The 144179-nt window shown below is 48.3% G+C and overlaps 3 protein-coding genes across 3 annotated transcripts; 2 read left to right on the forward strand and 1 right to left on the reverse strand.

Moving 5' to 3' along the window:
- Positions 1-3012: 3012 nt before the first annotated feature.
- On the reverse strand, positions 3013-68108 carry LOC144150163 (superkiller complex protein 2-like). The gene is made up of 24 exons (XM_077682004.1): positions 67878-68108; positions 63917-64008; positions 60720-60849; positions 53405-53459; positions 51270-51415; positions 49435-49500; positions 47991-48113; positions 44653-44798; positions 42174-42320; positions 37827-37911; positions 36239-36345; positions 34850-34975; positions 34702-34759; positions 32730-33056; positions 28123-28259; positions 26997-27216; positions 23640-23975; positions 21182-21250; positions 18686-18837; positions 15828-16029; positions 10333-10665; positions 5818-5958; positions 4860-5073; positions 3013-3654 (listed from the first exon to the last, which is right to left on the reverse strand). The coding sequence occupies exons 1-23, from the start codon at positions 67968-67970 to the stop codon at positions 4864-4866; spliced, it is 3501 nt and encodes a 1166-aa protein (XP_077538130.1). The 5' UTR covers positions 67971-68108; the 3' UTR covers positions 3013-3654; positions 4860-4863.
- A 24534-nt stretch (positions 68109-92642) lies between these two features.
- LOC144148857 (uncharacterized) lies at positions 92643-101544 on the forward strand. Its single transcript, XM_077680376.1, has 2 exons — positions 92643-92942; positions 100025-101544. The coding sequence occupies exons 1-2, from the start codon at positions 92835-92837 to the stop codon at positions 101513-101515; spliced, it is 1599 nt and encodes a 532-aa protein (XP_077536502.1). The 5' UTR covers positions 92643-92834; the 3' UTR covers positions 101516-101544.
- Positions 101545-119536: 17992 nt separating this feature from the next.
- LOC144149348 (uncharacterized) lies at positions 119537-132252 on the forward strand. Its single transcript, XM_077680907.1, has 5 exons — positions 119537-119745; positions 122696-122800; positions 126395-126478; positions 127652-127780; positions 131417-132252. Exons 1-5 carry the CDS (start codon positions 119599-119601, stop codon positions 132047-132049), a joined length of 1098 nt encoding a protein of 365 aa, XP_077537033.1. The 5' UTR covers positions 119537-119598; the 3' UTR covers positions 132050-132252.
- The last annotated feature ends 11927 nt before the right edge of the window (positions 132253-144179 follow it).

Below are 144179 nucleotides of genomic sequence, written 5' to 3' on the forward strand. Positions count from 1 at the left end.
GCAGAAAGTTAGATGGGCAGATGAGATAAAGAAGTTTGCGGGGATAAATTGGTCACAGTTGGCACAGGACCGAGGCAATTGGAGAATAATGGGAGAGGCCTTTGCCCTGCAGTGGGCGTAGATAGGCTGGTGATGATGATGATGATTATTTCTATAAGGCCAACAGCGCTTTAACAAGGTCTGCAACCACATTATCAAATCGTGATGTTGGCTTGAAAATGTTGCAGGTAAAGCTGCCCTATAGACCACATTTTGAAACCATGCATCGTTGCATCTGCGAGCAGCAAGAGGTGCATATGAAGCTGCAAGCACACCTGACAGCACAGGTACAGTGCAGAGAAGCCTGGTGCTAAATCAACGGTTGTGTGGGCGAGATTCTGGTACATTCGATTTCTAGTTCATTGCAAAGTTTTTGTAGTGGCCAAAATTTGAGAAGAGCATTTATTGTAGGAATATATACAGTAAAACCCCAAGTTTTTGTTTTTCACCAGTTTGCGGGGGGAAAAACGTAGTGGTTGGGAAACGTATAACATGCCATTAAGCATGGCAAAAGCATGCTCTTCAACCTTATGAAGAAAACATAAGTTACGGTTCTACACAAAATACATTTACTTAATTGGCACTTTCAATGTTTAAAACCATCCCTGATACAAGGTTTCCACTCCTTCCGGGTCTGTGGAACATTGTTACCCTTCCGCGCAATGTTTAAAACCATCCCTGATACAAGGTTTCCACTCCTTCCGGGTCTGTGGAACATTGTTACCCTTCCGCAATTGCCAGATCGCCTTGTGGCCATCCACATCGCCGAAGTGGCTTACGTATCTTCGTACAACGTCCAGTTTTATTGGATTCTACAATTCAGTTCAAAGTTGACAGTGGCAGTCAAAACTCTTTATTGAAATTTTTTTCGCAGGTCGGTTCATTGTTGATTAGCTGAAGAAAGTCAAGTTTGTCTTTAAGTGAGAGGACGTTCTGTTTTCTTGACAGCGGCCACCAATGGCTGTGGCAAAGGCAAACAAAGTCTGAAAAATAGTAAACTCTCTAGCAGAAAACACGTGCAACAACATGCACGGGCACGGTCGCGAGTTCCCGTTCCTGTGCAAATAGGGTAGCGACAACTATGACGGTGACAATGATGATGATGCCTACAGGTGCTGTACTGTGCCCTCTTATTTCTGGGATTGCTGTGGTGCGCCAACACGGGTTGCTGGGGGCTACACAGTTCTGTGTTTTCCGGGCACTTTTATCACTTTAGCTACATTTTTAATATATCTCCCCGGTAGTTGCAACCTATAAAAAAGGAATGTTGTCGTATTACGACGGATTATGTGGGTTTGTAAATTTTGTAATGCAGTAAATCCTGGATATATTGAACACGGATATACCGAATTAGTATTGCATATATTGAACAGCCTTAAAAATACCCTCGAAGATCCCATACAAAAGTAAAGCACTTTTTATATGCGTTTATCGAACTCTTGTCCTTTGTCCCATTCGATATATTGAACGCCACGCCGCAAGTGTACCTGCAAGTGCACTTCTCCTGATGGAGTTCTGGATAATGGTAATGACTTCTCGTGCACCGCATTGCTTCGGTAGCCTTTAGTTGTTACTAAGAAACTCTATGCTCAACACCTGCCACGCCCAACTTGCTTGATGCGCTAGCATGGGGATAGCCTCATAAAAAGGAGAACGCAGGGTGTGATTGGACGCGAAAGGGGATTGAAAAGGGGAAACAGGTAGGAGACTTTGTGACCCAGCGGCAGGTGTGTGCGGTGTGGTGCGTTTGTTTTGCTCGTGGCGACCTGTCTTCAGAGCCGTGGTCGTGAAAAGGACAGAAGAATTTGGATTTACCGACAAAGGCAAACATCATGAAACGGGTGGAGGCCAGTGAAAAGTAGTCATCGAAGTTTATCACAGCTTGTTTGAGCATGACACTGCACAGTAAGCCGACTTAAAAGGCGAAGGCAATGCGGCCCGGCCATTATGGAGCATGTCGTGTGCGTGGTCCTGCAGTTGGTTCAGCAAAGCAGCTTCGTAGCACCTCCAGGCGAGAGGCATTCGGACAGAGAGCACAACGGCGTTGAGTGCCTTGAGAGTGAAACAGAGAGGCGTCCCCACTCCTATGCGAAATTCCAGATGTCGCAACAGCACACAAGTTCGCAAGTGCTCAGGACAATGTGCTGGCTATGGTGGATTGCAACGATGTGGTGATCGGCGTTACCGAAGAAGGGAACCTTGTTAGCGACCATAATGACATTCCCAACCGCCTACAGCAGCTGAGCTTGTGTCAGCATCGAGCATAATGCGCGGCTGTGGCGGCGTTGTGGACTGCGCTGGGCTTTCTTGTTTCAACGGAATGAGTAAGCTTGAAGACAGTTTGGTGAACTTCATGACGCAGACAATAAAGCAAGCAAAGCTTACGGGCTTTTTTCGTGTGGTGGTCATTGGGCCATGTTTTTTAACCTCCATTCTTTGATTCACAAATCGAAAAGCTACCATTAGTCGCGATATAGGAAAGCTCTCAGTGATGTGCGGAGTTTTCAGATAAGCTTCAGAAGGGTATATTTTATATTTTGAATTATTGATATATCAAACTACTTCGCAATCCTCTTGGAGTTCGATATATCCGGGATCAACTGTACATAGATGTGCATGAATATTTCAGTGGGACTACGTTACCCCCATGTAATAGCGAGAAAACGTAATACTAGTGAGGAACGTATAAGTAGGGTTCTGCTTTACGACATAATCTCTGGTACCTGAATTTTCTGAAACATTTCCGACTATGAGTAGGGTACTGAATCTCAGAAATACTTCAGTAATGTAGCGCTTTTAATTATTAGTATTCAATTTCCATGACAATCCAATGTCATAATACATTTGTTTCGTTATTAGTATTAACTTGTGAATGTCTGCCCATTCCTTAGGAATGCTACAAGCTTTCCTATCAGCTAGCACAGCATAGAAGCAAGTGTGGTTTCAGGAATGGAGACTACGCAAGAATATGCAGCTGGCAGTTTTTATTGGCAGGAGTGTAAAAGAAATAAATAGAAAGAAACAAATTCCTTGTGCAAGACACACGTCACGCAATCGACACAAATGCGAGCATCAGCAAACACATAAGTGAACGTAAGCACACACTGCTCCCTCTCAGTGACAAGTACCACACGTAACATGGAAGTATCACAGCAAACGAAAAGAAAAAGAAAACACCCTTTTTGAATCCAGACGTTACTCAGCCGTAAAACAACAAGATGGAGAAAAAAAAACGCAGAAGTGCCCAGAAAGTTCACCCCAGTGACACGTGAATAGAGAGCAGAATTCCAGCAACAAACCGGGAAATCTGTGCACCAATTATGGGGCAGAAAAGTGCAAAGAGTAGAGGTGTGCTTAGCAGAGACCTCACTTGCAAGGCTGGAAGACTGCTGTACTTTGCAGCTAAATGTAACCCCCTCACTTGTAGCCCACCTTTTTGACATATCTAGCACCTCGAGAAGTGCCAGGCAGCTACTTTATTCGCATAACAAACGCACGCAACATGGAGCTACAAAGAAGGCATCTGGTGACTTCATCAAGGGTCCATAGAGGTCAGTGCACCGGCAGAATCACAGTCCACGCCTGGGCAACCAAAGCCAGGCAGGTTGTTTCCAGCTGCGAGAAAAAATGTCCCATCTGAACAGTTGTGACGGGCAACTACGACAGGTGATGGGAGCATTTGTAGACGAGCGAACACCGATCCATCCTGCATGCTACTGCTGGATATGTCGCACTTATGGCCGTATTCCGAGTCTGTCCTTCACTCGATGCGTTCCTTCCCTCGACTCGGCTAAGTCGAAGATAAAGCAATGTTTTTACATTCGAAAATTGCGCTCTGTGATCTCCTCCACTACAGGCTCAAGTGGAGGAGGGATTAAGAATACGGAGGTTAGCACTTTCAGTCCTGGTGTCGTCATTTGACGACACCATAGAAAATACACTCTAGAACCTCAAGAACAAAACAAAAACTGCTAGTTTTCTGGGCAAGAGTTCTTCAAGGATGCCTCTTGCGATAGACATCACCACTTCTGCGCTTTCACAAGAATAGACGTTATGAAAAAGAAGCTCCAGTGGACACAGGATGTGATGACAGGGCGGGTAAGGAAACTGAAATCCAGGAATGTGGAAATGTTCATAAATCTGTAAATTTTGGCCCTACCACCTTTGTTTTTTTTCACCCAGGAGCTGAGAATGTCACAGTTTTTAGGAAAACAAGAAAAATACTTTTTCTACTCGAAAGAAAATTTTTATTGCCTTATGACCTAATTGACAGTCATGCATGTAAATTATAAATACTTGCCTATCAGCTCAATGTTTTGTTTCTATGCTTCCGAGGTCCAAAACTCTACGAAAACACGCAGAATTTTTGCTTTAAAAAATATAAATTCCTGGGCTGAAAAGGTTGAATCGCAACTTCGCTCCTCAAAAGGGCTGCAAAAAAAAAAAAGTTACCCAAGAAAATGATTTATTTAAAATTGAAATTTGCTGTAAAATTAATTGCACGCAGTGCACCAAAAAAAAAGAAGTTCTCTCATCAAATTCGCCGTTGCTGATAGTACTGGAAAATGTAAAGATTACCGTTTTACAGCAAACACTTTTTTTCCTATTGTTCCTCCAAAAATGACTAATCATCTCTCATTATCTTGGTAACTAATTGACTGACTCAAAAAATAACGCCATATTTAAGATCAGTGTAAAAAAAGCAGCAGAACTGACAAGTTTCACAGAGTTTACTTAACAATTCAAGGAGGCTGTTTTAAGAGCAGTCCCTCCTCCGCCACTAGGACAAGGGGAGAGGGGGGATACGGCATGCAGTATACCTGGTCAGTTGAGGTAGAGGCTCCCCGGGTAGACGATGTCTCGCTGCAGCAGCCGCAGGGTCTCCTTCATCTTGTCGCAGATCTCATCGTTGCCCACCAGCTTGGCGGCGGCCGCAGCGTCCTTGAGCAGGTCGTACAGCCGCTGCACGCACCGCACGATGGTGCCCTCCTGGACCTCCTGCTTGCTGGCCACCCTCATGATCTCCACAAAGCTCTGCGTCGTTTGTTATTTTCGTGTTAATTATTTATCCTCACGTGAAAACCAAATTTAGTCAAAGTAGGAGCATCGATATTGTTTGCATAGAATTTATTTGGGTTTAAGTGTATCGATTCAATTAATCATGAGGTTTAATGCGCCGATGCTACACAGCTGAAGAGGTGCACCGTAGTGAAATGCTCCGGATTAATTTCCACTACCTTGAGATCTCGAACACACCGCCGTATTTGCTTTCTGCCTCCATCAGAAAAGCGGCCACCGTGGCTGGGAAACCGTTTAAGGATATCGTTTACACTGTTTGAGTTACAAGACTAGTCACCTTCACAAATCATCCCTGGGTTAATTTAATTAATTAATTAGGTAAGAACTCTGCGATTCTGACGTCACCGGGAACTTGAGATGCTACTATGTGCAAGGAAGCTGTTGGAATATTTTCTTTTTCACTGCGCATCGAAACGGATTAAGCGAAGCTTTTTTGACACGAAAGCTATTCTTGAGAGTTTTGTTGTGCCCGCGGCAAGGAAAGTGTGGAGAGCTGAAACCCCGATGAAGCAAGCGAGTGAGCAAGAGAGAGAGTGAGAGAGAGAGAGAAATGAAGAGAAAAAGATAAAGAGAGAGAGAGAGGGAGATAGAGGGAAAAGAGATAGAGAAAAAGAGAAAGAGAAAGAGGAGAGAAAAAGAGGGGGAGAGAGAGCAAGATAAAGAGAGAAAGAGAGATGGGGGGCGATCTTTTCCTCGTACCGTCTTCTTGGCCCACTCGTACACGGCCTCGCAGAGACTGAAGCTGAACTGCTCCACGTAGTCCCCAGGAGGGCTCTTGAACTCGCACTCGTGCTCCACATCCCCGATGTGTCGCGCCATCAGCCGGAACTTCTCCACGGCCTGCAGCAGAAACGGGGAAGCCCACGAGCAGTTTCCCGTCAATCCTACGGTGGCATGGGCACAGAATCAAGAGTCAGTATTACTTCCAGTAGGGTACTAGTTATAACCAGCCACTATACTCAGGTGAAAGTTGAGAATGGCAACGGTTCGTATAGGGCGTCACTCCATCAAAGTGACAGAGAGACCCAGATGTAAACGCGTTTTGAAAAAAGATTGTGCTTGAGGGGGCATGCTGGTCTTAAACCAAAAATGTTTATTTTTACAGTTACGGTAATAAAAATTGGAGGACTAATGTAGCTTTACATTCTGGTTGTAGATATGAAATTTGTTTTTGTGTGAAACGACTACATTCAAATTTTTTTGGAATTTTATATTTGCTCTTTTGACAGCCTTTATAAAAAAAACTGCTGGAGGGATGCACCTGAACAAGGTACTAGTGAACTGTGCACAAATCAAGGCGCGCAAGAAGACTAACAGTATCGTTCTATCTGGTCTGTAGCACAAGTTACAACCGTTTGAAGTTTGGGCTTGAAAGATTGTTTGTCGTTGCTGCAGTAATTTATAAGTAGTTATGTCTAAAAATCGTAGGAATGACTCGACTCGTGTAGAAAGTGCTCACAGTAATGCACTTTTTGCACGGGCAACTTCTGCTGTTGCTCTTCAGTTGTAACTGGGTTATACCATGCGCAGCCTCTTTTCAGCGACTGGAGGGATCAGTAAAATATACACTCTCTTCTATGGATGGCATGTTGAGCAACCTATATTTCGTTATAAAAACATACGCCAAGTTGTTTTTGCTCTGCTTAGTCATCTGAGCTTAATCCTTCGTTTTTAGCTTTTTGCACAATGTTTTCACCCAGCACTACCACATGAACACACAGATGTGTGAAGTCGTGACTGCCTGAGTTATCTTTTCACTTTTGGTAGCTACGTTTCACACGTCCTGTACACAGTATCCGTATCTGAAGATATTAGATTCAATTCTCACTCATTATTAACTATTGGCATTTGAAAATATTCGATTCGCAGTTGGTTTTTACTATCCACATTTGATTCACAGTCACAAATTTGCAATTTGAACATGTCTAGAACAAAAATCATTTTGTTCTGGAAAAAATGCACATGCGTACTTTGGCATCACATGAACTTTGCAGAATTCACTCTCACCCACACCCTTTAGCCTCTCAAAAATCACCCCCACGCTACTGCAACTAATCCTTCAACTGCATAGTTTTGTTTCTCGTGCTAAATGAACGTATTCCCCTTCCCAATTTTTCCCTTGCTATCCATGTGTGCTCTTACCACATGTTTGATCACATGCCAAGTCACACTTGCTTCACGATGCCAAAGAGCAAGCGTCCCTTTTTTTTTTTTTCAGCACAAATGAAAAAGCGTGCAGCGTAGCCAACTCTGCTTCCAGTCTTCCTGTGTGGCACTGCCTTTGCTTGTGGGTGATTTCTACTGTGAATGCGTGTTGGCGGACCCTACGAAAGCTTTCCCGGGTATCACTCACGTTCTAGCGAGTGAGTGAAGAGTCCTCGGACATCTCTGCAGACTATCTGCAATGAATCTGCGACTACATCGAAGAGCCCCGATCTTTTACAATAACATTGTCTTTTTTTCAGCGGCAGGCAACTTCAAAAATTGTTGGCAAACTATGCCGAGAATGAGTGGGACGTTAACCTGCCCGGTATGTACAGTCCTTGTCAAAATTTTCTAGGCCAAGACGGAAACGCACAGGCCTAAAACAATTCAATGAACAAGCTTACGTACCGAGTGAGGCTGAAACTTCTTATGCAGGAAAGCTCGAGAAAACACCTTTCTATCCTACTGTCATTATATATTTTTGTCACATAGTTAAAGCTGGTTCTTTGAATTCTTCGCGGTCGAGAAGGCTTAGTATATTGGCCCACAAAATTTTGACAAAGGGGTGTACATGACTGCCCACTCACTGAAGTGTAGCTTGCCAATACACTAGCACCAGATTTCCCTCCGGCATATATTAGTACTAGGAGTGCGCGAATACCGAATCGAATACCGAATCGAATACCGAAGCTTTCGGATCGAATATCGAATATCAAAAATCCTTTACAGGACGCGATTTTCAACAAGTTTCTGTGCAAAAAAAGCAGCTACTTTGCGTGTTCGGTTGTCATGGCATTCTCTTTACAATCCAAAGGACACACTTTTCACCTCTCATTTACAGCAGTCCAGCCGGCAAACCATTACGAGGCGGTACTTCAGGAACCCGGAGCAGGCACAATACACATCAAAGAACAACTTGTTCTAGGGTAGCTGTACTGCTACCACAGGGAATGAATAGTCAGCGCTTTGCAACTCCGAAGCGGGCACCTTCCAAGTCATAAACAATGACCCCGATAATGCACTTCGTCAAAAGTCAGAAGCATGAATGATATGTTGCGGCAGAGTCACCGTGCACAAGCCTGCACTATGCCGTGCAAGGGCAGCTTGCTATGGTACCACGATAAGCAACACAATTTTTGCCATGGAAGCCCGTGGCGAACATCAAGGATATGTGACACAGAGGTGGCTGGCACTAACCGATGAGCCCTGACCGCTCATCGGTTCAATAAAAAGGCAGCGAAACCACCAATCTGTCCCCTGTAGCTGTGCCTGTGGTCTAGAACGTAAACAAAAAAATGCAACGAGCATACACAAACTGCATGCAAAAACGCCACAACCTCTTTTGTTTTTAAACTAATGGAGGCACTGCCAAAGGCAGAAGAAAAGTGGCGGTGATTGCTTTACCGGAAGCTGCCCTAACATGTAAACATCTGGTCGCAGGATTCAAAATGTCAACCAGAGCCGGCGGCAGGTCTCATCGACGTACCGTATTTTCTCGCATATAACCCGCACCAAAAATTTAAAAAATTCGTTCGAAAAGTGGGGGTGCGGGTTATCTGCGAATATTCTGGAAGCAGAGGTCGGCTTCACGGCAATGCACGGCCTGCCATGCAATCGGCATCCCCATCGTCATCGTCTCGTGCGAAGCCAATAAGAAGCCAACACAGGCCATAGACAGATCCCCTCCATAGCGTGTTTATTCGGACTTTTCGCTTGCTTTTTTTGGTTCTGTTGCTGTGATTTGCGTGCGCTTTGTTGAGAAGTTGTTGGGCCCCCAAGTCAGGTGTGGCCAGTTTGGACCGTTGGTAAGCCTTGTCTGGTGAGACACCGTGAGTGGGTCTCGGCGGCAATCTTTCACCGCGAAAGAGAAACTGGAGATCATCGCTGCTGTGGAGGAAATCGGCAACAGAGCTGCTGCGAGAAAGCACGATGTCGACGAGCCCTGCACTAGCGACTGGCGGAAAAAAAGGCCTCTCTCAAAAGTGCACACAAGGAGAAGCGGGGACCTTGCCCGGCGGCCTTTACGCCCTCACACCGATGGGACGCGTGCGGAGGCCAGACATTGCGCTGCTGTGCCAGTGGATCGTGGATGCATGGGGGGCGATTCCGGCCGACATGGTGCGCAAGGGCTTTAAGTGCGCCATCAGCAATTGCTTAGATGGCACCGAAGACGATTGCGTCTTTGAGAGCGACGACGAAGCCTCGGATGGCAGCAGCGACAGTGGCGAGTCTGGCAATGGCTGACTGAACCAGTGGGCCTCCTCGATTATCAGTCCCGGATCGTCCGCGGACTGCCCGAGACGCGATCCGGCACTCGATTTTTCCATGTATTCCTATGGGACTTCGGGTCCGAACGCAGTCCTCGGACTGCCCGCGCGCGGACCGTCCAGGACTGGTAAATCGAGGATGCCCAGTATCGGCGCTGACAACGTTGCGGCGATCGTTTCGAAATAAAGTTCTCCCGTAAACGAGATTGTGCCTGTGCAATTGTGACTTCCTAAACCAGTTTTTTTTCAGGTAAGCATGCGGGTTATACGCGAGGATTTTTTTTCTTTTTTCGGGGAGTTCAAAGTTAGGGGTGCGGGTTATATGCGAGGGCGGGTTATATGCGAGAAAATACGGTAATTGCAAACTGCACGATAAAATTTACAGCCTCCAAGGTGCGCTCGTCAAAAGCGCAGCTTGGATAAGGCTTGCTGAGTACACTGAAAATGAGCAGATGGTGTAGCATCAGTGTGTTAGTGTGCACCGACATCTCTCTGTTTTGCAGAGCAGGCTCTATTCAGAAAATCTACGCGACTATTTGGAAAATCGAATAGTAGATACTACTTGATTCAATCGAATTATCAGTAAAGGTGCTATTCGATTTGTATTCAAATATTCACACACCCCTCATTAGTACAATGCTTTACGGAGCATCTGACGGCCTGTGCTCCCAGTTTCCATCTTGCAGTTCTGTACACGACAGTAAGGACGATGCACTCAGGTGGGAGTGGGCTCCCATCTCACCTCCTTGAGGGGCTTGGGGATGACGGGCGCGTACTTGCGCGAGCGCTGCTCGCACACGAAGCTGGACAGCAGCCCGGCCAGCTCGGCGTGGCCCAGGGCCATGAGGGAGTCCTCGAGCAGCACCTCGGTGAGCATGACCTCGTGGGTGTGCAGGGTGCGTGCCAGGCGGCCCTTGATGGTCAGCGCCTGGTCCCCGTCCATGAAGCCCAGCCGCTGCAGGGCCCGCACGTGCCGCCGGTACTCCGCCATCGACACCAGGCTCTCCTCCGACAGAAGGCTCTGCGCCTGCTCCAGCTCCGCCGCCAGCCGGCCCCTCCGGCACTCCTGCACAAACTGCACGCACCCAAGGGGGCTGGAATTCAAATGCACATTTTGGGGCTACGCTCCTGCTCTTTGCTCCTGGCACTGCTCTTAAAACAACTCCCTTTAATTGTCAAGCAAACTTTGAGAAATTTGTCAGACTTGCCACTTTTTTCCCGCTGATTTCAAATATGCCATTATTCTTTTAGTTTGTCGATTAGCTACCAAGGTAATTAGAGATAATCAGCCATTTTAGGAGGAACAATAGACAAAACAGCACTGGTAATAAAACTGTAATCTTTATATCTTCCGGTGCTATGAACTCTGGTAAGTGCAATAAGAGAATGGGTGGTTTCTGACGCGCGGATTGGAACTAATTTTACATCTTATTAAACTTTGCTGTTTGAAATGAGCATTCAAAATTGTTCCTTGCCACTGGCACCACCAAAGTTTATCGAGCTCTAAAATTGGTTTCAAGCGGTGCACCAAAAAAACCGCTTCTCTCGCATCGAAAAACCAATTCTCCTCCCTCCACCGCGCGCGGCGTGAGTTGCTTTCTGGCCAAGGCAGAAGCCACCACTCGCGCGCGCAATCGCAGAAACGGGCGTGAAAAATACGCGTGTGCAAGGCTCATAAAGACCCACAAATGCTTTGCCGCACACTTGCCGGAACTATGAAACCCACATGGGTTCCACAAGGGGTTCTCATGCACCACGCAACGTGTTGAATTTTACCATGATCTGGCATCTGACATTAATTCAGGGGGACAAACTGACTGTATTTTCTTAGACTTTCGTAAAGCATTCGATACAGTAACACATTCGTTTCTTTGTAACAAACTTAAATTACTAAACATAGATCCCGTTGTGCTTAAGTGGACAGAAAATTATTTGTGTCAACGTCGACAATGTGCCATTTTAAACGGCAAAAGCTCTGAGTACGATGATGTGACGTCGGGAATCCCGCAGAGCTCTGTATTGGGGCCACTTTTGTTTTTAGTTTATATTAACGATATTTCAGTAGGTATTCATTCAAGTGTCAGACTGTTTGAAGACGACTGCGTCGTGTACGATCGAATCAGAAGTGAGAGTGACTTTACCCTACTGCAAATTGACTTGGAACGTGTCCAGGATTGGTGCTCTACGTGGAAAATGAATTTAAATAATAGAAAGTGTGTTCATGTTTCTTTTACAAGGAAACGGAAGCCAATTAAGACTGGGTACCTTTTTACAATGAGCCTGTAAATAAAGCTGCTACTTATAAATATCTAGGTGTAGTGTTTTCTTCTGATTGCTCATGGAATGCACATGTAAGCGACGTAGTGGGGAAAGCTGGAAGGGTGCTGAATTTAATGCAACGCAACTTAAAAACTTCAAAGCAAAACCTAAAGAAGATGGCTTAGTTTACATGTGTAAGACCTATACTAGATTATGCCTGTGCCGCATGGGATCCCTCCCAAGTCACACTGTCAGATGGACTAGAGAAAATTCAAAACCGAGCAGCTAGGTTTGTCTTGGGACGGTACAAGAGGGGAGATCGTTGCACTCAGATGAAAAACGAACTTGGGTGGGAGCTGTTTTCCTCGCGACGACGAAAATTTCAGGTAAAGTTCTTTTTCCAGACATTTCACAATAAAACAGGAATTAACAAAGAAAAATACTTCAAAGAACCTCATTACTGTTTACATAGAACTGACCATGTCTTCAAAATAAGGAAATGGCATACCAGGACGGACCTACTCACTAAGTCATTTCTTGTAAGAACCATTAAAGAGTGGAACAGGTTGTCTGAAGTGCAAGTGTGCTGTAAAAATGAAGATTTGTTAATGTCCATGCTGTAACCCCCCTGCTGTAGCGCCTTCGGGCAATGCGGGGTAATCTCTGAATAAAGAATAAAGAAAGAACAAGCCTGAGCAAACTCGAACAAAGGGCAAAGCAGTGGCGTGCAGCGGCGGCAGCGCCATATGCAGTTTGTAGGCAAGGAGCTTGTAGGCAACGAGCTCGTTCACGGACTCAATGGCATGCTGCACCTGTGGCATTGGGCAGCCAGTGTCGCCATTCGTGTTTTATTGAGACCGGTTTTGGTGCTTGCGTCTCCCAAAATCTACTTCTACAACCAAAAGTTCCTGCCTAGTTGTCCATAACACTTCTTTACGTTGAAATTTCGTCAAATGGGACTCACAGGGTTAAAATACATGGTGTGCATACGCTTGAAGTTAAAAAATTCTGTGGTTTGTTACATCGGGGGTTTCATTACACTGAAGTTCGTTACTTCAAGGCTTCACTTTATGAGAACGTTTCATTACAACACAAGTCGGTATATTGCCCGGGTCATATTTATGAGAACTTCTGATAATTCAGACTTCTAATAATTCAACCAAAATTCTGGGGTCCCTTTGAGTTCGAATTATCGTGAGTCTACTGAACTATACTAAAATACGACTGAAAAATGACAACAGGAGTTGCTCCTCCACTTCATCACGGTAGCCGGATGTTTCTTTGCCTGGCGCAGAGTGCATTTTTACTGCACGTATTTTGAATGCGACACGGGTCGTTTTTGTGATTTTTTGGACTTCATCTGCTTATAAATCACTGCAGCGACGATAAACAAACTAGGTGAGAAAAAGCAGACGGTGGTCACACATTCGACGCAATCTTCTTTCAAAACGTAAGCGCACATTGACAACCGGATCCGTCCCTTCGGCGGAGTGATACGATACACAAGCTACTGCCACTCTCAACTTGTACCCGAGTAAAGTTTTATTCATAAGGCAGCGTTATGGCACTCTCCCCACCACAGCCGTCATGTTGAAGCCACACATGTTAACTCTTCATCCATCGGACTCATGCAAGACGACTCAGCTCTAGTAATCAAACCTGCCTCAGTTATCCCCTAACGTTTAGCTCTCAATGTCTAGTTCACACAGTAACTGAACCAAACAATGCCATACAGCCACAGTTGTGGCATTGATCAGACAAATGACTGTAGTTGCTATCACTTGATGATTTGCCACATCTCAACCAATCGTTCAGACTTCAGCCAGTTCGACCTATGTATTGCTTCCTGCACGACAGAGAGAACCTTCCCAGGGATGTTTCCACAAAAGAGTAAACTGACATCGATCCAGCCGAAAGCAGACGTACACACCAGTGATGGAGAGGACAGGTTGTACTTGGCTGGTTGATCCACTCTTACACTACAAGCACCCAGCCCCCCCAGTAGCTCAGTTGGTAGACCGCCCTAGACGACCTCGGTCCCTGCACCAAACAAATCCTAGACCAGGACAACTTCTGCACTCACTCAAAAGTCCCACAAAAACGGCCAATTTCCCTCTCTAGCTGTAAAGCTCGAGGCTTTGCTCATGTTTGTTTGCTCAGAACATTCTCTGCACACAGTTTCGTGTGACAAGGGCCACGCAAAAGGGGCAGAGGAACAAGCAAGCAACCCTCCGTCTACCGACGGCGATGGTTGAACACGAAGCTTTCGTGTGAGGGATTCCTCTGTTGATGCGGAAACCTAAAGCAGGCTTCACCTAAAAGGAGTACATTTGAGGAAGAGCATGCTTTATAGGTGGAAGTTGGCTTTCCTGCAGTGGGTTTTGAGGTGGACTACAGACGCAACCAGCGAGACATCGAAAGCCTCGCTTTAAAAGCACCGGCGGAACTTGAACACCTCGAAGTGGTGCAAACTCGGCACGGGCACATGAAGAGGCAAGTAGACAGACGACTTCCTTCTTGATGTGCCTGTGTCGAGGCGTTGAGAAACCACTACCGAACAGCCCTTCAACAGCGCCCTCATTATCCTTTTATGACACGCATTAGGATGTAGCCATCAGAAAAATCTGGAACTGCCTGTGCATGTTTTTGACAACCAAAATTTCACTTAAAAAACAAAAAAAACTCGATCTCATAAGTAGTTACCGTATTTACTCGCATAATCCTCACACTTTTTTTTCGGAAAAGTCCATGTGAAGTTAGGGGTGCGAGAATTATGCGGGGGGAAAAAAAATCCGGTGCACAGTGTTGCCAATTTGCCTTCTGCCAATCCCGCTAAATGTAGCGGTCGTTTTTTGTATATGTAGCTCAGTGTTGCCAACAGCAGCTATTTCTTTTTATCTTATCGTAAACAGTCTCCCGTTGATCAGCGATCATGAAATTGCCGCCAGGCACGCCGAAGTGCCTGCCTGCGGCGCGGTTGCCGTGTTCGATCGCGTACTCTATCGCTTTCAATTTGAAAGCGGCAGTGTAGCTGGCGTTCTTCCCCATGGCGAAACGGCACCAAGCACAAAACAAACAGATCGGCACCAAGCATAAAACAAAGCGATCAAAAAGTTCTCATAATGGCAGCGAGCTATCCACCACTGACGCGAGTGACTCACTGACTGCTGCTGCTCAACGACGGGACCACGATGGCGACACGACGACATGACAGCGGGCTGCGCGAACGCAGTCTAGTTGCGTGCACGCGAAACCGGCTCAAGGACAGTGTGAGTAGCGTGTTAGGGCGCCCGTTAGGGAGTAGCCATTGCAGGTTGTTAGGGCGCCTGGATGGCCTTGAATACACAGCGCTCTCCGCCGAACGGAGTGGCGGCGGTGGAGGGCGCGTGTTGGAGAGCGCGTGCACCATGCGGGTTTCGCGAGCAGGCAACTTTCGCCGCTGCAAAGTTGGGGGTGCGAGGATTATGCGAGGAACCAAAAAATCCAAGTTTTGCTGGCTCACATTAGGGGTGCGAGGATTACGCGAGTGCGAGGATTACACGAGTAAATACGGTAATAAATTTGGTCGCATCGTAATCGTAAACACGCCATCGTAAACGTGACCACTGTTTCTTAGCCACTGGTACAACAGAAAACGCATACACATTATTGTGATTTGTAGCCCTCATAAATTAAGGTAACATCTTCAATTTTGCATTAACAAACGTTTCAACTAGATAGAAAACAGAAAACCAAGAACACCCACTTGATGCACCGAGTGTTTGGCGTGTAAAGTAGGTGTTCTCCAACCGCTCAGTAGGCGTTCTTCAACCCCACTTGAACCACTTAGCCCGCATTCCCGTTTCCCGCCGGAGAGTGGGAAATGCGAATGCTGGCTGAGCGGTTCAAGTGGGGATGACGACAACTGTAACTCACAAAGAAGCTCTGAAAAGCCGCGTGTACAATTGTACACGCCGTGTCGCAAAGGGCTACACTCACGTGGCTGGCAAAGAGCGGGCACTTGAGGCAGGGGCTGGCCAGCAGCTTGGTCTCGAGCAGCTGTGCCTGCTTGACCGCATCCACCAGGTCGAAGTGGGAGAGGCGCAGGTCCTTGACCACGTTGATGCTGGGCAGGCCGGCCGGGTGCCGCTCCACCAGGTCAAGCAGCTGCTGCGCCAGCACCTTCTGTTGGTGGGCGCTCCTGTGTTGACAGGGGATGCGAGGAAAGAGAGGAACGTCACCTCATCGTCCCTCCCTTCTTCCAGCGGGGCTCTCAAAGGAAGGGGACACGAAGACACAATGCGAGTTTGCTCAACCTGGAAAAAATTAAAGCCGTTCCACTCAATCGATGTGAAATCTGTCGGAAGTGCAGAGCAGTGATTTGCCATAATGGGCTGCGGCGCCGTTATCCACTCACTGCTACCACCCAGTGCAATTCAGATTTCCCGCCTTCGCAGTGCTCGCGCGCCCCCTGCCTGAAACTGTGCCAGCGGGAGTTTTGTTCTTTTTGTGCTAGCTTTTCCTCCCACACGTGCCGGCGTTGCACTGCCACTTTTTTATCGCTTACTACGGTAAAGACCAACCCAACGAGCGTTCCTAACTAGATGAACGCGGCCGCTGCCGGTTAATTACGTATATTTTGCCTCAAATGCACCTACAGTTTTCTTTCCGCTAAATAACGGGGAGATGTATGACAAGCGCCAGCGGTTCCTAAGTTTCGAACGCTTATGACTACACAAACTGCTTCAAAGCCTCTGGATTACGCCGCGACGACCGAACGCCATGGGGCTTTACTTGGGTGCACCAAGCGAGCTACAACGACAAGGCGCGGCCCTAAAGCGGTCTGCACTTAATATGGTCATTAAAGGTACAAACAGGTTTGTTTCCTTTTACATGGTTGCAGCATGCAGTAAAAGTGTTTTTATGGTCCTTAGACAAGCCTTTTTTATTTTTATTTGATTTTCGATTGCAAGTTGAAGTCTGCGAAAAAAGTTGAAATTTCAGTTTTTGTACTGGCGACACCAACACTACCCACTTGAATTTCAGAAAAACATTCATTCGAAATCGTATTCCACTTCCTATTCACCCAGAAGCAAATATCACTAAACTATTGGTTTTTCTTCCCCCTTCCATACTAGCTGACATCCCACTCAAAAGTCACTCCTGTCACCAATACGGTTCCTTCAAAACTATGGTACCTCTATAACAGGATAGAATAAAAATGACCTCATTAAATTTCCTGCAGACTGTTCACAAGTTTGAGACTGAAGAAAGTCGGATAGCCTTCCCTGTAAAAAAGAACAAAAAAAAGATCCCCTGTGGTCCCCACATAGCAGAAAACGCTTATTGGCGCAGCTCAGTGTTCATGTTGCATACAAAAACTGAACCTTTGTCTTTGCTCCCAAAAGATGGCACTGGAGAGAGAGAGAGAACATCTGAATAGCCACGCCTGCCGACGAAGGTCTGAGAAAACATTTCCTCCTCCTAAGCTCACACACTTGGAAATATAGGGCGGCATTCTCGTGTTTTGTCTCTTTTGTGTCCGTTTTGAGCGAGTCCTGATTGGTTGAAAGCGAACAACCGGATGTGACGTAACGCGAGCGCGGCAGAGCTAGTTTGCGGCTTCTCGGAGCACACGATTTGAATTTGAAAAAGACGAAGGTCAATCATGAATTTTCCGGTTTTCACCTTTGTTGTTGGCTCGCCGGGCAAACAGGCGGTGGAGAAGTAATGTAGATACATTCAAAATGCCTACAAAAGCATTTCCACCTCTCAAAGAGGACTGTGCGGTGTCTTTGTTTCGAGCTCTGGGACAAACTTTGTCAGCTGCAGCGCAGGCTCAGTGTTGAGGAACACGTGATATGCGCCCTTTCTTTCTTTGCTACCGGTGGCTTTCATTCAGCGGTCGCTAGTGAAGAGACGATATCGCTGTCGCAGCTCCTTCCTTGAGCCGGTGTATCCACGCTGTCGCAACCACGCACGATCATACGCACGCACGAAATACACGATCGTCTGCGAGCTCGATAGCTGTCGAGCAGACGACCACAATTACACAAGCCCTCGGCATGAAATTTATCACTGCTTATAGGTACTTGACTATTACACATACCAGCTTAACGTTAGTAGGCTTCACGCGAAACAGGTACGTCGGGAAGAAACGAAAATCTGCCGCACTTACACATTTTTTCACTTGTAGAGCACAACGAAAATGTCAAGGGTGTAACACACCATTCGAGGTACTTGGAAAAGCTCGCGTCAGCATGCTGAAAGTGCGTCGTAGCCGAAATACGTCACGAGAGGGTTACCTAGATGCACGGTAATTGTCATCGACATCAAAATGGGCAGCAAGCACCAAAAAAATAAAAAGAAAAGATAACTGAGTAGCCGCAGCATTTACACTTCACTATCACAGGGAACAGCTGGCTTACTCTGCCATTGTTGGACGTTCGTCCCCTTGCGGATAAAGCTTTCAATGTCGTCACAAGAAAATCTTATCGCAATTAGATTTCAGAACACATTCAAATAAACACACAAAAGATAGTTTTACATGGTTTCAGCTCGTTAAAATGTGTTTGCAAAAACAGTTACAGTATTATTGAAGGCCCTCTGCTTAACCAGAAGCTCATCACGATGAAAGGGACGGAAAACAGACATTCTCAAAACGGAGGATTATGAGAATATATAGTCCCTGAGCATTGTGGAGGAGTAACTCTTCTTTCAAACAAATCCACCAATGTCTTTTTCGAAAAACTAAATTTCCCACACAGTCTGCAAGGCCATCACTTCATATGTAAATGGCAACAGCTACCTTCAAAACAAGTGACCTCACCAATGCCCCCGACCCACCAGCCACTCACATGGTCTGCTTGCCATCGACCTGCACGGTCTTGGAGTAGACGCAGAGGACGTCGGAGAAGGAGACGGTGAGGCGCTTGATGCTCACGGCCCCCTGGGGGAGCGAGATCTTCTTGGACAGGGGCCAGGGGAGCGGCGGGGGGGCACCACTGGCCTGCACAGCGCAGCAGTTGCAAGAGGTTACGAGGGATCCTAAGCACTCACCGCGATGCAGTGGGTTTGAAAGCATTAGTGTCCAATGGCCAAACGTGTACTCCGCTCAGTATCACCATCTTTTTCTTAAAGGGGCCGTGCACCCAAAACACAAGTTTAGTTCATTCGAAACATTGCCTCGTTACAATCATACTGACACTGACACCACTTTTAATGCACACTTCGCTCAGATAAGCTAGATAATTACAAAAAAGGGAATGGCCATGCGACCCACTAGCTCATTTCGCACGACAGAACCTATGAAAAGCAAACACAAATTGTGAGGCAGGGCTTATAAGCTTGCTGAAGGAGCTGTTTGCGCTTAAATGTAATGCGTATTCATTTCATAGCAGTAAGAATGATAGGGCTAACAGTTAAAGTTACGAAAACACCCGTTAACATTGAGGTGCCGATGCACACTGCTGTTGCTACTGGGCGCACTATGTTTGTTTTGGTGGCAAAGCATTCCGCTGCTTTGGAGTTGTCTTATGTGACCCTGCTTGTTGAGCATACCTTATGTTTTGCGAAACGGTTACTACCTACAGTAACAAAAACAAGCCAGGTGCAAATACGGTCAGAAACAAAGCAAAGACGGACAGCTGTGTGGAGCAGTATGGTGGCGCCATCAAGAAGGAATGACGACAAAAAAGGCTCTGCAGTCCGCTGCGGACCGAATAACGCAGTTGAATTTCGCTTGAAGACCCTTCCTCGTGACTTCATGGAAGACGTCACGAAAGCACACGATTTGGCTGGAGAGTGAAAATTTTAACCTAAAGTGATAAATTCCTCAGTGATTATGGCATCGTTTGCTGCCGGGCAAGTGCTGGGGGCACTATAAAACTTGCTTGCTTCTCAAATGAGGGAACATTAGACTGGGTAATGCTCACTTAGGTTTCCATGGTTCTTTTCTTTTACGACTCACAGCAGCAGCCACATGCACTCGAGTATGTACTACATCAACCTTTACCGAGAGATGGCAGTCTAGCCAACTTGCCCCTTGTTTGTCCCCGTTCCCCCCCCCCCCCCCCCTCGCAGGGTGCCCAACCGTGCACCAGCTTTTGGTACATGGGGCACAGAGGAGTTTCACAATTGGTGGTGTGCATTGAGCAACTCTGGACTTGGCACACACCCACATTTGCATCACCCAGCCAAGAGGACTTGGCAGGACATTGCTGCTTCCTCAGTCGTTACTTCGACAATTACCAAGCTGGAATTGCTCACGCAGAAGTCCAAGGCCACAGTGGGTCCACATTTAGTCACCTAGGGCCATTGAGCTGTGGGGGTGTTGAGGGTGCGTGCTCACCTCAAATTCTGGAAGCCTCTGTTTTGAATCCCACCCATACCCAAACACGCCCAACTTTCTTTTCAACTCAATCAATGTTTGCAGGAGGTTCCCTGAGAAACACGGCGTCACTCCAAACATTCTTCAAACTGTTGTTTGTTTCTTGGGCCGTCAACTGCTTTGTGCACCGCCTGTGAGTTCCAGGGATGCAGGATTTTCCCCCTGCCGCCCAGTTAAGGGGGGACACTGCTCTCAAAAAAACTTCTTTAATTTTCAAGTAAACTCTCGGAAACTTGCTATCATTGCTGCTTTCCCCCCACTGATTTCAAATATGGCAGTCTTCTTCTAGTCGGTCTATTAGTTCCCAAGATAATTAGAGACGATTAGCCATTATTGGAGGAACAATGGACAAAACAGTGCTAGTCACTGAACCGTAATCCTTACACTTTCCAACACTATGAACCCTGCTGAGTGCAATAAGAGAATCGGTTTTTTGATGCCCCGCTGGGAACTAACTGTACAGCTCATTAACCTTTGGTTTTTGAAATGGGCATTCAAAGTGGTTCCTCGCCAGTGGTGCCACCAAGGTTCAATTAGCTGTAAAATTAGTTCCAAGCCGTGCATCAAAACTCATGAGGGTTCATAGCACTGGAAAATGTAAGGATTACAGTTCTGCGACTAGCACTGTTTCGTCCATTGTTCCTCCAATAATGGCTAATCACCTCTAATTATCTTGGGAACTAATTGGCCGACTATAAAAAGACCCGACATATTTGAAATCTGGGGGGAAAGCAGCAATACTGGCAAGTTTCACAGAGTTTACTTGAAAATTAAAAGGAGCTGTTTTAAGAGCCATGGCCCCCTTAATGCGTCCACACTACAAATTATCCCACCGTACACTCACGGATTGAAGTGTGTGCGTTTGAAGCACAAAACCGCAGGCATGCAGCTTCACGGCACAGAAGACCATGGGATTCGAGTCGTTCAAATAAACTCTCTCCCCCTCGAAGATTCAAATGCACACCTGAGGTTGAGCAGCTGAGACTTCTGAGGGTCTTCCTGTTCCATCCTCGCCTCCGCCTGCTCTCGGTGCCTGCACAAACGGAGTGAGAACCCATCGTCAGCGTACAGCTGGACGCAGACCAAAAAGTCCACACCTGTTCTACAAATGGTACGCATGAGGGCAATCGGTGGTCCAGAAACCCGGAATCAATACAGGGTTTAACTGAACCTACATCGTCCTGGGCTGACCATGAAAAGGCGAACCTTGAATGTGTGCCTCAACTCACATTAAATTCAGAACACCAGGAGAAATAGAAATTGTATGAAGACGCACAACACTAGGATGTCTTCTCTGTCTTTACTCATGTCTTCATACTCCTTAGGCCCTTCTTTCTTTCACAGGGCCATACCAACTTGCGACCACTGCCACACTGGCACAAAAATGTAAAATTACTCATTCATTGTGATCTTCTTGGTCCATACCCTGATGCTCGTTTCCTAAAAGGAGAAAAGAATTGTAGAAAGATGGCAACAACATGCTCAGCACAGACTGCACTCGAGTGCTTTCCTCAGCATGTGAAAGTGCAACTGGCGCTAGTTTAACCACCACCCCTATCACTGGATAGCCACCATATAGCCCAAAGACCTTCCCCACATAACAATCCCCATGCGTGGAATTCGTAGCTTTAAAGATAAGCTAAATTACCTAATCCCGATATGCGATTTGAAGCTGAATCGAATACTGCGCTACTCGCTTCCGCATATGAAAGTTTCAAATATTCGCACAACCATAATATGGAGTGCTTTGTGTCACAGAACGGAAACACTGACAGGTTTCTGAAGAAAGTCAACCAGAAAATAAGAACAACAGCTAACATACATTACATAAGTACCTTACAAAAAAATCTCGCCCACCAGCGAACAGTTGACAAGAAAAGCTAATTTGTCAGGACTGCAACACAACCCAAAAAATCACGCCATATCCACGGAATGAATGATGATAAGTGGGGCGAAGCTCGAGAGGGGGAGATCATCGGTAACCGTAACTCTCCCGTGAAAGTTTGCCCATTACATCATTAAGAAAGACATAAGACTGTGTGTGTACATTGTACAAATCAACTTTTATTTTCGGAGTCAATGCTCCCAGGCCCAGACCTGGTGAAAGACCCCGCGCCATCGAGGACTACCCCGCACCTTTTATTTAGGGCGAACTTGTGCCCGAACAAGACGAGAGGAAACGAGCAAAGGTCCTTGCGTCTCGTTCGATCTCCGAGAACGACTGCCTGCGTTCGTGGCGTGATCTCTTGCGTGATCTCCCCCTCGCAGTGCACGTGCGCTCGCGCCTCCGTTGGCGAACACAGACAAGCTCGCGCTCCCGGTGCCGAGTTTGCGCTGCCGGTTGCAGCCGGTTCTTGCGCGTGCAACGCGGCCCACTTTGCGACATCTCCGAAAGCATGCGGCGGTCACGTACCACGAGACACAAGGGATGGACAGACCCATGGCTTTAGGAGCTTCGCCCCTAATACAGTAACTCTGTACCACCGATCCACCTGGCAGGTGTCATTCAGCACAAGGCGAAAAATTTTGTTTTTGCAAATTTTGGGGGATTATTCCACCTAAGGTACACCTGAGTTACAAGGGACGCTGTAGTGGAGTGTTCACGATTAATAATGGCCACCCGGGGATCTTGAATGTGGGCTAAAATCTTGAAACGTGCCCTTTTCGCCTCCATGTCAGAAGTGGCTGCTAAGTAAAATGCTCTGTTGGGCAAGTCGGTTTATGGCTTCAAAAAATAAAAATGGGCAAAGAAACACAATAAGATTGGAGGAGCACTCAAAATGGCTGGATCACTTATGTGTGAAGGAATGGAGATATTAGGGCCCAGTGTAGAAGAAGATAACCTAATAAAATGCCTGGTTGGCCGATTTGATTGACGATTTCAAAAAATAAAAAACAGTGCAAAGAACGTGAACAAAGAAACACAATTAGACAGGACGAGCATTTGTCCAGTTTAATTATGTTTCTTTGTCCATGTCCTTTGAGGTCTTTTTGGTTTATGTGATTGATTGTGGGGTTTAACGCATTGACGTTACCCAGGTGATGAGGCCTGCCGTAGTGGAGGGCTTTGGATTAATTTAGACCACCTGGAGATCTTTAATGCATGCCGAAATTTTGAACACATGGATGTTTTTGCTGCGGCCGCAGCGGCCGGGAGTCGAACCCGCGTCCTTGGGTTCAGCAGCACACTGCCATAGCCACAGAGCCACCGCGGCACTGAGCTACCGCGGTATGTGTTTGAGCTGGTAGCTAAGTTTGGGAATAAAACCCATATCCTTCAGCTGCAAGACTGAAGGAGTGAACTTGTGTTGAATGCACATGTCAATAGATGGCCTGATGGTCTAACATTCTGTATCTTTGACCAAATGAGAGGATGCAGAAGAGAGAGAAGTTGCACGGGCAGCGGAGTTAGTGGTACGTGCCTGCTGCTGTGCGTCGGTCAGTGCCCAGAGGGAGAGCTTCTGCTCTCGCACCAGCAGAGAGTCGAGGACGCCCAGCAGGGGTGGCCCTCCCCCTCCCTCCTTGCCTTCCTCCGGCCCCGGCGGATGGTCGGCCAGCAGCAGGCGGCCGGGGGAGAAGAGCCGGTGGCCGTGGGCCTTGGCCAGCACCCCCTGCCAGGCGAGGCGCCGCTTGGCGGCCGCCTCCTCCAGCAGGGACAGCGGCACGTTGCCCTCGCACGAGGTGCAGCCCAGGGGCCCCAGACGGGAGAGCTCCGTCTCCAGCCGCTGGCACTGCTCGATGCGCTGCTTGGTCTCGCTCTGTGCACAGCCCAGGCAGGAGGAACGTGTTAAAACTTGCTTAAAACAGCTCCTTTTAATGTTTAAGCGAACTCTGTGAAACTTGCCAGTCTCGCTGTCAGAGATCAGCTTCCAAGAACACCGCAAAAGAATAAACATGTGACAATGAGAAAGTCTACTCTAAGGAACTTGTTTCATCAGGCTGTTGAGCCTAAACAAAACACCTGGAATGGAGTTTTTTTCTTTGTAGAGTAATTGACCCCCCCCCCCTTCCCCTTCTCCCCACCCCCTCACTGCAAATATGCCACTATTTTTTGAATCAGTGAAATAGTTCCCGAGATAATTAAAGATAATTACCCATTTCAGGAGGAACAATAGGCAAAACAGTGTTAGTCATAAAACTGTAGTCTTTGTATTTTCCAATATTATGAACCCTGATGAGTGCAATAAGAGAATTGGGTTTTTTTGATGCACCACTTGGAATTAATTGTACAGCTCATTAAACTTTGGTGGCACCAGTGGCAAAGGAATCATTTTGAACGCCCATTTCAAACACCAAAGTTTAAAACAAACATTATTTGACAGTGATGGCGGTAACAATTAGCAAGCTCACAAAATCGCAAAATTACAGTTTCCCGAGATGTGCATCTGAAAGGTTGTCACATAAATTCTTTTTTTAAACGAAATCATTGTTTTAGGTGACATAAGTAGACATCCCAAGCCGAGACAGGTCCGCAGGAAATCCGTATCAGGGTAGCAGTGAAAATGGCGGAGCTTCACTTGGTCCTGTTTGTCTTTATTTGAAAAGCAATATGAAGGGGAAAATACGAGTTTACTGAAAGTTTTCAGAAACAGTATTCCTTGGTTTATTACCAAATTTTTTTGTCTAGTGACGCGCTCCTGCTGTCGACGCGACAAAAAAGTCCCCCCTCCCATTGTCTCGTAGTTCTATTTTTTTCTACCTGGATGCAGGTTTTTATTACCACAGCGACACTTGACCTTGGGTGATGGCAACGCTCTGTACTCGGCACAACAAAGGGTCAATTACTCTACACAGAAAGAAACTCCATTCCAGGTGTTTTATATAAACTCAAACAGCCTTAAACTCAAACTCAAACGAAACAAGTTCCTTATAGAAGTAGACTTTCTCATTGTCACATGTTTATTCTTTTGCGGTGTTCTTGGAAGCTGATCTCCGATAGCAGAAATAGCCTCGCTTCATTTAGCCCCCAAAATAATGGCGCAAACACAGATGGCAGGTGTAAAAACAGGGTTAATTGCAAAGAAAGTTTATCTGAGCGCGTTTATCTGAGCAGACTTATACTTGAAGAAAAAACTGACAAAATAGCAGGCGGCGAAGAAGCAGTCAGACAGGTTGACTGGATGGTCCCCAGTCTTTGAATAAAGCCTCACAGGACTTGCTTGACCAGGCCTGTTTTAAACACAAAAGTGATGCCTTCCAGAAATGCCACAAGTTGTTGGTTATGGGTAGGGATAATGCAGAGTCACAAGTGACGCCAAGAAACCTGTATGCGGGCTTTAAAAATTAATGACGGCACTTGGCAAGTCGCTCACCCAAAACAACATGTACACATACTTTTGTGGAACAATGCACATTACTACATCTACATGTAAACACCTACACTGCTGCAAAGTGCAGTAGTGCCTTGGGCAGCTACGTTGTCACCCACACTTGGACAGTGATCGTGAATTCACTCATGGAAGTGAAAAAAAGTGGCTTTCTTGGCCTTAACAATTTAAATTCGGTGCTCATGCAACTTCAGTACGCACAACTTTTGGCCCCTCTCAGGAGGTTCCTTTGTACACAGCTCAGTTTTCCTCCTACCCCACTGAAAGAAAACCAAAAAGCCTCAGAAGTGCATTTTACACAAACTTTCTCAGCACGTTTCCACGAAAATGTACCGTATTTGCGTGATTCTAATGCACCCCCGATTGTAATGTGCAGGACAGTCTACTTATGAAAATTAAAAAAAAAAAAAAAGTTGATGCCAATTCTTTTGCGCCGTTGTTAAAGACGTGACACCACATACGTGGCAGAAGACATTTCATTTGACGAATGCAACTGTGGCATTAAAAATCCCTCGCGCTTCATAAAGTTGGTTAGTATCCTACTCCAGCGAGCATTAAAACTACAGCAGGTAACATTGAAAGCTGATTTCTGTTTTGAGCCCGATCGTAATGCGCGCACAAATTTTAAATCTTTCAGCCCTAAATTTTTTCTTTCTGTTGAACAGGCTCTTCCTGTGTTTTTTTTAATATTTGGACCCTAAAAGGTTCCAAATGTAAAATTTGCTCTTGTGACGCAGGTACTAATTAGCAATTAGGTCATCAGGCAATTAAAATTTGAAATTACAGCAGAAACAACGTTTTTGGTTGTTTTCCTAGTTTTTGGAGGCACACAGACCACATACAAAAACCAAGCTGGTAGTGAAAGTACTTTTAGATTTACAGCCACGTGATCAAACTAGGAGTTCGGTCAATTTGGTCATCACTGCAATGCCTTCCTTCCTCTTTCCATCTTTCAGCTTTAGCAAAAACAAACAATGGTTATTTCAATCGAAAGAGGCATACTTGAAGAACTGTTTCCTAGAAAATTTGCTGTTTTGGTTTTGTTCTCGAGTGGCTAGAACGCTTTTGGTTAACGACCTAGTAAATATAGGACACCAGGGCTGAAAATGTTCAGCCTATATTTAGCAAAAAAAATGTGTGCGTTAGAATCATGAAAATACAGTAATCTGTGCTGCAATTACAACACATTTGTAAGAGAGGAAAAATGTATTTACAATATATTACAGGCAAGACATGACCCCTGACGGCCACAGCTCTTCATCGTTCTCTTCCACCCTCATCTGCATTTGCTTCTTTGTCATCGGGGAAAAAAAGGCTTAACAATCCTGATGGCAAGTCTGCCCTACGTCTTTTCACTTTTTTCACAAGGTCCAAGGGCACTGGAGTTTTACCGTGCCCCCAATTGAAACTTGGGGGCGAGGAAAAGAGGCACGAGAGGACAGCGGCCCTTGCCTGTCGGAAGTTTTCGAGGAAGGAGTCGCGCATGATGTCCTCGACGCGTCGCTCGGCGCTGTCCTTGAGGTTCAGGATCATGGAGTAGGTGACCCGGAAGCGCGACTCGAGCTCAGCAGCCCTTCCCAATAGCATGCTGTGCAGCAGGGGCAGAGGGGGCACCTCCCGCTTGCACATCATGATCACCAGGCCGTCTGGGTCCTTGCCTCGACGGCCCGCCCTGCATACACCACCGCGACAGCGGGTCGGTCAGTCAAGCGCGTCCATCATGGAAACGTCATCGACCGATGCAAGCGACTCCACCACGCAAGTGTGCGCAGCCCAGGGGCTACTCCGAATGAAAAAATGGCCGCGTATCTGCTCCTTTCATTGCAAATGCTGATGAAAGACAATAGTCGTCTGCCACCCCCCCCGAAGTAAATGCCTCCCTTCTCTTTCCCGCTCATCTATCATGCTGTTCCTCTCCCGTCTCGTCCCTCCCAAGATAACACACTGGAGGTTTGCTCAAGTCCATTAAATGTACCGCATTCCACTGCTCCAATTGTAGTGGTGGCAGCATGATCCTACAGACGTCAAAGATAAAAGATTGCCGTGTAGATGAACAGCATAGCATAGTCCTCCTCGTGTAACTACTCTTGCGTATGAGCAGCGTTTTGTGATTTTAGGCACACCTCTTTAAAGAAACCACAAACCAATGTATGCTATGCATGCTGAACACTTGGGTTGAGTCTCAGCGCTCCTACACTTTTATGCGTTATTCAGTGCAGCAATGCTGCAAGTTTATGACACGTGTCTAGCACACAAAGTGAAAAGAGATATGGCTGCCAGCAGCAGTTTGTAACCTGTCCATGTAATTAAGCCCTTTTGTCCTCATGGAAAAAGCATGGAGCAAGATGTTCGCATGTGCCCAAGTGCAACCCACAGAGGAGCAGCAGACCCTAGCAATTGACACAGTTCCTTCCCAGAAGGCACTTATGGGTACTGCGACAAGGTGTATGATACGATGTCTCAAAACAAGGATAAGTGTCTGTGAAACAGGACAAAAAGGGCAGTCCATACAGACTCCTTTAGGAGGCCTTTTTATGAACTGAGGGTGCACAAACTCCGGGTCCACCGTCACACCCACCTGCCGGCCATCTGGATGTATTCGGACGGCTTCAGGGGTCGCCTCCCACCGCCATCGTGCTTCAGGTGGTCATCAAAGACCACCGTCCGGGCAGGCATGTTGACGCCCATGGAAAACGTCTCCGTGGCAAACAGCACCTGGGGAGAGATGAGAACAGCGGCCCATCTCGTGTCGTTTCACTGCGAGACTGCTCGACAGCCACTCAAGCAAACTTGGAAGGGCAGTTGAGGGAGAACCTCAGGCTGCAACGCACCACACACTCTATTCACAAGTGGCATGAGAGGGAGAGAGATGGGGGGAGAGGGGAGAAGGAAGCGAGACTGAGGGAGAGAGACAGAGGGAGAAGAGACTGAGACAGATAACGAGCGAGACAGAGGCATAGTGAAGATACACAGCAAAGAGAGATAAGAACAGAAATAAGGACAATTAAAGCGTATAGTTGGGCGAGTTGGTTGCTGCTGACTAATGAACTCATACTTCTAGCGAACTATAGCACAGGACGAAGAAAGAAAAGACGAAACACACGCTAGGCTTCAACTTGGTTTATGCAAAAGGAACAGGAAAACACGCATATACAGTCGAACACGGATATATCGAACTCCAAGGGGATGGCAAAATAGTTCGATATATGAAAAATTCGATATAAAAAATATGGGCTCTGAGACATTACCTATGGTGGACAATCACTTACCGATTCAAAAATGACAACTAATTCCGCACTCACGACGAAAGAGCAGGCTTTATTAGCGTGAAAAAAATTACTGATCTTGCCCTGCTTCTTCGTCCTGGAAATGAAATTGAAGACGATGGTCTTAATGTTCTCGACGCTGTCCAGGTACGACAGCCCAGTTCCTTCCATGTCGGCGCAACAACGGTGACTCAAGCTGAACGCAGCCGCCACTTCACCGGCGGAGTACGATCGTGTAGCCATATCCTAGTCAGGACGATCTCCGCCACTCGAGATTGTCCTGAGTACCTGGGTTCCTGCGACCGCAGCTATGATACCCTCGTCACCGAGGCTCGCAACAGCCTGAACATTGTTGTCAGCGTTCACAAAGTCATCGGCAGACACTCCGGCTGGAACAGCAGCCGGGAAAAGTGGCGGCAACTCGCGAAACATCTCGATCATGCACTCGTAGTCCTCATTGCCGTCTTCGCAAGCTTCGGAAAGTTCGGCCGTCACGAAGCCTGCCTTCCGGAAGCAGTTTTCCAAAAACAACGCACCTCTGAGAGAAACAGCGGTCTACGAAAGGTGCGGGACAACTCGCAAAGCAACAACAGCAGCAAAATGCAAAAGGAGGAGGAGGCCGGCAGCGCTTCCGTTCCTGCTCTTCCCTTTCCCGGAGTGATGTCGGTGGAAGACAGACCCAGAAAGAGAGTAACAAAAATCTTTCTGGCAAACCGGGAACATATGCAGCCGAAAAATAAAGAGCTGTTCCTCAATTCAGAGAACGTGGGCAGTTGGAGCACAGTCAGGGCATTTCTACCTCGCACTGTCACATTTTCCAAGCGTTTCGCGCTTCTGTCGCTGTCGCGTTTTGGCGAAGGCGCGATGGCGCCCGCTAAGCAACTGCGGACATTGGGTGGGCTGCGACCGCTGAAGAGCACCTTCCAGCTCGCGCGGCATTCGATATACCAAATGTCGGGAAAAATACCGTTCGATATAAACGTACGAATTCCTATACTTTTACACAGAAGTTTCAAGGGGATAATTTTTAAGTTCGATATAGATGATAATTCGATATACCCGTGTTCGATATATCCGTGTTCGACTGTATGTGCATGATTCGAAAAAACAAAAACAAACAAGCACATGATTCCGCAGAAATAAAACGGCGCAATGTTTTCCCTCGCTCTTACCACTTTTCCATTGATGCACAAACAACGCCTGGTCACATTACAGGACATGATCTTCACCGACACGTGTGCACACCAGTCACCGATTGCGCATGATCATGGGACACCCCCTCTCTTACCAAAAAGTGGATTTCACTTGTTGAAAGTGCCAAAGATGGGGCACTGACGCAGTTCTCGCCCTCCCTGTTCATCAAAAAAGCCTCGAAAACTTCTCTATCGAGAACTTTTCTATCAGTGCACGCCCAAATTCATGCAGACGAGCGTCTTGTTTAGAAGTCGTTCTCAAACTGATAGAGAAGTTTTCGAGGCTTTTGTGATTAACAGGGAGGGGGAGAACTGCGTCAGTGCCCCATCTTTGGCACTTTCAACAAGTGAAATCCACTTTTTGGTAAGAGAGGGGGTAAAGATGGTTGTGGTTCGTTTCCCCAAAGTCCGGTGTCAATCGGGAACCCAATCGCCCGGGCTCCGGTTGATTTGGCAGGAGGCTGGCAGGGCGATGGTGTTGAAGTTCTTGGAGATGGCGGTCGAATTGACGAACTCGAGGCGTTGAGGTTGATTAAAAGAAACGAAGAGTTTATATACGGCTATTTACAGCAGGAAAACTGGGTACATGAGTAGAAAAAGGAAAAACTTCCAACATCAGCTAGACGCTAGCTCCGAGTGCGCACAAATTACTCGAGCCCCTCAACTTGGTCCAACTCTCCTATTCTCAGAGCATACACAAACCGCTCGAGAAACGACGGCCGAGACTCTGTCTCGCCGCAAGATCCGTCTAGTTGCCTGGTACGGCGCTGTACCCTAAACTTCCGACGCGATCTTAACCTCTAGCCTAGGGGGCTCCCAAATCAAAACCTAGCTTTAACGGTCGAGACTCCTTGTCTCGCCGGAAACTGCCCAGCTCGGCGCTCAGACGAGAACGACTTCTAACGGCCAAGTTCGGCCTTATAACACCTCGAGATCACACTCTCTCGGAAACGCCCCTGTAGCGTTCGTACACGCGTAAGGGAGTGCCCAAATTCACGTAGACAGCTGTCACTCAGCGCGCTATGGAATATTCAATGAGGCGCCGCCATCTTTGGGTCAACGGCACGCCCGCGGACAAGCAAGTGCGCGCGACCCCGCGGAGTGAGAGCGAAAGGCGGCGACAGTGCACCGTGCCGATCGGGGTGCGTTAACAATGGTGTCTCGCGCGGCACGCGCTTCGACGCCGGTAATTCCACCTCCTCCGCTCGTCACGTCGACAGTTCCCAGAACCTGGCGGCGCCGTCTGCGTTTTCAATGGGGGATTATCCTCGTGGTATTCGGTGGGCCAGGCAATCCGTCTCCCGTGCGCGCCGTGACGAATTGGCGACGGCTGCAGCGTAGAGTCCACAGTGCTGAGCCCCCAGACAGAGTGGCAGGTTCTCACGCGCAGCCCGGGCGCCTGGCCACTGATCTCATAAGTAGACCTTACAGAGGGGGTGTCCCATGATCATGCGCAATCGGTGACTGGTGTGCACACGTGTCGGTGAAGATCATGTCCTGTAATGTGATGTTTGTGCATCTATGGAAAAGTGATAAGAGCGAGTGAAAACATTGCGCCGTTTCATTTCTGCAGAATCATGTGCTTGTTTGTTTTTGTTTTTTCGCATCATGTACATATATGCGTGTTTTCCTGTTCCTTTTGCATAAACCAAATTGAAGACTAGCATGTGTTTCGCCTTTTCTTTCTTCGTCCTGTGCTATAGTTCGCTAGAATTATGAGTTCATTAGTCAAGAACAGAAAGAGGGGAAAGAGAGAGGAGAAACACAAACAGAGAAAGACGGCGAGAGAGAAATAGAGGAGGATGAGAGCGAAAAGAGAGGGGAGAAAGGGGGAGAGGGAAGCAAGACTGAGGGAGAGAGAGTAAGGGTGAAGAAAGAGACAGTGGGAGAAGAGAGTGAGAGTAGGACTGAGAAAGAGCAAGACAGAGGAACAGAGATGATACACAGGGAAGACGGATAAGAACAGAAAGAGGGGACAGAGAGAGGAGAAACACAAACTGAGAAAGAGGGAGAGAAAAGAAAGAGAAAGAGAGGAGGATGAGAGTGACAAGAAAGAGGGGAGAGAAAGGAGGAGAACGAAGTGAAACAGAGAGAGAGAGAGAGAGAGAGAGAGAGAGAGAGAGGAAAGAGAGAGAGAGAGAGAGAGAGAGAGAGAGAGAGAGAGAGAGAGAGAGAGAGAGAGAGAGAGAGAGAGAGAGAGAGAGAGAGAGGAAAGAGAGGGATGAGTGACAAAGGAAGAGGGAAGAGAAGGGGAGGAGAAGGAAGCAAGACAGAACGAGAGAGAGAATGGGTGAGAGAAAGAGACAGTGGGAGAGACTGAGAAAGAAGAGAGTGAGAGTAATTGATTGATTGATTGTGGGGGTTTAACGCGCCGACGCAACGAAAGCGATGAGGCACGCCGTAGTGGAGGGCTCCGGATTAATTTTGACCACCTGGGGATCTTTAACGTGCGCCGAAATCTCGTACACATGGGCGTTTTTGCTTTTCGCCTCCATCAGAAAAGTGGCCGCCGCGGCCGGGAATCGAACCCGCGACCTCGTGCTCAGCAGCACAACGCCTTAGCCACTGAGCCACCGCGGCAAGTAAGAGAGTGAGAGTAGGACCGAGAAAGAGCAAGACAGAGGGACAGAGAGGATACACAGGGAAGACGGATAAGAACAGAAAGAGGGGACCCAGAGAGGAGAAACACAGACAAACAGAGAGGGAGAGCGAGAGTTCCTCCTTGCCTTGATGAGCCCCTGCTGGAACAGCATCTCAACGGCCTCCTTGAGGATGGGTAGCACGCCCGAATGGTGCACGCCCACGCCGGTCTGGAGGAGACGCGGCAGGGCTAGCACCTGGGGCAGCTGCCGGTCTAACTCGCTCAGCTGCGACAGCACCCGCTGCCGCACAAAGGCCATCACCGCCTTCTCCTCCTTGGCCGAGTTCAGCTGCAGCCGGCCCATATGCGCCGCCTGCTTGTCGCACCGGAAGCGCGAGAACACGAAGCAGATCACCGGCAGCTGGCCCTTCTGCCGCAGGTGCCCGATCAGCTTCTCGTACAGGGCGCTGTCCTGTACCAAGGGCAAAGGGGAGAGGGCAAATCATCACCCTCTGACATCCACACCTGCTGGCACCGGCCAAGAGTACTTGTGGCAATTTACAGAACAGTAAAGCCCATTCTATGTGTTTTTACCTTTAGAGATGGTTTCCAGGTTTTATTTCATGTAATCAAGAGAATGTCCCCTTTAGTGGCATCAAAACCTCTGAAAACATGTAGCAGGCATAGTGACCACCGCTTGTAACGCCACAGCATGGCGCAGTGCAGTACAGGGAGCCTCAGGCATAAAGCCTCAGGCATGCACATTCATCATACACCGAGCAAATTTTAACTTTGAGCACAGCCTTCCAGAATGGATAGGTAGGTTTTTTAAAAAACCAAATGCAGTCCATCACTGCTGATGACTGCAATTCACTTACATGCGATGTAACATCTGGGGTTCCCCAAGATTCTGTCTTGGGACCTTTGCTTTTCTTATTTATGTGACTGACCCTGCTGACCACGGTGCATCGTCAATTCAGCTTTTTGTACATGGCTCTGTTATCTATCATAAAATAATTAACCCTGATGACACCTCTTTACTACAGTGTGACCTCAATAACGTGTCATCCCGGTGTGACAACTGGCTTATGACCCTTAGCCAAATAATGGCAAATATATGAGCGTTCTGAACATTTCTAATGAGCATAACCTGCATCAATACTTTGGAATCAATACAATAAGAGAAACTGAAGTCAAAATACTAGTTGCTGTACGTCAATAGATTAGCTCAGCAAGAACACGAATATGCCACTTTTACACTTAGCTTTTTTTAAAATAAGGTAGAACATAGAAGAAACATAAAGACAGGTGCCGCCGCCACTGGCTATACCAAGCAACTTGCACTGCAAGTGGTTAAAACATCTGGCATGCGCAACGTCTTTCGTGGCCGCCGCTGGATGGCGCCAATCAGCCATTCTTGGGGTAGCAGTATTGCTTTTCAAGAAAACATGCAAGCTACGCATGAGTGGTTGGTTCGACGCCAAAAAGGACCCATTGTTTTTCTTTAAAAAAGTGTCAATACTGATCACGGGTTCTATGAAGGAACATTTTGCTTAGTGATCTAGAGCTGCAAAGGACATGGGAGTTCAGGAAAGCACGACTGATTTAACCGAAACTGACGAGACCACTCGGTACATGGCAGCGCTGTATTTGGCTGCTTCTATGCCACTATAAATCACCACTGCCTCGCTTACTTCCGGATTATCATGACACAAACAGCGGCTGCAGTCGCTGCTTGCATCACGTTTTATCAACATTTGATTATTGATTTCTCAGCAATTAAAAGGCATCTTTCTGCACCGAGTTGACGCTAAAATGGCTATGGGAAGGTCAGACTTTCATTGGAAACTAACTTGCTGGTTGCCTTCAGTGTCCCTTTAATTAAACTGCGTTACACCACCCGCAACTGCATTCCTAAGGTAGCCAAAGTGATTCATGGTCGTGCTGCAGACCGGCTTTTTATTTCACCCTGCCGAAAAAACTACTTCCCGTACCTTGGTTTTACGCATTACAATAAAAGGTTCAATTGTTTTTCGTTCCTTATTTCTGATACTAACTCCAGTGAAAAACAAAATAACAGTAGAAGAGCCAACAAGACCAGGCCCACCACAACTCACCTCGGTGTTCTTCCACTCAGCGGCTGCTTTCTTCATTTGCAGACAAGCGTCGGTGTAGCTGCAATTACAGAAGCACCGCAACGCCGCATGTACAACAGAAGCCGAGAAAGAGCGATACCGGCCAAAACAAAAAGTGTAGAATGACTACCTCTCGGTGCTGATGATCTCCCTGTTCATCAAGCGGTACAGGTGACCGTGCACGTACAGCTCATGAACGAGTGGAACAGGCCGTTTTGACGTGGTGAAGACGTACAGCTTCCTCTGCTTGATGCGCCTGGGCCAGAGGGAAAAGTCCCATAACTACCTCCAAGAGGGAAGGTGGTGCACTAATTATCATCATCATCATTGTCGTCGACCCGTTTATGTTGACGATGATGATGACTCTTCATCATCGTCGAAGACTTATTGGAGAGTCCACAACTCTATATCCAATAAAGAGAGTGTGAAGTTGGGTTGTTGGTGATGCATTCTTGTAGACCAAGCGGAAGAGTAGACGCATCATCCACAAGAATTGTCAAAGGCCTTTGAAACGCGTTCACACTCTCAGCCACAATATCTCCATGCTGTGCTTACAAAATGAATTAGTTACGAGAAGAACTTGCCTTTTAAAGAGCATGATCTTAATAATCTTTCACTTTTTTTTTCTATTGCTCAATCTACAATGACAAGGTAACTTTGTTGTGCTTTTTACACTGGCTGTGCTAAAAAAAAAGCCTACGGAAGCCATACTGCCCGTTCTATTTTAAGTGTGTTTTGCCTGTTTTTGTAGGTTACACTCAATCTTATAACTCACAATGGTGTTTTTTGGGCCAGTTTAACTTTAAAATTAAATTTCGTGTCAAGTTACGAGAATGAACCTGGGCTGGAGTGGCGACACAAAAACGAGGCAACTGAACGCGGAATCTTTCAACTACCTCGGAGAACTGTTTGGCAGATCAGTGGAACTCCTTCGCGATCAAATAACATTTGCAATGTCAAAGGCCATTTGACCCGAGTGTCCTTTCAAACTCCCGTGTAGCAGGGGTATTACAGCTGCTCCCATAGTGCAATGTCCGAATCCCTCTGTTCGCCCCCCAAATTTTTTATTTCATCTTTCCATCGGGTGATCTGTCTTTCCCTACTCCTAGTCCCATCTCTTAGCGACCCAGTTACCAGAATGGTTCAGCATTTCTCAGCTCTCCGCAAAACTGCATTGTAAGCTGTCAAATCTCAAGTCAGCACAAGAAGAAAAAAATGCTCCACGAACTGTCCCTGATTCTAGCTGGCCCAAAACTGTGAGTAAACAACAGCTAGAAAGAATGCCAGAACACCTTCCTACTGATCAAGTGGTGCATAAACCTGAACCTGTTTCAGAGTTTCATTTTCGGCTTCAGGACTTGCGCACTAGCAAACGGTGACAACAAACAACAGCAAGGTACGAAAAACCTGAGTCCTGGTCCTCAGTATCTTGTTCTTCCTTTGTTCAGTACCTTGTGCTCTTCAGGCATTAAAAGCAATAATGTACCGGTCGTAGAGATGGAACACCACCAGTACGCACCCTATCCAGTCCGCCAGGCGCAGTGCATGTGGGACCGTAGCGCTGAGCAGGACAAATCCAACGTGGCGTGGGAGCATGATCAACACTTCCTCCCACACGACTCCTCGCTGTGGAAGAAGAAACGTGCCATTGTTCAGTTCGAAGCCACGCATGCCTCGATAACATCAGCTGACGAAGCACTAACTTGTAAATGTGAGGTTAATTAACTAAAGCCACTCAGTGGGCAGAGAAAACAAAACAGAAAAGATGCTGTTTTCCAGCAATAAAAAACAAACAAACCAGAGACTGCACGCAAATGCCAAGCAGCATGATAGGCTACATAGATAAGCAACAACGGCATTCCGATTACAACAGATTAATTTTGTTGGTTTGTTTGGTCCCCATGTGTTTTAGGTGGAATCCACTCCGCTCATAACGGACCCTGCTATAGCAGACTATCGGCTACAAACGACTAAATTTCAGGCAAAAATTGTTTCAGCTGAATGTTTATAGCGGACTTTCACGGGGCCGGCACTCGATATGCTTTTTCTTTGCTTATTTTGCTGAGGAAACTACTATAGCTGTAGTAATGTTGGCATAGAGCCAGTGGCCATTCTCTCTTTCTTCCTTTCTTCTTTTTTTTTTTTTTTTTTTTTTTTGTGCGACCAGCAGCTGGGTAGCCAATTTCACTGTCTTATATGCTAAGCATTATCAACGCTGTCAAACATGGCAAAAAACAGGCCGGCATCACCAGAAGTATGCGCTTGTCTAAGCAGACGGTCCGCTCGACCGTCAAGAACAAGGGCGCTGCCGAAAAATGCGCCTCCAGTGAGATTAAACGCCAAGTGGCACACCCGGAGGTCGAGTCTGCCCTCGTCACAGTTTTTTACGTAATGAACAACTCAGGTTTAGTGAAGTTCAGCATGTATTATTCCCACGCATGCATCGTTCCTGTTACGTTTGATGAAATGAAAAAGGTCAGAAATGCGTCTAGCCGGGGGTGGTTCCCATCCAATCTGTGCAATCTGTCGCTGGCCGTGCGGAGCTCAACTGGTCAAACTTTAGATTTCACAGCTCTTCTTCATCAGATTATTTCTAATCAGCTGTTTTATTGACCAGACTAAGATCATTAAAAATACGGAAGGTGCCTCGGGGAAACATCAGGCAGCAATACGAATTGTTTCACGAACGGTTGGGGGTAAACCTGCCTCGCTACAAAGGGTTTCAAAAGAGCCTGCTAAATTGTCCCGGGAATGACTGATATTCGTAATTGCTCCTGGTTAGTGTTGCTTTATTTGTTTAGCTTAGCGTGCATACCTCCGCGCACGACCGCATGTGCTAGGCTTTTCTAAGTGCCGGTGCTAAGCTTCGAGCACAGCGTTAGGCGATTCTTTTCCCCTATGCGAATGCTGTGCAGAGATGCTGCAGGCGTGTAGAAAGAACAAATTCTCTGTAGCATGTATACGCAATACTGGTCAATACCAACCCTGTTTAGATACTGCATACTTCAGATACAGCGGACGTTTTTTTCCGGATTAAGAGAGTACGATGTAACAGGCATAGCATAGATGTAGCAACTCTGGAAGAAGTAAGACACACAGAAACTCACTTCGGGGTCATTGATGTAGTGGCATTCATCAAATATGACCCATCTGAGATTCTCCAGAACATCCGACTGGCCATACAGCATATTTCTGCAAAAAGGCACCGAAATGAACAAAGGTCAGGGTGGCGAAAGGGGGTGACAGGTTCAACAGATTTTAATTGTTAGCCAAGAGAATGGGCTAGCGTGTCATTCGGGTCACTTCATTCACATCTTTCTAGTATAAGGGGGCACATGGGTCTTTGAAGAAAAACTTTATTTTTGCAGTTATGATGACAAAAATTGGGGGAAATATGTAGTTTTTCATTCTGACTGTAGATGTATAATTTGTTTTTTTGTGTAAAGCAACTATACTCAAATTTGTTCAAATTTTTATATTTGATTTGTATGACAGCTTTTTTGAAAAGGCTGCTGGAGGGGTGCAGCTGAACAAGGTACCAGTGAACTGCACAAATCAACTGCTTTGTTACCACGCCTGTTCAAATCGATCACCGTTGATCGATACATCATATTGCCGATTTCGACACGTTTTTGTAGTTTCTCGTACACCTAATATGTACCCCAGTGGTTAGTCTAGGCACTGCACTTTTAGAATCAGTTTAAATTTTCCCACTCCGGCGACATTGAGATTTTTGGTGACGTTTTTTGTCAGCTTAGGTGCATGTGTTTTCGTGAAAGGGGGCGTGGCTGCTGCACTTGAGGAAAAAGCATGCCACTCGTGGTTATGCTGCGTTAGTGTCAATTTTGTTTTATCAAGAGGCTCCTATCAAGTCAAATACCAAAATTATGTTGTCAGCATTGTGATCTGACAGCATTGAGAGGTGATGATTACCAGAAAATGACACTAGCTATTAGTAGCTAGTGATCTTTGGTTCGGAGAAGGGGTAGCTTTATTCTGCCGAAGCTTAATTCTGAAGGTCCCTCGCATGTCTAACAAGTGGACCTGGCACTTTCAGTCAGTTTCCAGCTGTTTCAGTATCGTCCTTGTGTTGCAAAATTCCTATTTGGCACTACTACGCAGTTACCCAACTCAAGCCGATTTCCCAAGGCGCCTCCCGTCGCCCGCTACTATTCCCTGAAAAATGCACACCGCCCATAATTCCACTTCACTCACGCCTTACTCCTCGGATAACAGCTTCAGCTTCAGCTTAAACACAACAACCAGTAGCCAGATATCAGTTCAGACGAGGAGAGCAGTTCAGACAAGGAGGGCGCTCCCAAGCGGCCTTGAACACCGCCAGCTGTACACCGGCCAGTTTAGTTTCCGTACGAGGGAATTTCCGGAGGTCTAGTGTCGCTTCTTAGTAGAACTGTCTATTCTGACAAAGTCTCCAAGAGGCTTGATATTATTTCTTTTCGAATATGTTAGGTGGCACTGCAATGTAGTAGGCTCATAGTGCTGAACTCTCTTCATAACATGACAGCTGCTCAGTGAAAGTTTGCTGGGCACAATTCTAGTGCAGTGCACCTTATTCCCGCAAGCAGGGCTACCATAGTGAGTCAGAAGATGATCATAAACTGCAAATGAAAGTTCTGAGAGATAAGTGACGATCAGAACGTCAACAAGCATCCACCACCGAGTTTGGTTTTCAACTCCAAGTGGATTTCTTCCCATTGTTTGCTTGCCTTGAATCTTGTGCTGGCCGTAACTGTTGACAAAGGGTTATTGTATCCTGTGGGGACTAATTGGTGTCTTTAATAATGTGAAACCCCAAGATTTCTTCAAGAGAACCACCCCAAATTGCGAAATTTTAAATTGAGGTTGGGCTTCACCACAAGGCACGGGCACCACGCGGGGTAGCATTTTCTTTGATAACTAACAAATTGTTCCGAGCAATTCAATTTTAATCCAGGATGGGTTTCCGAAATGTTTAACTGCTAAATGCATATCCTAAACTTTTTCTACTACTGGGGGTTTGTTATACACAACTTCCTTTCCTTTATTTTCTTCGATGCCTGGATAAAAATTTTGAATTTGATATTTTTTTGCAATCATTATTTATGAAAAAATTATTAAAACTGGTGTCATTGGAAAGGACGTTGAATCATCTCCAATATGTGCCTCACCTACAAATGTCCAGCACAGAAAAAATGTTTTATTAGACCCCTAAAAATCGGTCATTTTCCCACGGTAACGAAAGAGTTAAAGGTGTTGTGCCACCAAATTTTAACTATGTAAAAAGCCTGCTGTAAGCTTCCTCTGCATGCAATGACCCTCAACACGAAGTGCTGGGTACAGCAAGCGCTTAATATATATTTGAATTCGCTTCTAAAAATTACCTAAATGCTCTTCTCGAAATCGGGACCCATCGCTAGCGCCACTAACCATGACGTCAGTGAATTGCCAGCATAACGAAGTTTGTGACGTCATACATTGTTAGCGACCCGAGTGACGTTAACGTGAACTCCAGTTACCACAGTTTGTTTGGTCGCTTGGTCGTATCAGACACACTATGCCAAGTATGCCGACACGACGGCGACGCCGACGCGACGCCGACGAGTCGAACTATCGGCCAACTGCCGAATTGCCAGACCGCGTTGTCACACTACGCCGACGGCGACACAAACACGTCGGCCGATGGAAAGCCGCCGTAGTGTGACTGACTCGCCGACCGAAGACGCCAACGAAACCGGTCGCCTGACTGGTCACCCGACGCGTCGTCGGGAATCAACCGAGAAGCGAAAACTGCGCCCCGACAACATTCGTGCCGCAATGAACGCGGCTCTATTTTGTTAGTTTCTGGAGTGTAATAAACTCAGTAAGTTCCATGAAGCCCATACAACTCAACACTAGTGCTAATGCGATCCGTATTTTGGCGTTCGACGCTTCGGCCGTGCTCTTCGGCGACGCTGCTACCCCGGAATGCGTGTGCGATCGGCTCGTCTGTAGAAAATATAAAGTCAGTTTCGTGCAGAAGAAGAGTTACGTAGGGTAATTTGGGTAATAAGAGATCAGTATCGGCAAAGGTTTTTGACGTAAAACGTAAAACCAAAGTACGGCAAGCACTATCCCTTCAGTGCAAAATCGCAGTCCCAGCCGGGCACACTTATTTTTGCGAGCGCTTTCGCAAAAGAGCAGAGTTGATGGCGATAAGCTGTTGCGGGGGCTTCGCGGAACCTTGCTGCGCAAGCGCAATTTAAGAAATTTGAGTTTACAAGTCAGGAATTCTGTAGACTAGCTAGTAAACACCGACGTACGGCTCCAAGGATGGGTCTCCACCTAGTACACCGGCTATATCGCAGTGCGAAACGGTTCGTTCGGTGGCTCAGTGGGCTCGCGCGTTGCGCCTGCCCAGTCAACGTTGCTGGTTCGATTCGCGGCGGGGGCAACTTTTTTTTTTTTTTTTTTTTTTTTTGAGCGGTCTTTTTTAGCATTTTTATTGTTTGCATATCCATGGTTTTCATTTGTCTGCATCCGAGGATGCAGACAAAGAATCTGTGTCGGAGCTGTCGCGGCTTGACGTGACGAGTCGGCGTGTTTACTTATGTACACTTATGTCTGCTCCCCCACATACGTGAAGCACGTATGTGGGGGAGCAGACGCCGCAGTAAAGTCGCAACGTACCGCAGCGCCGCATGGTAGACACACGTGGCAGAGCGCCCTCGCAACACTGTGACGTCACAGCTTGAATCGGCGCCCAGAAACCGAAACCGAATCCTGTTCACATGAATCGTGCGATAATAATTTTTTTACTCAGAATATGTGCATGTGAGAGCATGTATCATGCTTTCTAACGAAATATAAAACGTTTGCAACAAAGAATGCACAAGCAACAAATTTGGTGGCACAACACCTTTAAGGAGAGCAGCAAGACTAATGTTACCATTCTATCTGGTCTGTAGCAAAATTTACGACCATTTAGAATTTAGGCTTGAAAGGTGGGAACCAAAAAAATTGGTATTGCCTTCCAGGCCCAAACTTCAAACGGTCGTAAATTTTGCTACAGAGCAGATAGAATGATAACATTAGTCTCATTGCCTTCCTTGATCTGTGCACAGTTCACTGGAACCTTGCTCAGCTGCATCACTCTAGCAGTTTTTTTAAAAAAGCTGACAGAAAATCAAATATAAAAATCTGAATAAACCTGAATATAGTCGCTTCATACACAAACAAATTGCATATCTACAATCAGGATGAGAAACTACATATGAGCCCCCTTTTAATCGTCATAACCATAAGAATAAAGTTTTTTAGTTTCGGACCCGTGTGCCCTGAAAAATCATGCACGCAGCACTTCTAGTAAAACTTACTCCTAAAAAAAAAAAAGAAGAAGAAGAAGAAGAAGAAGAAGAAGAAGAAAACCAGTACTGTCACGTAGAATGATGGATGCATGGGAGAGGGTGGGTAAATACCTGAGGATCTCGGTGGTCATGATGACGCATTGTGCCTTCTGGTTGATCTGGACGTCACCAGTAACGATGCCCACATCTCCAAAGATCTCCTTGAAGTCGCGGTACTTCTCGTTGGACAGCGCTTTCACGGGAGACGTGTAGATGGCCCTGGGCACAATTAAGGAACACTCGGCATGAGGCATGGCAGAAACGAGAGAGAGGGGGAGAGAGAGAGAGAGGGAGACGCAACACAGCGCTCGTGTGCATCTATATCTCTTCCTTTCTGTCCATGTTCCAGCTGTGCTGTCGTCCGCTAATTATGTTCAACCAACAAGCCGAAATAGCCATGGAAGGAAGGGCTTTCTTGTGCAAAAATTTGGCGAAGCATACAATCCACTCAATACTATGTGTACCACTTATAACAGTACATCAAAGGCACCAATGTTTGCTTGCACAAATGCTCAGAAATATTCATTTTTCCCTCAAAGAGAATTTGACAGAAGGACGAGTCTACCGGTCGCTACATTTACTTCTGATAATTTGCATGCGTAAATTGATCAGTTTTTTTTTATGCAGTACTTTCCCCTTTCTTGCATTTTATGCTTCAGGGACTTAATTACTCTAGAATTGCACTTCGCCGATATAAAGCGTAGTTATTTCTACCACTCTTGCTTGGGCTGTTTCTGGACTGTAGGATTGCATAAACAAGAAATAATGAACACAAAAAATACATTAAACACAACCAAAATAATTGTGTAAACGAAAAATAATGAATGAAATAATTGTACAATAAGAAAACCAATTTATTATCAACCTATGTGTTAGTACTGTAGAAGAATGAAGAATGAACTGTGTGTCCCGATCTTCCTGTGACCAAAAGAACTAGCCGATACAATTTAAGACCTCTGTGTGTCTACCAATAACATTCCTTCTCTCAGGTTTAGTCCCCGAAGTCCGCAACTTCTTTTTCAAACCTCCATTCAGAGCATGACCTCACATATGCAATCTGCTGGGTTGTCACAGTTTTTGGTGTCGGCAAGTGCCCAGGCACTCTTGCTACGCAAACCTGCGAGTTGACCACTGCTGGCAGGAAGACCGCGAGTGCGGGAAAGTAATAAAAGACGGCTAAAGCACGCCAGATAGGAAAGATTGAAGCAAGGGATGAAAAAGGGCAACTAGGGAACACATTGGGCCATCTAGGGGCACGTTTGAACATACATCCACGTGCGTTGACGCTCGGTCTAAGCCATGGAGGAACGAAAAGCTCAGGAGACGCCCTGACATCACCTCTGCTGAAGCAGCAAACACCATTTTAGGTGGCCTCTGTTTTTTTTTTGCCCATACTTTGCATGCGCTTGCCACCTCCTCTGCTTTTCACCCGCTCCACTGCCTGCACCTGTCGACCCCTGGATATCGGCTGGGCTGTGCCATGAGGCCCCGGTGGGCCAGCCTTTTGCTGCCATTAATACAATGCTTTTGCCAGTGACCTCTTTGGAGCATAAAAAAGCAGCATGACTTCTCCTCCACACTTCTTGAAATGCACCAATGGAAGGCAAGGCCTAATTTTTTTTCCTCCTTTGTCCAAGCAAACTGAGCCAGTGGGTCTTGTGGTGTGCGAGTCTACTTCTGGCATCTGTTTTTTTTTTTTTTTTTCCAATTGTTTGTTTCACTTGAAACTCGTTTCTTTTTATCCCGTGCAAAATATTTTTCTGACACTGCACATTGTGCACAAAATTATGGGCGACTTTGTTCCCTTCAGGTCTGTTTTAGCTTGTTTTTTTTTTTACCTTTATACATTAGCGCGGTTTTATTCATTCTGAGTTGGCTTTGGTTAAACCATTTTTCGTAGGTTGTATGGTTTTTGTCTTCTTTCGGTCAGTTTCAATACCTAGTGGCGCAGGCTGAGGCATGTTATTTTTATTTCTTTTTCACTTCGCCTCAAAATATCCTTGTCTCTTCGCTAGCTACAAAAAGTGTTCCTTCATCTTTTTCGCAATCAGGGTTGTTTTGCCCATTGTGGGTTGGTTTTGCACATCATATATATCACTTAGGATGCTTTTCATCTGCTTAAGGTGGGTATCTGCTGTCAAATGTGCCCCTAGACTGCTCTACATCCCAGGAGGGATAAGATGAAGAGGTACAGTGGTGTGAAAGCTACGGAACAGGCCACAGTGTGGCAACTTCAAGACTACAACTGCCACAAAAGTTTCAGCGAAGGTCTCAGAATGCCGCCTAACATGCTGCTTGATTCATCCTTTGTTGGAAGTAAAGGAACACTTTCAGCTCCAAATTTAACAGACTACCTTTCACATCTCTTGTACAGCACTTGCGTAGCAAATGAAAGTCTCAAATGACTAGGGTATTTTCAGAAAGCTCCTTTGCTACGCCAGTGCAGATAAGACAACAATCAGTTACAATTACTGAACTTTTCGGCTTCTTATATACCACAAGGAGTGGACTGCACTGCTGTTATGACCACTCTGACACCAGCGATACCAACCTTCCCATCTGCTGTCGGGCGTGGGCGATAGCGTATTCGGCGACCACCGTCTTGCCTGCCGAGGTGTGTGCGGACACAAACACCGAGTCCCCGGCTTCGATGTGGATGATGGCCTTCTTCTGGAAGGTGTCCAGCTCAAAGGGCCACTGGAACATGCAAGGAGGGACAGAGCGCAGTCTAGTTAATCGTCCTGCTTAAGCACAATGAATCTCCCATCCCGATCTCTCACTAGCAACAGGGATCCCGCAAAACAGGCATATTCGAGTGGCACAGTCGGGATTTAGACAGTCTGTCCTACTGCCCCCCTCCCCTTCCCCCCTTCCTCTCTCCCATTCATTTTCGTGCGACCACATATAACACAATATCATGTTCATTTGGCAAAACTGGTGAACAATATACTTGGGTACAACTTGAGAATGGCAACAGCTCAAGTGGTGTATCGCTCCACCAAAGCGACGTTCCCGAGTGTCATCAGGAGTGCGCGTTTTGTTTGTTGTCGCTGCATTAGTTTCGAAGCAAATTAAGCCCTAAAAATCATGAAAACAACACGTTTCCCATCCTTGTAACGTGGTGTCCACTCAGGCAATCGCAGTCAACACTCTCTAGATAAGAAAGCCAGCGTTGTACTGGCACAGTCCCCGGTTTTCAAATCTAGTGACGCCCACGGGGAATATCTCATTTTTTCTTTACCCATAATGTTCCTCTATCTTCCCACATCTGGAAAGCCGGCAATCTTGCCTCTCTTCACACTCCCGTGGCCGAATTCTACAGAACAACAGCTGTCACTTAAAAATGACGCGGCATTGGCACATAAACGCACGTATTCCTCAGTTTTGGAGACCAGTGGAGCAGCAGGAGGCTCTACGAGCCCCAAAACACGTCCCCCCAATTTGCGCGTGGAACCAAAAAGAAGATGCGCGAAATTACAGTCCACTTTTGACACTGGCAAGACAATACATGCTATTCTCTCGCCTTTATTACTGACACGAAATGCCCTTTGCAGAAACCCAACACTTGACATTCCTGCGAACGCGGGGGGAATCTGCGGGGCCAGTCTCTCTTCTCCTTATTGAAAATGAAGTTTATGGGCAGGGCAGGGCACAGACGTGATGCCACGGAACGCAGGATCATGTCGCAGCACAGAGACGCTATATTTAACAGTGTTTATACATTGCTTCACGACTATGCGGTGTGTCCAATACCCCTGCTACACGGGCACTTTCAATCCGGATTGCAGTGAAGCGCGACTGACTTTCCGAGCGAGGTCGATGCATCGCCGCTGCTAACTGCTTGTTTCAATCCCGATTGAGAAGTTGCACCCGTTGCATTCACGTACACGAGATGGCGCCAAAAATATATTTTGCGGTTGGCGCCTGGTAACTTTGTGTGGTCACAGGTATTTGCAACCATATAAATGCTGTTCCACGCTTATTTGAGACAAGTATTTGGTGCAATTGGTGGCGTTAGTTGAAGTTGTCGCCTTCTGTGCCACTACTCAGCGGGAACGAGAGAACCACTGCTTTCGTCCGACTGCACTTGGAAACCTCAATCGCGTGCTTGGAGAACCAGGATTGAGTTTGAGTAAGATCAGGCTCTATCGCAATTGAAGCTGGCCGTGTAGCAGTGCTCAATCTCAATTGAGTTCGATATGTATCGACTCAATTGCAATTGAAAGTGCCTGCGTGAGACGGGAAAAAAGCTGTCAGAAGAGCAGAGCAGTGATTCTCCATAATGGGCTGTGGCACCGTTACCCACTCACTCTTGCCACCCATCACGTTCTTCGCCGTCCTGTCTCATTCCTCTCTTGATGAATTCAACGGAGACTTGTCCAACACATTTAAAATTTCCCGCCTTCGCAGCGCTCGCGCGCCCCCTGCCTGAAACTGCACCAGCGGGAGTTCTGTACTTTTTGTGCTTGCTTTTCCTCCCACACATGCCGGCGTTGCACTGCCACTTTTTTTTTGCTTACTACGGTAAAGACCAACCCAACGAGCGTTCCTAACTAAATGAACACGGGCGCTGCCGGTTAATTACGTATACTTTGTTTCAAATGTACCTGCAGTTTTGTTTGCGCTAAACAACGGGCACATGTATGACACGCGCAAGCGGTTCACGAGTTTTGAATGCTTATGACTATATAAACAACTTGGCTTTTGAACCCTCTGAGGGACGCCGCTACGACGGGATGCCGCTACGACGGTACGCCGTGGAGCACTACTTTGGTCCAGCAAGCGAGCTACAACGACAAAACGAGCGCCTAAAGTGCTCTGCACTTAAAACCCTTTGAGGGTCATGGCCGTACATGTACGGCATTGCTTGTATCTTTAAAAAGCGCGCCTTTTTTGCCAACTTCTCTTGCTTGGCACATGCTGCCACACTTCGAAAATGCGTCAAATTTTTTTGTTGCGCTGAAAGCTCTTCTTATTTTTTTATGATTTACTTCAGCAGCGCGCCGGTTATCATTTGCGCATCCGCTAACGAGGGACCACGCTGGGTATCGCCCACCTGGCTCCCGGGTGCCTCTCGCTTCATACGCCTACCACAGACCAAGGTCGCCTGCGAAACTGATGAGGCTCTTTTCTCCCTTTTAGATGCGACGCTCAGAACATCTCTTGTTGGCGGTCCTATCCTTCCTGCGTGCGTCCGTTGCTGTTGTCTGCAGCCACTCTCCCCCTCTCCTCTCCGATAGCGAACACTCTCTCGCGAGGGGCATTGGATTGGATTCGATTGGATTGGCTTGGCTTGGCTTGGATTTGGATTTGATTAAAGTTGATTGTGTTGCATCATAGCCACAGCACTCTCTCTGTCCGCGGTCTGCTCTCCTTCGGGCGCGCTGCGCATATAACCGGTGTGCCGCTCTCCGGCGGCCTTTCGGTCGACGGTTGAGGGTTCCCGCGAGAGGAGGTGGGCGTAATTTTTTTTTTGTATTTCATGAGCAATGCGCCGTCTATCGCTCCTGCATTGGGCCGCATGTGCCTGCGCGCACACAGCAGCTGGTTTCGGTATCATCCTCCGGGCGCTTCCTGCTTTTTGCGCCCGCGAAACTCATGTCTATCTGATTTTGATTCCCTCAAAAGGTGCCGGCTTGTTACTCTCTCGTTTTTATTTAGAATTTTTCTTCGGTTACTCATGAATAAACCGCATATATGTAACAACATAAACGATTTTTTTGTCACCTTATGGTCACCCTAAAAAAATTACTATAATTTTTTCTCGAAATACATTCATCCGAAAAATTTAAATCAGCAATAACAAAAATCGACCCTGGGGGGTCGCACTTGGCGAAAAAATTCGACCCTCAAAGGATTAATAAGACCGCAATAATGGATGCGACGTACGGTGAGCGCGGGACAGGGCACCCGGTCCTCAAAGTCGGGCATGGGCTTGGTCACGTCCTCCTGTTCAGCCCATTCCAGCCGCTCGATGCAACCGTCCTCTACTTCGCTGATGTGCAGCACATCCTGTATATACGACGGGAATGGTACGGCACACACGAAGAGGGGACATATTGGAGACCACTGAATGAGCACACTTGACACCATGCGAAGTGGCTGGGGCATTGTAGGACAGCTTCGCAAAACACCACCTTCACTGCTTGCATGCACCTCTCCTGCAAGGCCTACGATTGGTGATACGGCAAAACCTTGCTACAAGAGACATTCACTTGCAAGAGACAGGTGGAAACAGCTTGGCTGGTTTAAGGGGAGAGGTGGGGATCGGTGCAAACTTTTTGTCTTTTGGCGTAGAGTAATTTGAAATTTGGTAGGCACATTGAAAAACACTCCAAATGGTGAAATTTAAACTTTCATTATGATACCTTAGGTAGTTTTTCCGTTACAGCGGTTCACATGTTGCCCGATTGTGGAAAGCCTAGCAAGGTATTGACAGATCGTAGGAAGTCCTGAACACTTTTCAATTGGAGCCAAAAGAACACTACAGGGTATGACATTCCTAGAATTTTTTTTACCCCCTTGATTTTTTTTTTTTTTTTTTACAGAGAACATTATTTTCACCCATATCCAGCAGTATACAACTGACTCGGCCGTAAATATCACAAAAATATAACTAGGCCCTAAAATGAAAATCCGAGAATGTCATACCCTGCATAACTCTTCAAGGATTGAAATAAAATAGACAGGGTCAAAATCCGCCCAGTGGTTGCCATGCTATCCTTTCCATGAGCAATAAAGAACTCGTAAAATGCACTTCCGAAAAAACTACTATGAATGACTTCCTTGAGCCACCCTGAGCAATGCTCTGCCGATGCAATGAAGCTCACTTTGAACCTGCATATAATACTGTTATCTACTCTGACTCCTCATTGTTTTTAGAACTTTCAGATTCTGACTCCTCATTGTTTTTAGAACTTTCAGATACAAGAGACCTCTGCTACAAGAGACATGTTTTCCAGGTCCCTTGAGCGTCTCTTGTGACGAGGATTTACTGTGCCAGGTTTTTTGGCCTTGCCCCCTTCTTATAGGTGATAACGTTATCGCAGAAAATACGAATATCTGCCGCCAGTGTTCTCTTATGGGGACCACCAATGAGAACAGTATACAACCTGCATGAAAGGGTAGTCCTCAAGCCTGAACAACGCTTGCAGCAGCATAAAAACACCTGAATTAAACGAGTTTTTGCATATAAAAATGGTCTGAGCCCACACAAAGGAGGACTTTAACGAGCCTCCAAGGAGATGCTCGTGCAAAAGGTAGAATCGCTGCCCAGCGTCAAAGCAAGAGCCGGTAGCCCAATGTTTTCCCGCAAAGTGTCAAACTAACGCACCGAGAAGCGTTGCCCCGCAAGCTTGGCGACGTCCGTGGTGGTGGCCAGGTCCTCCTCATTTTCCGGCTGTGTACATTGAGAGCAACAGAAAGCCAGGCATCAGGGGCACAGAAAATGCCACAATAGCAATCCATAGACAGGTTGAAGCGGGTACATGAATCTTAAAAAGATTTTTTTAAATTTGTTAGCAAACTTTGTGAAAATTGGCAGTCTTGCTGCTTTTTTTCACACTGGTTTCAAATACGCCAATATTTTTGGGGTCGGTCAATTAGTTCTCAAGATAATGAGAGATAATTGCGCCCTACGGTGCTGTTTTCCCAGACTAAATCCCATGCATGCACTGGACTGGTGAAAGTTCTTTGTGACGATAGCTTAGCCTACAGGGCAAGAACTTTTCGGTAGAAAAATATGCCATCCGCATGTCTGTGAGCAGGCAATTGGACCCCGTCGCACAAGAATAGCATGCTCCACTACACCCCTACAAAGGAGGACAAAATGGCACCTCATGCAGTCTACGCTACCGACTTCACCGTGAACCCTTCTCCCAAGAAGAAAGAGACCGTGTACCAGGCACTAGTTTCTTCACGCTTTAATTCAGCATGCAAAAAGAAAAAGGCCTGCCTTATTGTTCATCAGTACTTTTAATCCAGTGACAGTGTGCCATGCTTGTGAAGCGAGAACGTCGTTTGGCTACACCTCAAAAATTCGAATTTTGTAGGTTTAACGTGCCGAAGCTGCACTTGAGCTACGAGGGGCGTCGTAGCGGAGGGCTCCGGATTAATTCTGACCACCTGTGGGCCTTTTAACACACACCGAAACCTTGACACATGGGTGCTGTTGCTTTTCACCGCCTTCTAAAAAGTGGCCACCGCAGGACCAAACCCGCCTCCTTGGGCTAAGCAGAGTAGCAACAACTGGTAGCTACCATCTCCATCTACTTTTCACCTGTGCCTATAGGACTCTGAGCGACCAGGCCTAAACAGTACATGTGACTGCAGCTGAACTCGTCAAGTGCACACAGCAGCAACAAAGGGGAGAGAGATACTGCAAACTGAAACGACGACGGTCTTTGCTCTACCTGCCAGGCAACACGAAAACCTCAAGGCTACAGCATGACGTTATCTACCTGACAGAAGATGATTGATTGGTTGTGGGGTTTAACGCGCCGACGCAATGCAGGCGATGAGGCACGCCGTAGTGGAGGGCTCCAGACCAATTTTGACCACCTGGGGATCTTTAACGTGCGCCGAAATCTCATACACATGGGCGTTTTCGCTTTTCGCCTCCATCAGAAAAGCGACTGCCGCGGCCGGGAATCGAACCCGCGTCCTTGAGCTCAGCAGCACAACGCCTTAGCCATTGAGCCACTGCAGCGGGTGAGGTTTGATTTGTACGTCTCACAGCCCAATGCAACCTGACTGCTATCCTCCATGGTGGAGTGGTTTGGGTGAGTGTCACACAGGCAGTAAGATGAAAATGACAGAACAGGGCAATGGACAGCCCCATGTTTGTCTGCTAGAATACAACTCTAGCCTTTCTCTTTCCTAGTCAATTAGCTAGTAATTATGCTTAATTGCAAATCACAAACAAGCGTGTTTTGTTTCGTGCACTTCATAGACTGTGCCCAGCTTCGCTGGCCATCCCTCTTCACAGAGTGGACGGGCAGTGTACATTTGGTACGTTAACAATCCCTAATTGCTCCCACCTTGGTCAACACTAGACACGATACGATGAATACGTTAAACATGAATACGATATGAAATACGATACAACATCATACGATACAAATACGATACGATAACACTGCACCCCGCGAGACAAGAGGATGCGCAGACCTTGCTCTCCGGCGTGGTTTCCAGGAGGAATGGGTCTCCAGACAGCAAGTCGGCAAAGTTCAGCACGTGCCGTGCAGGAGTGTCATCCGCAGGGGGCTTGCCGAAATCGGCACCTTCCTCGAACCCAGGAGGCACCGTGAGTAGGTCTGCACAGAAAAAGAACAGTGCGTGCGGGTAGAGTTACTGGGGCTAAAGGAAGCGATATTTTACCCCACACGTATAAAGATAATGTGTGCGCGTGTGTGAAAGCTTCATCTTAACTCTTTCGCTACCGCGCCTATCAAAATCGATCAATTTGATCGATACTTTTGGGAGCGCCTTTTCATAGCGTTCCAGGCGTTTCTCGAACAAGTAAAGCTGTTCGGAGTTAGATCAGAAAATGGCCTTTCAAAATCAGTTTTGTTTTCATTTTCACAACGGAAACGTGATTTTTGACACGCTTTTGAATCACCTGGGTGTGGAAAAGGGGCGTGGTCATCGCGCGTCACGGCTACCAACGAAGAATGCGTGCAACTCGTAATTACTCTGCACCAGCACTTGTTTTTTGCTATCAGGGCGTGAATGGGGAACTAGCAAACGATTTTCAATCGTCAGGTTCGCGCTCTGACAGTAATAATCCCAGAAATCGGCTGAAAATGTCAAGCAGTGCCTGGTTGCAAAGCTACTTTATGATTTTAGGCAGTTTTATTGCCTTTGCGCAAGTTGTTCTAAGTACTGTGGTAGTTCTACTTACCCCAGGACCATTCGCAAACAGTTTACAACAGTTTCGGTTTCGTTTCTGCATCGCGAAATTCATATTTAGCGCTACTACACAGTTACCCAACTTCAAGGCTACCTGCCATGGCGCCTGAAGCGTCCGCGACTGATCCTCGAACAAAGCACGGCGCTCCTGATTTCCCCCCACCCTAACCCGATTTCTGCGATAAGAACTTCAGATGAAAGTCAAAAGGTCACACCCAGTCGCCAGATATCTGTTCCGCCGAGGACAGCGCTTCAAACCGGCCTTACACTGCCAGCTGTTCGCCTTCCAGTTTCGTTTCCATGCGAGGGTATATCCGGGTGTCTAATGTTGCTGCTTAGTTGAACTGTCTATTTGGACGGAGTCTCTGATAAGTTTTTGTACTGTTTCATTTGAAAAATGTTAGGTGGCGCTGCAATAGAGGAGGCTCGTTGTGCTGATCTTTATCAGCGCGCAACTGCTACTCGGCCAAAGATCGCAGGGCACGATTCTAGCTCATCGTACCTCATTTTTGCGAGCAAGGCTACAATTGCGAGTAAGAAGATGATAATAAAGCTCAGCTTTATGTTTTGAGAGATAACTGACCGTGAACGACAACAAGCATTAGCCGCGGCGTTCCGTTTTCAACTTCATGCATGTTTTTTTCCGCATCATGTGCGTGTCCCAAATATTGTGCTCGCTGTAAATGCAAAGTCAGCCATTGACAAGATGTTTTTACGTTATGTGGGGGCAAATTGGTGCCTCTGATAACGTCAAACCGCCAGATTTATTCCAGGGAACCACCCGAAATTGCACATTTTGAATTGTAGGTTGGGCTTCACCGCATGACACGAGCACCGTGCGTGCTAACATTTTTTTTTATATCTGAAAAACTGTTCCGCGCAAGTCGACATTTTTTTTAGGGTGTGTTTTTGAAATGTTTCCCTACAAAATGTATATTCTATTTTTTTTCTACTACCGGTGGTTTGATATACACAACTCCTTTTTTATCATTTTTTTCGACAACTTGACAAAAAGTTTGATTTTGATCTTTTTTTTCACAACTATGATATATGAAAACCTTTAAAAAACTGATGTTATTGGAAAGGCCGTTAAATAATCTGCATTTTGTGCTCCTTCAATTAGTGCCTAACCAATTTTTTAGCAGGAAAAAAAATGTTTTCTTGGACCCCTAAAAATTGGTCAATTTTCTGCGGTAGCGACAGAGTTAAGTGTTACAGCCGCTATCAGCACACAGGGGCACGTCTTGAGTTGGGAATTTCAAAGGTTGAACAAAAGAATGTGCGCTCGGTGAAGCAAGAATAACACCAGAAGGAGAAGCGAGGCAAGGATGATGTTAACGTTGCAAACAGAAATTAGAGGATAAAAGAGGCAAGGAAAAAAAATGCAAACTCACCTTTGAAGAGGTCTTCCCCAGACACGTCTTCTGGTGCCTCTTTCTCCAAGAAAATCTGGTGGGACGGGAAGGAGGAAAATGTGAAACAGGTTTGAAGTGAGGCAACTAACAGCCATTTTGGAAACAACGCTGGTCCTTCAAACATGGCAAACGTTATCCAATTTGAGTACAAGTAAACAGTGACTACATCCAACTCAAATGCTGAAGCAAGCAGAAAAGTGGCAGAACCTGCTGTGCAAGAAATTTACAAATTTTCCTACATGAATATTTACGAGGAAAAAAAACTCTTTTGTGCTCGCGCCCCAGTAAACTTGAAAAAAGAAAATGAGTAATGAAGATTTATGATAAGAAGCTTACAAAATCATTACCCTCATCCCTGTCAACTTTGTCAACCTACTGATGCCCCTCCGGGCTCTCTGGCCTCTCTCAAATGATTCCCAGTTGTTCCTACTCTACTCCGTGTAAGTGCATCCTTAAACTATGGTACCAGTTTAAAGGGGCCTTGCAGACAAAACACAAGTTTGGTTGATTCAAAAGATTGCCTTGTTAGAATCATAGTGACACCACTATAACCACACACTTAGCTCAAACAAGCTATATAATTAGGAAAAAAAAAGGAATGGCCATGCAACGCACTAGCTCATTTCTTGCAACAGGACCTATGACATCATATGCGCCAGCTGTGCGATTGGCTGAGGCCGGCAAAAGGAAACGCAAGTTACGCAGGGCTTATAAGCTTGCTGAACGAGCTATTTGCGCTTAAATGTAATTCACATCCATTTTACAGCAGTAAGAATGGTGGGGTAAATATTTAAAGTTACGAAAATGCACGTAAACATTGAAGTTCCGATTCGCACCGCTGTTGGTACCGGGCGCAGTATGCTTGTTTTATCTGCACAGCAGTCTGCCGCTCTGGAGTTATCTTATACAACACTGGCAGATTGGCGTAGGCGACGTTGTCTTACGTGACCCTGTTTGCCGATCACACCCCATGTTTCACCAAATGATTACTTTCTACCGTAACAAAAACAAGCCAGGTGCAAATACAGCCAAAGACAAAGCAACGGTGGGCAACAGTCCACGGGTGAGTACGGCAGCGCCATCTGGGAGGACTGACGGCAAGCAAGACTGCACAGCCCAATGACGCACTTGAATTTTGCTTGAAGACCCTTCCTTGTGACTTCATGGCAGACGTCTCAAAAACACATGATTTGGCAGGAGAATCAAAATTTTAACCTAAATTGGTTAATTTCTCAGTGAATATGGCATCGTTTGCTGCCGGACAAGCGCTGGAGGCACTATAAAACGAGGAATCTTTCGAATAAAACAAACTTTTATTCTGTCTGCATGGCCCCTTTAAGGGTATGGGATTCATCCCAAGAGCCACAGAACAGGGACTGACAGAGCGCACGGCTGTGGGGGCACTGTTTCGCATCGTTGCCAATGTTGCTAGGATGATTAAGATGCCGCTCACCACCTGCCTGTGCCGATTCACCCGTCCCACGTACTCTCAATAGGTCCTAAGACTCCTGAGGCCAATACGTTGTAGAATTGAGTGATTGCAGCCAGTGTAAAGCGGCAAGACAGGAAGGAATCAGAATGATGCCGATGAAATGCAAATGTCAGTGGACAACAGAAGGAACTACAGGCAGCCATGCCATTGCTGCTGCCAAAGCAAGCAAATGTGACCACTGAGACGGTTAGAGCGCTGTGTATGAGTAAGGTTGTTCGTTTTCAGGTAAAAGCCGATTTTACCCGATTTCTACACCTCAACACATTTCAGGAGAATAGGGTGAAACCCAATTTATTTCTCCCCGAATGGACATCTTCAAAGTAGCGATCTGCACAACCATGCACAGACAGTCCACCATTCTCAACCAGCACTTGCTGGGAGCAAGCCCTAGAGACACAGCTTTTGAACAGTGTGAGCATAGGCGTAACTCTGCCGCTCGCTACCCCAGGCTGGCAAATGCTACACTAGAGCTACCGGAAGTTGCAATGTTGAGAGAACTTTCTCCGAGCTGAGATACGTTCAACGATCAATCAGGTACCGAATGGATTGATTGATTGATTGTAGGGTTTAACGCACTGACGCAATGCAGGTGATGAGACGCGCCATAGTAGAGGGCTCCGGATTAATTTTGACCACCTGGGGATCTTTGACATCCACCGAATATCTCGGAACACACGAGCGGTTTTGCTTTTCGCCTCCATCAGAAAATCAGCTGCCACGGTCGGGAATCTAACCCACGACCTTGTGCTCACCAGCGCAACGCCTTAGCCACTGGGCCACTGCGGCGGGTAGGTATAGAATGGAGGCCAACATGTTGCGCAGGCAGGTGATAATGTATGTAAACAAGTGTGTGTAAAAAAATAAATGACCAGCTTTTTCTGAATCAAATGCTTCATTTCTTAGAAGTTGTCAATGCTTTTTACAGCCATCATTACTGAGTCATTTCGAAGCAAACACCAAATTTAGGAGTGTTTGCTAGAAAACCCTGATGTCCCCCTGATTACCAGCTTGAAACAAACACCAATTTTAACGCGTTAGAGTTAAGAAGCTCCTCATACCTTCTGATAAAAGAATATGAGTATTTATTTAGCGCATCTGTAGATATAACCCAGAAAAACTTGAATTTTGGAATGGTTTTACAAAAAAACCCAATTCCACCATTCTCAATTCGAAAAATAGCACCCGATTTTTGCGCCCAATTTTAAAAATATATAAAACTCAGAAATGAACAACCCGATGATGAGGGGTGTGCAAGAGGCGCCGTGTCATAGACTTCTAAGCAAAGCGTGCCCATCGGATGAGCTTCAAGTTTTCAAGAGACAGACAAAACACAAGTTTGGCTAGAAACTGGTCTTAGAAACATTTTTTTTATTTGCTTTCCAACCAATTTTGACGAAACTTCATGGACTTGTTCAGTTTTTTTAGCTGATTTCAAATATCTAATTAGTTTTGCTGTGAGGTAACTAGTTTCCGAGGAGGAGGAGGAAAAAACTTTATTTGTCTCATCCGTTGAGTGCAGTCACTCCGGAGCAGTGAGGGGTGTCCTCAGTCCAGGACTCCCTGGCTGTAGCCGGCCTTCCGGGCCCTATTCACCAGCCGAAGCTGGGAGCAGGGGTCGGAGCTGGTCAGCACCGCCGCCCACTGTGAAGGGGTAGGGTTGGGATTGGGAGGGAGGTCTGGGATGTTCGGGCATTCCCACACTATGTGGTATAGTGTTCCTGATGTGGGGCAGAAGATGCACTGAGGGGAGAATTGGGTGGGGAATATTTTGTGCCAGAGCGTGTTGTGGGGAAAGGTGTTAGTTTGAAGCTGACGAAGTATAACTCCTTCCTCTTTGGTCATTTGCTTATGTGGGGGAGGAAACTGTTGGCGGGATAGTCGGTAGTGAGAGAGGATGTCGTTGTATGTTAGCAGGGGTTGGGGCGTATAGTTAGGGGGGGTGGTTGGCATAGGGTTGTGGCTGTCCGCAATGGCCCGGTGTACTGCTTCTCGAGCCGCGGTATGTGCCGCTTCATTGCCGACTACGCCTGAATGACTTGGTACCCAGATAATGCAGAGGTCAGGGAGGTGAGTTTTGGTTTTGAGAATACTGAGGGTTGCTGGGGAGAGAGTGCCTCGCAGAAAGTTGCGGCAAGCCTCTTGAGAATCGGTCAGTATCGTAACGTAGTCGCTCTGTGTTGTGGTGGCTGCCACGGCTATTGCTGCTTCCTCTGCAATGGCGGTGTCCGTGGTGAGGACAGTGGCTGTGGCTACGGTCTGAAGTGTATTATTTACAACTGAAATCGCATAGGCGTTTTTGGTGATGTAGGGAGAGGCATCTGTGTACAGCACCTCCTTTTGATTTTGAAATTGTGCCTGAAGATAGTTGGCGCGGGCCCTTCGTCTTCCAATGTGATAAGTAGGATGCATATTTCTAGGAATTGGGGTAACGCGGATGTGCTTCCGTATAGACAGTGGAACACGTACTCTGCATCTGGAGACCGGAGGCGGTGGAGGTAGTTATAATTTTCCTTGATTGTTCTTGACAACAATAGGAAAAACACTATTCAACAAAAGATTACCACCAAGGAATAAATAGATGCCAAACGTTGTGGAGCATGAAATGTGGAAAGCAGTTTTTTTGTTTTGCAATCACATACAAGTTTACAACCATTCTAACTTCCAGGTTTGAAGTACTCTGCCTAACCAATTAAAAGTAATGCTAATTAAACAACTACTGAAACACAAAATGCAAAATCTGCTTCCCATGTTCCATGGTTTGAACATACAGCTTTGCGCTGCCTTTCTAGCTGCTCTACATGCTGGGATGTACCTCTCAAGAATTCGTACCACCACCATACCAATCGCGAAGAACGCGAACATCATCCTAATCCATAAGAAAGGTGACATGAAGGACTTGAGAAATTATAGGCCGATCAGCTTACTGTCAGTCGTCTACAAGGTATTTACCAAGGTAATCGCTAACCGAATCTCTGCAACCTTAGATTTCAGTCAACCTAAAGAACAAGCAGGGTTCCGTAAAGGTTATTCACCAATGGACCATATTCACACGATCAATCAGGTGATAGAAAAGTGCGCTGAGTATACTGAACCCCTATATACTATAGCCTTCATAGATTATGAGAAAGCATTTGACTCGGTCGAAACCCTAGCAGTCATTCAGGCATTACGGAACCAGGGGGTAGATGAGCATTATGTAAGAATACTAGAGGATATCTACAATGGGTCTACAGCTACCATCATCCTCCATAGGGAGAGCAGTAAAATACCTATACGGAAGGGTGTCAGACAAGGAGACACAATCTCTCCAATGTTATTCACAGCATGCTTACAAGAAGTATTCAGAACGTTGGATTGGGAACAGGTGGGAGTAAAGGTCAATGGAGAATACCTCAATAACCTCAGATTTGCTGATGACGTTGCCTTGCTAAGTAACTCGGGGAACGAATTGCAAAGCATGCTTTCTGCACTGGGCGAACAGAGTAGAACCGTGGGCCTGAAAATTAATATGCAGAAAACTAAAGTAATGATCAATAACCTCGGGACAGCACAGCAGTTTGAGATAGGTGGCGAGGCAGTGGAAGTGGTAAGCGAATATATCTACTTAGGCCAAGTTGTGACCCCAGATCCCAACCATGAGGCAGAGATAATTAGAAGAATCAGAATGGGGTGGGGTGCATATGGCAAACATTCTCAGATAATGAATAGCAGCCTACCATTGTCGCTGAAGAAGAAAGTGTATGACAGCTGCATCTTACCGGTACTCACCTACGGGGCAGAAACTTGGAGGCTCACTAAGAGGGTTCAACTTAAATTGAGAACGACTCAGCGGGCAATGGAGCGGAAAATGATAGGTGTAACATTAAGGGACAAGAAGAGAGCGGAGTGGATCAGGAAGCAAGCTGGTGTTAAAGACATATTAGTAGAAATTAAGAAGAAGAAATGGACGTGGGCAGGGCATGTAATGCGAAGGCAAGATAACCGCTGGTCATTAAGGGTAACAGAGTGGATCCCTAGAGAAGGCAAGCATTGCAGGGGGTGGCAGAAAGTTAGATGGGCAGATGAGATCAAGAAGTTTGTGGGGATAAATTGGTCACAGTTGGCACAGGACCGAGATAATTGGAGAATAATGGGAGAGGCCTTTGCCCTGCAGTGGGCGTAGATAGGCTGGTGATGATGATGATGATGCCATACCAATCGTGGCGAAAAATTGGGAAATTATGGAAAAATTGTTATTTCTTTGTTCAAATCGGGTTTCTATGGCTTATATAAGTACCTGATACTGTTCCACGTATGGAATTTTCAGAGGAAAAACTGCAAATCAAGAGAAAAGTGATACCTAAAAAAATGCTTTTTTTGGGCAATTTTTCTGTCCCAAACGCCCATGTGCCCCCTTAAAAAAGCAAATAAGACTGCTTTGTCCAAATAGCAATGATACCAATTTTATAGCAAACTTCCACCAGGTTCGCCAGCCACTTTCTGGCAACGTTTCTCGATATCACAGAATATTGTTTGCGCGATTAATGGCCGCCAAACAAAGCCACCACCAAGAAACATGACTCGGTGATTGTACTGGGGCTTCTAGTTCCATTTTATCGTATGACTTTAGTCCTAAAGTGCAGTCAAAGCACTGATAACTATACTTTCAGTGCTGCCCCATTATACATCACTCCTGCCTATAACAAGTCACCGTAGCGCAAAATTTAAGTTTTTCAATATTTCTTTCAATATTTTCACCATGGGAGGATAAAAATGTCTGCCGGTCTAATCCTACCACCCGAAAGCTTACCAAAGCATCCCACGCTTTCCAATGATCCACTCGTGCTACCCACGCCGATGCCAATCCTGGAACCACTTTCACTGATGCTTCCTGGGATTCAACCACCCACCGCGCAGGCGCTGCTTTTCACCACTTCCTAACCTGGCGTGCGCCATGGCCTGGTGCTCCAGTACGATGATCAGGAGTGCCCTACGTCTTGTGAGCAGGAGTTGCACACTATTCATATGGCCCTGGACTATTTATCGCAGCAAGTGTCTCAAGGTGCCTTTCCACCTGGGGAGCGCCTCACCATTTACACAGATTCCCTTCAGGCCCTCAGAAAATTACAGCAGATTCCACGGTACGGCTGCCTAGCTCATAAGATCATTTGCCACGCACTTCGCGTACAACAAACTGGACGCACGTGTGACCTGGGTTCCATGTGTCTCAAGATTTCTTGTATTTTTTGAGTGAAAAAAAAAAAAAGTATTACATGGCTAGAATTGAGCTGAGTGAGTTACCAAAGGTTACTTTGGCAGTTGATTGATTGATTGTAGGGTTTAACGCGCCGACGCAACGCAGGCAATGAGGCGCGCCGTAGTGGAGGTCTCCGGATTAATTTTGACCACCTGGGGATCTTTAACGTTTGGCAGTAAAACCAAGGTTGTATTTTGTCTTCTTCATGGCCCCTTTCTGAGATTCACCACAGGTCTTCAATTTTATTCTTCCTTTTTGTCGTGCTTTCTGTCAAGCTTGCAGACCGCAAGCTTACAGGAACCATTTAATGGAGTGCTACATCTTGCAAAAGCCAAAAACCTATCCAGGAAAATGGAGACAGCTGTCAGAGGGGTAACACCATGAAACAAGTGAGATTTTTTTCAGAGCACAGGTCCTGCCGAATCTGGCAAACAAAGCAAAAACAAAATTGCGGTAGTTTGTTACCTATGGGGTTAATATTTACTAAAGACACAACAGCATCAGAAAAGATCAGTACTGTGGAAGTTGAAAAAGAACAAAGAAAGAAAAAAAGCATGGGTAATTACCTCTCGGATTCCTTTACTGTTGGGCACTTTGGACGTTTGTGAAAAAGAAGGCATCTCCAGCACGGCAAAGTCCTCCTCCGTAACATCGATGGAAAACAAGCGGATCGGATCCAGGGGAGCCGAAAAGCACCTGAAGAAGAGAGATGCAATTAAAACTCGATGCTATTCAATAACAAGAGGCACTTGTTTTGTTTTGCATTAAGTGAACAGCACACAGGTTGTATACACTGAGTGCGGAACCACCGAATCAGAAAAGAAATGCACACAGCATAGCATTCAGCCGCGAGAATCATGCCGTACTTTCGCATGGGCAAAGTGGAGAAACCAGGTTTTCAAATAGTCTCTCGAGAATTAACGGTTTGCCTTCATCAACGAAGGCATAATTGAGCAGCACTACTATCTCTGACAGTTAAAAAAATTTGGCACAGACTAAGAAAGAAAGAATAGGCTGTTTAATTTGCACAACCTCTGCACACGTGTTGAAGAAGTCGTCACATCATTGCCATGCTATTACAAAGAGACACTACAATTTCTATGCAAAAACCATGGCGCATTTCCTCACACACTAAAACGAAGGCAGTACGTGTCACAGGTCTAAAGTTAATGCTATGGCAAAAATGCCTTAAAGGAGCCATGAAGAGAAAATACAACTTCTTTTAATTTGAAAGAACTAGGATTTGGTATCTCACTACGCTCCATTACAGCCACAAAAGATGTTTTTTTAACGGAAAAAAAGCAAGGATTATTAAAAAACTTTCAAATTTTGCGCCACAGTGACGTGTTATGAGCAAGAATGACGTCATACGGGCCAACAATAAAACATAATTTTCAGTGCGTTAACTGCACGTTAGCATTCAAGTGATGCGGTCAAATGGAACTAGAGGCCCCATTACAGACGTCCAATCATGTGTCGTCGCGACAGGTCTCTTAGGCGGCCGCCAATCGCACAAACAAGGTTCCGTGACGTCATAGAAAAGTTGCGGGAAATGGGCTAGGGGGCCGCGACTGCTTCACACGTTTTCTTTAATATTGTCACGAGACAGGACAATACCTGCGCCGGCATGGCCCACCACTAATGGCGACAAGAAAGAAGATGGGTGCAGGGCGCAGTGAGCCCTGGCTCGGAATGGCTGCCTGTAAATAGTCGTGTAAATACATTGCTTCATCGCCTCATGGTTCGTGTCATCTGCCGCTACGTTACAATATCTCCGTTATTTGTTCGCAGATTGCGATGGTATTAGTATCATTGTTATCGGGACTAAGCAGTCTTTCTAAAAAACACAACTTGTATTTTGTCTTCATGGCTCCTTTAAGGGGCCATGCAGACAATATACATGTTTGGTTTATTCAAAAGATTCCGTGTTTTGTAGTGCCCCTAGCGCTTGTCCGGCAGCAAACGATGCCATATTTCAGTGAGAAATTAGTAAATTTGGGTTAAAATTTTCATTCTCCCGCCAAATTGTGTGTTGTCGTGATGCTTGCCATGAAGTCATGAGGGCGGGTATTCAAACGAGCTCCCAGTGGATCATTAGGCTCTTCAGCCTTGATTACCGTCAGTCTTCCCAGATGGCGCTACCAAAGTCACCCGTAGACCGTTGTCTACCGTTGCTTTGTTTTTGACCATATTTATACCTGGCTTGTTTTTGTTACGGCAGAAAGTAATCGCTTTGTTTAACATGGGTATGCTTGACAAACAGGGTCACGTAAGGCAACGTCGCTTACTCCAATCGGCCAGCGATGTATAAGACAACTCCAAAGCGTTGGACTGCTGTGCAGCTAAAACAAGCATAGGGCGCCCGGTACCAACAGCAGTGTGCATCGGCACTTCTATTTTTACGTGTATTTTCGTAACTTTCATTGTTTACCCCACCATTCTTACTGCTGTAAAATGAATACGCATTACATTTAAGCGCAAACAGCTCATTCAGCAAGCTTATAAGCCCTGCCCAATTTACATTTGCTTTTGCCGGCCTCAGCCAATCGCACAGATAGCCATATGATATCATAGATTCTGTTGCAGGAAGTGAGCTACTGGGTTGCATGCCAATCCCTTTTTTCATAATTATATAGCTCATTTGAGCAGAGTTTGCGTTAAAAGTGGTGTCAGTATGATTCTAACGAGGCAATTTATCGAATTAACCAAACTTGTGTTTTGTCTGCAAGGCCCCTTTAAGCCCGCACACATAACAGGCTTCGGAGAAAAGTTCTCGCTCGTCGTCTGCCTAGACGATCAGAGTTTGTTGACACATTTTGGAAACAGAGAGCACACGACATCAGTGAAAGCCTTCCCAGCATGCCACTCAGACCAGTTACAACCAAGTTCCGCTCAGCAGAGGCAAGTGCTGCTAGGCAAAACAGTGGTCGCATCTTCTAAGTATGCACACCCAAACGAAATCACTGTGGCAAAGACAAGGTGCACTGACTGAAAGCCACTGACTCAGAGCATCACCGATCCCAGCACATGAGCAGACACTCAAAGAGAACTTCATATGCGTTTAATGGCTCAAATCTCACTAACTCAAATATTACTACGTTTGCCTCTAATCATAATTTGCCACTACCAAACTAACACTCAAATTATGAAAAACAAACTGCCCACGTTGCCACTCTTGCTTACTGGAATTCTGTGCTGAATAACGTTAACACACTCTTCATCGTTATACGCATTTAAAAAAGTCTTGCATTTCTTGTACAGTCATAACCACATATGCCCGAGTTATTGTTAATATACGTAACAGCCTTTCCGTCGCTACCCACGACTATGTGCTTCATTTTGTTGCTTTTTTGCCCATGTTATGCCAATACTTCGAGTAAGATTGTGTATGTCATTCCTTACGGGCCTGGCTTTGGGACCTCCTCCTGTATTGCCATTTGTGTACATTTTATCAATGAATGAAACGATGCTCGTGTCATTCAAGGCGCACACTACATAAGGTAGGTGAAGGAGTCGTGGAACGAGTTCACATCAAGCACCTCCGTTGGCTGAACACGGCACAAGTCGATGAAAGCTTTATAAACTGAGAAGTTAGTCCAGGGTTTGACGGAATACCATCTGGTCAGGTAAAAGCATGGTTGTGACGATGAAACGTAGGTCACTGACCAAGTCAAACCGCTTCTTTGACTTGTTTAGTGACCTACGTTTCATCGTCACAACCAAACTGAGAAGTTGTGCTATACCTTAACCAAAGACACTTTACCTTTTAGAAGGATGGACATCCAGAGTCTCCAGCCAAATTTCGTCGAGTATTTCATTCGGCGTCTTATGCAACGGCGGCACTCCGAACGGAAACTGCATTAAGGAAGGGACGATGCTATGTGTACTACGTAGTGAAGTCTCACCGGAAATTGCTATACGCACTACCGATATAGCGCCATCTATGGACGCTGTCAGAAGCACTTTTTTTTTGTTTTTACTGTTTTTGCGCGGTCTCAAGCGTTCGGCCGGTCGACATGGCTGCTTTTCGTCGCTTTTGACCGATCCATGGATGGATCGACCCCGCCACCAAGCTGGCGTGGCAACTTCCTGATCGCGCCGTCAACACGCCGCAGTGGTTCGAAGACGGCTTGCCCAGTCTGAAGGTAGGTATTTCTGGCCTCGTTGGTTCGTCCCGTAACGCTTGCTTTACTGATGTTGAAGTTGGAGACCCGCGTCGACCGCCGAGCTTATATTTCCGTCACCAGCCTTTACACCCGATGCGCGAGCATGCATGCATGTCGCGTGGTTCCTTCAGCCGGCCCGAGCAACTGAACGGTGCGAACGCGTATTGGATACCTTCAGCGCGTTTCCCTCATGCATTGTTACAAGTGCGATAACGCATAAAGACAAGCACTTTTTTAATCAACAAGTGTGAAGCTAATGATAGGAGATGGGGGGAGTCAGTGATGATGCTTGTATCCGCTTTCTAGTGCCGTATAATTAGTGTACTGAATCTTTCTCAGGGCCAAAACATCGTTCGAGGTTGTAGTGAAAGTTGTGGAACAGACCAGGAAGGCACCAATGCCTTGTTTCTCTTTGAAGCAGCCTTGTATTTATGCATTGAGAACCAATTCGACCAGCTGCACACTTTACTGGTTCCGTATGTTTTAGCATGGGCGTCTGCAGAATTTTATCTTGAGGGGGCAAATCCATTGTTTCGGGCAAGAATAGGGAGAGGGCATGGGGGAGGGTGCAAGTGCTGGGGTAGCGTGGGGGGGGGGGGGGGGGGGGGGGCAACATGTATATGTTCCCATTGTGTAGTATGATTCTAATCTTGTGCATTGCTCTTTTGACTCAGAAGTACTGGTTTTATTTGGGTGGCAGTTCCTTTTTCCTAAAAAAATGTAGTTCTTACTGGAAACTGGACCAAACAGCAAAAAAAGATCAGTTCTAAGTGAGGAGAAAAAAGGTTCACGTCAATTTATAACAAAAACTACGACAGCTTCTGCATGCGGTGTGGTTCCTGTCGGGCTAACAGATTTGCAAAAAAATTGCACAACACTTCACACGGTGTGGTCGCATGCAGCCCTGCACCAACGGCATCTGCTCCCATTTTCTGTGACTGGCCATAAAAACTGGCTGCTTCAAAATAATAAATTTCTTAGCCGCATTTACATTCAGGCAAAAAGTATTGTGCAGCCATTTAATGTAGTAATGGTTGTTATGGAAAATCGTGCTCAATAGGTTTTTCACTAAAGTTGGTTTCAAGAATTCAAATTGTGCCAGTAAGACAAAAATAGCACAAAATGAAAAAAACATAACAAAGGTCCTGGGTTTTGCCATGTTTATTTTTGTGCTTTTTTATATAGTATACAAGCAACATAGCCGTATTGCTAATTGTATTTCACCTTTGGCTTTACAGGTCACCCAGAAAGGACAACTTCAATTGAAGATGAGGATGTGGTGTAATAAAAATTTACTTCATATTGTAAAACAATAGCAGTGTTGATGTCTTCTTGAAAGTGTAAGAAACAACAGCTTTTCTTGGACCTTTTGCATGCAGACTTATTTTTGGATAACTTGAAAACGATGTAAAATATTTAACCCGTTTCTTCTTGCCTTCTTTTTCTTTTAGGGTAGGTGGTGCTTCTTTTCTTTCAGGTTGTTTTGAGTTGACTGTTTTTCATAATTGATTCAGTTATTTGGGCATTCTGGAGTAGACATACTCTCAGTACAACTGAGCTGACGTCACCTGAAGTTTATCATGCTAAGCGTCACACGTGCACCATATGCTCACCATGGGCACGGACGAGTTGCAGGGTGAATGAAGGTAGCACAGAATTCTTTTATCAGCATGTAACCACCTAAGAATCCACATACTTGAGCAAAATCATGGGCATCTTATATGGCATAGAAATAATAGCAGTTGCCCTGCCAGTTGGAAAACATACAATTCAACAATGCAGACGCTAATCAATATATATTTCCTTCTGCTTAGAAATGGCCTTTCTGTATTTTTCTACTTTATAAATAACATAATGCTTGGCTGCAGCAGCTCTGATAAACTAGAAAATGTCAATAATGAAGAAATGGGCATTGCTTCCACATAGTTTACAGATTTTTTTTTTTTTTTGCCATTGGTGATGTGAAATTGCCTAGGCGAGTCTTTAGAGCTTGGTAAGAAACTGCTTCAATGCACAACGTAAACCGTGTTGGACAAACGGCACTGCTAGCATGTGACATGCACGTGAAAGAATGCAGGGTAAAAGTTCTATACATCTTCCGGTTTCCTTTTCCTGTGTCTGCATGTTGAAAGCGCCTTTATTTGCCAAAATAAAGCTGAGTGGGATGAGGGATGTGAAACGTTTAAAGGTCACACTGCAAAAGAATGTGTCTTAAGATTTTCGCAAACACTATGGATTAGCTGCTTTACATCAGAAGCGTTTCTTACCATCACGTTTAGCCCCGGTGATTTTCTTGCACAGCTTAACAGCCATGCGGAAAAGCCAACTTTAACAGCTCGAGGCAAGGTGTACGAACACATACGAGTTGAAAGCACAGGTGCGCGTTCCCCCATTTGTACTCAAGAGTTCCTGTAGAACATGCTTTAGTTAACTGCTGCGTAGTCAATTAAAATTGGTGTTTTGTGCGCCGCCGAAACCACATCGCGCTAAGAGGCACTCATCTCAGAATCTTATTAAGGCGAATAAAGCCGCCGTGGGATATTATTTAGAGAGTTGGCGATACCCAGGAATAGACAGCTTGAGGCTACTATAGATACATACTTGATTACACAAAACTCAAAAGTAAAATAAAAAAATGACGCGGGCGGCCCGACACAACATACGATATGTTGATCAACACCGTATGTTATGCACCGACTGCCCGCGTAATTTCTGTTCCTGCCTCGATTAAATGCTCAAATGTGTCGTAAACGGCCCTGTGGGCAGCCATAATCTATTTCACGCACATGACTACAGCGCAAACTTTGCTGTGGCCGAAGCCAGGTACGCAGGTACTTTTCCGTTCGTACGAAGGTCGCGTCAGCCCGCCACCAAGCGCTCGGGAGTGTTTCTGACAAAGCCTCATAGATGGCGCTATACGGGTAGTGCGTATAGCAATTTCCGGTGGGGCTCCACTACGTAGTACATATAGCATCGTCCTTAAGGAAGAGAAAGTTCACACTTTGACAAAGTAGGCGAAGTGTTTGCTTGACGAGGCAATGCAGCAATAAGGGCCATACAAATGCGAATGCACGAGCCAAAACGTGCAGTGCCTCTTTATTCCACAGCAGCTCTGTATTGTATGTGCCCATAAAATTTCTGTCACGAAAACAGATTATGGCTGCCCGTGAACTGCTCTGGACAGAAAGGAAAATAGAAGTGACCAAATGTTACAGAAATCGCACATGGGTAACCGACGCCGATCAGTTCCTTGAAGAAACAAGGTCCCTTTTGGAGTAACATCACACTGCAAAAGTGCACAAGGAATCGCGCTATGGACGGCCGAAACGAATGTTTTGTTGACGCCTGCAAGATCGATACTACGTTTTACTTTTATCGCGAAGTTTTCAAGGGGAGAAAAAGTAGTAGGTGGTTGCCCCAAACTCGCGGTAAAGTTGTGGCAATGTCGATCGGCATCATTTTGACGATTCGGGCTGATTTTTGTATCGAAGAGGCGTGGTTTCGTTCGAACTTGCCACCGCAGAGCATTCCTTAGCGCGTCTAGATGGTCCCACTTACCGGCGTGTCAAAGATATCAAACGGTTGCCCACATTCGACCTCAACGTCATCTTTTGAAACTTTGAAAGACAAATTCTTGAAAAACTCGTCCATGATGCTGCGTGCGTCGGTTAGACGCTGCAATCACTGCAACGTCCACACGAATTTCTCTGATGCACGCTGGATCACACGGAACGGGAGAAACACGGGAACCAGACTGCTGCAGATGCAGACAACTCCAAAGTACGAAAGCTTTTAAGACAAAGGTTCTCTCATCTTCTGTAACATTAATTAAAAAAAATCTTTATATTTAAAGTATTGTACAAAGATGTACACTATTGTTTGTATGATTACAATTTTACATAAGTTGCAAACGTAATTTTATAAACATAGACGGCGCCGCGGACGGCAACGATTGAGTGGTGTAGGCATGTGTAGGCAAAAACCCACAGCCCGACGCGGGAAACAGATTGGGGCAAAAGCTGTTGACGCTGAGACTCGGTTGCTTTAAAAATTCCGGGTTAAGTATTCCCGCGGCTGTTGTACGCGAACAAATTAACAGCTCCTTCATCAGCTGCATAGGGACTTCAGACAACTTTTTCCCTGCGCTGTAAGCAGTGGCGGGTCCAGAGGAGGGGGCACAAAGGTGATGGGGTGCCTTTAAAGGACGGTGAAATGAACTTTTATTCTTTTGCGAACGAAGGAAATTTCAGGGAACTTTTACGTTTCCGGATTGAAAGCGGAGACAAGGAGCTCGCTAAAAACCTTACTCGTTCGTCACGCCGGGGTGAGTGAGTGAGTGAACAACTTTAACGGAGCTTCAAATAAAGAATGGTGCACGCAGGCACCAGATGGGGTGGTTCCCTATTCGCGGGACCCATATGTGTCCAGTAATTCTTCTCCTCGAGCCACCAGCTGTTGCTGAATGGTGAGGTCAGAGCTGGACAGTAAGGTCTCCCATCGCTCGAGCGGGTTGGAATTGGGGGAGGGAGGAAACGTCACGCCGGGAAACGTTTCAGAACGAACTATATCATCGCAGCTAACACTACCAACTCTATCAACTCTTACCTAACACTGCGGTTTACACAGTACCATATGTTTGATGAGACACCGTATATCGCCCACGAATCGCAACTAGTGCTGGTGTTGAGCTACGAGCGCAATGGCGTACTCCGCGAGGGCTTCCTTGAATTTATATCTTTGAAATAGCTATCTGCCGAGCACTCTGAGACAATGAACAAAAGTGTCCACGAGCCAATCATTCCAGGTAAAGATATGTTGCGCACTGTTCTCGCCATCCTACTGAGGCATAGACTGAATTTAAATAACTGTGTCGGAGTTGGAGAGAGGTGGTAGCACTATCTATGGTGCCTGACATGAAGGGGGTGGTACCACAGATTCAAGGAAGGGGGCCGCATGCTCTGAGAGGCTCATGCTACAATCACGTGCTTAATTTATCAATTTCGAGTTCAATCAAATGCACGATATCCGGAACGCTTAGGCCAAGTAGTGACCCCGTATCCCAACCATGAGACAGAGATAATTAGAGGGATAAAAATGGGGTGGAGTGCATTCGGCAGGCATTCTCAGATAATGAATGGCAGCCCACCATTGTCCTTGAAGAAGAAAGTGTATGACAGCTGCATCTTACCGGTACTCACCTACGGGGCAGAAACTTGGAGGCTCAACATAAATTGGGTTCAACTTCAATTGAGGACGACTCAGCGAGCAATGGAACGGAAGATGATAAGAGAGCGGAGCGGGTAAGGGAACAAACGCGTTTTAAGGACATAATAGCAGAAATTAAGGAGAAGAAATGAGTGTGGGCAGGACATGTAATGCGAAGGCAACCGTTGGTCATTAAGAGTAACAGGGTGGATCCCTAGAGAAGGCAAGCGTGGGGGAGGGGGGGGGGAGGGGGGGGGCAGAAAGTTAGATAGGCAGATGAGATCAAGAAGTTTGGACGCTGTTAGCAGAGGACCGGTATAAATGGAGATCCTTGGGAGAGGCCTTTGCCTTGCAGTGATTATGATGATGGTGATGACGACGACGATGATGATCCGGAGCGCTGTCGGTGTGATAAAGGCAGTAACTACATTCCTCACAGCTTCGTCTAAGAGGAATGAAGTGTTAAAACAGATGTTTGGAGGGCAACTCGCAGGATTTTGACAAACCCGATGGGTCGACCGCCATAAAAGTGTTCAGCAGTGCCGCAGCCCTCTCCCGTATATTGCTGGAACGTTAGATAACATTGCCCATTGGAGGCGATATATACTTCTCGCTGCGATATCTGATGGCCACTTTGTTATTGCTTTGGTTGTCCTAAATTATTTCTCGGCACACACGCATCCGTTCACCGAGGTGTTTCAAAAGCCATCGATAGACGTCAAAGCGCGTACGGCTCAAGACGCTGTACAGGAGGCGTCACAGTACTGCGGGGAAAGCGAATTTTGAGCAAAATTGGGTTTTCTAACATTTTTAACGAGGCCACTGCACTTGCTAAGGTCTGGACAGATCTTCGCCTGAAGCACGCACGAAAGAAAACAGGCTTGCTCCCAAAGTATGTCCACGAGTGGCGTTGCCACTTACTTCAGACAAACTGTCTACATGCCTCTGTTGGAGAACATGATCATGGACATCATCCTAAACTTTCCATCTGAGACGCTGGATATATTCCAGCTCTTCTCTTTGTAGCCTTATAATTTAGAACATACCTGATGCACTTTCGGAGCTATCCTGATTTGCAGTAGCCTTGCAATGAAGTACGGCTCAATTACTCGCATACCACCGACTCATCCTGTTGCGGAGTTCCACGTTGAGTACGACTTGTGGTTTGTGGAGTGGCGCCGAGAAAAGGAATGTGGTGCGTGCATTCCATCGACAGCCATTGAGGCCTTCGGCGCTTGCGACAGGGACATTTTTCTGACCGTTCAAACACTCCTACAGGTCCTGGTGACGCTGCCGATCAGCGTAGGGACACCAGCAAAGTGCTTTTCAAGTCTTCGCAGACTGAAGACGTGGATTCGGTCCACCATGTGCGAAGATAGATTGCTAGGACTTGCTTTAGTATCTACGCATCGGGACATTTTCGACGGCATAAATAGTGTAGTTGAGCGATTTGCTCATGGTGGGAACAGCTGATAGCTGCTATCTCTGTCATCCGTCTAGAATTGGAAATCGAATGGCTGTATATTGACTGCTTTTATCTTTGCAATCCGTCCATAAGAGAAAAACGTATGCCTATATATTGACTTTCTTCTGTTGGGTGCGTAAGTTTATGCGTCTTTTCGTATCATTGACATCAATCATTTGTGTGTTTAGAAGCTTAGAAATTTATTTAAAATGTTTATTTATGCACAGTATACACCTTCATTCTATGCTGCCTGGTGTTGAGCGATTCCATGTCTGGCTGAAAGTATGCCATATACCTGACTAGAATTTTGTTTGCGCTTTTTTGGCGTTGTGGTTCAATTGCCGACGCTCCTTTTGCATTGAATAAATTATCAAAACAATGCATACGTTACTTTTTTTCCGCATGACATTTGCTTCCGGTACATAGGGTATATACAGTCAATCCTTCCTTCTTCAATGTGTGCGGGAAGATTGAAAGTGCTTCCGGTACATAGCATATATAGTGTCAATCCTTCCTTACCTGGACCAGAGTCCTTCAAAAGGGACTCTGCCTGGACTTAGCAAGCGCGAGGAAGCCATTCTGCATAGTCTGCGCTTGAATGTGGCCTACGCGGGACATTACCTGTGCGAAATCCAGCAGGAATCTTCACCTCTTTGTTCCATATGTGACTCACGAGAATACCTTTATCATGTTATATGCGTGTGTCCAAAGTAAACCGTGCAAAGACAGAAACTCATATTATCTTTGTACAGGCAGCTTGGTGCGGGACTTGAGCTGAGGGCTGTTTTGGGTCCTTGGTCGGGTCCCAGTCAGGCTTTACGGGCAATCAAAGCTCTCTTGGAGTTTCTTCGGAGCACAGAACTGGACAGAGTTTTGTGATTGAAAATTTTAGGCGCATCAAATGACATCTTTTCGTTTTCACATTTTTTTCTCTTTCTTTTTCTTTTTGTTTTTCTTCTCTGATCTAGCGTAGCAAGCCAGCCCGACGGCTCGGCTAACATCGCTGGTCTTCATTAAAGTTATTCTCTCTCTCTCTCTGCACTGCAATGTACCACGCGCACTGCACTGGCACATACTGAGTTGCGGGCGTAGTTCTTGATTGCCGAGCGGGAGTCGCTCAGTATCGTAGAGCACCGACGGTCCGTGAGGGCAAGCGCAATGGCCACTTCCTCTGCTTGGCATGCCGACGGTGCCCGGATGCTGCAGGCACTGTACACTTCACCGGTCGTGGCTTTGACCACCACTGCCACGTAAGTGTCTTTTCTGTCTGCGTACTTGGCCGCGTCCACGAAGAGGGCGCCGGTGTCGTTCGCGTACGTGTCTGTAAGGGCCTTGGCTCTTGCGGCACGTCTCCCCGGGTTGTTGTCGGGATTGACATTCCGTGGGAGCGGTGTTATCTTGAGCCTTTGTAGGGTTTCCGCCGGTAAGACTCCGGCTTCTTGCTGCTGGGGTGGTGTTGTTGCCCCTGCGAAGCCCAGCCGGGCGAGGATGCTCCTGCCCGTTCTGGTCGTCGAGAGGCGTTCTAGTTGCGCGGTTCGTTGAGCTTCTGCAATCTCTTTGAGGGTGTTGTTGACCCCCAGCTCGAGAAGCCTGGCCGTGCTGGTGCAGTTCAGAAGCCCCAGTGCGGCCTTGTGGGTTTTGCGAATTGCTGCGTTGATTTTGTCTCGTTCTTGCACTTTCCAGTAGTGGAACGCACCGATGTACGCCACGTGACTGGTGGCGAAGGACTGGACCAGTCGGAGGAGGCTTGCTTCCTTCATTCCGTGGTGTCTCGTGGCTACCCTCTTTATGAGACGGGTGGCCGTCCTGAGTTTGGTGATGAGTCGGTCTACTGTGGTGCCGTTGCTTCTGTTGGCCTCCAGGAACATGCCGAGGACCCGGAGCGTCTTGACTTTGGGGATGACGGTGCCGTCTTCCGTGTGAAGAGTGATCTTCGCGGAGTCTTCCGTTGCCTGTTTGCGGTACCTTCTCGATGGAGGGATGATCAGCAGTTCGGATTTTTGCGGCGAACACTTGAGGCCCGTACCATCCAGGTGGTCTTCGATGGCGTTCACTGCTGACTGCAGCGTCTCCTCGATGTGGCCGTCACTGCCCCCGGGGACCCACAACGTGATGTCGTCCGCGTAGATGGTATAGCGGACTTGTGAGACCTCCGAGAGCAGTCGGTTGGCCACGCCGATCATGACGAGGTTGAAAAGGAGTGGTGATATGACGGAGCCCTGGGGTGTACCGACGCTCCCCAGTGCCCTTTCTGACAGTTGTAAATTTCCCGCTTGGATCTTCACGGTTCGTTCAGACAGGAAGTCCCGGATGTAGTTGTACGAACGTCGTCCCATGCCCAGCCTGGAGACCTGCGCCAAGATGGCCGAGTGGCGCACCTTGTCGAAGGCACTCTGGAGGTCGAGGCCCAGCACCGCCCTGTTGTCGCGGGTGGGGACGGACGAGTCGAGGATCTCGTGTTGCAGCAACAGCATTGCATCTTGGGTGCTGAGCTTCTCCCTGAACCCTATACATGGTGTCAGGGTAGAGGCCTTCGGTTTCTAGGTAGCGTTGCCATCTGTTCCTGAGAACGTGCTCAAGGACCTTTCCCACGCACGATGTAAGAGAGATCGGGCGCAGGTTCTCAATGCTGGGTGGTTTGCCGGGCTTGGGTATCAGGACCGTCCGGGCCGTCTTCCATTGTGGGGGTAGTTTTCCCGCTTGCCAGCATCGGTTGAAGTACTTTGTGAGGGCGGTGACCGCCCCGTCGTTGAGGTTTCGCAGGGCCTTGTTGGGGACCTGGTCCGGGCCGGCAGCAGATTTGCAGTTGAGTTCCTGCAGCACTGCGCGTACCTCCCATTCTTCGATGTCTTGATCGAGGGTCGGGTTGGCCGCGCCTTGGTATTCTTCGTGTTGTTCGACTGCTGTGCTGGGCAGGTACTTAGCGTTTATCCGCTTGCCCGTTTCTTCCTCTCCCAGCTCTCTGACTGCAGTGAGCATGGTCTGGGACAGTCTGTGCTGTTGGTATCCACGGGTCGACGTGTCGTCCAGGAGATGTCGAAGGAGTTTCCAGGTTTGACCCTTGTGGAGTTGGCCGTCTGCAGCACTACATGCCGCGTACCACCTCTGGGTACACAGGTCTTGACTGTACTTCTGGATGGCTCTTCCAAGCTCCACCACCCGTTTTCGGAGCTTGCGGTTGTGCCGTTGGCGCTTCCACCGACGCTGCATCGACTGTCGCGCTTCTATCATGTGGGCCAGCTTGCTGTCCACTTGCTGTATGTCATCATCAGTGTCCAGCTCTGTGGTTGCTTCGGACGCCACCTGTTTGATGGCTGAGGTCCATTTGTCGATGTCTGCGATGTCCTGTTGCGTGCCTTCCATGACCGAGCGGAAACGGGCCCAGTCCGTGAGCCTGTGCTTGCGCCTTTGTTCTGTTGTGTGGGGCCTGGCGGTCGGTAGCACCAACTCGAGAATATAGTGGTCGCTGCCCAGGTTATGTCCTGTATTGCTCCACCTGACATCACCCTTGGTCCTGCCTGACACTCGGACGAAGGATAGGTCCGGGTTGGTATCCCTCGTGGTGGATGTGCCGATTCGGGTAGGAGTTGCCGGGTTCGTGTAGAGGATGAAGCCGGCGTTCGTGGCTTCGTCGAGCAGGTCCCGCCCTTTGACTGTTGTGCGACTGTATTCCAGCCTTTGTGGGGGGCGTTGAAGTCTCCGCATATAGCAATTGTTTCGCTCGGAGCCGTCCGTGTCGCTTTGTGCAGGAGAGCCTTGAACTTCTGTTGTCTGTGCGTGGGGTTGCTGTAGACTTTCACGAGCAGGAAGGATTCCTGCCGCTTCTTGCCGATTACCACCTCGGTCGCGCAGTGTTCTATGGTGCTACGGCCGAGGAAGTTCTCGTGTTTGATGAAGGTGAGTCCCTTTCTCACGAAAGTGCACACGCCCTGCGCCGCTCCCTTACCGCAATCTCGAACGCTTGTGGGGCTGGCGTGTGCGCGGTAGCCGGGCAAGGACGGTGCATTTTCTGTGTGGGTTTCTTGAATCATGATGATGTCCGGTGGTTGTTCGATGCTTAGCAGGTGTTGTTGCAGGACCGCCTTCCGGCACCGGAACCCGTTGGCGTTCCAGTGCCAGATCTTCAGGCCTGGGCTTGTTGGTGTGCTGGCCATGTTGGTGGACGCGGTTGGGCGGTGGGGTTGCAGGTGTTTGCCACGTCATCGTCGCGGCCAAGCTTGCGGTAGAGAAATTCTTGGAGTGCGTCGAGACGGCGCTCGACGGCGGTGAAGCGGGCGTTTACACGGTGCTCGAAGGCGTCCATCCGTTTCTCGAGTCTGTCGATTCGTTCAGTACAGCGGCGGAGACGCACAGCGAAGCTGATTCCGTTCTTTGCTCGTGGTTCCTGCTCTTCGTTGGGCGATTGTGGGGGTTCGTCTTCCTGCTCATCCATGTCGATTTCGGGGGAGGGTGATCGTGGAGTCTTCGCCTCGGGTTTCGGGGCTTTCATGCTGGGTTGTGGAGCTTGTGAATTCGACGGTTGGCTTACCGGTTGCTTCGCTGCCTGTTGTGGTTGTTGCTGATGCCGTGTGTCAGCGACTGGGGGCGGGGAACTCGGCCCTGTTCCCACGTAGGCTGGGTTGATGCTGGTGGCGTCGGACGTTCGCGTTGCTGTTGCGGGTTACTCAGGTGTCTCAGCGCCTCTTCAAGGCGCGGCCACCCATCTGAGGTGGTTCCCGGCGCATACAATAACTACAGGCAGCGGCCCCCGCCCCACCCGGGACTGACACGCGAACAGGCGGTGTTATACAGACAACTTCAAACTAGATCCGTGCTCACACCGGCGCTTGCGCGTTACGTGTGCCCGGAGGAGTTCGAAAGTGAAGTGTGCAGTGTGTGCAAAAGGGCTAAAGCAACTTTGACCCACATCCTCTGGGACTGTGACCTACATCCGGAAGAAGCGGTCGCCTCTCCCGGGCGACTGCCGGAAGACATAGCTCGTGCAGTGTTATCGCAGGACTTGACAGAACAAGTGCAGGCCGTCCAGCGGCTCGAGGTGGCTCTTGCCCGACAAACGCGTGGGGCTGAGCCGGCCGGAGACCGGGGGTATAAACCCCACAGGTCGACAGCGGGCCGGCCTAGCGGGAGTCGGGGAGGCAACACCCCGAAGACGCCTTAACTACGTCTGGTGGCGGGCGACCCTGCGTGGTCCTCCCCGCTACCTCCGCCGGACATTCTCAATAAAGTTTACTTCTCTCTCTCTCTCTCTCTCTCTCTCTCTCTCTCTCTCTCTCTCTCTCTCTCCCCTCTCAATCCTTCCTTTTTCAATGTGTGTCGGAAGATTGTACTTTCACCACTGACTAGAAGAACTTAACGCCAGAAACCACGACGGACGTGCTGGGACTTGTCTTGCAAACATACAGGCCACTGCCCTAGGTCGGCTCAGTAGAGTAGCCTTATTACGTACGCGGCTATCACCGCGCACTACCGCCTCCTCCGCCAGAAATACCCCCCAGCCCACTCCTCACTTTCTACAAAGGAAGGACGCTTGTGGCGGCTCCTTCAAACTAGTAATACCCTTCCGTGCCGCGCCAGCCTTTATCGCATATACCCCGATCAGTACCCATCACCCCTATGCCTCCACTGCAGAGATGTCGACGCCATCTGGCACGCTATGTAGACGTGCCCTCGAAACCCCTTACCCCTAATCCCCTCTGTTGATCAATGGGAGGCGGCGTTGGGCGGCTGTGACCCCGGTGTCCAGAAAGACTTGGTGGAACCTGCTGCCGAAGTCACCGCTGGACTGCGCCCAGTGGTCACCACCCGCCCCTAAATTGCACACAGCAATAAAGTTTATTCCTCCTCCTCCTCCACCGCAAATCAGGAATGCGCCGAGAGACTCTGTTGCACTTGCACAAGGCTTATGTTTGCCCCGTCCTGGAGTTTCCGTCTGCACTGTTCTCAAGCACCGTCGCTTAGAAACTGCGGCTCAAAAAGCGTGCTCTTTGTACTCTTTGTGCTCAGAAAGCGTGCTCTTCGATTACTCCTTGAGTTACCAAAGTTTGTTGCTGACATGGTACTCTACCTCGAGGCACAAATTCCACCACTAGCGACAGTGTTTCAGCAGCTGACGGCGCCAACGTTGGTTGTTGCAGGTTATATTATTACAACGACCCCTCAGGTTGGGAAAGCGCAGGTTATATTCTTACGACGACCTCTCGTGCTCATGACGCCTCTTTAGCCTCGGTTCTACCGTCCTCAGTTTTGTTGGACGAACTCGATCTTTTCCCGAATTGGCGTTGACTTTTTCTTTATAGAACCATTACAATCAGGGCGTCACTAAATGTTGGCCCAGGTGCCATATTTCTGGAGAATGCCAAGCTTCTCTCTGGACGCATGTTACAGAGTATATTAGATGAACATCTTGCACAGTTTCTTGGTAATGTTATTGCCACTGATGGTTCGAAAAGCGAACCTAAGGCTGCTGGAGAATGTGCTTAGGGACCTGGATTGGACCTCCTACTTTAGATTATACCAACACACCAGTCCTCGAAGCAGTACCTCTGGTCATTTCTCTCGTTACGAAAATAATTCCTAGTTCCGTCTCAAATGTGATTTTTAGAACAGGCTACCTGTGTATGTGTACTTTCTGTGATGAACCCGAGAAATATATTCATATAAAAGCTTTTCGGCATTTTTTCCAAATCACAATCTCTTTGCACATTTGTGGGACCCTAGACATGGGGATTTTGTACTGTATGAGACTGCCGGCTCTTTAGCTGGTTTCGCTTTACGCGACCCAGCATTTCATGTCTGCTAAAATCGGACATACGTTACTTCGACCCGCTTACGACACTGTTGTTAGTGGGCAATCCGACTTTTCGCCTTTCCCGCTATTGTGAAGTGTCTTTGACAGCCCAGCGATGCCGCCTTCCTAAATTAAACTTGTATTTAAGCAGGCTTGAATCACCATCAGCAGACGCTTGCATGACTCGAAACCAACTATAGTCCCTAGCGCACTACGTCTTTTGAATTTCGCCGTTTCCTCGACCAGAGAAAAATTGATCTTACTTTACAATAAAACTCCTTGTCTCGATCTGGAGGGATGAAGGGATCCTTAAAACTTTCTTATAATCGAGAGGTAAATGCCTGGTTAGACCTCCTGTTAATCGTTTGTCGATCTTCTGTATAGAACTTTCTGTTGCACTTTGCGGCCGCGCTTGTCATTAGTTGACCATCCCGGGTCTAAACAGCACTCTCCGAAGCTTGTTCCGCTAGCTCGTCATCACCAGGAGCCACCCGTTGACCCGCTGTTGAACTTTCCGTTGAACTTGGCGGACGCGCGCGTCACCACCTGACCAGTCTTCTAGACAACGCCCTCCGACAAAGAACGAGGGAGAACCCCTTTATACATGACGCGGTCAGGGGAAGAAGTTGGCGGGAACCCAAATGGCCGAAGCTCGTTCCGGTCGCTAGCCATCGATATTTCCTGGTGCGCGCTGCGTCACCCTCCCTCAGAGCCCTCCTCCGACACTCCTCCCGAACTGCTGTTTCCCTTTTCCGATTTTCGATACCAGACGCGACATACCATTTCGTCTGCCGTATAGAAGCGGCCCTTCCTGCACGGCGCAAAGCAACAAGGTGACAGGTTGCCCACTTCCTCACGCAATCTTACTGCCTTACTTAGCCTATCATACTCCCCGGACCTTTCGGGGTGGCTTGGAGCGCAGCGTGCGTCTTGGGACCTGGAGCCGGACTGCTGGGGCAGTGATCATTATCCCATCCGCATCGGCTCGGCTTCCGTTGTAAAAGTCCGCACCGACGCCGGTGGTGTGTTGCAGACTGGGACTTGTTTCGAGGTCTGAACACCTCAGTTCATGCTCCCTTGTATGTGCTACGTGCCGCCCTTCGGGATGCCACGCGTACGTGGGTAGAAGAAAACAAACCAACAACACACCTACATCTCATATTAAATTTCCCGGCCACGGCGGCCACTTTTTTGATGGAGGCGAAAAGCGAAAACTCCCGTGTGTACGACATTTCGGCGCACGTTAAAGATCCCTGCGGTGGTCAAAATTAATCCGGAACCCTCCACTACGGCGCGCCTCATCGCCTGCGTTGCGTCGGCGCGTTAAACCCTACAATCAATCATATTAAATTTGTGGGTAGCTTGTCGCCGAGCAGAACTGGCGGCCAATGGAGATCCATCAAATCCGGAATTACGCAGCTCGTTGCAGCGTCTTACGGCTGCACTTCGCCGTCATGAGAAAGAAGTCTCTATCCCGGCAACGGTGACTGGATTAATGTGCCTCACTAAGGCCATCCTCTACCACCGCACCTATCTGGCGCACTTTTCGTCGTATGGAGCTCGGTGGACGCCCACATGAACCGGCGGCTACTTCGTGCCTTGCGTCTTGATGTACCCCGTGCCAGTTCGCTCCAAAAGTGGCTAAGGAGTTCTTTTCTAACTATGACCAAGCTTCACTACCATTTGCCTGCTCACGTACACTCTACCACCACAGGCTGGTTCGCCTCCCAGTCAGGAAGAGGTGTACGGGATTCTGGCACCATTTACATGGCTGAGTTCCTGGCGGTGATTGACAAGGCGAAATTACGCACAGCACCAGGCCCGAACGGTGTGACTTACGATGTGTTCATAAACATCGATGGTCCCAGTTTACAGCTGCTATTCGGCTGGCTGAACGCTATCTGGACCTTTGGTAACGTTCCGGCGACATTGAAGCAGAAGTTGCGCCTACCCCAAAACCTGGGCAGCCTCCTGATCGCCTGAGCAATCTTCACCCGGTCGCACTAACATTGACCCTCTGTAAGCTACTATAACGGATGTTAGCCATGCGCCTTACATCGTGGCTGGGACGTTACTGATGACACCACCCGGCTTAGACTGGGCTTCGTGCGCATCTGCAGGGGTACAGAAGATGGCGTAGACCACCACTCATCAATGGTGCTCTTGCGTGGCAGATCCAACAAAATCCGCACGATCCTAGCTATGGATGTCCAAAAAGGCCTATGGTAACGTGAACCACATTGCGATAATTGGATTGTGCAGTTCCTCCAGTATGCCGCTTCGTGGGGCCTTTTCTGAAAAGCCACACTTTCTCCATCCGCATAGGAAAGGAACGTGTGGGACACCTTGTTTCGGAGCGAGGTGTGCCTTAGGGCTCTGTGCTGTCTCCTGTGATATTCAACGTGACAATGTTGCCTTTGACATGGAAGCTGGCTAAAACACCGGGGACTTTCTTCCTCGTCTATGCAGTCGATGTGACTGTGTGGCCTGTACACATAAACTGCACCAGGAAAAAGCAAGTCTGCAGGCCGCCTTGGACATTACTTCACAATGGTGCTCAATTGTCGGGTTGAATCTGTCACCTACAAAGTCTGTCAATCACCAATCGTAGGGACCACCGTCGGTTGTCGCAGGCACCAATATGCCTGTCTTTGAATGGTGAGCCCCTGGATGCTGCTGCTCATATGCGTGTATTAAGGCTGGAAATAAGCACAGTGGGTTCGGCAGCTTCATGGTTTCGTTCAACTCGACAAAAGGCTGCCAGCATGCTACACTTGTTCCTCTGCATCGGCCAGAAGTCAGGGGACGCGCTCTCCCGTGTCCTGCGTGTACTACTGCGGGTGGTCTTTCAGCCTCGTATCGTCTATCAAGCCCAGCTCCAGCATCACTTTGCACGACTGCGATAGTTTGGAAACCGTGAACAGGGCAGCAATAGGGATCACCTGCCCTCCTCGCATAACCAAACCAGTATTCCGATCCTTCAAGCTGAGGCACAAATTAACACATTGGACGAGCTTGTACAGCAGCGTTGATCGGTTCGTCTTGTAAAAATTAAATCCATTTCTGCCGCGGCTGCACTAGCGCACAACTATGACCACGCATCACATCTAATAGCACGTCCAGCTGAGTCACCACCACATGGCACCGTCCACAGGCCACCGACAACGGGCCTCTAAGGCGTATAAAAAAGTATTCGTCCAATGCAGCAGACCAAGCGACCCATCCCTATCGACACTGCCGATTGCCTCCACACCTATGTGGTTGCGGGGTGGACTATAGGGGATATTGCACGCGCGTTCCACTCGTGAGATATTTTTAACAGTCGACATTTCTTATCATTGTATTCCTTCAGGCTAGATGAAGTGGCGTTGTGTTAAGTTACAGGGTATGACTGCCGGAGTGTATAGATGGGTGCACCTTACATGCATTTAAGCAGGTCCTTAAAGGCAGTCTGTGCTCACTAAAAGAACAAGTGCAGTTGTTAGGAAGGGTGGTCCACGTCATCTGTGCCAAGTATAACTTTTCACGTGCAGCGGAAAGCTCACACTTTTGTTGCAAAATTTGTCGCCGCTTTCTTACCATTCCCTGCGTGTTTTTGGACACCGCCATTTAAACTCATCTACGTCATTTCTTCTCCCATGTGCGTCATGTAGCAGAGATCCTGCTATTGGACGGCTTTTTCTCGCACTTACGGCGAAGAAAAGCATCGTCTGCTCAGCGTCGACGGGTCGCAGGGGCACCTTTGGCTAAATAGCGCTTCCTCCAGCACGCTTACACGCTATCGTGTTCGTCTTACTCACCTTTTTCTAGCGCAAGATACAGTACGCTACCTCGGGCAGTATTCGCGGGGTGACCAGTTTTGCCCTTGAGCACTAAAGGCCAAACCACACCCCCTTCCCTAAGCGCCCGGCGCGGAGCCGCGGCCCGATGGCGGGGAGAGATAGGCGAGGAAGGAAAGCAGACATGCGAGGGACCCGTGCGCGGGACGTAATGGAGGAAGGCGAGGAGGCCGTCGCCCCAGCGATATGCGCGCGCCACAAGGTCACGGGGCCCCGTGCGGCAAAGCTGTGGTTCCTCGTACAGATGCGACGCCCCAGACCTCTCGCTGCTCGCAGGTTCGCTCGACGTCCCGTGGATGACTACTGAAACTAACCTCGGATCAGACCACTATATTATCCATCTTGTAGTGAAAGGCAGAAATTATAAAGCCCAAATCGGTGCAGCTCGTATTACCGACTGGGACCGATTGCCTCGGGAGGAATACACAGAACTCTCGTATCAAGATTGGGTGCGGCATATCGTCTCAGACGTGCGGACGCATACCCAAGTCATCGCCACCACGTACAAGAATCCCTGTGTAGACCCGAAACTTAACCACGTCTGGGAGTCCTGTCACAGTCTCACCAGAAGATGGAAAAAGCAGAGGCATAACCGCAAGCTCCGCAAGAAAATAACTGAGATAAACAAGCAAGCGGCAGAGTACGCAGCAGCCCTCTGCAGGGAAAATTGGCTCAAGTTGTGTGATGGACTCCAGGGCACTCTGACCACGAGGAAGACCTGGCATCTGCTGCGCCACTTAATCGACCAGCTAAAAAGCAAAGGCGAATCAGACCGTAGCATAGCCCACACACACAACGCATACCAGGGAACTACAGACCAACTTCTGCAAGATCTGGAACGCAAATACCTGAAGACGGAACGTAACTTCACCCCTCCTTCATACACTGGGAACCCGAACGATGAACTGGACAAAAAGATACAGCTCTACGAAGTTAAGGCAGCCATCGCCGAAAGCAGAAAAAGCAGCGCCCCAGACCCAGAAAAAATCACCTACAAAGTTCCGGCAAACTTAGACGACCAAGCCCTTGAAACTCTCACGGGCCACTTCAACAACTTTTGGACTGAGGGGAAAGTTCCAGCACAATGGAAGACGGCGGAAATCCGCTTCATACCAAAACCGGGGAAGTCACCACACATCGAAAACTTGCAGCCAATTCCTCTTACGCCATGCGTAGGAAAAATTATGGAAAAGATAATACTAAAGCGCCTTCAGAAACACCTGGACGAGACCAAGCAGATGCCGGACACAATGTTCGGATTCAGAAGACACCTCGGGACCCAGGATGTGCTAATTCAACTGAAGGAGGAGATCCTCGTCCCCGCCACTCGTCACTGCCCGCGGGCCGTCCTCGCACTTGATCTGAAGGGGGCCTTTGACCACGTGGCACACGAGGCAATCCTCCGGAACCTGAAAAACACAGGCTGCGGAAAGAAGACATACGACTATATCGTCGACTTCCTGTCCAACCGAAAAGCCACAATCAAGATCGGGGACCTCACTTGAGATCCCATCACCCTTGGCTTTCGGGGGACCCCTCAATGCTCAGTCAGTCTCCGCTATTATTAAACAACGCGCTCTTGGGCCTCCCGAGGCGGCTGGAGACAATGCCGAACCTAAGACACGCCCTCTATGCAGACGATGTAACCCTGTGGACGGGGACCGATTCATTGGGGGGTCTGCAGGACACTCTGCAACTCGCCGCCGATACGGTCAACGAGTATGCGAAGGAATGTGGATTGGCTTGCTCACCCCAAAAGTCGGAACTTCTTGTGGTCCGATGCCACTGCCGCAAACGAGAAGACAACATACAGGTGCCCCTTGAGAAACAAGTCATCAAACCCTGCACATCCCTAAAAATTCTAGGCCTTCTGATACCATCGGACGCGAAGAACGACCAAATGATACAGCGGCTTACATAAACATCCGAACAGGTGCTACACGTGATCATAAGTTTCACCAATCGACACAGAGGCATGAAAGAGAAAGACACACTTCCTCTCGTCCAGGCTTTCATCCTCTCAAGAATAACTTACTCAATGCCGTATGCAGTACCAAACAAGAGAGAAACCGACAAACTTAATACCGTCATCAGGAAAGCAACAAAACAGACGCTGGGCCTTCCAATGAGTGTGTCCACAGACAGGCTATTAAGTGTTGGGCTACACAACACAGTCGACGAGCTAATTGAAGGTCACCTATCCAACCAAAAATCTCGCTTCGCAAAAACCCAAACGGGCCGGCAGTTCCTTGTGCAATTAAAATTGACACCTGTGGGAAACGCTGTCTCAACAAAGGAAATGCCGGAGAAATGGCGTAAGCACATCATAATCCGCCCACTGCCGAAGAATATGCACCCTGTTCACCATCAGGGTAGGCGAGAAGCAAGAGCTAAATCTCTGGGCAAAAATATGTATCTCTGCCCTCAGTGGTCTACAGAGATGCAGCCTCATACCCGAAAAGACAAGCCAAAGTAGCGGTGGTGACAACAAGGACAAACCTCGTCGTCGGGGCAACCCTACCACGAGCCTCAACTCAAGAAGCGGAAGAACTAGCCGTAGCCTTAGCTCTTTCGCAATCGAAGGCAAGTGTCAGAATTACTGACTCACAAAAACTATACAGGAGTCTCACGTCTGGCTGGGTAGCTCCAATGACATACCGCATACTGTCAAGCAAGCCACCAGACAGGGTAGTCGAAGTGGTGAGGGCCCCACTCCTCCATGGAGGGCAATGATCAAGCCCACCTCAAGGCCCGAGGTTTCGTCGACCAGGCCGCGGAGGATTCACCTGAACCTACGCCACTCACGACCTATCAGGAAATTACAGAGCACTACAGACTCGGTCGCAGAATACTTCCGTTGCCTCACCCACAACTAACAGACTCAAGAAACTACGCTCAGGCTTGTGCAAACAAACACGTATCACTGATGCACCTTATGTTCCCAAATCAACACGAAGCCCAATGCAAATTCTGTACGCAATCAGGAACACTTAGGCACATTATCTTTGAATGCACTCAGAACCCTGATTTGCCACCTCCACCCCCTCCTCATTCCCCCGAGCAGTGGGAGACGTTGCTGTCCAGCTCCCTCCTTTGCGATTAGCTCCTGCTGGTTGAGAGAGCGGTCGCATCAAGGACGGCACATGGCTACCTGTAACAAGGCTCCACTCCCACAAGGCTTTGCAAATAAAGAAATTTTTTCTCTCTAAACAACGCCGTGAGGCGAAAAAGAGGCAAAACGCTACTATTGCGTACAGCTCCGCTACCTTCAAGTCTTACGCATGAGTGTTAGCTTCCTTCCTTTTCACTCTATCACCACGCTTCTCGTTGAGGCACGCTCGCACTAGGCCGACATTAGGCGGACGACGACACCGACTTCCGAGTTGGTAGACCTCGTTGTCGACGCCGATGGCGACACAAACACGTCGGCCGATGGAAAATCGGCGTAGTGTGGCTGGCTCGCCTACCGAAGGCGCAGACGAAACCGGTCGGCGGCCCGGACGGCCGACGGGTCATCAGGAATCGATCGAGAAGTGAAAACTACGCCCACGCAACATTCGTGCCGTAATGAATACCGCTGGGTTTTGTTAGTTTCTAGAGTGTAATAAACTTACTACAGTCCATGAAGCCCATGCAACTCAGCACTAGCGCTAATGCGATCCGTATTTTGGCTTTTCGGCCGTGCGCTTCGGCGATTATTTCGTTTAAAACTGCATATGCGTGTGCAACCGGCACGTTTGTAGAAAATATGAGGTCGGTTATTAAGTGCCGATGAAGAGTTACGGAAGGTCATTCAGGTAATAAGGAGTCTATACCGGTCAAAGTTTTTGGCGCAAAGCGTAGAATAAAAGTGCGGCAAACACTATTCCAGCCGTGAGAAATCGCATTCGCAGCTCCCTTCGCAGGCTCGCAGTCGGAGGCCCTTTTCGCTCACTTCGCGTGTGGGCAAGGTGGCGGTGCATGCGGGGCTAAATTGGCTGACGAGGTACCTTGAGGAGAATGAGGTGTACCCCCCCCCCCCCCCCCCCACTAAGATTGGTATTCGGGCCGGGCTGTCAACTCAGGACGCAATGAAGCTCATCAAGCATCAGGCCACTCTAGGGCTGCACCTGCAGAAGGCTTTTGACAACGTTCGGCACTCGTATGCTTGTAAGTGCATTTCGGATCTTGGGCTGGGCGCGCGCTTTCAGGACTATGTCAGGTACTTCCTGTCCGGTGGGAAGGCTACCCTGAGGGTTGCGGAGCTGGAGTCTGAGGCGCCCGATCTTAGATACAGAAGCAAACCTCAGGGGCCGTCATCTCGCCCACATTGTTCAATCTGGCTATGGTCGGATTCACAAGGAAGCTCTTGGAGATTGAGGGGATTTACACACCATTATGCAGATGACGTGACCATATGGTGTCCTGGGATAGTGAGGGCTAAATTGAGAATGCTCTTCAGGAGGCATTAGATGTTATGGAGACTTATTTGGTCGCAACGGGGTTAAGGTCCACCTCAGCCAAGTCGGCGCTCTCGAGGTATAGTTCCACTAGAAGAGTACCCAAGCCCAGGGGGTTGGTTCCCGTGGACAAGACGAGCATTCACCTTCGCACGAGTAATGGCGATTTCATACCTCGGGTTGATTAGATCAGGGATTTTGGGAATGCTGATTGAGTCGAACGGCGCCAACACACTGTCGATCGCGAAAATGATTGCCAAGACATATAATGCGGTTCGCCTACTTAAGAGGGTGGTCAACATTTAGAATATAGGTTGAATGAGAATAGTCTTCTTAGGCTACTGCACGCATTTGTGTTGTGTCACTGTACCAATGTGGCGGCCATGCACAAGTGGAAGCCTTCAGAGAAGGGGAAGCTTGACACGCAGATTAGAAAGATCAACAAGAAAGTGTTGGGAGTGCCGATGTGCGTCAGCAACGATGGGCGTGTCCAGCTGGGCATACACGGTACCTTGATGAGAGATGAGGCTCAGGAGAGGGCACAGATGGTGCGTCTCTCTTCGGAAGATTCTGACAGAGTTAGGTGTTCCTCAGGGAAGGACTTCGCATCTGCACGTGGATGTCCCCTTGAAGCCCTGTAAGCGGAATCAAGTCAAGCTTGTTCCCAAAAACATGCTTCCGGAGCGAAATGTGGGTAGAAGAAAAGCCAGTTGCTGAGACTCATTGGCGATGAGAATCAGAAGGCCAGCTTCGTCAATGCCTCTTTTAACGAGGAGAGCAAGGTGTTTGCTGTAGTTATCGTGGACGAGGGCAGGGTCGTCAATGCTGCTTCCGTTCGGACTGATAGGCCCGACATCGCGGAGCAGGCAGCTATTGAGCTCGCCCTGTTTGATAGGCGCATGTCTTTTGTGCATATTGATTCAAAGTCGGCCGTTAAGGCTTTAGAGAAGGTCTCGGTGGCTAAGGTGGCTTTCAGAATTATGCAGACCCGTGAGATCTCTCAGCCCTACTTATGTTAGTTTTCTGCTCACCTTGGGGTGGTTGAGGGAGCCCCTATGAATCTCAGTGAGGCAGCGCAACCCCTTACCCCCGCTCTGTCCCGCGCCAGGGCGTGGCGGTGCTCCCTGAGAACAGATGGTAAGTAGTGTTAAGTCCTTTATTGAAATAGAAAGTCGAAAAGGAGTGGACTGGGGATATTTCGGACTCATTTGGGAGTTCACCAGCATACAACCCAGGCCGGGGGAAGGGGAGAAGGGGAATGAAAGGGAATAGGTGAGAACCACCGGGGACAGAGAATGAGGGAGAGAAAGAAAGAGATAAGGAGTGCGTAAGGCTGGCCGGCTGGCATTGGGCTACAGCCGTTTGATGAGGCCGGTTCCCTCGAGGAAGGCCACGACAAGTCGGAATGCTTCCCGCCGGATGGAGTTGGGGCCCGTCGGGAAAAGCAGGTCCATCCCGATGTGGCGGGGCAGCCCGAGACACTGGAGTGCGGACCGAAGCTCTGCTCTCGGGGCATCGTGCTGGCGGCAGGAGCAGAGCAGGTGCTCCAGGGTCTCGGTTTCTGGGCAGTCAACCCATGTGGGCGACGACCGGCTACCTTGACGGTGCAAGCCGGCTGCCACATAGCAGCAATCGAGCAGCATGCGGAGGAGTATGGAGCGGGCGTCCCTGCTGATGCGGCCAGGCAGACCTGTGAAGCTTGGCCGCTGATGACTCTGGGGTCCGGGTGCATCGTCTCCACCTCCCGTGCCAGGAGGCTTCTCTTTCACATACAAAGAGATCACGAAGTATTATCTTTTTAACCCCAGGGTTCACGGTTTGCAGCATCCTATTCTAAACAGGGCTCAGGCACTTACGTTACGCTTACTGCAGACTGGTACTTATCCTTGCTCGCGGAAGCTGAACATGTTTTATCCTGATAACGTATACGGAGCCCTATTGCCAGAATGGTGGTGCTTTAGCCGCACTCGAACGCCTGCTCTGGTCTTATGACCGAATCGAAAACTCTGCGATCAGGGACGCGGCCAGGTGGGAGGCTTCACTTCGCAGTCTGGTCCTTGACGATCGACTCTGGGCTGTCCAGAAGGCTCACGACGTGGCTGTGGGGCTTGGGCTTCCGGTCCCGACGTGGCCCGCTTAGTGTTTAATAATCACTACTTGCTGGACCAAACAAAGTTTTCCATCCATCCATCACCTCTGGTTCCATAAACGTTGCATACGGCTGGCCGGAATTCTGGCGCCCGGACGCCGTAACTGAAGGAAATGGCATATGACACGCGGCCTCCGTTTACCGGTGGCGCCTGTCCTGGCTAGCGGTGCCAGCAGCTCTCAAGCGCATAGCGCGAGCAACCGGTTCCAGCCGGCCAAGCACGTGCCACAACTCTCTCTCTCTCTCGTGACTTCCGACTTCCAGCGGCAGTCACGTGACAAGCAAGCTCTGAGCCGACGAGCAACGCTTCGTTCTCCTCTTCCTCTATAACCACGCGCCTTCTAATTCCCACAACCTTCCCAGTCAAAAAACACAACAGGAATTTCTGTCGCACAACAGAAATTTCTGTCGCCCGACAGAAATTTCTGTCGCACGACAGGGATTTCTGTTGGGACTACAGGATGGTCTGTCGTGCGACAGGAAGTTCTGTAGTACAACTACAGAAAATTTGTCGTACGACAGGCATTTCTGTCGTACGACAGGCATTTCTGTCGCACGACAGGAATTTCTGTTGGGACTACAGGGTGGCCTGTCGTGCGACAGAAATTTCTGTAGTACAACTACAGAAAATCTGCCGTACGACAGGCATTTCTGTCGCACAACAGGAATTTCTGTTGGGAATGCAGGATGGTCTGTTGTGAGACAGGAATCTCTGCAGAATGATGACAGAATGTCTGTCGTATGACAGAAATTTATGTAGTACAACAGACATATCTATCATGCGACCGACATTCTGCAGTCCCCACTACAAAAACCTTTGTAATAGAACTACAAAATTTCTGTCGCATGAGACATTTCTGTTGTACTACAGTTTTTGTGCAACACCCTGTAGGCACTACACAAACTTCTGTTGGCCCACAGACTGTCCTTCAGCCACTACATTCAGCATTCCGTAATTACCATTATTATCTGCCATGCGACAGATCATTTTGTAGTCCCTGCAGATTTTTATAGTGTGAAAGAGAAGTTTAGATCCATTGCGAAAGTGTCACATGGCAGACCGTTCAGTATTGCTATAAAATTTCTTGCTTACCCTGTCGGAAAACCCCGCGTTTTCCAGCATTAGGAGAGCGATGGAATAGCCCCGAAAGAACGGAATACATAGGAAAACGCCGCGCTGAACGACAGCAACGCGGGGAGGTTGCTGGAGAGCATCGAATAACATGGGGACATTGCCTTTGGGGACAGGGCTTTAGCCAATGCGAAGGGGATAGCACGAACGGGATAGTACGGGATGGTATGGTGCCGCTGCTTGGCTGGACACGGGAATGCCGCGCGCCGGTTAAGGGGTGGACTGGTTGTATTCCAGCGCCGCGATCGACGCAGATGCTCCGAAACTTGGTGTTTGCGGCCCGTGCGGTGCAGCAAAATCCCACTTTTTTAGCGTGCGCTGCACGGAAAAAATGCTGCGTGCGAGTGACGGTCATCTCGTTCAATTGCATTGCAAGCGTCCGTTGTAATGAACGTTTGTTGCATTGCGGCCATTAGCATTCCGGCCGTGTTGGAAAAAACCTTCGCTACAAATTTGCAATTAACAACGCAATTAGCACAAATCACACTAATGTTGGAGCATCTAAGCGTAGCCCCACAATAAAAAAAATGGATACATAGAGAACTTCGGAAATTCCTCGGGTTCTTCGAGTGAATTGCAATTGCATATATTGTACTGTGGACAATGTTTGATAAAAGAATCAGGCAACAAGGGTAGCCCCTCGGCAAAACGGACGCATAAAAAACAAGCAAGATGTGCTTTTTGAAGACGTGGTGTAATAATTGCAGTGCACATTCTGACATGTATTTCTGGGTGTCTTTGAGCCCCATTGTTTCAATCTGCGTGCTGTTGTTTTGTTTTTTTTTTTAGCGAGCAATTTGTTTATTTTAACGCGAAAGATGTATCCAATCAAGCGAAATAGTTAAAACAAGATTTTAAAAACAGCGAACCAGTTGCCGCTACTTGTGTGAAAAAAAAAAAAAAACGGCGCCAGTGAACTCGCTGCATTGCCGAGATGTGTTAAAAAAATAAATGTAGAAAGAAAGAAAACGCGCGCCTTCCCTCTAGCCCGGCCCTCTGGAAGAAGTTCGGGGAAGCATCGTCACATCGTCACCACTGAAGGCATGTCGCGGCGCGACAGAACTCGCGGGACGGGGAGACCACAATACGAAGAATCGAGAGGGGTCAGGAGGGGTCGCGAAACAACTTCTCGTGATCGGCCGGTTCCCTCCTTACCCTTCCTTTGTTCCCTCCTGCTTTGTTCCTTCCTGCTTTTCGTCTCCCGGTCAAAATTTGCGGTGGCTGCGTGGCCCAGTGGCTCGTTCACATTTCACATCGGCGCTTTGCCTAGTTGAAGTTAGGCTTAACTTTTTTGTAAAAACGTGCATCTTATGTCTCCGCGGAGTGTCAGCAGCAACATTTGAAGCTTCGGAAGCTGTGGTAAAAGCAAGATCAGTGGTCCGGATTTCAAGCATCTCGATGTGAGGACTCCTCCAGCGACGACTAACCGGGGTGCTTGGGATAATTGGCACTTTAATGTGAGTGAATACGACGAATCTCGCAGGAAGCGTGATTTGGAATACGTGCGATGTGCTTCGACAATCGACTGAACTTGCAACGATCCCTGCGTGACTTCGGCAGGTATCGTGTGTGCGTACTCTTCAAGATAGTGCAGCACCACAGAGACGTGCGCTTTTCGCCACAGGATACCCTTCCACGCCTTGCTGTGCGAATGCAACGGAACAAGGTTCACAAAGGCAAGCATTCCAGCTAAAGATTGACTTTCCATTTTAATTTTCTCACGTTTTCTCACGTTTTGCAGTGTAAAAGAAATATTTGTTCATTTGTGTTTTAATGGCCCTAACTAATATAAGGAACGAATTTTCGAACGGTTATTGTCGACGCTCGTTTAATATTTTTTTTCTATCGGGGAGAATAAATTTGCTTTTATGAACAGGTTGAGCGTCATTGACGGAACGCGATGATGGGACGTGATTTGGCCCTGCTTCCGAAGCACGGCCAAATCAGCTGAAAAGTGCCCAAATGAGTCTGGCTAAATTTTGTAACGCTACTGAGGTTTCCCTGAAGGAATGACTTCTGTATTTCTTGTTAACAGCTACGCGGGTTTGCAATTACACGGCTATTAAAAAAAAAAAAAGGCAGAGCGCGAGCATCGGCCACGCTATTCGCTAGAGACGGCGTGGTCTCGGGCGTGTTCCAGCGTTACGTTCCAGCGGCTGCTGGATCCACGAGTTTCCGTGTCCGGCGTGTACCAGCGTCCAGGTTCCCGTGAATTTGCAGCAGGCGCAGTTTCGCATGACGTGCGGATGAAAGCTGTTTTGTACTAAAAGAAATGATAGTTCTGACCGTTTCCAAGTCAGCACGATCATGGAGCATACAAATAACGCGCCACATTTTGTTTTTATCTTTGGCAATGAAATAAAAATTATTTGTTTGGTGTAACAGCAACATAAGAGGGCAGTAAAAGCCTCTCCATGACAAAAAGTGAAGCCCCGGTAGTGCCCAGGAACACTGTTGTAAAAAGAGGAAAATAAAATGGATAAGCACCGCAAACTGCTTTTTTTTTTTTCGGACTGTGATCAGGCATGTGCAGTCTGCGTAACATCAAACTTTTGTATTGCATGCATGAATGTACCACTAGCTGCATTGCTTAAATGCCTTTTGGTACAGCTTTCTGAAATCAGTTATTCACTGAAAACAATTTCAAGCTTGTACCAGAAAGGCAAGAATGACCCCAAATGCTTATGTTTGTTGGTCATATTTTTATTGAAATTGTTATGCATATCCTGCATACTTCAGGTAATTAATAGAAAAAACATCACGGGAAGTAAATTTCTTATGCCAAACTAGTTGAAATTGGAGACATGACAGGATTTACTACGAAAACAGACATGACAGGATTTACTACAGACTGCAGAGCAGGATTTACTACAGACTACAGAACAGGATTTACTACAGACTACAGGGCCGGATTTACTACAGACTACAGGACAGGATTTACGACAGACTACAGGACAGGATTTACTACAGAATACAGAACAGGATTTACTACAGAATACAGGACAGGTTTTACTATAGACTACAGGACAGGTTTTACTACAGACTACAGGATGTCCCATTCCCTCACAGGATCATTCTGTCGTATTTTTCTGTTGTGTTTTTCGACTGGGTTGTAGAACTTGAATGATATCTATTTCTCAAATCTAGCCGTCAGAATGAGCCCAGCCGCCAGCGACAAGAATAAATCGAAGCTGGAAGACGAAGAAGGACAGAATGAAGAAAATCGAGCTCTCAGCGATTTCCTTCTTCGTAGGTGGCTCACACGACCAAGGGGGCCGCTATCATCATCACCAAACCAGCGCGTGGGGACACGTCAGCAGCGTGTGGAGTAAGCAGGTCGTGGCTGGTCGCGGCTGTCGTTCCGAAGTGTCCACTTCGGCGTGCCTGTTGTGAAGGGCCTGGCGTCGAGTTCTCGCCGCGGACTGCTGCTGCTGCTGCCTCTGCTGCGTCGCTTGCTTACGAGAACCGCGTTTGCTTGGGACGTCCTTACCAGCTGGACATGGAAGGCGAACAGCCACCGCAGCGAGCCGATGACGGAGCCCGTGGCGACGGCCCAGACAAGCCGCTGCTGAAGGAGGCGCCGGCACGCGACAACGCAGAGGGCGGGGTGAGTGCGGAAGGCGTTCTCATGTTCTATTTCAAACGGAGGCTGGAGGCTCTAGACTGGCGTCCCACAGCGTTCCTGCTCAGCGCGGAAGGTGTGGCTATAGAGTGCTGCTGTCCGAGGACGTTCGAATTTGCAAGCCTTGGCTGGCACAGGGCACAGCGCAGCTGCCATTGTGGTGTAAAGGTTGCGTCCTAACTGTCTGGTATCGCGCGCGGTGATTGGAGCCCGCCTTTTCTCTAGTTTTTTTTTTTTTTGCACATAGAGGTTTGTTTACCTGTCATAGCTTAGGTTAGTTTTCGGTGTTCTAAATGTTTGTTTTCCGTTCGTTGGGCCGTGTTAGGCCGGGTTCAGACTGTTCCCGAAACTGCCGTAACAACTTTAAAGAATGACGTCATTTTACGTGTCAGCCAACAGAACTGCGTGGCACGCCGTTTTTTAAGCCTGTAGACCACGATATGGCTTTTGCGTCGGTAGTCTGAACATACCCTTAGGCCGTGTGAGACAACCGAAGTAAAAGGCATATCGTGATCAATGAACGTAAAAAAAAGGCGCGTCACGCAGTTCGGCTGGCTGAGATGTGAAGTGACGTCATTCTTTAAAGTTATTACGACAGTTGCGGCAACAGTCTGAATCCGGCTAACTCACTTCGAGTGTTGATCGCGAAGGTAGTCGATGAACACCGCCGCAGAAAGAAAAAGAAGCCAGTATGCGTAGGCGCACGAGACTGGCGGCGAATATTTGGAACGGTGTTTTTGTTGATCGCGTTTGAGTGAGAGTCGACGTTTGGAGCGCGTGCTAGGGCGCATCGATCGAGAATGAATAAAAGTAAAACGCCAAGACGCACGAGATGGCTCGCGGCTGAGTAAAACGGCGTTTTGTTTTCGTTGGAACCACCGTTTTGAGCGGTTGTTAAGGCACGTGCGTGCCGTATGGCATTCTACTTATTTCGAGCATTGCTCACGGCCATTAAAGCTGTGCGCAGCCGTGCAAAACAATAAAGAAGCCGAAATTCATGAGGCCGTGGGCCCATTTTTACAGCGGCGTCTCTTTTTTTTTTTTATTTGTTAAGCTTGTTTGCCCACGAGGATTTTCGTGCTGGGCACCGCAAGGGAGAAAAATGAATCTGCTAAATGCACGAGATGGCCGGTGAATATTAAAAGCGGCGTCTTAACCGGCGTTTGACGAACGTGTGCGGGCCATTGAGCTCTTTTCTGCAGAATGACTTCGGGACTCAGAAGGCCAATTAGGCATTAATTTTATTTTTACGTGATTGATAATTTTTGGTACGTGTTACCGCGTACTGCGTATTATAAAAAAAAAAAAAAAAAACGTTGCGTCTAATCTCACGGCAGCCGTGAGAATTACCTTCGATAAATTCTCACGGCAATTTCCATAAAAGCTGGCTGGTCTAACATTTGCTGACTATTACGTCCCTATGTAACCTAACGTAGCATAACCTCACAGAACCTAACGTAACCTAACCCAACACTTGAAACCTACCCAAATCCAGCCCAACTACAACAAACCTAGTCTAACCCAGCTCAACGACACGGAACACAACCTATATTAAACCTAATTCAACCCATTCTAAAAGTACTGTGCGTCGATCTCTTGAAATATAGGAAAAACCAGAGTAAACAAAGCATTAACAAAATCACGATGACCGAAAAAATTCCGAAAGCTAAGCACCTGAAAAAGGTGGAGGAAATGAAAGGATGCAAATTAAGAAACCAAACGGAAAAAAAAAGGTGAAAGCCGAGAAATTATTGAAATTAAACAAAAGAGAATTCGGGGCGATGCCTAATTCCCCATAACTTTTCGTTTCTTTTGTTCATTTTTCCACAGGAAAATTTTAAAATGGCTAATTGTTGTGGTAAGAGCATGCGTGCGTCGAAGACGCTTGTCAGCGGGACATAGTTTGCGGTGCAAAAATAATTATCGTGTAGTCAGTATCTGGCGGGCAGATTTAGTGGGTAGTTCTTTCCAGTTGCTCACAGCTGTATTTTGTCTTTGTCCCCCTTAGGTGTACCGAGGATATTCCTTGACATGCAATGTCTGACAATTTTTACGTGAAGCGTTTCGTCATACCGAAAAAAATTGGCGCGGCTTACACTACTGGTGCAAAAGGCTGGAGAAACAGGGAAGGGGGGGGGAGGGGAGTGGACCCATAGCTTATTCCGGTTTTGCAAAGTTTTGTTAGGCTGTGTTGGGGGGTGAGGCCAAGTTAAGCCGGATTTTACAAAGCCGAAGTTAAGCCGGATTTTACAAAGCCGTTCCAGTCGGTCCACCACACTGACAGCGGATCCCAGGGGTAAACAAGCTTGGTCGACCACCAGCACCGCTGTTTCTCCAGCCTTGCACCCCTAGTACAAGCTGAGCCAAATGTTTGGCGTTTGAGTAGCCCAGAAAGACTATCACCTTTATAATGGTGTAGTGAAAGCACACCAAAATGCCTCTTGTGCTCACCATCGAGCAATTAAGCGCGAAAGTCGGCTTCCCTGTTATAAAATCTATCTGCGGTGGTGCTCATTTCACAAGCGGCGCAGATCTTTTCTTGGTATTACTTGCTATACTCGGTTACAACTCAAGAACGGCACCACCTCATGTAGTGTATCACTCCGCCAAAGCGCCGGACCAGTCACGTCAGTGCGCGCGCGTTTTGAAGGGGGTTTGCTATGAATGCGTGATATCGTCTGCCTTGTCTCACGCAGTTTGTTTGTCGTCACTGGAGTCGTTTAGAAGCATATTAAGTCCACAAAATCACGGGAACGGCTCACGCCATGTTCAAAATATTCCCAGTAACGCCCTACTTGCGCCGCGCGGAGAAACATCCGGCTACGGTGATAAGGCACAGCGGCAACTTTCGGTGCCGTTCTTAAGTTGTCACCGAGTATAACGCCACCGGACCAAACTCAAACTTAAACATCTCTGCTGTTAAAAAAAGTGGGAGTGTGCAGTGGTGGCGTCCGCGCAGTTAAACTTAAATTTGTCCTCGCCTGCCACCCCCTCCTCTTCCTCGTCGTTCCGTAAGCCAGATAAACGGAACATCAATGTGCTCTGTTGCCAAAACAAGTAGATCGGCTTTCTCAATAGCAAGTGAACTAGGTGGTTCACTTCGAGACCAGATCTTCGAGTACATCTTAACGAGGCCAGCGATTGACAAAGCGAAGAGCGGTGTAATCGTCAGGCGATTGTGGTTTCGCTTACCTGGAGCCGACCGGTCTAACTGTGGTCGTGGTCCGTGCTGCCTATGAAGCTGCAGTCTTGTCCATGCTTAATACCAGGGATGACACGCACCTATGCCAGTCACTACTGCATGTTAAGTTAGTATCCTGCTTCCGTTGCACAAACGTAGGCCTATTGAGAAGCCGAGCACAATTGCTATTGCACAATAAACCGGGCGGCAAACGAAGGTTTGTATTCACAACAGAACAGACAGGGCATAATGAGCGCGACGTGTGGGCTCACATAAACTGCTACGAACCTGCTTCATAGCAACTGTTTTTTTCCATAGAAGCAAAGTCATTGTCCGAAGACAAATATCGAGGCCAGCAAGAGTTTCAATGCAGAAGCTTAGGTCTCCGCAGCAAGTGAAATTTTTCATGCCAGTATCAGAAATACTTTCGCCAACTTCCTGGCACACTTTCTCTTAAACACTAAGGTTAGTCTTTGGCGTTGAACTTTTGAGGTTCAGAAACATAAGGCGTGTTCACTGCTGTCGAAAAAGAAATGATTACTCGCGCCGACGTACTATTCTCAATATTAAAAAAATAAAGCCCGCCCTACGGTCGTGCATCTATCAACGGTAAGCATCTGCTCTCTAGGACAATTCCGTGTTTCAGGTTCACTGCAGTGTACTTGCTTGATCGATTCACGCAGTCAACAACGAAATTTCGGTGAATGATAATGTCGAGAACACAATTTGACTCCAGAGGTTCTGTTTGTACTGTGACATCACGCATTGCCAGGATAACCAGATAATATTTTTTGAGTAAAGTAGTACGAGCTTGGTCGTCCGTCGAAGAATTACTTTGTTCGCGGCATAGATTGCTCACTGGAGTGGTCTGTGGGGAAGACGAACCAAGTGATTACGTCAGGGTGTAAAGCATCTGCGCGAAAGTCTACAATGTCGTCCACAGGAAGGACGGAGACTGTATCAACCAAACCGGCACAAAGCATTGAACAATAACAGAGGGTGTGTTGTTTACAACGTTTCTGAAAATCACCGTGCCCGGGGCTCAATACTGGAGCTGCAATCGGCGATTGCGTAGTTCAGCTTCAGCGCAAAGCATGAGGGCCGTTGCGCCGTGCATTGCCGAACGTCATGCTTGAATTACGCGATGCCACGGAGCAGCGGAATTTTTCGGGCAAAGCATGCGCTCAACGCAGTCATTCACCGAAATTTCATTGTCAGCAGCATGATTTGGTGCACTCGAGTGCGCTGCGGTATAGAGCTGAACTACAGCGTCGAAATAGTGTGTGGAGAAAAATAAATACTTAGTGTATACCTTGCAGTCACAGGATGCGCTTAGGGAAACATGCTCTGCATGCCTAGATAAGCGATTATCACACAACTAAATGCTATCGAAATTCATAGAGAATCAGTCTGTATTTCCTGCCTTCGATTTTTTTCCCCCCAAAACATCACCTTTCTACCTCCCCTGTCCCTATGATTGGATTCGGGTAGTATGTTGCGAGCCCGTCGTCCAAAATGAAATTTTGGTGTATATCGTGCCGAAGCTATACGCCTGGGCTATGTTGCCTTGTAGTTGAGGTTAGCTTTGACCATCGTGGGTTCTCTAAAGTGCGACGAGTGTGTTGTTGCTTTTCGCCTCACTCCGACAAGCGGCCACCACGACCTCGATCAAACCCGTGTCCTTGGGCGCAGAAGCACAACGCCGTAGCCACTAAACCACCGCTGCCAAGCCTGTCGTGGTCAAAGTACGAAGTACTATAGATGTGTTCCTCCTGTAAGTGTAAAAAAAGTTAAATACGTGCGCAGGTATCCGAGGTTATCAACTGTTACGACAGGGAAATGCTGTAGGGCCACTCAACGGGATGTGCGCGTGTGTGCGCGAGCGCGTGTCTGTGTGCGTGCGCGCGTGCAGTTATGTAGTTATCGGTTCCTTTTAAAGTGTGTTTAAGCATAAAGCCTGTTTCGATTTTTTTTGCGACCTTGGATGGACCGTGGGACAGCGATGAGCAAATCTGTCGATGCAGTCACGTGACATCACGGAAGCCGCCATAGCAGCGTTCCTTTCTAATCGACCAGGCTTGCATCAACACTGTTTAGGTGCCCTAATGACAAAAGCGGCAACAGGGGCGAAATTTGTTCTTGTATAGGCTGCGTGAAGCTTTTAAATTCATACTCCATCCTCCGCGCTTTTACTATCGTAAAAACTTCAAAGGGTACTCTAAGAGCAATGATTGATTGATTGATTGATTGATTGATTGATTGATTGATTGATTGATTGATTGATTGATTGATTGATTGATTGATTGATTGATTGATTGATTGATTGATTGATTGATTGATGAGGTTTAACGCACGACGCTACACAGGCGATGAGGTGCGCCGTATAGTGGAGTGCCCCGGATCAATTTTGACCGCTTGGGGATCTCTAATGTGCGCCGAAATCTCGAGCAGACTGACGTAGCGACCACCATGGCCGGAAATCGAACCCGCGTCCTTGGAAGAGCGATGATTGTTTTCTCAGCTAGGGGCAACATTTGAGCTTGTTTGCGAGCCACGCCAAATAAAAATGGAACGCTTTCCTGCGGCACATGACGGCACGCCCATGCTTAAGCCAGACTTACCTTTAGTATACATTAGTAAGCAACTGTATAGGGGAGACCGCCATCTCTATAGTGGGGGGGCTGAGCAATATGTCGGCATGCAGCGTTCGATGGAAAGCGCGTTGAGGTGTTTTAGATAGTTCCGTTCAAAGCTTGCGATGCTTTTACATATGGAAAACGGAGAGCATTGCCGCTTGAGTAAGTGTCGACGATCCGACATTTTGGCAGAGTGCACAGGATAACGATACGATGCACCATTATCGGTACGAAAACGTTTATCATCATAGGCGAGACGCCGCTCAAAGCATACTCATATGTCCGCAAGCATGAAGCGCTGTTTAATATTTTGTCAGTTCTTCGGAATATCAGTAATTTCCTTTCGAGTACCATCAAATTTCGGCCAGGCAGTGAACGCTGAAGGGCGCTTTCCTTGGTTTTCTTTCCGTATGCTTGTTGGGTTGGTTTTAGCGGACACCAACACATGGGTTAGCTAATAGGCTGCTTTATATGAATGACTCTTGCATAATGTAATTCGAAAAAAAGGGTAAGAAACAGTTACTTACGTCAACCTCTTAAGCTGAAAGAATACTCGCGGAGCTTAGCGATACGGCGTAAGGATTGAAGGGCAGGAGAAAGGGGGGGGCTAGTATTGCGTAAAATAACGAATGTTGCAGGCTTCTTCCGAAAGGTTGAGGGGGGGGGGGGGTTAAATTATTAGGTGAAGGCGGAGGTTCCGAGTACCTGCGGATTGGCTTTACAAGGCACGTCGGCCATCCCAAGGAAAAGCAGAGTTTTTGACCGATACAGGGATACTCAGACCAGATTTGCGGCATGCGGAAATCTTCACTGCGTTCTATTCCCATTATTCGCTTGTATCCCGTTCGTCATATCACGATAACTGTGCGGATAACAGCTCCTTATGTAGTCGCGAAGCTGTTACACGAAGGACTAACCAATATTTAACCGTTAGATACTTCACTTACCTTTGTAAATTTCGTCGGGAAAAAACAACAACCGGAAATCAGAGTCCTAATGTGTAGTGGTACCAAAAGACATCAGAATACGGTAATCTTCGCTGTCCAATATTTTTTCCTTAAACGACCACTTCTATGACCAGAGTGATTTTGCCACTACCACGAAGTCATCAAAGCCAACAAATTACCTATACACATGCGACGGCCCCTCGTCAATTTATCTATTGATGTATCGAAAAACCCACCAGTGATTCGTTAAAGAAATCAACCCTTCTTTGACGGTAAATCAATGTCTTGTTTTTCCCTTTACAGGAAACACCCTCCAAGCCTTTAGAGTTCGGTGCAACGGAGCCAGAAAACGGGGTTGTTTCAGGAACACCGGAAGAGACCGAGCCTTCGAAGCCTGTGTCGAAGGAAGCAGCGGCAGCGGGTATCTTTACAGCGCCGGGTTCTACGCTGCCCTCACATCAAACGTCTCTGCCAACAGGAAGCACAGCCGCTTTCGAACCGTCGGAACCAGCAAACACTTTAGATCTGCAGTCGAAGGAGGAACCGGAGGATCCTCGTTGTGCCTCACCTCTGGAAGAAGCGACTGCTGTTGATACACAACCACCGGAATGCAAAGCTGCTGCACTAGAAGGAGTGCCGAAGCCATCGGAGCTTACCAACGACGCCAACACATCTTCAACGGTCAACCGTGACTCAAGCCAGCAGTTGGAAGAAGAGTTCGTGGAAGCTGCTGAGTGTGCTTCTAAAGACCTGGAAAACAGCTCGCACTCTGGTTCACCACAACTTCCTTCAGCATTGGAGCCTGAGTCACCTTCTTCAGTCGATGCGACCAGCCTTGGCACCGCGGAACCGACAGCGCATTTTGAATCGACGTCGCCATCATCGTCGGAGGAAGGTTCATCCAAGGTTGAACAGGCTAAGGCGCTTTTTTCACAAACTTCCCATGTCACTTCAAAGCTTTCTGGCGACCAAGTGAAATCTGCTGCTTTCCCATCTGAGCAGAGGTCAAAACCTTTGAATCCCTCCTCAGCGGCGCCCATCGGGGCGTCCAGCTACAACACACCGGGACGAGCGAGGTCGTCAGAACCGACCGCCCACCCGCGACGATTCGGTGGCGCTCGGCCCCGAGCTTCACCAAAGCCACCTTCACCGGCACAAGCAGCATCTTCAACCTCTGTGAAGCCTGCTGGAAGCAACGGGGGCACTCCAGCTCGGCCGCCGCCACGGTCGTGGGCCCCGTTCCGCACGCCGAACTTGTCCAGGTACTCACCGCGGGCAAGGGACCGAGTGTTCGCGCCGTCCGATCGAGGACCGAAAGACTGCGTCGCTCACCGCTCCGGCGGAAACCCCGCGACATGTGGCATTGCAAGCAGCGGCGGCAACTCACTTGGCACCGACAACGGCTCGACGAGGCGGAGCCCGCAGAAAAAAGGAGCACGGCGCAGGAGTACTAAGGAGGACCAAGAAGGAGGGAAACCTGGCGCGGACGAAACGCCCAACACGAGACGCGCGTTCCGCAACGCAGGGACGCCCGGCGATGGCGCCCAGGATCGTCGTGAGCAACCTCCCGTACCCCTGCCCCGACACGTGCCCGTGGACGGCGAGAGAAGAAAGGCCGAGGCTGAACGGTGGATCCAGTGCCCGCTGCCGCACGTGGATCCCACCGACTCGGCGACCATGTACTTGATGAGCCTGCGCGAGCGCATCGCCCGATTCTCTCCGAAGAAGAAGAGCATGATGATGGTGAGGATGCAGGAGGTACTGCACGAGGTGGAGTTCTTGTCGGAGTCTTGAACACTGGGGCTGGTAATAAAGTTGTTTCACTGGGGTAAGTGGCTCCCTGTGTCACGTGCTTGTTTTAGCGGAGTCTCAGGAGTAGCGGGTATTATTTCCGTAAATAAAAAGGGTGGCCACCTAATAAACTCAATCTAGGAGGTAGCCATTGAAATCTGTGCGCGAGAGATAACGCCCAGTGGAAACACTGTTGCCAAGCGTGTACGGAGGCTGAGAACGAACACGCGGGTTCGATTTCGGGCCACGGCGGCCGCTTTTGTGATGGAGGCGAAAAGCAAAAACGCCTGTGTTCCTCGGCGCACGTGATTCCCAGGTGGTAAAACTAAATCCAGAGCCGTCCACTACGTCATGTCTCATCTTTGTAGCATCAGTGCTAAACCCTACAATCAAAAATCGAAGAGCAAGTAGTAGTGGCGCACGCAGGATTTTGTTTCGAATTGACCGGGGGGCGTATTTCCAAACGCTTCGCTGCACAGAGCACCCACGTGACATCTCTGTTCGCGTGATGGAGCCTCGGTAAATTAACGCGGTCATTGTCTGCCCCCCAAACCTAAAGCGACCTAAAACATACCAAGTCACTATAATCAACAAAAACAACGCATAGATGTGAGTTTAGAAAAGAAATGTAGAAAAAAATTAAAGCAACGGAAAAGAAAACAGAACTAAGCCTGCTAGGGCTCGAACCCAAGCCGTCAGCGCCAGTACTCAGTACTCTACATCAAGGCCGCAGAGCCCGAACGGTAGGCTCGTATCAGCAGGCGCTCAAAAGGATATCGCGCGCAGTGACGTCACACACGTCACGTGGGTGCTCTGTGCAGCGAAGTGTTTGGAAATACGTGACCGGGTGGGGGGGGGGGGGGGGATTGAAAGGAGAAAAAAATGCGAACAAATGAGAGCATGTGGACAATAAGATTCTGACACTCCGAAATTGAGACAAAAGCCTCTGTTGGAGGTAATGCGACCTCTAGGTTTATTAGAGGAAGCCGGTTAAAAAAAAATTCACCCGCATTTCCCCGAAGGGGAGCATGGGGAAGTGCGAATGCACGGGTGATGCGAACTTAACTCTTCTTGGCCAATCGCCCTAAGTGGGTATGTGGTGGGGTCGCTTTCGCACTTAAAAACTCTTCTTGGCCAATCGCCCTAAATAGGTATGTGGTGCGGACGGACGGACGGTGGTGGACGCGTGATTCAGGGTCGCTTAAGATAAAATACTGATTGTGGAATTAAAAGCTATTTAATTCCACACTAGCCTGGTCAAAGTTTCAATGACTTGTGGGCTTGGCGCCTCGTGATCCCGATGTATGCTATAGGATTCAACCAGGGCTTCAATCCCATCTCGGTGAGAGAAGTTACATCTATAGTTACAAGGAAGGCGCCATCAGGGATTTTTATGTCGTTAATTTCCCGTAGAAAGTGGTTAGTGTCACGAAGATATGTCGAATGGGTAGCGAAGGAACTCTTCTTGGCCAATCGCCCTAAGTGGGTATCTGGTGCGGATGGACGGACGGCGGTGGACGCGTGATTCAGGGTCGCTTAAGAAGTGCATTCGCACTTAAAAATTAGCAGTGGGTTAACTCGGCTATGACAGGATATACGTAGCGTGAGCTAAGGTTCAGCTGGTTATTCTTAGCTTTCCTGGTTGTTTAGAATTAGCTATTTATCGAGCGGCTCCGGCGCAGCGTCACCAATCGCCCCAGAGGTAAGCTGGTTCCACAGGCGCACGCGGTGTTGCTGCGACGCGCAAGCCGTCGATTCCACAACCAGCTAGCCCTCGCATGATCATCAAGTGGATCGGGTCGCCACGTGCGGAATGTAGGTCGGCGAATACGCTGGGCGCGTGGGGTGTGTGAGAGAGACGCCGGGCAGCGAGCAACGTTCTGTGCGCCGTGAGGCGTCACTGCTCCTCGCGCATGCGCAGTACGCGGTTCTCCAGGAGTCACGCGAAACGTGCTCAACCTCGGCCAGCGTAGCTCACGCTACGAAAAAAGCAGAACTCCCGCTGGTGCAGTTTCAGGCAGGGCGCGCGCGCGCGCACTGCGGAGACCAGAAATTTGAATTCCATTGGGGGAAGGGGGGGGGGGGGGGTAGTAGTGAGAGGATAACGGCGCTACAGCCCATTGTGGGGAATCACTGCTCTGCACTTCCGGCAGCTTTCACGTTAAGTGGAACGGCTTTAATTTCTTATTATTTCTTAACGGCTTTTATTTCTTAATTTCTCCTCAGCCATCTCAACCCCCCCACCCCTCGTGATTGGTTCTATTTCTCATCATCATCATCAACAGCCCACTAGGTCAACTGCAGGCCGGAGGTCTTTTCCCCCGACCTCCAACCGCTCCTGCCACGTACCGCTCGAGTCTATTCTTTGCCTCCGAAATTCCCTATTTCGTCCCTATTTCGTCCCCAGGACCCGTCTCTCGGTGTCCACTATGTCACCCTGGTAGTCCACTGGCTGCCCCGGCCAATCCCCCGTTGTGGGGATGAGCTCCTTAAGAAGAAGAAGCGTGCACCACGTTCTGTGGTAGGGCAGCGCAGATCTTTGCTCCGCCGTGCACTTGTTCATTTCGGAATCTGGCCGTCTCCCGTGCTAGCCCCAGGCCATTCCGGGCTTCCCTCAAAAAGATCCCTGCGTGTATGATCGCTACTATCAGTGCCTTCCCGCCCACTGCCTCTCCTTCGCCAGCTTCCCTTCTTGTTTTATTTCTCTACGTACTTTTCATGTTTTCTTTCCTTTATTTTTTATTTTATTTTATGTTGGTTTCAACACTTCCTGTTGCTACGTCTCATGTTTGAGCAGTTGTTTTTTTCTGTATATATTTCCCTCATATTTTATTTACCTCCTTAAATGTCTTTCTTTAATTACCTTGTAATTTCTCTCTGTGAGCGCCCCTTTCCTGGCCAATCCCCCTGAGTGGGTATGAGCCATCTCTTTTGGCACCACCACCACCACCAGCCCGCAGCGGCCCACAGGCCGCCTCTAACAGAATTCAACGGGGTGGCCGAGGAAGAATCGGAACAATTCTCGGAGCTGTATGTTGCCCTCCGGAATGGCCCGTTGCCGTGGCTCAAACTACATGTCGGGGGAAGATACGCCAGTTGGCCATAGCAAGAAGACTCTTTAGTCCTTGGACAAGACCGACGGAGTTAGTATGTGGTTTGCTCTCATAATCGAACGCGTGGCTTACGTGTGGTATTTTGTATTGACGGCGTATTTTACCGACACTATCTTTTTACCGCTAGTGGTAGGATCGCCCGGCAGGGATTATGACACTCGGACTACGGCACTGTCATCTCAACCGTGGTGGAACTGTCCTGTCCAGAACTCTTCACCGGCTTTAGTTCTTCTCTCGTTTCATTTTTTTGGTTTTTTGGTTTCTTAGGAAACCGTTCCTAAAATGTTCACGTTTATTAATCACCTATGGTATTTCCACCTCCTGCCGAGATTTGACTAAATCTACCCGCCGCGGTGGCTCTGTGGCTAAGGCGTTGTGCTGCTGAGCCCAAGGACGCCGGTTCGATATCCCGGCTGCAGTGGCTGCCTTTTCTGATCGAGGCGATAAGCGAATTAGCACGTGTGTCCATATTTCGGCCGACGTTAGGGAACTCCAACGGGTCAAAATTAATCCGGAGCCCGCCACTACGGCACGCCTTATATCCCTAGCTGGTGTAGCTTCGGCGCGTTAAACACTACAATCGATCAATCAATTTGACTAAATGAAGAAGCGGAAACGTTGAACGTGATCTAATACCACAAGAATTGCAGATTGTATAAGAAGATCACGGCAAGTTGCTATTGCACGTACAGGGGGGGACGAAAGGGCGCCTATATTGAAGGCGCTGGTTTTGTGTACCGATGCGTCATACAGCCACTTCGCAAATGTCCAAAGAGACAAAATCATGCTATATATACCCGCAGGGAGTCTAAAGCTAAATAGTATATTGTTGTCAGCTGCAGGTAATCTTAGTTCAATTCCTGGGCTGTGAGTCTGGCTATCAAAACAGCCGCAACAACACAAATGCAAAAACCTTACGCCAAACGAAACCTCGGCCACTTGGCAATTTCCAACATGTATTGCAGCCCTGCCTAGACAGACATCTACTTAGTTCGCCTCTACGGACACCAGGGAGTAAATTATAACATCATGCCTAGACAGCACTTCTGGCCATGCACACTATTTTTTGTGGAGCCATAATCTTTGCTCTCAGTGGCAACATCTGCAGAAATACTTGCTCCTAATTAAACGAAAAAAAAAAAACGTTGCTCCCAGACTAACTGGTGTTGAGATGTCGCCATCGAAATGGTTAAACAAAACAAAAATTGGAAGGAAGTCCTGCTTGACTGTACTCCTCAACCGGATGATGTTTTCAAACCTTAGTGTCTAAAACAGCGGCCTTAACGTTACCTTCGAAATAATTCAGAACTTCATGGCTTGAGCTTCCTGTAAGACGCATGCATATCGAATAGTAATCATGCCGGAAGCGCTGATTTTTCAGTTATCATCACCGTATGTATATGAAACAACGCTCAACGCCGGCACCAAAAGACTGGGGCACTCGCGGACTCGCACATTGATCTAAAGAGCAACGATAAGAGAATGCGTCAGTGGGGGCGGGAGTCAGTGAGAAGTTCGTGTAATGCTCATTACGAAACGCAGCAATAAATGGGGGTGCCCTACAGCAAACGTTGTGCCATCATTCCTTACAGCGAAGCACCCCCGGACCTGAAGCACTTCTACCATCACGGCCACGTAGGAGCGTGCTTCTTCAATATTCATCCGGAGTCATCAGGACCAAATGGCCGCCAACCGCGCCATGAGGCGCTCGCCCGGCGCCTACCGCGGGGGCAGGGGCCTCAACGCAGCTTCCGGCTTCTTCAACAGAGAATCCACCAGGCCTCCCCACGACGGCGACGCGCGGTATCCGAGTCGGAAGCGCTACGCCAACACGAAGCCGAGGCTGCTCAAGCGGGAAGAGATGAGGCAGCAGGAATTACTCGAGCAGCGGGCGTCAGCCTCCCTTTTCACCTCGGAGGTGCCTCCGCTCAGCCGCGAAGGCGGAGGCCAGGTTCAGCACTGTGCCGGAGCCAGCGACGAAGCGAGAAGCGCAGACGGACCGAGTGGCGGCGAGCAACCGGCCCCTACGCCGAGACAGGAGGAGGAGCAGTGGCCGCACTGTAGGCTGGTGCACGTGGATCTGACGGACTGCGACACCCTGTACCTTCTCAGCCAGCGCGAACGCCTCGGCCGACTCGACCCGAAGAGGAAGAGCATTGCAATGAAGCGGATTCAAGAATTGATTCACGAAATTGAGTTCGACATGGCAGCCTCCTCGCCAACCTGGCCTGCCGGGGAAGAATAAAATATCACTGAAGCATGGGGTAATCTAATGCGAATTAAAATATACGCTAATTGGGCTGATATTGTGCTATAAAATATGGGGGAATAAAAGGATTGAGCAGCGCAGCATTGCGCTGCTTTACGTGTGGTTTCCGAGCGATCAGTAAAGCTTGATGTCGTGATAGTTGGTGTAGCATGCTAGGTAAGTTGCGCTTGTTGTGAACACAGAGACGGACACCAAAAAAAAAAAAAAAAAAAAAAAAAAAAAAAAAAAAACTTGTGACGCCTTTTCGTGAAAGTACGCTTTTTTTTCCCGTGTCTGTCTCTGTGTTCACAACAAGCGCAACTTACCTTCAAAAGCAAATTCCGAGAGATGACTTTACAACCATATTTTGTTCGCCGTGAATTAGAAAATAGGGTGCTGAGAAGAACAATTACGGCTTATTTGCAATAATATACGTTGTGGGCGCCACAGATGTATCAATGCAGGTGTTTCTGAAAGTTAAAATTACTTAAACACACAAGCCAAACGTGAAAGTTGCTTCTCACCAGAGCCAAAACAATACCTATAAGTGATCCGTTATCCGCTGTTACTGTCGACATCCTTACACTAACACGGATCGCACAATTATCCATATATAGCAGCTGTTGTGGAAAATCGGAACCAAAGGGCCGGGGCTTGCAGAGGGAGCCGTGAATTCTATTTACATAATGATGATGGTAATGTCAGAACGTGCGGGAATCGCGGAGCTTCTTTCACAACACCCTCCCCGCCTCGATAGAGTGAGCAAGCTAGTTGGCCCACCACTGTTGTCCGTTTCACTGGCACATTCCCTTCTTTATTAAGTGCAATGCACTTCTTAAGCGACCCTGAACCTGCGTACACCGGCGATGTCCGCGCACGTGGAGATGGGCGCGCGCAGCCTGGCCGCTGACATACCACATACCCACGTGGGGGATTGGCCAGGAATCTCCTCGTCTTCCTTGGCAACGGGGGGAGATGGGCGTGCGCTGCCTGGCCGCTGACATGGCACATACCCACGTGGGGGATTGGCCAGGAATCGGGCGTGAGAAGGGCTAATGCACCCGCTTAAAGGAGTACTGACACGAAATTTCAAAGCTGAGATCCGCTCTAGCAATCAAGTACAACGACATCACAAATAGGTGTCTGTGAATAAATGCATCTTTCTTTCTTTGTAGTTGTGTGTGTGTGTGTGATCTCTCTTTCGCGAACATTACCGAACCGCGCAAATTCAACTCGTGCATTCGCACTTTCACATTCTTCCCCTCAGGGAAATGCGGGGAATTTTTCATCCAGCTCCGTTTTGGGACAGCTTGATCTTCCAGCGGTGTTTGTCGCGTCGATGGCGCTTCCGGCAGACAGACCTGTGTACCGTTATACAGACTTGCAAACAACAACCACTTCTTGTTTAATGAAAGTACATTGAGGGGCGACAATTTTCTTGGGAATACCTTGAAACTATTTATGACGCTTGAGTAGATCATACCGGTTCTGTTCGCTCTATTTTTGTCGTCTTGTGTGTTTGCTGAACAGATGCGTTTTTGTCGCTTCCGAGAGTGCGTCTTTTTGGTGCTCCTAATCGAGGACATCGGTGGTCTTCTAAGTTTTTCGATAAACTCTTCGTGCCCGTTTAAATGGTCGACGCACTTGCTTGGTTGGACTCTCAAAAGAGTCAAGCGCGTGGGATTGATTGATTGATTGTAGGGTTTAACACGCCGACGCAACGCAGGCGATGAGGCTTGCCGTATTGGAGGGGTCTGGGTTAATTTTGATTAATTGCCTTTCTTGTGGTATGTGCAGGCGTTGTGAAAGACGTTTCCCGACTACCGCGCATGCTGACATTATCATCATCATTATGTAAATAAGAATCCGTGGTTCCCTCTGCACGTCTCCTGACTCTACTTTCAAATTATATATAAAAACGTTTTCTGTTCTGTATTTCCTTTTCTAAATTTTGGGATCTAAAATATTATAGGTCACATCCTGACTAGGTAAGAAGCTTCTTTGCCAATCCCCCACGTGGGTATGTGCCATGCCATGGTCTGAGGCAACCAACCAACCAACGTACCGGCCCATTGTCTTCCGGTTGTCCACAGCATTGGGGCCGAAACCCAGGAACGAAACCCTTTCGACGACTCGGTGGTGTGCGACCTTGGATTCAAAGACGTTGGACGCCAGAGACCCCACCGATGTCGACGGACGTGCCTGCATACTGAAGGGCCCATGAAAATGCTGAACACAGCATACGCTTGTCGCGCGCTGCGATATCACGGTGAGTGAATCGAGAGCCACATCTTCACCTTGGAAAAGTATGGTGGCTGGCGCGGAAATACAGGACAGCTTATGGAATCTTCGTGATATCAGAGTGTCTACTCTTGGGACTGCACATCCCACCGCAGTCACATGTGCTGGGAATCAGCCATCCCAGCGCAGTCACCGGTGTAATGACGTTGCCTTGCTCCGTACGCTATCGACGCGGTGCAGAGAAGAACGATGAAGTTCCCGAGCCGACAAAAAGTTGAAGCAACATTTATTGCAGCATGTACAGAGTGTAACAAGAGTTACATGGCTCGCACAGAGGCGATAGCACGTCTCCACTCGGTGCCTCCGAAAAGTGCCGGGCTCGCTGCGCTTCCGGGCGGGTTTTATACCCCCGGGAGTCCGTTGCAGCCACGAGAAGTTTGAATCGCTCCAATTAGGACTGTCGCTGGCTGAAGTTCGAATCCGACGAATGAAGGCGAAGCGATTGAATCAGCCGAACCGACGCCGTCGCCGTTTCAGCGAAGCCGTCTCCAGGCATGTAGCGGCATGTCTGCCGCGAGCGGTTTGGTCGAGGAGTGAATCGGCCCCGCTGTCGGCGCGTCGCCTAGTGAAACAAATTTGGGCCGGGCGCTCTGGCATAACACTACCAGAAAACAACAGGCACTGCGTGCATTAATACAGAAAATTCGAGACGAGGCCCTTTCCGCCGTGAACTGCCTGCATCCGAGTTACGTAGGACTCAAAAGCCTTCTTTACCTACTCCAAGAACGTGAAGCGAAGCTGAAACTGTTAGACAAAACGCTTGAGCCGTATGTAGTCCCCGAATGTCTTGAGGAAGAATTTACCACATGCTTTGAATAGGAAGAGATAGGGTAATTATCGGCACCAGAGCCAGATTACGCTGCGCTTTAAAAGAAAAAAATGAGAACAGAATCTCAGCGTGCTATTGGTGTCTTATTCAACATCTCCGATTCTTCAGTCATCTCGAAGTCAGAGAAGGAACTGATGGATAAGCGGCCTCCACATCATTCGATTCTGACATCACCTTATTTGATCGTAGGCTCCATTGATGAAGCCCACCCGGGTGAAGCTTCACCGGACAATTTCCGAACAGTGAAGTCTGGATCCATTCTTCAGCAGCACTTAGAGAAGACGCTTAATGACAGCCACCAACCGGAACGCGAGCCACCTTCACCAGACCTCGGCTTGAAGCAGCTGCTGCGAAACGAGAACTGCGACGCGCTTCAGCCTGCACGAGGCAAACACGTTGCGCACAGAGGGGAGGAGATAAGGTTCAGCTTATGAAGCCACGCTGGGGACCAACTCAGCGCGGACCCCGGCGTGGCTTCATAAGCTGAACCTTATCTCCTCACCTCTGTGTGTAACGTGTTGTGTAACAAGTGAGCGACATCGGACCATTTCTTATGGTCTGACGAGAGCATGTCACGGAGAGGTTTGCTTTGTTTCAAGAACTTCGAAGGAGAGCCGCTCCTAGCGTCACTAAAAAAAGCTTTTAGAAAGTCGGCACTCTTTTTTCCCATTTTTATGTGCCGCCAGGATTTTCATTGATCGGTCGGCGCCACGTGATATTTGTTTACATATGTGCGGAGCCATTTTGTTTCTGAGCGCCTCTCCGCTATCTCTCTCTGCTTCGCGGACGCTAGAGCGGCCGCTCGCACTCTGCCCGTCACAACCGGCCGCGGTTTCATTGGAGAGATGGCAACACTGCAAGCCAGAAAAAGAACGTCCACCAGACCATAAAGTTTCACACTAATGTATACTAGAGGGAAATCTGGCGCTGCATTTGCGGGCCGCCGTGGGCGGCGGCATTACAGCTAGCGACGTTCCTCGCCTCCTTGGCTTGGTTAGCCACATGGCTTCTTTTTCGTCTTGAAGCCAAAAGGGGTACTATTGTTTTTTTGTTCGTCTTCCATGAAGCTTCTAAATAATTTCCACGGAAATAATACACGGAAATAAATGTATTTCCGTGTATTGTATGTGCTGTATTGCCCCTCCTGCTTGGGCCCAAACCGGGCCTGCAGTATGTACTAAATAAATAAAATAAATAAAATACCTGAAAAATAAATATTTCGGGAGCTTTAGTTTCATAATAACAGAACAAATTTGATTAATTTCCTGAAGTAATATTGCTGCGTTTTTGCAGCCAAAGCCAACTTTTCAGCCTGTTCGTGAGCCATGCCAAGGACAAGTGAAACGTGCCTGACCGGTACATGACGGCACGTTTGCTGAAGCGCGGCTCCCCTAGACAGTGGCGCCAGATTTTCCTCTAGTATATATTAGTATGAAACTCTATGCACCAGACGCTTCCGGGTGCACGAAGTGGCGGTACTCTTAAGCGTAGCTTATTTAGTGACGCTAGGCGCTCCGCATGCCTCTTTGGATGATATAATTTTACCTATGGGCCATTGGATCACCAGGAGAGACATTTTGCTCCTGATCCTCGGGTTTTTAAGGGACACGCGCCTCAGTAGCTCCTGGTGATTTCCCGCGCATAGCGGCAAAAAATTCCCTCGCACTTCCCCGAGGGGGAGAGTGTGTAAGTGCGAATGCACGGTTGTTGATTGCGCGATTACGGTGGATATCGTGATCTTAATGAGTAGTCGAGAGATTACACACACGCACACAACTACAAAGAAAGATATTTCACTCGTTATTGCTGGTACCGTTGCCCGGTCCGCCATCATCGTTATCGAGATGCAGGACCAGCGACCGCTCTCGACGACGGCGCGCGCTCGACTAATACCCTCCCGCGCCACGCGGCCGCTACACGAGCGCCCTCACGCGTCGGAATGCGGAGCGCCCGCTACGCGAGCGAGAGCTCTCCCGCCCGAAGTGGAGAGGAGGCGCCCAACACCCGCAGTCACTGAGCGGAGAGAGGAGGAGGAGAGTAGCGCGCGCCCATCTCCCCCCGTTGCTAGGGAAGACGAGGAGCGTGCGCACCCGCAGCTGTTGCTATGCGGACGACGGCGGCGGACGATTCAGGCTCGCTTAAGAAGTGCATTGGCACTTAAAAAGTGTAATCAGGGAGCAATTGCCGGCATATCACGCAAGGATAGATCCATCCGCTAATAAAAATCATCATCACCACCACAACCATAGGCCTCAATAAGCAACCTCAAGTCCTTGGCCTTCAAGAAGGGCCATGTGCAACCACCAGGCCTTTTCATAGACGGTTGACGATGTTCAGAGTCCAACTGAGGAAGCGTACCAAAGACTGGCAAATAAACGAAGGCGGAAAATTTCGGAGACCAGGCAAGCCTTTGATAAGGCGCACCAAATAGACGCACCCTCGGAATCGGCAGAAACCTCGTCGTCTGTTCTGCGAACACGCAAGGCCAGAAAAAGAGAGTGAACCAAACAGGCATAATCTACCTAAGTGTCATGGTCAACGGCTTCAACTGATCCCGAAGGAAATCCGCGGACAACATACGGAACTTACTTTCATCCAACAAACTGTGGTTGTTGTCCGCAAGTCTGTCTGCCGGAAGTGCCATTGACGCTACAAACACTGCTGGAAGATCAAGCCGTCCCAAAACGGAGTTGGATGAAACTTGGACGTGAATGTGCCTATGAAACGGACTGATCGAGGCGGGGAGGCTGTTGTGAAAGCAGAAGTTTTACGACTCCCGCGCATGCTGGCATTATCATCATCATTATCTAAATAGAATTCATGGTTTTCTCTGCACGCCCCGGCACTTCGTGTTCTAATTTACCACAACATCGGCTGTCTATGTAGAATTGTGCAATCAGTGTTAGGGTAAACATGTCGAGAGTAACAGTCAATAACGGGTCGCTTATAGCTATTGCTTTGACTCCTAGCTGTGCGAAGTAACTTTCATGTTTGTCTTGTGTGTTTAGGTAATTTTAACTTTCAGCAACACCTGCTTTGATACATGTGTGGGGCCCACAACGTATAACAAATAAGCCTAATTGTTCTTCTCAGCGCCAAATTTTCTAATTCACAGGCCAACAAAATATGGTTGTCAAGTGATCGCTCGAAAACCGCAAGTACTGCGGCGCAATGCTATACGCTGCGCACACCTTTTATTCCCCCATATTTTATAGCAAAATCTCAACCAAATTAGCGTATATTTTAATTCGTATTTGATTACCTCCCATGCTTCAGTGATGTTTTATTCTTCCTCCGCTGGCCAGGTTGGCGAGGAGGCTGCCATGTCGAACTCAATTTCGTGCATCAATTCTTGAATCCGCTTCATTGCAATGCTCTTCCTCTTGGGGTCGAGTCGGCCGAGGCGTTCGCGTTGGCTGAGAAGGTACAGAGTGTCGCAGTCCGTCAGATCCACGTGCACCAGCCTACAGTGCGGCCACTGCTCCTCCTCCTTTCTCGGCGTAGCGGCCGGTTGCTCGCCGCCACTCGGCCTGTCTGCGCCTCTCGCTTCGTCGCTGGCTCCGGCACAGTGCTGAACCTGGCCTCCGCCTTCGCGGCTGAGCGGAGGCACCTCTGAGGTGAAAGGAGAGGCTGACGCCCGCTGCTCGAGTAATTCCTGCTGCCTCATCTCTTCCCGCTTGAGCAGCCTAGGCTTCGTGTTGGCGTAGCGCTTCCGACTCGGACACCCCGCGTCGCCGTCGTAGGGAGGCCTGGTGGATTCTCTGCTGAAGAAGCCGGAACCGGCGTTGAGGCCCCTGCCCCCGCGGTAGGCGCCGGGCGAGCTCCTCCTTGCGCGGTTGGCGGCCATTTGGTCCTGATGACTCCGGATGAATATTGAAGAAGCACGCTCCTACCTCGCCGTGATGGTAGAAGTGCTCGCGGTCCTTGGGTGCTTCGCTGTAAGGAATGATATCACAACGTTGGCTCTAGGGCACCCCCATGTATTGCTGCGTTTCGTAATGGAAATTAATTGATTGGGGCGTTTGACGTGCCGGTGTGACGCAGGCGAGGAGGCGCTCCGCAGTGGAGGGCTCCGGATTAATTTTGACCACTTGGGAATCTTTAACCTGCGCCGAAATCTCGTACACAGGGGTGTTTTTGTTTTTCGCCTCCACCAGGAAAATGGCCTCCGCGGCCGGGAATCGAACCCGCGACCTCGTGCTCAGCAGCGCAACGCCTTAGCAACTGAGCCACCACGGCGGGTTCGTAATGGAAATTACATGAACTTCTCACTGACTTACGCCCCTACTGACGCATTGTCTTATTGTTGCTCTTAAGATCAATGTGCGAGTGCGCGAGTGCCTGAGTGCTAGCGTGCGGTCGTTGAGCGTCGTTTAACATACATACTGTCATGATAACTGAAAAATCGACGCTTCCGGCGTGATTAATTTGCGATATGCTTGCGCTTTACAAGAAGCTCAAGCCGTGAAGTTCTGAATTATGCCACTATGGCTTGAAAAATCACCCGGTTAAGGAGTGACAGTTGAAGCAGGATTTTCCTGGCAATTTTGTTTTCGTCCAATCATTTCTGGCGGCACTACCTCAAAATGGGTTTGTCACAGAGCAACCCTTTTTTTTAAATAGGAGCATGTATTTATGCATCTGTTAATCCTGAGAGCAAAGGTTATGTCTCTATAAAAAATTGTAATCGGCCAGAATTGATATCTAATTGGGTCTATAAAAATATAATTTGATAATATCCCGGTGCCGGAAGCGGCGAACTAAGTAAACAATGCCTGTCTCCGCAACGCTGCGGTTAACACTTTAGAATCCTCAAATACTGAAGGTATCGTTTGACGTAGGGTTCTTCTTTGGTGCGGTTGATGCTGTTTCGATAACCAGTCTCACAGCCCAGTAATTTAACTAAGGTGAACTTTTGTTGACAACAATAAACGAAGTAGTCATGCTCCGTGTGGGTTTATATAGCATGATATTGTCTTTTTGGTTATTTGTAAAGCCAGTGTATGACGCATCGGCAGACAGAAAGAGCGCCTTGAATCTAGCTCCATTATATCCTCGGTTATCGCGTTCCAGAAAAGCAACTTGTCATCGTTATCTTCTTATAGAGGCTGCCATCCTTGTAGTATTTAGTTACGTTCAACGTCTCCGTTCCTTCATTTAGTGATACCGATCGATAGATTGATTGATTGCTATGAGACGTGCCGTAGTGGAGGGCTCCGAATTAATTTTGACCACTTAGAGTTCCCTAACGTCCTCCGAAATCTCCACACACGGACGTTTTCGCTTTTCACCTCCGTCAGAAAAACGATCACCGCGGCCGGGAACGAACCCGAGTTTTTCGGCCCAGCAGTACAACGCTTTGGCCACTGAGCTACAGCGGCGGGTTCATTTAGGGAAATATCTGCAGGACGGTAAAATACCATAGGCGGATAGATAAACCTGAACATTTTAACGCGAGTTTACGGAGCCCCCCCGCCCCCCCCCCTCCCCCACCAAAAAAAAAAAAAAGCTGAATTCAAACCGGTAAAGCTTGAGTTCTAAATATGACAGTACCACCACGGTCGAGATAACTTCGCCGTAATCCGAGTTGCATAATTACTGTCCGGCAATCCTACCAGTGGCGGTCAAGATGTCGTGTCGTAAAATACGCCATCAATGGGAAGTGCGACACGCAACGCGCGTTCAATTATGAGAGCAAAACATGTACGAACCCAGTCGGTCTCGTCCAAGGACTAGAGAGTCTTCTTGCGATGGCCAGCAAGCGTGGCTTCTTCCGCCGAGAGATAACTTGAGCCAGGGTAGCGGGCCATTCCGGGGGGCAACATAGAGCACCGGGAATTTGTTCCGGCTCTAGCTCGGCCACCCGGTTGAACTCCAGCAGAGGCGGCCTGTGGACCACGGCGGGCTGTGGTTGGTTGGTTGGTTGGTTGGTTGGTTGCCTCAGACCATGGCACATATCCCCGCGGGGGATCGGCCAAGAAGTTTTGTACCTAATGAGGATGTGACCTATATTATTTTAAATCCCAAAATTTAGAAAAGGAAATACCGAACAGAATTTTTTAAATATGTATAATATGAAAGTACATTCAGGAAGAAAAATGAGATAAGTGTGAACGTTTAGCTGGCTAGCAGAAAAACTGGCCTGTCGCCGCAACATAAGAATGGAGGGCAGACACAACATCCCTGTGGCAGACTCCTAGGGCGGAAGCGCCTGGTAACAGGACATCGGAACTAGATAGCGGAAGGTGGAGGCGTCTAAAGGTTGACTGCATATGCGTGCGTCGCATTGGGGAGAAGCTGCGGCAATTAAATAGGAAATGTTCTATATTTTCCAGTTCGTCGCAGAAAGGGCACTGTGGAGATGAAGCCAGACGAGATTTATAAAGATAAAAATTTAGTGGGGGAATTTTGCACCGATGTTTAGTGATTGATGCCTCGCATAGCCTTGTTTCACAAAACATCGGCTTGCATGCATGACGAAGGTGGCTATAATCTCTAGAAGATAGAAGGGCGTCTTGCTTATAAGCCTGGAGTAGCTGTAGATGTTTAAATCTCGCCCCCAATAGAAAACTATCATTTGGACATTGCACGACCACAGGGCCACCAAGAGACATGCTGGCTAATTGATCAGCCACTTCATTGTATGAGATTCCTGCATGTCCTGGAACCCACACTAGCCGAACCTCACAAAGTTGATGAGGAACAAATGATCGGAATGTGCGGATAATTGGAGAATCTTTTTCGGATGTTAATGCTGAACACACAGAGAGGGAGTCAGAAAGTATAACAACATGGGAAAATCTATGCTGAAGCTTTTGAAGAGCCAAAATTATTGCCATGTTATGCCATGCCATGCCAAATTATGCCATGGACATTAATGATCATCTGCGGCCCGATATTTGCCCAGAGTAGACATCGGGCGGCCGAGCGCGCGGCGTGAATGTGTGTGATCGTCTGCTATGTCGGCTGTCGGCGCAGTGTGGCAACGAAAAGGCGGCACGGAAATGACCTAACAAATGTATTTTTTTTATAAAATCAAGCCCATTAGTCAGTATATTATCTCTATGAGCCCGTTATCTCAGAAACAACAAATTAGCGTTCATAAAAGAACTGAAACGTGACAAAAAAAAAAAAAAAAAACTATACACAATAGCAAAGCGTTAACAGCCTGCAATACCTGTGTCCGTGAGCGTTGAATAAAATCACGTTTTCAAAAAGCGCAGATTTCGCGTTTTTGCATCAATCCATTCGAAAGTGTCGGATTCGAAGCGTGAGTGTTTGGGTTTGTACTTTGATTGTGGATTTTAGTTGAGCAATTTGGATGATTTGCACGTAACAACTGCATGATATGAACATTGGGCTATATTCTTCAGCGCGATTGTTTACAGCTGCAGCGATCGGTAAGCGAGCTATCAGCTAGGCAGAGGGTTATCGTGATCGTGTCGCCGTTCCCACGGGGGCGTGAGCCGCTGGACAGCTCGTTGCATCCGAGATACGACGATTAACGCGAAGCCAATTGCCATCTGTTCAATTCACGGGGAGGCGAACAGCACGACTCGTGTTGCGACAACGTGACGCAACGTAGGTGCTTTTCGTGTCAGCCCAGTGGGTTTCTCGCGCCCACGCATCGCAGCAGACGATCTTTGTTTATGCCTTCATTTACGCGCCCGGGCTGCCCGGGCCATCGAGGCCCGGCGGCCCGTCCTCGTGGGAAGGCCTAACAAGGATGGCGGGTCATTGTAATGTATTAGTGACAGGGCCCGAATACTCTGCCTGGTGGCCAACGTTTTTTGAATTTATCCGATCATGGTTCCAAATAAACGTTTGCCCAACACCGGCGGTGGCAACAAGCACTTTTGCTGCGTATTCCCCACTTTTTCCTAGAGATCCCTCCCGTGCGCGTCTAGGTGCCCGCTGTCTCTGTAGACTTCGATATGACCGCTAGTGCGTGTGAGTAATAAGCCTATGGGCTTTCGAGAAGGCGCACTAGTCCGAATCTTATTCCAGGACTTATTGAAGTCCGTGAATAAGACTAGACTGTGAATAAGACTGCCAATAAGCGCGTTTGTTCGACCAAGCGGGCCCTGCCTTTCACGGCAATGGTCTAAATAGTGTCGCATCATGTCGGCCATGGAAGCGGCTATGGTTGATTTCACGCAATCGGTCAGTGAGCGTAAACAGTGACTCTGGCTAGTCAGTGAGCGGAAGCGGTTCGACCGATTGCGTTAAAAATCAAGACAGACTGCTCCCATCCAGTACAGCTACCGTCGCTTGTGTCGTTTCGTGACGGCAAGTGATCCGTCTGTCTTGATTTTACCCAGTCGGACAAACCGCTTCCGCTCACTGACTAGCGAGCGTCACTATCAATAATTAACAGTGACTCTGGCTAGTAACAGAGTGGAAGCGGTTGGTCCCGTTGGGTGAAACCAATTATGACTGCTCCCATGGCAGCCATGATGCGACACTATTTAAACCATTGCTAGCCAAACGCATCAGCCCCCAACGGCCATCCAAGCCCTTGCCTTCTACTCCGGCCGCTCTCCCTCAATTGGTAGCCTTCCCAGTGCTTTAGTCACGTGACCGGTTAATCTTACGGCGACGCGTTGTTGGAAGGCGGCAATGTTGGTAAAACTTGCTCAACCCGATCTCTACCCAATCTCTCAGTTAAGTTACTCACGAGAGAGAAGCTGTATTTGCAAAACGGACGGAGAGGAGAGTAAGAGTTGGGAAAACATGCACGAAAGTTGGTGCGAGCATTAGCAAAGCATTGCATTTATCATGTATACCGACGAAGTAGGGAATGCAGGTTCAAGGCAAAGAAGTGTTTTGCTTAGGGGTAAAGGTTGCGCCACCTGGAGCCTCCTAGCCTGTGGTGGTGTGAGAAAAGAGCTTGGTTCATAACTTCCATGAGCAGCACCCTAGCCTATGTATATGGTGCTGGGAGTGCCAGAAGAATCTTTCACACCCCCTGACGGGGATTCGCCAGTAAAGGGGCGCACACCGATAGAAGTTATGCTCAGAATATAAGTAAATAATGCATTTAAAGTGGGTGCATAGGGTAAAAAATGAGAATGAAGTATAAAGAAAAATGAAAGAGAAGCTGACCAAAAATGAAACCCTCCTCCTCCTCCTCCTCCTCCTCCTCATCCTCCTCCTCCTCCTCCTCCTCCTCCTCCTCCTCCTCCTTCTTCTTCTTCTTCTTCTTCTTCTTCTTCTTCTTCTTCTTCTTCTTCTTCTTCTTCTTCGTCTTCTTCTCCTCCTCCTCCTCCTCCTCCTCCTCCTCCTCCTCTGGTTCGTACACATGGTGTCGCCTGACAAATTATTTTCCCTCCATTTATTTTGTTCCTTATTCCCTTCGGCAACCTCTCAATTTTCTGCTTCCTCTTCTTTTTCACTGGTGAGACCCGTGCGCTACCGTGGGCATTCCTCTTCACCGCCATTCAAGTTTGCCGCCGTGGTCGTCTTTTTTGAACGCGCTATCATCATCGCTCCTCCTCTTGTTCCACGTGCCACGAGCGCGCCTGTGTGGAAGCGCCGCGTCACAGAACGTCCACTACCTGTCTCAGAGCGGGTCACGGCAGCAACCTCAGAGGCCATGGAGGAGACCGACTCGCCGCGGTCTCAATTGGATGCCCCAGCAGGAACTACTAGTTCGAGGATGACCTCCGGTTCGCGAGGAATCGAAGGCGCGGCTTCCACGCTGCCAGAAATGCAGGATCCAGCTCCTCTCAGTGTGCATCTGGTAAGCCACGTCCTCGAAGCTTCTTTAAGCGCTGTGGACGGGAATCTTTCCGTAAAAATTACACGCTCGGTTACATTCCAGTATGATAAGAACGTTTGTGAGGAGAAAAGTAAATACCTTGCTTAAATGATTCGGGCCCATGAGGGATACAGCAAAACAATGGAAACAGGTGTGGTCATTTGTACAAATCATTCCCGCGGGTGCTTAACTCGGTTTGGTAGGACAGTTGCTACTATCGCTAACACAATTAACTGAAATTTCAACGTGTAGCTTTTCGTAGAAAGCGTTGAGGCGTGTCGAGTCTACAGCGATGCTGATTAGTTGTACCTTTCGTGTCAGCAGACTGACGTGGACACAAGTTGAATTGCAACGATTGGAAACTACGTTACCGCAGGGCTCAAGGCTTTTGTGGTCTACAGCATGTGAAAGCGAAAGAGACGTTTCGTGAGACATCCCGCAGTTTAAGGCGGGGGAATAACTTATAATCGCCGTGTAGGGGGGAAGGGGGGGGGGGATTTCTACTTTTGTGGCAAAATATCGACCACCGGAGGTGGTGTTGTCGTCTACCGTGACCAGGTAAACATCCATGAGACATTCCACTTGCTGCAAATGTATGACCAGCGAAGGACTATACGCCTCGAGCGCGGCCTGTAGGGGCGCCACTGAAATCCCCCTAGCGGCCCGTTTCGAAAGCAGGCGCGGGAGTCCGCGCCCTGCTCCCCAGTGCCGCCGCTGCTTTTGCGGCACGTTCACGACTGAGATTTACCGTTTGTGGGCGTTTGAAATTCATGTTTGTGTGGAGCAGTCACTCTGTTCGCAAATGGGGTGTGTTTACGAGAGTGTAAATGTTTCCGACGCGATCATAGTGTGGTATTTTCGGTCTTTATAAGCGCCAGATGTGTGTCACAGGCCAGCGTCGCGGAATCGGCGTATGATCCATGGAGCCGATTGTAGTTACACTGACCGTAATTTACTAGCCGTGTCTCCGTAACCACCGGCTCCTCAGATGTTCATGCTACGGCTATACACTACGATTTAAATCGGTTTTGTGCGCTTACATAATCAGCGGAGCACTCATACCTGACAGCACACCGTATACGTTTGCCAATATTATACCTCAGATATTGATCACCACCATTTACAAGCCAGCCTGTGTTAATTTCGGAAATATTCAACAGAAGTACGATGAACAATGCATAATTATAATCGGGGATCAGCACAGGACAGAGTCGTCTTGTCGTGAGGTGCGCGCCCGCAGACCTTCATCTGCTACATATATCCTCTGCGAGCAGCGCGGAGACGGGCTTACAATAAAATGTAATCCGCGTCCGCGACTAAATGCTTCTTCTAAATATCGTCATATGGCACAGGGAGCCTGCAGAATAAACCAGAAACTGAAATCAGAGGGCCTTATCACATACCACACTCTTCCAACGACACATTTCATCGCTTGTTGAACAGCCTACCCTGTATACTTCCAAAAATGCGTCCGCCGTACGATCAGCTCTTCGTTGAAGTAGAAAAACAAAAGGAAAGTGAACGCGAGATTTATGTGTGGGATTACTAAAACGTTCATTGCTTGATTCCGCTCCGCATTTGTACACGGCGTCCCCCTCCCCGCCCCCCCCCCCCCACCGATTTCTCGCGAAATAGCAGTGCATTTCGCGTATAGTTGGTATAGTGAAAGCTACCTGGCTTAAGTTTAGATGAACGACTTTAGCATGCCAGAAGCCGCACTGTTTTTCTTTTTTCATTTCCATTAGAGCTATTATGTTTTTAAATTCCGCATTGGCACAGCATTTATTTTTCTGTGGTTTCATTTCCTTGGTTCAATTGCTATATGGCGTGTGTGGGCACAGGCTTGGAATATGCTTTACATTTTCGCATGGTTTATATTCTTATAAAAGGCATAAGTTATTGTCCGGGATTGGGTAATCACATCCCCGAAACACATTTTTCTGCGGCGTATATATGCGAAACGAAGCCGCATTCGTTGTCCACGCTGCAAAATGAAGCCAACCTCTCATTGAGCCAGTATCAGGTCTAAACGAGGCGTCAGTAGAATACATTTGTGCCTGATGTTTTCGAGGTGACATGGGTGATATGTTGCTGCCGTCGCCGACGCCCGGAAGAGCGGCGACGAAGCGCGCAGAACCGCGTCCCCGGTTAGCTCTTGCAGGCGATCGCGTACTCTACGAAGACGCAGCTGCTTTTTAAGTGACCTAAACGTACTCTTTGCCTATAGTCGTCACCATAACATGTTTTTTTAGGGCGCGGAAAGGCGAAAAGAAGCGCAATAGAACCAAAACACTGCACGAGCCCCTATCAGTCACGCAGCGCAAATCCCGTCAACGCCGCGGAGAAGCGGCGGCAGGCGGCGCAGCGATCGCGAAGCTCGAGGCGTATAGTCATTGTGGTGAGAGGTACGCATACTCATTTATTGTCTCGTCTTTTTTGGCGTTATTTCATTCGCGTGGACGACAGCCACCGGAGCGAGTATCCGGACGAAACTAGACACACGGGACGTTTCGACCTCCCCGCCACCACGCGAGAGCTGAAGGAAAGGAAGCCAGGCACTCATGCACGTGGAACGGCGACCAACATGAAGCGGTGCGAGCGTAGACATGGCTGACCAGTGTCTCAAAGCGTTAAATCTAAGGGAAGCCTCTAGAGTGAATGCAAGTGCGGACAAAAGAAAAAGCAAGGAAGAAATCACGCAAACAAACAATCAGACTGATAGACAAACAAACGCATTAACACCTCGCGCTATGGAAAGCATCGCGCTTCCGAGGCAAGTGGAGACTCGGGAGCCTTTGCTTACGCGCATAAAGAGATCCACGATAACGACAGCTAATCATACACAGCTCCTCTGTAATCTATAACACCTTCAAAACTAATCCTCAAGGATGGCGGATAAGCTTGCTTACGAATCATTGTCTGACTTTTGCAGCGAACGGCGCAAGGTGATCCTGGAGTGTTGCAGCCGGTCACAGGGGCGGAACCAACAGAAGCGGCGCCCGAGTCTGCTTGGCAGCAGCCGGATGACCAGTCTGTGGTAAGACGCCCTGATGAACCAGGAGAGGTGGTCTCAGGACACGAGGCTGACGACTTTCCTGGGGACACCATGCGTACCATGCTTTTAATGAAGAATGAGAAGTGCAGTGAACGGTACAGGGGGCTGGTATTAAGCCGCACTAATAGTAGATGCAGCCTCTTCGAGAATGTATGTGTCATTTTGCGTTGTCGGCGGGGGAAAAGACCGGTCCAGCGATTGGGGAGCAGAGGAAGTTGCTTATCAGTAGGGCGGCAGAACCAGTACTTTTTCCCGCGGAGATCTAACCCTATGTTCGTTAGACAACAAACAAAGCGACGAAACACCCATGACATGATGGTTGTGCATAATTATTTACGTAGGCCATCGTCAACCTGAATGACGAAGATTCAAAAAAAAGTTGGCTTTAATCCACGCTGTGAAGGTGGCTGGACTGCGAAGCTGGAAACGACGCCCACAACGATTACCCATGCGGCGTCACTTGAATTCACACACGTGGCAAGCGCTTACTGCTGCCGCCTATCCCACTCTTCGCCTCCCTGTCTCACTGCTCTCTTGGTGAATTGAACGGAGGCTTATAGAGTGCAATTCAAATTTACCGCTTTCGGAGTACCCGCGCGCGCCCTGGCTGGAAGAGCACGAAAGGGAGTTGTGTTCTTTTTTTTTTTTTTTTTGCTTGCATTCATGTTGCACGTGCCAGCGCGTTACTGCGCAGTTTGAAACGTGCCGGTTTTGGCGACCACTTTCAGCGTGTTTCGTAGGGTGAGGAGGAGGGCGAGACGCGCGTCTTTGGCGTCAAGTCTCTTACTGGTTCAGCCTCACTCTTGTTGAATGATTCGCAGCCAAAGAGCGCCCTTCCCCTCCCAAATGCTGTAACCAAACGACCGTCTGTCTCGTCCTCCTACACGTCTGGGCGTTGCTTAGTCGGGAACACGACGGGCTCTCGCTCCTCCTCTCTACGCGGGCCCAGGATCGATGCCTGCCGTTGCCAGCAGTTTGTTTGTGTAGCCAGGGTTTAGCCAGTAGCCAGTAGTAGTGTGGGAGGTATGTTTGTGTAGGAAGTAGTAGCCGGTGAGTTTTCTGCTGACGCGGACACGAAAATCTCCTTGGCGAGTTAGACGTACACTGCTTCGCAGTAAAAAAAAAAAAAAAAAACACTCTTATCAGTTGCTGGGTTGCAGACAGGGTGGAGGCAAGGGTAAAACGCCAAAAGTAGTCCCGCAGACAATGAATGAATTGTTTTCGTTGAAATTGTTCCATCCCACATGCCAGTTTCATTAAAACAGCGGTATCCCCGAAAACTGAGTTTTATGCTTTCTTTTTTCGAATGCCCCTGAGTAAGTCAATAGGGCAAGGCAAAATTTTAGGCCATTTTGGATGAATGCATGCCAATTTGAAACCGAGCAAAGCACTGGTAGCTCTTGCCCTATTGACTTACTCAGGGGCATTCGAAAAAAGAAAGCATAAAACTCAGTTTTCGGGGATACCGCTGTTTTAATGAAACTGGCATGTGGGATGGAATAATTTCAACGAAAACAATTCATTCATTGTCTGCGGGACTACTTTTGGCGTTTTACCCTTGCCTCCACCCTGTCTGCAACCCAGCGGCTGATAAGAGTGTTTTTTTTTTACTGCGAAGCAGTGTACGTCTAACTCGCCAAGGAGACTTTCGTGTCCGCGTCAGCAGAAAACTCACAGGCTACTACTGGCTACACAAACATACCTCCCACACTACTACTGGCTACTGGCTAAACCCTGGCTACACAAGCAAACTGCTGCCCTGATGAACCAGGAGAGGTGGTTCCAGGACACGAGGCTGACGACTTTCCTGGGGACACCGTGCGTACCATGCTTTTAATGAACAATGAGAAGTGCAGTGAACGGTATAGGGGGGCTGGTATTAAGCCGAACCTATAGTAGATGCAGCATTTTCAAGAATGTATGTATCATTTTGTGTTTTCGGCGGGGGAAAAGACCGGTCCAGTGATTGGGGAGCAGAGGAAGTTGCTAATCAGTAGGGCGGCAGAACCAGTACTTTTTCCCGCGGAGATACTCTAACCCTACGTTCGTTCGACAACAAACAAAGCCACGAAACATCCATGACAGGATGGGTGTGCATAATTATTTACGTATGCCATCGCCAACCTGAATGACTAAGATTTAAAAAAAAAAGTTCGCTTTAATCCATGCTGTGAAGGTGGCTGGACTGCGAAGCTGGAAACGACGCCCACAACGATTACCCATGCGGCGTCACTTGAATTCACACACGTGGCAACCGCTTACTGCTGCCGCCCATCCCACTCTTCGCCTCCCTGTCTCACTGCTCTCTTGGTGAATTGAACGGAGGCTTATAGAGTGCAATTCAAATTTCCCGCTTTCGGAGTACCCGCGCGCGCCCTGGCTGGAAGAGCACGAAAGGGAGTTGTGTTCTTTTTTTTTTTTTTGCTTGCATTCATGTTGCACGTTCCAGTGCGTTACTGCGCAGTTTGAAACGTGACGGTTTTGGCGACCACTTTCAGCGTGTTTCGTAGGGTGAGGAGGAGGGCGAGACGCGCGTCTTTGGCGTCAGGTCTCTTACTGGTTCAGCCTCACTCTTGTTGAATGATTCGCAGCCAAAGAGCGCCCTTCCCCTCCCAAATGCTGTAACCAAACGACCGTCTGTCTCGTCCTCCTACACGTCTGGGCGTTGCTTAGTCGGGAACACGACGGGCTCTCGCTCCTCCTCTCTACGCGGGCCCAGGATCGATGCCTGCCGTTGCCAGCAGTTTGTTTGTGTAGCCAGAGGGTTTAGCCAGTAGCCAGTAGTAGTGTGGGAGGTATGTTTGTGTAGGAAGTAGTAGCCGGTGAGTTTTCTGCTGACGCGGACACGAAAATCTCCTTGGCGAGTTGGACGTACACTGCTTCGCAGTAAAAAAACTCTTATCAGCCGCTGGGTTGCAGACAGGGTGGAGGCAAGGGTAAAACGCCAAAAGTAGTCCCGCAGACAATGAATGAATTGTTTTCGTTGAAATTGTTCCTTCCCACATGCCAGTTTCATTAAAACAGCGGTATCCCCGAAAACTGAGTTTTATGCTTTCTTTTTTCGAATGCCCCTGAGTAAGTCAATAGGGCAAGGCAAAATTTTAGGCCATTTTGGATGAATGCATGTCAATTTGAAACCGAGCAAAGCACTGGTAGCTTAGTTTCACTAAAACACCTATATGAACGCGCACTTTTGACACTCGATGACACAACTGCGGTCGTGATTTTATAAATGGCTTGATCGCGGGTCATCTGGTCAATGTCGTACAGGCTAACGTAAGTTGGAAGGCGGCTTCTGCTCCGGCTGTACCTTTGCAATTACACTGCTTGCTTTGAAGGCTACACGATATCGTAGCGGCCGACGTCGGCAGAGGCGTTGCTTTGCAAAGGATGGGAAAATGTGGACATGAAGCTTAAAAGCAGCGGCACCAGTTCGCCGTGATGGCAGCTCAGAATGAGGTTTTCAAACTTCCTCCTTGTCGGGGACATCTTTGGGAGGGGATTGAAGCGACAAGAATCTTCTGCGCGTTCGAATTGACGCCCCCTAAGATTCGCCCCGTTTCGCCTTCGTTGCAGCTTCCCCCGGCCTTCGTGCCCACCAGCGTCCCTCGCACTTACCCCTTCGGCGGAGGATCTCCGACGCCACCGTTCGCTGATGAGGCAAGTTGCGTTCACACGCACCTGGTACTTCATACCTCCATTTAAAGAGTGATTATTTCCCACCCTTTACACGTTTTCGGCTGCCTGCTTATAAGGGTACCCCTCGCGTCTGCTCTGTCACGCTTGCGGTTCCCGTGCTGTATTCCCCTGGTTAGTTCTTGACGTTTGTGGCGCAAACGTTAAGATGCGCAAAAAGTTCTACAGGCGCCAAGATTCTAAGGCAGCCCAAGAAAGCCTGGCGCACATTTGATTGATTTACAGGGGCTTGATTTCGGTACCACCAAGTCTACTAATGAATCCTTGGGGAGGGAAAACTTGGTGTCATAACTTGTTGGGGTTAGTTTTAATGCCTGCGAGTGTGTGTAAAAGACCGTGCAGATATTTGCGCAATGCGCTGAACGTGCTATAGGCGGACACAATGTAGCTCGAGTAAATAGCGTACGTGCTCTATGGTTGCCGCTTGAGCTATGAGAGTGCAGTTGGACGTTCGAACCCGATGTAGATCTTGTTGCCTTGTTCCCGCAGAGTTCTGAGAGGTTTATTGTGTCCCTGTAATCAGAACGTTCACCTGGCGCATTAAACAGCTGACTAACTTGTGTAGCAAAGAAAGCAGTAGGACCTTAATATTGTTTTAAAGGATGCGCCAACAGCCACAAAAAAGAGGGATTCTCAAGCCTGAGCGTAAGAATGCTTGCGGAAAGTATGCCGAGCAAGCGATAAAGCGGACCGATTTAGTTCATGTTGGTATGCTGGATTGAATTTCCTATTGTTTTTTGAAATGATCATGACCCTTGCTTCCTGTTCGAAGCTTCCCACGTTAGCTATCTCACATGAGCTAACGGCGAAGAAATAAAGTTCACCAGAGTATTGGTTTGGGCGAGTTGCTACATACGAAGTATCGAAGCGCAGCACAAGACGAGAGACAAAAACACAGAAGACGACGCAGAGAGCGCTCCGTGTGTCGTCTTCTGTGTTTCTGTCCCTCGTCTTGTGCTGCGCTTCGATACTTCGCTGAAGAAAGTTATGTAGGAGGGGCACTGCGGGCAGATTGAGTCAGCAGTTAGCCTGTTTAGCTGACCTGCAAGTATACGCATGCTATATTGTTAGTTCAACTTGCGGAAGAGGCGGACTGGCTGCCGAAAATGCTTCAAGAAAGAACTTATGCCTTCGCAGTCCTGGCAGCCCGCACCACGAACGCTGTTCTGCTTGGGCCCGTCCGTGCCACCGCCCACAGCCCTGGAGCCGGTGCCGTCACAATGGCCGTTCGCTGAACCCGCAGCCTTCATTCCCGTGGAGGGCCCGGTGCGTGCTTGTGGTAGAGTGTTCTAGAATACGTGCAGTGTGTCGTCTCCGCCGTGGAGCGATGGTGGAGGCCGGGCCGGCGCAGCGATGCCTTCCACCTGGCGCACCCAGGGGGCACTACACGTACAAGGAGGGTAGGGAGCAAAGACGGAGGCATGTAGGCTCCCTAGAGGAGGGCTGATCCAGAGTTACTGGAATTGTAGTAATGTTGTGCTGAACGGCGATACGTTTGAAATGCGAAGCGCGCGAGTAGCCAGTCGTACTGTGGTCGTACCCGTGTTTTGTTGTGGCTGTGTAAAAAGAGAAGCTTCATGGATTGTGGTGTTGGGCGTTGCTTTTGCTGCAAAGCAGTATATGTCTAACCCCCCCGGTTTCATTCCGGAGTCATCGATTTACTCGGCGCCGCTTCGGGGCTCCCCCTTATCACCGCTGACACCTCTTTCACAACTATTTTCCCCCTCGCCTCCACCGATGCCCCTCTGGCAGGTTGCGCAGTCGGCGGCTAACGGCAGTATGCGGTTATCAGATGATTGCGAAAACGAAAAAGAAGCGCGGATGGGTGTAAAAAATGCACTGATGATCACTACACTCCCTAATATGAAATTTGTGCGCTGCGCGAGCTGCAGTATTCTCGGTCACGGCGAATTTCTGCTGCATCTCAGGGTGTTTGCATGATCAGCGAACGTACGGCGGCGTGCGCTACTCTAATGCTACCTCGCAGTGCGCCGCCGCCGGCGGCCAGCATGTTGCAGATTGGGTTTGAACCTCCCGCGCAAATGTCACGTGTTTCGGATTAGCCCTGCACAAGGGAGCAGCGAGCATGTTGTTGCATATCGGGTTTGAACTTCCCGCGCAAACGTCACATGGTTTGGATTGGCGGACTATAGAACAGTGTCTAGGGAAACTCAGGGATGGGGAGCTCCTTGGTGGCGACGCATGAGACGTGTGAGGGAACGTTTGAGGGAAAGGCAGGGAGAGAGATGACGCCGGAGCCGCACGTGTCGTACTCCACTTCACCCTTCGCTAGACGCTCTTCTCTATTTCTTTTTTTCGTCGCTGCTGCATTCGCTCGCTCGGTTACGCGGACATAAACAGACCGCGACACCCAGATAACGGCTGCCAAAGGGCTTCCCTCTAAAACGACCGAAACCCACCGTGGTCGTTTCCGCTCAAATTCACATCACGAAGTAGCTCCGAATCCCTCCAGTTAGAAGAGAAACGTCCCCAGTTGGAATGCCGGCTTGAGCTCGTATTTCTTTTTGAGCTTGGAAGGCCTTCCGAGCGACATTTTCGCAGGTGTCTTTCACGCCTAAGTATGCGCCATCACCGGTTGGCGGTTTGTGCGTGCATGATTTGCGGGTAGAAAAAAGGGTTCGTGCACGCACAGCTAGGCTTCATGCCGCTACCGATGAAATGCTGGTTGTGCTGGTGGGAGATTTAGGTGTAGAAATTACATGGCTCAATGCGGTTAGTCGGCTGTCCTGCTTAATCGAGGGGTTGTGGTGTGGGTTGATGTGCCACACATACATCTTACACACACAGTAGCATGCATACGAGGGGGAAGGAAAACGTGCAGCCACGTGTTTGTACACGAGAATAGAGCTCAAGGGCTCCCAGGCTTTCAATCATTATGGGACGAATACATGCCGTTCGTTTGGATGAAGAAGAGCAAGAACTGAACCGTTAGCCCGAAGAAATTACACCATCTTCGCGTAGGGGAACCCTGAGTAGTATGCAAAGCAGCCATGGGGTCGATTCAAGTGCCCATTAGTTCTCAGTTCGTCGTTTCCGTTAGGTTCAGGTACGTAGCTACCATTATATTTACAGTTTGGTTTCCATGGTAACTACCACACTTCTCACTTACCGGAACTACGAAATGGGAAATTGCGTTGAGCCCATGGCTATTTCGCATACTGCTCAAGGTTCCCCTACGGGAAGATGGTGTAATTTTATTAGATGCGACGGGGATACGTCCCTTCCTTGCCGTTGTTGCGCCGTCCACACCCCCACTGCGCATGCTCGCCTTGCTGAACGCCTGGTGGTGTCTTATTCTTTAATGGCTCCTGGAGCGACAGTGTTACCGGTGTCTTCCTGGGCCGGCCCGAGATGAGCCGAGCATGCGTAGTGGGGGTGTGGACGGCGCCACAAGGGAGGGACATAGCCCCGACCATGAGATGCTGGAGCGACAGTGTTGCCGGTGTCTTCCTGGGCTGGCGGATGGATGGACGACGGACGACGGACGACGGAGCCGAGAGCAAGATATGCTCACCGTATGAGTACATTGGGGCTGTGATGTTTGGACATGCACCCATAATTATGTGTTTGTAACACGCACAATTCACCCTGAACATCCGCATTTCCCGCAGCACTCTATAGTGCTCAAATGCCTATGAAGGGTGCTCACCAAAGGAAAACATATTTCAACTCTTATTAACCTACAAGGGCGTAAGAAATTCAGTTTATATCTTAGAAGTTGCGAAGTAAGTTGTGCAGAAGCATTGCAAATAATGATGAAAGCTCGCTGATGCCATTCTAATAAACCTAATGTCTCACAATTGAAATTAGTTATTTAGGACACTGAAAGAGAATTGGTACGTATTGGTACGTATCCAGAAGCTAAAACCATTGGTAGGTATTGCTACCATTGCTACCATTGCTACATTGCTACCATTGGTACGTATCCAGAAGCTAAAACACCCGCCGCGGTGACTCAGTGGCTAAGGCGTTGCGCTGCTGAGCACGAGGTCACGGGTTCGATTCCCGGCAGCAGCGGTCGCTTTTCTCATGGAGGAGAGAAGGAAAATGCCCGTGTGTACGAGATTTCGGCGCACGTTAAAGATCCCCAGGTGGTAAAAATTAATCCGGAGCCCTCCACTACGGTGCGCCTCATCACCTGCGTTGCGTCGGCGCGTTAAACCTACATACAATCAATCAAATCAGAAGCTAAAACACGCTATTGCTGCACTGATGAAAGTGAACGCCCCTTTCCCCAGTTTTAACAGAAGAATATCGAAATATCTGCGGAAGCGACAAGAATAAGTAGGTTAGAAGGGTATGCCTAGATATCGCATAGTTTGAAGCGCCTCAATATACAATGACCACCACTTTTAAAGAGCCTGGTGTAGCTTAGCCACACCGCGACTTGATTTTTGGGCAAGAACGTCTAAAAGCCACTCTTCGGTTTGAACAAAAATGTCACATCCCGCTGACCTTCTGCGGTTGCTAGCTTGATCAAAGTCGGTAGTTGTGTTAGCCAAACAACCACTTTCGAAGAAATTAAACTAAGGGCCGACGACAAGGGCCAACGACATTAGTTAAATTAAGGGCCGACGAGAAGAAAAAGGGGATGGATTGAAAAGGGCAGTGCCGAAATGGCTATACTGCTTAACAAAAACAGCCACCGGCAACCAAGGGCAACCGCTACGTCACGACTGAGTCAGAGGAAGAACGCCAAGTACGCTTGGCGCTGTGTCCGGATGTGTCTCGCCAAAGGCGTTCAAGCAATAATAGGTTGCGGGTTCCCGAAGCCGGAGCAGCACAAGCTCGCTGGGCCTATTCTTCAGTTCGCGAGGCAGAGGAATGCAATGCTAACGTACTTTTAATATACATTTCACTATTGCTTTTCTTTGGTTGCAGGTTCCCCCTCGAAGCCAGGCGCCAGCCATGCAGCAGATGTGGCTGCCGATTGGGCAGCCAATACAGGTGCTGCCGCATCACTCGGCGCAACAGGCAATGCCGGAGATGAATACGTGGCCGCCGGAGCCGCAGTTCATGCCGATGCCGATGGAGCTGGGGACTGGTCCCTTTGGGGGGCCAGGTCAAGTTCCCGGGCATGGCCCTGTGGTCTCAGCAGGAGGTCTGTGGTTTCCACCCCAGCAACCGACCGCCATTCCGGTGTTTCCAGACGGAAGAAGCTATGCTATAGTTCAGCCTGGACCAATTTCAGCGACAATATTCGTTGGAAACAAGTCGTATGAAGGCAGCACTGCCAGTGGTTCTGGGGACACCGTCAACCCTCGTGGCTCTGGCCTTCGTCAGACGGGCAACACCGTGGTGGCTAGCGGAGAGTTCGGACAATTCATAGCGGCAACTGCTCGGCTGAACACCGCTGCTGGCCCGTCTCCAGACACGCGCAGCGACCACCCAGGCTCCGACGACGACTTCCTGTGGTTCGTTCGGGAGCGGCTCAGTGGCATGACAGGTCCGAGGAGGGCGGCCCTTCTGCGAGACATCAGGGCTCTGGTGGACGACATGGAGAGTCAAGACTGACGGCGGTGACTGAAAAAGTGCAGGGAAAGGAGTGCACGTACTCAGTGTCTTCTTACGTCAATATGTACCTAATGTGCGACAATGCGCTCCCACGAGGGAAAAGCCACGCACTTCCTCTATACCCTAGCGCCATCTACCGGGTCACCTCGAACACTCGCGCTATTCGTTGTAGCAAGTTCTGCTTATTAAACGGGCCCACCTTTCTGACCCATGGCCTTCAAGTAGAGTCGTGTACTCAGGTCGGAGTTAGGGCATGGTTCAAGCATTCTTTTTTGCTTTGTCTAAAAACCTTATTACATAGAAGAAATCTTGGTGCTGTTTTCAGAAATAAAACAAGGTTTGGTATCCATTAGCTCGGTTAAGTTGTGGGAACCATCGTATTTCCACTTTTATTCACAAACTGCATCGCTTCGTAAGTGCCGGACTTGTGTGTACTTAAAAATGATAGGCGTGCGGTGACCGGCACGCTGGAAGGTTCACTGGGAGAACGCAGTTTTGATGTATTCAGGAAACTCTATATGAAAACATCAGCCGTATCCATAAAAGTAGGAATATGTAGATAATTCTTACAGCGACAAGGAAGGCAAAAGGAGAGGCGATTCTGCGGCGCCTGCATGTTAGGGCATGTCTTCCGCGGCCGGTTTGGTCGAGGCGCGAATCGGCCCCGCTGTCGGCGAGTCGCCCCGTGCAGCGAATTTGGGCTGGGCGCTCTGGCACAACAGTGTGTATATAGCGGGAGTGTAGTCATCATTGAGGAGCATGAAGTAACGAAATGGACGTCGGCCACTTGAGAAGCGTGAAGCCTAGTCATAAAAAATGAAATCAATGCCGTCCCAGCCATCAGTGTACCACACGACCCTGTCATTTGATCGTGCGGTAGAATGTATTGGCCTCCGCGCGATGCTATCACACTGCTAACAACCGATGCAGATGCAAAACTAATGGGTTAAATGTAATTATCTTCTCACAATCGTGTTTTCTGGTTGAGGGTACAATCAAGTACTCTGCTATAGTATGAAATGAGCAGTATAGTATATCATTTCTTACTCGTTAAAAGATAACGAATATTCTTGTAAACACGTTTTCTTTATTGTGCCTTTTTGCGCCGATACATAGCGGTATAGGACCAAGGTTTATACTTTTATATTGTAATCACACCTTGGGCTTCCCAAACTCGATTTCGTGCAGCACCGCCTGAATCCTGATGATAGCGGTGCTCTTCTGACTAGCGCTGAGACGCTTGAAGCTGTCCCGCAGGCTTAGCAGGTACAGAGTGTCGCAGTCGTAGGTGTCAACGTGCGGTCGCTGGCACGACGTCGTCTGGCTGACGCTGGCCGCCCACAGCATCGCAGTTACGGCGGCCCTACCATCGTCGTCGTAGTCGAGGGCATCGTCGTAGTAACTCGGAGCTGCGGCATCGGTGTGGTAGTCGTCGTCGTCGTCGTCGCCGTCGTCGTCATCAAAGTCGTAACAGCTGCGACGTCGGCTTCGACTGCTTAGCTCTTCCCTCGCGCTTTCTCCTTTAGCCTTCTTTTTATGATAGTGCCTGCGAGCCTTGTGGTGACGTCGACGTGAGCCCTTCTCGGCGTGGCTGCTACGACCGGGTGTTGGCCCGTTGGTGGAAGGTGCCGTACTGTGCCCTACCACGGCTTGGTCTTGCGCGCTTTGGGGTTGGCCACCCTTGCTTCCATCCGTCCCCGCCTCAGCACCTGGTGCTCCACCGGCAGGAGCGGTGCTCAATGATTCCGCCAAAATGCGTTCCCTCGAATTGGAAGGGTGACCGATGGTGGCTGGCCCTCCCTGCAACAAGGAAACAAATGTGCGCCATCGCTGGAGGGGGTCCACTTGTCCGCCGAAAAAATTCATGCTAAGTACTGCAAAAATTCACGTCCTTCTAGGGCCCTGGGGCGCATAGAAAAACTTCAGCAGGGACAATTAAGACTAGGTACTTATTTTTGGGAATGCAAAAGCGTTATAGTCTCGGTGGTGAAATGTTTCCGACTAAGGTTTAGCATGTAGTAAGGTGGTTTCTGCCGGTATTGTTGGCGACGTCGTACGCCAAAAAACTGAAATGAGCAGAGAGGGCCCAACGGTGGCTTGAAAGTGCAGCAGGGCACCGCGCACAGCTTCCGGGGTCGTTGGTGACTGCTACGTCGCTGGGTGAGGCAGTGCGAGAGAGCAAAACTTGGCTGGAAAAGCTGGCGCCAAATACTCGGTAGTGCAGCATGCTCTTCAGCGACGCCGCCACACTCCAATGCGCTTACGTGACAAATAACGTGTTGTTTTCCTGCTCCGTTGTACCTAAGTTTGATCGCCCCGGTTTGGTGCTTACGCAGCGCGCTTAATGACGTACTTATATGGCCAGATTTTGGTCACACCACTGATGACACCGGTGCCCTTGATTTTGATGGGATACACGTGCTTGCAGCACTCCTTTTAACTTACCGTTAGGGGTGTCATCACTGCGGCAGACCGAACACTGCCTCCCGTGCGAGGGAAAACGGCGTGAAACCATCCATCGTACATACGGAAACTTTTTGTCGCATTTCTAACGTTGATGATGGGAATGTAAATTGAATCCAAGAAACGGTTCATTGCATGCGGATGTTCATCTTTCTCGTATGCTTCTGTCGTTGTGTATGAAGAGGTAAGCTGTTACCTTCGCTCGTCATGGAATAACTGCAGTTTTGTAGCAGGTAATGGACATCGGTGCTCTAGGGTTTCCACGCCGGAATTCGCGAACTTTGCGCGTGAACACCGATTTCAGCACGTCCCCTCAAGTCCTCACTACCCTCAGTGTAATATAATGGCAGAAACTTCTGTGAAGATCATTAGGACACCGACTTTGAAGACGCGAGAGACATCTACATCACACTTCTGGCTTACAGGACGACACCGCTTAAAAATGGCTGCAAGCCAGCCAAGGTATGGATCAGACACCGCTGCTCATGTCATCCAAACGGATGGTTCCTCAGCTGCCCGACGGCCCGGCCATCAACAAGTTCGAACAAGTAGAAAAAGAAAGCCAGCGTAAAGGTTAAGATGGACGCCACGGTACACGACACCTGCGGTATGTTTTGACGGACAGGATGTCTGGGTCACAGACCTCCAGGCAAGGAACAGCAGTGCAAGCTGCAGCCAAGCCCAGATCGTACGTATATCGTCAAGACGAGCGATGGAGCTGTGCGCCGGAATTGAACCCACCTTGTTCCTCTCCCTTAAGCTCTTAACACGTAAATCCACAAATGTCAAGGAGCTTCACTACAAGATGAATCGGGTGGGGAATAAGATTCAAAAAGACGCCAGGATACATCGCACAGCCATACCCACTGTTGACGCTAATTTGGCCGAACAAGTGTGCCGCTTGGACTTCCCTCGATCGCTCGATTATTTTGGAGGAACATCTTACATGTCCAACTGCCAATGTTACGGGTCATCCGCAGTACCATCTTGGCAAATGCGTGTGAACTGGCCACAAGGAGATAGCTCGTTCTAGGAATAAATGCCTGTCGCGGAGCTCCCGGGTCTGCCTCTTGCTTACTACACACATCTACGACCATCCTTAAGACACAGTGTGAAAGTTTAAACCGGCGCTGCTCGCAGCTTTAAAGCAGTGGAATGCATGAACTTCCACTTTATCACTGATGTGGTCGGAAGAAATCTGACGCCGTTCAAGGTATTGCCGTTACCATCCGTAGCACGTCACGAGGACATTGGCAGCGTAAGAGGAATAAACCGTGTACCCACCTTTCGGATACCAGGTCCTTCGCCACTCTGCTTGCTGGTCGGCTGGTTGGACATTGTCGCTTAGAAGAGAGCCCGCTCACGCTTCAACCTCACACAACGGACGCCGGTCGTTTTTATGTGCTTGACTCTCGGCGATATCTCTGAGTGGTTCGCACACTCGTCGTAACAGATGGAGCAGACCGCCAGGGGTGGCCAGGGTAGAAATCGTGATTCTGGCGGCGTCACATGCGCGGGGTCCAGAATCATGATGATGGGGATGATGGCGTGAGATGGCGTGAGGAGTGCCCGGCTGCAGCCAGCTGGACGTTCGAGAACACTCTTCTACTAGCTCTTCTACTAGCCAGTTCATTTCCGTTCACGCCTGAAGTGGGGAGCAGACGCCTAGTTCGCGAAGCCCGTTGCCGATGGTTCTAGCGTGTGCTAATGCTGTATTCTTTGGCAGAGATGTGAAAGCCTGCGGAAAAAAAAAACGATCCGGGCCTGCCAGTCATGGAGAACATTCAGCGTCAAGTTCGGAAATCCGTGTGAGGTGCAGTAGCAGGGTCTCCGACGAAGAGACAGCGGCCTCCAGCTATGCTATTTCTTTAGTGCGTAAAGTGTGCTCTTAGATCAATTCTTCCAAGTCTTTCAGTAAATAAGAATAGTTGGTGAACCTTTTAGGTCGCTTTAGAGGTGGGGCGCGACATAGCAAGCTGTTTATTCAACGTTTTGCATCGCACCGGACGTACCGTGCTTGGGCATCTCTTGGAACAGAATATCGCGTCGTATAATAACCGGAAGAGGACGAACAAATGGCGAAGGGGAAAATATGGCAGGGATAATGAACAGGTATACAGGCGTACCATTCCACACATGCCCCCTCCACCCCCCCACCCCACATACTGCACCGCGTTATATCCGTGCATAGAATGAACGCCCTATCTTTCCGCGACACCTGTCATACAAATCGTGTGTACAGTGTATGCTTCGGAGTACCAACCATCTAGATCAACATCAGCTCTAAAGAATGGTGGCGCACTTAATACCGGGATGTCCTTTTTACAGCACAACATTCATTCTTTGGTGTTTACTTCATCACAAGGTGGTACTAAGGTGTTCTATATTATTTCGCTCACTCAGCATTTTTTCCTCAGCAATTAATTCGCTCGGGAGAAATGACGGCTTGTTGGGAGAAATGACGGCTCTCTCTCTCTCTCTCTCTCTCTCTCTCTCTCTCTCTCTCTCTCTCTCTCTCTCTCTCTCACTCACTCATAAGGCTCCGCAATCAACCCGCCTCAGTGTTGCCGTGCAGCGAAGACGAACCCTGCGCTGTCTTCTTTTCTCGTAATCCTTTCCTTGGCCGTTCTTTCGCTCACACAGCTGAAATGCCTCCGCAGCGCTTTTTTTCAGGAACCTCTTCAGGAGGTGCGGATCATATATTGAAGCTAATAAACGAGGAGACTGGATTATGCTGCTTTTGTCGCGACACTTATCAATCTCATCCTGGAGCCGGACCAGCAGTGACGCAGAAAAAAAAGTACTGCTAAGTACGCAGGCCAAAGTTAGTATCCTGATAATGAACTGTGCACAGTGACTGCTACTTACAACGGTGCTGAAAGACGCGGGTTCGATTCCCGGCCGCGGCGACGCTTTTCTGATGAAGGCAAAAAAGTGAAAACGCCCATGTGTTCGAGATTTCTGCGCACTTTTAAGATACTCAGGTGGTCCGAATTAATCCAAAGCCTCCCCCCCCGCTCTCCCACTACGGCGCGCCTCATCGCCTGCGTTGCGCCAGCGAGTTAACCCCCAAAATCGATCCAATCAATGTAATCCTGAGCCCTCCTCTTCGTCGCGCCTCATCGCCTGCGTTGCGCCGCCGATTTAAACCACGAACTCTATCGAATCAAATTAATCCGGAGCCCCCCACTACGGCGAGCCTCATCGCCTGCGTTGCGCCTGCGTTGCGCCGGCGAGTTAAAATCAAAAATCCATCGAATCACTATAATCCTGAGCCCTCTTTTACGGTGTGACTCATCGCCTGCGTTGCGCCGCCGATTTAAACCACGAACTCTATCGAATCAAATTAATCCGGAGCCCCCCACTACGGCGAGCCTCATCGCCTGCGTTGCGCCTGCGTTGCGCCGGCGAGTTAAAATCAAAAATCCATCGAATCACTATAATCCTGAGCCCTCTTTTACGGTGTGACTCATCGCCTGCGTTGCGCCATTGATTTAAACCCCAAAATCTATTGAATCAGATTAATCCGGAGCCCCCCACTAGGGCGAGCCTCATCGCCTGCGTTGCGTCGGCGCGTTAAACCCTACAATCAATCGGATCAGATTAATCCGAAGCCTTCCATTACGGCGCGCCTCATCGCCTGTGTAGCGTCGGCCCGTTAAACCTTGTAATAAATTCAATTGACAACGACGCGGCCTAAAACATTTCGTGCGACTAGTTAAGGTTTCTCGTGTTCGCCCCTACCGGACAGGAGATACGAAAGCGACGGGCTCCCGAATGAGGATGTGGCCAGCACCAGAATGTTATGAAGGAATATAAATGAGAAAGTAACTATATCCTTGAAATTTAACGGGTAACTAGTCTGGATGTTAGGCAGCTGAGTGGTGCACGTCAACCCTGAAGTGGTTTGTCGATATTCCGTAATCACCTCACCCGATGAAACCTAGACTCTAAAAACATGTCTTGGGTACTTCCGTTGCATGCAGATGCATATTTTACAGGAGAAACTGCTTTCGAAGGTGCGGCACTGAGGGCAATAGCTTGTGGTTATCAATATTATAAGATCACCGTAATCTTTTTCTTTAATTTTTTATTGCGCTAGATGACTGCAGCCAAAAAATACATAAACATTACACGGATCTGTTTAAATCCGGCTAAAAAAATTGCCACGTATCTGCTCCGTTCGTTGCAAATGTCGACGAAAGACGATAGTCAACGGGCGCCCTGCCAAATAAATGCCTCCCTTTTATTTCCCAGTCACCTCTCATGCTGTTCCTCTCCCGTCTCGTCTCCCAAGATAACACACTACAGGGTTGCTCAAGTCAATTTAAATTTAACGCGCTTTACTGCTCCAAGTCGGGTGCCCCGATGCCAGCGCTGCCTCACGGCGAGACGCGCGTGAATCGAGGCACCCTAGTATGACGTCTCGAAGAATTGAATGGCAGACACATACATGTACACAGGCACGAATAGCTGAAGACAAAGCATGTGCGTTTCTCCTATTACAACCGTAAAGCTTGTTGTAATACACACTAGCATATGTTTCGCTAGATCGTTTTTATTACCGGTGGCGAAAAACACCGAACTAAAAATATGTCTGGCTTCGCCGCTGTCTAGGACGTTTTCTGATGCGTTATGATGTTATGGAGCATATGACAGTCCGGCGAATGAAAAGAAGTTAAAGAAGGTAGGTGCTTTCGAATAATTGCCCACACTTTCTCCTGGATTCTACAATTCTACCGGGACGCTGAAGTCGCCCAATAAAATAGTCTACTTAACAGGGTCCAAAGTTTCTGAGAGGGGCTGAATGACGGACACAAATGCAGGGACGTCTAGAATTGGATGAAGGTAGTACACGCCAGCGAGCAAGTTCTTTCCACGTTTCAACATTGGTTCAGCCCAAACGCGTTCTTTTCCTTAAATTCCCTTATTCGAGGTCAGGGCGGTGACACGCAATCAATACGACATGAGCTGTCTTATGTCGTCAGTTTCAATACACACTAACTTGAAAATCGTCTCACAGGATTCAAATGCGCGGGTAGCTCTAATTTCACATTTGGGTGTAAAATTTGAACGGTGCAGCAGAACGATTCATTGGATTATTGAAGTTCAATGCAAAGGTTCCTTTCCAGTGTCTGACTCCACAATTCAATGACTGCAGCGTAGTATCGTTAAGGTCTGCCGCAATTGCTGAGCAGTATTCAAGGAGGTCTACCAGGATTGTGGCATCTGGTGTGAAGGTATCAGATGGATTAAGTCATTGACTGAGCAGTGCGTGGAAACTAACCCCTAGACGTGGGTAAACCTAGTGCACCACAGTACCCTCTGCCTTGAGTTCCGGAAGTGATTGAAAGCACAGCACATGAATTCGTCCTAAGAAACCTGAGCTTAATCAGCAAGTCCGAACTCCGATCGTCCATTTTTGCCGCCGCGTGCACGAAAATCGGTGTTCATCAAATAAATCCGAATTGTCCGAAATTTCACCCGTGAGTGTTTTTGGGATTTTCTTTTTGTACTCCAAAAACCGCGAGCCCTACCGATGAGGCACTTTGCCCCGGTGGTAATATTACCCTGCTGCCTGTTTGCTTTGCTCTGTACGGTATGTCCAAATGTGGGGCTTGGTGAGTTGGATCTTATCAGGGCTTTTCGAACAGTCAAGGAAATTTGCACCACCATTTTCAATTTCATGCTTGTGTACTTCCAGGAACATACTCTTGCTTCAATAATGAACTTCAGGATCGCGTAAACAAGTAAGCCATGAAAGAAGGCTGTTGCCATAGTGTTCACGTGTTGTGAAAGCAAATTCCTATGCTTTCTATTATGATTACTGGGACATAACGGGGGTCGGTGGAACTGTTTGATGTTTTGGTACATGAAATATGAGTTCGCAGCCGTAGTCACGGGAACGTACCGGAATCGACTACGGACCGCTTTATTTAGTGTGCCGTATTGGCAATCCTAGCATGGCGTTGTTTGCTTGGCATCAGAACAACGCTCGTACGTCTTCGCAGCGCAGAAGAGAAGATCGTTCTTGTTGACAAAGGTGGGTCTCAAATAAAGTGCACCAACTTAAATAGGCTGGACAGCGAAAATACCCGACACGCGTTATACAACAGCCTGGTAATATGGGCGACCACTATTTCGGGCTTAGGCCGTATCTCGAAGGAAACAAAAAATGGGTTTAAAAAAATTATACGCCATTTTTTCTGTTCACACAATCCCTCTGGAATGATTTAAACAAGAAACAAGGCATTTTCGTCTGGTGTTGCCAAGCATAACCTTCATGATTACCTTGCTGTGCTCGTCCTTCATAACCAAGAGACTTTTGTCCTCAGAAGCGAATAGATTTCATGTCGAGAGGCACCAAGTTCACCTTAAGAAATGTGGTCATTTTAGTGGCTTTGAATATTATGACACTAAGCATTTGGCCGAGTGGTGGTTTCCCTGAAGGCGGTTCTGCAATATTCTCTCTGATAGTACTCAAAGCTTTTGGACATGTTTCTTTTTAAGTTGAACATTCTGTTTTATTTCTTCGTGCTTTACTCGCCTTCGAGGGCACGTAAACCTCTCGTGCTGGAGGCTATAGGTGCGTACAGGAAGCCTGCAGTACAGAATATAATTGTGTTCGCCCCAGAGGACGAGCGTAAGCTTAACGATCATCTGGGAAACCTGTCAGCTCCTGTCAAACTTGTGCCCGCTGTCAACCGAAGCCTGAATTGCGAATACCTCTTGGGTATTCACAATCATTCACTCTGTGGTAAAACAAAACAGCGTGACTTTTCCTTAAACGTCGAGGAGAGGCATGTGTTTGTTCCTTGGTTTGAAAACCTTTTCCCGTATGTGAAGAACTCGTTCAGACAGTTGGCCGGGTCTTACGATCGCTTTCATTTTTTCATTTCTGCAGAATCACACCAGGAAACGCTGCTAACTTTTCCAAAGCCGTTGTGCGGAGTGACAACAGTGAGCGCTTTGGATTTTAACACGCCAGCCGATAGGTACAAGAGGTGTCACATCCGGAGATTAGTGCAAGCGGATGAGCTCTTCAATGAGCTTGACGGAAAAGATGCCTTTCCCAGAGGTAGCCACATTACGGTTACTGAAGTGGCAGCAGAAGGAGGCTGTAAACACGATAGAAATGACTCAGAGGTACTGACGCTCATTGACGTTTACCATACTCTAAATAACACGCTGAGGTACGTCAATTATGAGCCCGACAAAAGTCTCAGGGTCAAATTGGTAGACTTTGCTCTTTTGCCTACAACCGTGACATCGAAATCTTCGCTGGAGTTTTTCGTCGAAGCTTTTTATTCCCCCACTTCTGTATGTTTGTTAAGCCGTTCTGCGAAGGCCTTCGATATAATCACTGGCGACTCTTGGCATTCGCTGTTGTGGTTAACACTCTGCCTCTTGTTTCTGGGAGGACTGGTTCTTGTTTTTTTGCGGCTTAGCAAGAGGCTGTTAAAATCGGTTCCCTTCGCGCAAACTTCGCAAGCTTTCATGTTCTTGATCGCTACGCTCCTCGGACGTGTCCCGCCTGCATCCCCAAGAACAAATGCCCTCAATGGCAGCTTGATTGTCGGATCTTGGATGATTGGAGTACTAATACTGGGAAATTATATCCAGACTACAATCACGGCTATAAGCAGCGTCCCAACTGCGTTCACCCGTGTGGAAAATGTTGTTCAGATAAATCGTGATCTGAAGGCGGGGGCTATTGATCTCTGTCAAAATCAGCTCTGGGATGGAGTTTGGGACCTCCACTTCGAAGGAGAAAGGCGGAGTGACTACGGAGAGATTATAAAGAAGGTGGCCCGTACTAGTACTAGCAATGATCTGGAGGGTTCTTGCCTAGAGTTGGCTAGTGGTGGGACGCACGTGGCCCTTTCGGTGTGCACCGAACCGGAAGTATCTAAGGCTTCGAAATGGAACCTATCGAAAGTGGAGGACTTCTGCATGTTGCTTCGGGCCTCGCTGATCAACAAATTTAACCCTCTCAGGTGAGTGTCCTGCTGGTTTCACAATGCATTAAAACGTCGATATGCATGTCATAAACTTTGAATAACTGGTAATTCTTGCATTTCTTTGTTATGAAGTTCGAACATTTAAAAGAAATGTTCTACGGCAATAGCATTCGTTTAGTACGCTTTCTAAACTTCGGTATTGTCGCCTTTGAGGGCAAATATTAAGTGCTTATTTACTTCGTTTCTTCGTGTACACGACACCAGCCAGTGCATCGGGCCAACAGGTACGTTATTTTATCTAATTATCTCAATGAAGCTTTTGATGTTGGGAGATTAATAAAGCTTTTGTGAGCGATTTATATTTTTCAACAATTCATACCCTCTTGGGACAACAAAATCCTGGCTTTTGTGGCGATCGGTGCCTGCTTTTCTCGGCAACAAACGATTCAGATCTGGTTCGCGTCATCAGGTCAAGTCAGGCGACATTTATGTCGTCTTTAACCTCGGCACCATGCACACGTACCATTCTGCGAAAAATAAAACTTCAAACTTAAATCTTCAAACTTACGCAGTGGGAGCCAAGGCGTTCGTCACATGCGCATGGTCCATTGCGTTGACACTTTAAAAGGTCCTTCGAATTATCCGAACTTCATTTTATGAGCTTTAGACGTCCAATCATCAAGGCAAAGCGACATCTGCATCTGGCCATGACGGTGTAACATGGAAACACATCCGCCCATTGCCAAAGCCGGCCGTTATTGTCTTATTTGACAATGTTAGCCGTTGCTGGGAAACTGGGGTAGTGTCCGAGCATATTACGCCAACACAAATTTTCCAAACTCCCAAGGTTAAAATGTCCGTCACCGACCCGACTGACCTCACCAACCTCCGCCCCCTTTGGTTCATCGCCGTCTCTGGTAAACTTATCAAGCGGCTCTTGAACAACGGCATTATGTTTTACCTCGAATATTTCCAACGATGGTTTCTTGCTGGTCTGACTTGCTTCCTTCATAACTTCGGCCTCTGGCCTTAGGGCCGAGTGGTCAATCACTGCCACTATAATCACTCTCTTCCCGACATGGTCCTATCAGTTGACCTTCGCGGGGTCTCTGATATCATCAACCACTATAATCCTACATACTCGAAGAACCTACTCTAGCGCGCCAGCTAAAACTTGAATACTGAATTTTCTGAACTACCGACTAAACCGCATTCAACGATCCTGCTCATGTTGGAATCGTCGCATCTGCTATGAGGATCGTGGGGTGCCTTGGGGCTCCATACTATCCCCAGTTTTCTTTAACTCCACCATGGTGAAGGTAGCTTGAAACTTCGAACGCGATTATGCTGCGCACTTCACAGAATATGCAGACAATATGACTATATGGATAAAATTAACCGACTTCTCATGACCTGAAAACATGCAAACGAACTACAAGGCGCAGCAAACTGCTTTGAGTCTTTCTAGGCCTCTTTCGGTCTTGAATGAGCCAACGAAAAGACCAAATGCTTATCAGCATACACCAAAGAGCACGCCTTCACTATCATCTTTCTCATCTTCGTCTCGCCGGTAACCCTATAATCGCCACTTTTTAACCCTTTCGATTCCTCGACCTCCAGATTGAAAAAGAAAATAGCCTGGCTACACATCTGAGAACTCTATGTAAAATTGTTTTCCGTACCATACATTGGACCTCCAAACAAGC

Source organism: Haemaphysalis longicornis, unplaced genomic scaffold (assembly GCF_048455015.1).
Source record: "Haemaphysalis longicornis isolate Haplotype H1 unplaced genomic scaffold, Haemaphysalis longicornis Haplotype H1 scaffold_8, whole genome shotgun sequence".
In the NCBI taxonomy this organism is placed as follows: Eukaryota; Metazoa; Arthropoda; class Arachnida; order Ixodida; family Ixodidae; genus Haemaphysalis; species Haemaphysalis longicornis.

Excerpts from the sequence above, each read along its gene's own strand:
- LOC144150163 (XM_077682004.1), bottom strand. The coding sequence starts at position 67,970 with ATGGACGAGTTTTTCAAGAATTTGTCTTTCAAAGTTTCAAAAGATGAC. Across the intron at positions 48,114-49,434 it reads TTGCGGGGCAACGCTTCTCG|GATGTGCTGCACATCAGCGA; the intron begins GTGCGTTAGTTT and ends TCGTATATACAG. Across the intron at positions 44,799-47,990 it reads TGCCCTGTCCCGCGCTCACC|TGGCCCTTTGAGCTGGACAC; the intron begins GTACGTCGCATC and ends TGCATGTTCCAG.
- LOC144148857 (XM_077680376.1), top strand. The coding sequence starts at position 92,835 with ATGGAAGGCGAACAGCCACCGCAGCGAGCCGATGACGGAGCCCGTGGC. Across the intron at positions 92,943-100,024 it reads GCGACAACGCAGAGGGCGGG|GAAACACCCTCCAAGCCTTT; the intron begins GTGAGTGCGGAA and ends TTCCCTTTACAG.
- LOC144149348 (XM_077680907.1), top strand. The coding sequence starts at position 119,599 with ATGGAGGAGACCGACTCGCCGCGGTCTCAATTGGATGCCCCAGCAGGA. Across the intron at positions 119,746-122,695 it reads CTCCTCTCAGTGTGCATCTG|CGAACGGCGCAAGGTGATCC; the intron begins GTAAGCCACGTC and ends TGACTTTTGCAG. Across the intron at positions 126,479-127,651 it reads CGCCACCGTTCGCTGATGAG|TCCTGGCAGCCCGCACCACG; the intron begins GCAAGTTGCGTT and ends ATGCCTTCGCAG.